Source organism: Ceratotherium simum, chromosome 20 (genome assembly GCF_057802395.1).
Source record: "Ceratotherium simum simum isolate JZ-2026a chromosome 20, ASM5780239v1, whole genome shotgun sequence".
Classification (NCBI taxonomy): domain Eukaryota; kingdom Metazoa; phylum Chordata; class Mammalia; order Perissodactyla; family Rhinocerotidae; genus Ceratotherium; species Ceratotherium simum.
Genome location: NC_141919.1, coordinates 55238136 through 55360031, shown reverse-complemented (window position 1 = coordinate 55360031; position 121896 = coordinate 55238136). Strand labels below are relative to the sequence as shown.

The 121896-nt window shown below is 55.8% G+C and overlaps 1 protein-coding gene across 2 annotated transcripts; it reads left to right on the top strand.

Annotated features, from left to right (window-relative positions):
- The first annotated feature begins 3015 nt into the window (after positions 1-3015).
- Positions 3016-90129, top strand: PHF2 (PHD finger protein 2). 2 transcript variants are annotated; one of them, XM_087444803.1, is made up of 22 exons: positions 3016-3178; positions 42969-43054; positions 49591-49705; positions 58955-59115; positions 62848-62989; positions 65981-66167; positions 67255-67417; positions 68342-68429; positions 68924-69030; positions 70552-70643; positions 71931-72020; positions 72689-73057; positions 74394-74513; positions 75040-75158; positions 76440-76618; positions 76735-76805; positions 77676-77836; positions 83838-84112; positions 85745-85840; positions 86342-86451; positions 87042-87465; positions 88193-90129. In XM_087444803.1, exons 1-22 carry the CDS (start codon positions 3081-3083, stop codon positions 88279-88281), a joined length of 3342 nt encoding a protein of 1113 aa, XP_087300929.1. In that variant the 5' UTR covers positions 3016-3080; the 3' UTR covers positions 88282-90129. The 2 variants fall into 2 exon arrangements, with proteins under 2 accessions (XP_087300929.1, XP_087300928.1); XM_087444802.1 differs by having other exon boundaries at positions 77673-77836.
- The last annotated feature ends 31767 nt before the right edge of the window (positions 90130-121896 follow it).

The window sequence follows — 121896 nt, the reverse complement described above, 5'->3', positions numbered from 1 at the left end:
AGCCAAAAGATGGAAGCAACCCAAGTGTCCAGTAGCAGTGAAGGGATAAACCAAATGTGGTCCATCCACAGTGGAATATTATTCAGCCTTAAAAAGGAAGGAAATTCTGATGCCTGCTACAATATGGATGAACATTGAAGACATTATGCTGAGTGAAATAAGCCAGACACAAAAGGACAAATATTGTGTGATTCCAGTTATATGGGGTCTCTAGAAAAGTCAAATTCAAAGAGACAGAAAGTAGGACGGTGGTTGCAGGGGCTGAGGCGGAGTGGGGAGGGAGAGTTTAGTGGAGTCAGAATTTCAATCTGGGAAAATGAGAAAGTTCTGGAGATGGATGATGGTGATGGTTGCAGAACACTGTGAATGCCACAGAGTTGTACATTTAAAAATGGTGAAAATGGTAAATTTTATGTTGTGTATGTTACCACAATTGAGAAAAAAACCTGCAGTAGCATTCAGCACAGTGTTAAGTGAGCGAGTGAATAAACTCGTCCTGGATCACGCTGTTGGATAATAAGGCGAATAAAACACATGCCGGCTTCAGATGCTCAGGGCACCAGGCGACAGGTGCGTCATTGGAGGCCTCGGTGGAGGGGCAGCGGGTCTCGAAGCTTGGGAGCCCACCTCCTTCCCCCTGCAGCTGCCAGGCCACTGGGGTGAGTGTGAGGTCTTGATGCTGGCAGACTCTTGGGTGCTGCGCCCCTGGAATGGGGCAGACTTGGCTGGCGGGTGTTGAAGCAAAGGGCAGACCACCAGGAGGGGCCACCGAGCTCGGGGGCAGAGTGCTAGGCGCGAGCAGCCAGCGAGGACCCCTGGACTGCCCAGGCCACCGCCCCCTCCTTCCTGGCTCCTTGAGAGTAAGTTCCCTTTGCCCTCCTTCCCCTTCACGAGGCCTTGCCCGTCCAGGCCCTGCTCTCAGGTCACCTCCTCAGGGGCTCTCTGCCTCGGCCAGCCACCCCCCACCTCCTCCCCCTACTGCCGGTTCCCCAGGGCACGGTGGTGCCCAAGCCGCCAGGACTTGCGTGTGCACGGTCTCCCTTTACTGCAGTGGGAGCCCCCCACGGCTGGGCCTACCCCTCTCGAGGCCACAGCACTGCCTGCTCTCAGCAAGGGCTCAGAACATGTCCAGGTAAAGGAATGAGAGGGAGGGACGCCATGGAGGAGAGGGCTTCCTGGGGGGAGACAGAAGGGAAGGCACAGGCAGAACCCCAACAGGAAGAGTTGGGACTCGTGCTGGGATTTGGAGTCCGTGGGCAGCCAGGGAAGAGCTTTGAAGAAAGGAAACTATCTCAGTGGACACGGCTGCACACAGGACAGGTCAGGAGGGCAAGGAGTGGAGGTGGGTGGGGCCCAGTGCCGTCAGCGGTGAATGGCCCCCAGGCCTGTTCTGTGTACTCGGGGTGTCTGAGAGGTGGTGGAGGGGCCGCAGCCCAGCTCAGGCCCTCGGGAAGTCTGGGCTCCTGGTTTGTGGCCCCCACTCACCAGCCAGCTGACCTCCTCCACGAGGTATTTAACTGCTCCAAGCCTCAGTTTTCACTCCTGGAAAATGGCAGCAATACCACCTCTCTATGCCACGTGTCTAAAGACCTGTCTCTAAGGTGGTGGCAGTAACACCTAAGGTGTCAGTGTGAGTGTGGGGATTTGCTGAGTGCTCCTGCACCCTCGTAGCCACCAGCGGGGCTTGGTGATCTGGGGCACAGATGGGAGGCCTGAGGCCTGCTGTCCTCTCCGCCCCTGAGGTCAGCCAGGCCTGGGGCTCTGACCAGGGTTCCTGGGTGGCTCCAATTCCAGATAATCTCTCTCTCTTTACAGAGCTGAGCTGTGCCTGCATGCTCCTGGGTCCCCTGAATTCTGTCCTCCTCTGGGGGCTGGGCATCAGGGACGTCCAGGATGGTGTGAGGGAGGGCGCGCTGTCCCCAGCAGGAATGAGGGGGAGAGGGAAGTTGTATTCCAACCAGAAACTCAGTTGGAGAAGGCAGGAGGGAAGGGAGGAGGAAGGAAGGAGCAGGAGGAACCCCTGGCTACTCCAGGCCCTGCTGCTGGGTCAGAGTCACAGCCAAAGAGTTGGTCCTCAGCCTTTGGAACCAGGAAGGACATCCTAGGGGCCTCATCCCACACCCAGGGGGTCTCCCGGGCTTGCCTATCAGCTCCTCCCACCTTCTCCCCCACACTCCCCCACCCAGCTCCTCCTAGCAGGGTCCCCATCAATCTTCTTCTAAAGGGTCTTCCTGGCCCCCCTTCTCCCCTGTGGGGTCCTCATGTCGACCGTCTCCTCTGGTGGGGTCCCCTGGCCCACATTCTCCCCCAGAGGGACCCTCGGCCCACCTTCTATCCCGGAGGGGTCTCCAGATTGACCTTCTCCTCGGCAGGGGTCACCCGCCTGCCTTCTCCTGGTAGGGACCCCCTGGCCTGCCTTTCCTTCAGGTCTCTCCCTGCCCACTTTCTTCCCCAGAGGGGACTCCTGGCCCACCTTCTCCCCGGAGGGGTCTCCTGATCGACTTTCTCCTGGGAGGGGTCCCCCGCCTGCCTTCTCTGCAGGTCTCCTCCGGCCCACTTGCTTCTCCGGAGGGGTCTCCAGATCGACCTTCTCCTCGGGAGGGGACCCCCGGCCCGCCTTCTCCCCCGGAGGGAACCCCCGGCCCACCTTCTCCCCCGGAGGGGTCTCCAGGCCCGCCTTCTCCCCCGGAGGGGTCCCCGGCCCGCCTTCTCGCCGCGGTCCCCGGCCCGCCTTCCGCGGCGGGAGCGCGGCCCAGGCCGGCGGGCGGAGGCGGCGCCACCCGGGGCGCTGACGTAGAGGCCGCTCGGCGGCCGGGGGTCCCTTCGGTGGGGCCGCGGCTCCCCGCCCGCCGCCCCCGCGCGTCCGTCCCTTTTGTGTCCCGCGCGCGGCCGCCCGCGCACTCGCGCCCTCGCCCCGGCCGGCGGCGGCTCCGGGCGGCCTGCCCGCGCCGCTTTGTGCGCCCGCGCCGGCCGGAGCGGGCTGTCGTGCGCCCCCGGCCCGTCCCCGCCGCGGTCCCGCCCGGCCCTCCCCGCCGCCGAGCGGAGCGCAGCGCGGGCCGCGGGCGGCGGGCGGCGCGAACATGGCGAGGGTGCCCGTGTACTGCGTCTGCCGGCTGCCCTACGACGTTACCCGCTTCATGATCGAGTGCGACGCCTGCAAGGACTGGTTCCACGGCAGGTGAGCGCGCGCCGCCGGCCCGCCGGCCCGCCCGGCCCGGCCCGGCCCGGCCCGGCCCGGCCCGAGCGCGCCCCGCAGGCCCCGGCCCCCGCCTCCCGCCGGCCGCGCGCCCTTTTGTGCCCGGGGCGGGGGCCGGGGCCAGGCCAGGCCGCCCGGGCGCCCCTCGCCGCCGCCGCGCACAAAGCGGGCCCGCGGCCGGGCCGGGAAGTTGGGGGCCGGGCCGCTGACAGGGGCCGCCGAGGCCGGGCTCCGAGGCCCAGGCCCGGCCCGCGCCCCCCGCGAAGTTGCAGGAACTTTCCCCGCGCGACCCGCGGAGGCGCGAGTGGCGGCCCGTACGCGCGGGACTGGGGACGTGGGCCCCGCGCGCCCACCCCCGCGGCCCCGAGTCCGGCCCCGGCCCCGGCCCCTGCCGCGGCCCCGCCGGCCTGCGCGTCCCGGAGTGCGGGTGACAGGACGGTGTCTGCGGGTGCGGTGCTGTGGCTTCGCCGCCTCCCCCCGGGCCGCACGTCCCCCTTCCCCTCCTCTCTGCCCCAGACAGGGGCACCCCGGTTTTGACTTGAGCTTAGACTCCCTGAGGAAGATAGGGTGGCGGAGGTAAGGCTGGCTCTTGCCGTGGCCGTGACCTGGCCCCGTGCCTAGTTTTCAAAAGCGAGGCCCCTTGCCACCCAGCAGTAAATACTGGTGCCCAAACTGCTCCAACAGGTTCTCCGGTGGTGCGGCCTTCGCAGGACGGCGGGGCCGGCCAGACTGTGTGCCCTCCAAGGCTCCCGTCGCAGACCTGCCAGGAGCAGGGCTGGACGCAACAGAGGGGCACCTGGTGGCTGGTGGTCCTTGACCCCCAGGGAGGAGAACCTGGTGCTGGTTTTAGGGTGGACATTCCCCGGGCTCTTAAACATGGGCTGTGGCCTCTGTCCTGCCAGGTCACATGTGGGAGCCAGGCAGCCAGACGTGACAGGGCCTGCTCAGGTTGGGGCAGCACCCAGCTGAGTCCCTGTGACAGGACCCCAGTGAGGAGGGGGTGGGACTCATAGTGACCCACTGAAATCTGGGCCTCTCAGTCTGCCTTCCTGCGGGTGCCTAGGGCTGTGGAGACCCCTCCAGCCCCCGAGTGTGGAGCTGGGGGTGGACTCTGGGCTCTGCCCCAGAACAGAGCTGCTCTGCATGCCCACTGATCGGCATCCTCTCAGAGTTCACGGGTGGACCAAGGGGGAGAGCCGCCATCTGATCTGTCACGGCTCCTCAGTCCCGGAGATGCTGAGAAGCTGACCCTGAGTGCCCTGAAATGGGGGCCTGCAGAGCTCTGTGTGCCCAGGCTGGGGGAGCTGTGAGCGCTAGGGAGGACCTTTGTCAGACTTCCCAGGGGCCCTCCACCAGGTTGGGAAGGCAAGGCCAGTTCTGAGCTAGACTTCGAGACGGAAAACCCAGGAATGAGGGGCAGGCAGAGGAGAGGGGCTGCGGGCTGGCCTGAGGGGCTGGTGGCATCTGCTGGGTCGGCCCAGGCAGAGGCGAGGAGAGGCACACATCCAGGCACCTTAGAGGGCATGTTTTGGGGAGACCTTGTCTCCTCCTTTCTTGATTCTCGTCTGAGGTCTTTGCTGGGATCCGTTATGGACACAGATCACTTGGTCAGCACAGATTCATTTCTGCCCGCCGGGGGTGGTCCTGGGGCCTGAAAGGGGCCGTGGGGCACAGCTTCTCTGCACCTAGTCAAGGGTCCCTTGCGGAGGTGAACTCTGACGCTGGGACGCCTCCTGGAGTCCCCAGGGGGCTCAGGGCAGGTGCTTCAAGCGGGGAACGCAGGGTCAGGGGTTGAGACCTTTGTGGGCGAGGCCACGTGCAGCCCTCACAGCCCTGGGCAAGCCCCCAATGCTCTGGGCCTGGCCCTCCTCCTCGGTGACAGAAGAGGTGTGACGTGACCCTCGAGTTTCCAGATATTCCCGGATGACCCGCTCCTTCCAGACCCACCACCACCTGTGCTCCGGTGTGCTTCCTGCAGCAGCTGGCTGGCTCTGTCTTGTTGGGATGCTTTGTAACTGTTTATTCTGGGAGGATTTTAGCCTGGCCGGAGAGTTGCAGCAATGGTGGAGTGTCCTGGGCCCAGCGCCCGCCTCCCCTGAACCTGACGTCTCAGTAGTCCCACTGCGAGCATGGACAGTGAGGCCGAGACCGGGCGGTGCTGCCGACCCAGCTGCAGGCCTCTGCAGGTCCCTTAGCCGGGCCCTCTCTCGGTCCTTTCTCTGCTCCGGGACTCCGCACTGCGTTTCCCTCTCACGTCCCCTTGGTCTCCTGACCATCTCTTTTGGAGGAAGCTTTGGCCCGTTCTCTGAAATAGACGTTGGTGTGACTCGCTGTGGATGGTGCCTGTAAAAACAGACATGACTGTGGAAGTAACAGGCTCCTTCTTGCCCCCTGGGACCATCCTGTCCTCTGGCGCATCCCTGCCTGCGGGCTTGGAAGGGTCTCTGCAGTGACTTGCACTCACGGTGGCGAGTGTGCTGGGAGGGCGTGAGCAGCGTCGCCACCAGAGTGGCTGGGGCAGTCCCTCCATAGGGCAGAGTCTGCTCCCAGGATGCGCTCGCCTTGGCTGGAAGCCTCGGGCACCCAGCGCCCCTTTGGCGTCCTCTGGGAGGCCTCTCCGCTGGGCTGGGCTGGCAGCGTGGTTGGCCAGGAAGGCAGGAGTGTGTGTTCCGCCCCATGTAAACTGCAGTGGTCCCTCCTGGGCCCGGGCACCTTGTCAACCGGCCTTCACTGGCACCAACGGCGTTGTCGCCTGGGAGCTGGCTTTGACGCAGAAGGGTGGATTCTGTGGCTGGTCCCTCCGAGCTGTCTGTCTGTGTGTTTGGCACCACGCAGCCTTGGGGACCTTCCTCCCCTATTGGCGCCATGAAGCCACGTGGGCCGAGTGCTGGGTGGCTCCTCACGCCTGTGTCTTCCGCCAGACCCATGTGTCCCTCCACCCTGGCTGCAGCCAGGCGTCCGGTCGCTGTGGACCCGTCGCTGTGGGGGTGACCCAGGCGTCTCGCCTGTGCCCGCCCCGATGTGCGGTCCCTGTCTCTGGGAAACAGGATGATGCTGTTGAAGCATCAGACGCCCTGAGCCTCCTGGCCCTCCGGTGCCTGTCCTGTGGAGCTGGAAGGGCTCTGGAGGCATAATCGGTGAAACGCATTCTGAAGAGCTGGCAGCTGAAGGTGCTGAGTCCTTCAGGGACTGAAGCTTCCTCTCTTCGTTGGTGAGTGTTTACGGGGCGTGTTATGTGCAGGCTGCAGGGCTGGCTGTGGGGGTTCCTGGAGTGACAAGGCAGATCTCTTCCTCTTATGGGGTTTCTTCTCCAGGACTCAGACTTGTAGATCGGGAGGAAGTAGACAGCAGTCCTGAGGAAGCAGTCTGGGCCGGTGTGGCCTGGGACAGGAGCCACGCTGGGGGCTCTAACCAGGCGAGCAGGGGGAGGGCACTGAGGATTGATGGGGTCCCTCTGCTGCCATGGGGACATGTGGGGACGAGGGCAGGGGCAGGAGCCGCTGTCCAGGTGAGAGCTGACGGGCAGGACCAGGGGTGGGGGCTGGAATGGGGTAAAGGGGTGGGATTCTGGCCGGGATCCCCTCTGAATCCTGTGTGTCCGTCTGGGCTCCACTTGCCCTCCTTGCCGGGGTCTTGTCTCTGTGCCCATCTCCCCCAGATCTGGTTGGCCTTTGTGGGCTCTTGCTGTGTCCCCGACCCCACCCAGCCTTAAGCTTCTTGGGGCAGAGCCACGTCCTCGGGTCCTCACCCCTCACGGGTGCCCGGTGACACTGAGCAGGGCTCGTGGGAGGCCCTGTTGCCAGTGGAGTGTGGGTGCGCTTGGAGGGGAAGGAGGGCCCGCCAGGGTCAGGCCGCAGTGTCGAAATCTGGGTGATCAGAGCTGACAGTTGAATCCCCGAATCTGAGGTCCCCAGCAGGGGGAGGGCCGTCACGTGGAGGTAGAGCTGTGGTGTTGGACGTGATGAGGCGGAACGATCAATTGTTTAAAATGACGAGCTCTCCCTGTGTGAGTTTAAGGAGCTCCGGAGGAGGTGGGGCCGTCCTGCCAACTTGGAGAGGGCACGCTGGGCCCTGTCCCCGGCCCTTTCCAGGCGAGGTGAGTCTCGAGGGGACCCACCCGGAGTCAGGCTCCTCGTAGTCGCCCGAATGCTTGCTGTTATTGAAATCGTCAGCCGGGACACGCGTGGTGTGAGGCTCTGCACTGCACCACGTTTGCTTGGGGCCACTTGGCTCAGGTGTGGCTGCAGATGGCCTGAGATGCGGTAGAGGTCTGGGGGCTTGGTGTAGACCTGCTGCCCCCGGGCACGCTCTCCTCTGGGGCCGTCCCCTCACCCCTGGGCTCGTGGCACCTGGCCACGTGGCAAGGCCTCATTCCAAGAGGTAAGGAGGTTTGCTGTTGAGAGTGAGTATCGGCCAGAAAATAATGTTCTGTGACGGAGTGTGCTGGAAGAAACTACTCCTCAGGTTCTGGGGCAGGCGAAGCAGAGCCATCAGTCCACTTCCGAGTGACCGCCGTGACCGGCAGTGCTGCAGGCTCGCGCTCGGGCTGCCTTGAGGGCGGCAGGGTTAGGTCATGGTCGTCCTCTTGTTGGTTCCCGCAGTGACCGGGGTGGCAGGTCCCCCACTCCGAGCAGAGGAGGGCGTCTGTCTCCTCAGCCTGGCAGGGGCAGCCCCTCCGCCGGTATGGGGCTGGGTGGCCTTTGGCTTTAGTTATTCCGGCTCCAGGGCCTGAACGAGGACCGGGTGCTGACACCCCGTCGTGCCCGCGGTTGTGCGGATGCGACGTGGGTGGGACGGTCTTCGCAGCATGGGGGCCGGGTGCCAGGCTGGGGAGCTGGGCTGCTTGTCCCAGCTGTGCCCGGGGTCCCCCCGCCTCCCACTTACACTGTGTCTCCCTCTCCACACTCTCCTTCTCCGTCTTGCTCTGTCTCCGTCCCCACGTCTGCCGGCTTCGCTCTCAGCTTCCTGGCCTGTGGTGGGCGAGCCTGAGTGTGGCCTCCTGAATGGGGCTTGGCCCTGTGCCTTAGGGTGTAGGGTCTGCTCACTTCCCCCGAACTCTCTGGGCCATCCGAGGAAAAACAGTTAGAATTCCCGCCAGTGACTGGCTTGGACCTCAGAGCTCAAGAACCGAAGGTCTTTGTGGTGTCTGTCCAGCAAATGGAGAAACCAGGCTTTTATCTTTTTTTTAAAAAAATTGGGTGACATTCATATCCCATGAAATTAACTGTCTTAAAGTGTGCAGTTTATGGTATTTGGTGAGTTCGGAATGTTGTGCAACCATCACCTCTGTCTAGTTCCCAAACATTTCCATCACCCCAAAAGAAAACCCCGAACCCATTGAACAACAGCTCCCCTTCTCCCAGCCCTGGACAACCATCCGTCTGCCATCTGTCCCTGTGGGTTTATCTGTTCTGGACGTTTCATGTCAATGGAATCATACAGTGTGTACCTTTTGTGTCTGGCTTCTTTCACTCAGCGTAGTGTTCTCTTGGGTTCATCCATGTGGTGTATGTATCAGGACCTGACTGTTTTTTGTGGTGAGTACTACTCCAGTGTATGTCGAGACCACGGTTTGTTTATCCATTCATCTGTCGATGGACTTGGGCCCTTTCCACCGATGCTGTTGTCAGGAGTGCTGCTGTGAGTTTTCCTGCACAGATATTTGTTTGAAGACCTGTTTTCAATTCTTCTGGGAATCGCTGGGTCATGTGGTGCTGCTGTGCTGAACTTTTTGAGTAACCAACAAACTGTTTTCCACAGCGGCGGCACCGTTTTACGTTCCCACCACCAACATGGGAGCAATCCAATTTCTCCTCCTCCTCGCCAACACTTAGTTCCCATTTTTAAAATTACAGGCATCCTAGCGGGTGTGAGGGGTATCTCTTTATGGTTTCGCTTGTGTGTCCCTGATGGCTGACGATGTTGAGTGCATTTCCATGAGCTTGTTGTCCTGCATATCTTCTTTGGAGAAATGTCTATTGAAACACTTTCCCATTTTTAAATTGGCTTGTTTGTCTTTTTATTGTTGAATGTTAAGAGTTCTTTTCACATTCTGGGCATAAACCCTTATCAGATACGTGATTTTCGAATGTTCTCCCATGCTGTGGGTGGCCCTGTCACTTTTGTGATGATGTGCACTGACACACAAACGTTTTTAATTTTGATCAAGTCCAGTTTATCTTTTTCTTGTCATATCAAAGACTCCGTTGCCAAATCCAGGGTCATGACGATTTACCCCTTTGATTTCTTCTAAGAGTTTAGCTCTTTGTAGTTTGATTCACTCTCAGGTCATTTTTGTCTATGATTTGAGGGCCTTGCAGGTGGATGTCCAGTTGTCCCAGCACCGTGTGTGGAGAGACTGCTCTTTCCCGATTGAAAGTCTCGGTGGCCTGTTGAAATCGTTTGACCACAGAAGTGAGGATTTCTTTCCGGACTCTGTCCCGTTCCTGGGTCTGCGTGTTTGTCTGATTCCTGCATGTCTGTCCAGGGCACCACACTGTCTTGATTCCTGTAGCTTTGTAGTAAGTTTTGAAATCAGGAAGTGTGAGACCTCCACCTTTGTTCTTTTTTAAAAAATATCATTTTGACTTTTCAGACTCCTTGCAGTTGCCCGTGACTTTGAGGATTGGCCTCTCCGTTTCTGCAGAGGGGCTGTTGCCGTTTTGACAGGAAATGTGCTGAATCTATAGATCGCTTTGGGTGGTTCTGACATCTTAACAATAGTGCATCTTCTGATCTGTGAGCACGGGATGTCTCTCCATTTATTTAGATTTAGTTTCTTTTTAAATTGCTTTCAGCAATGTTTTATAGCTTTCAGTGTACAAGTCTTTCATCCCTTGGTCGGATTTGTTTCTAGGTGTTTTATTCCCCTGGATGCTGTTGTAGATGGAATTGTTCTGTAAATCTCTTTTGGGCTGTTCATTGCTGGCACTTTCACCCCTTTTAAAAAGAAGTCACCTTTTACCGTGTGGCAGCTGAATCTCCAGAGCCAGAAAGGTGCAGGGCGCAGGTGTTCACACTCGTGCTGCGGTGTGCACACGGCTGTGCACCCTTGGATGCCGCATGCCTGGAGCGCCTCTGCAGGCCCCGGGAGGGCGCTGTTCTCCTTTCTACCCGTAAGTGCTGTTGGGTGTAGCCTCTGTCACATCCCGGGCTGGGCATTCTCCGCACAGGTGTGTGGGGCTCCGTCTCGTACTGTGTGGGGCCCCTCGCGGGTCTCCACATCCTTCACCCTGACCCTCGAGGAGACCATGGTGGAGCAGTCAGGGCGCACCGCTGGGCATGTGGCCTCGCTGACCTTTGCACTGCCCCCGAGGGCGTGGGGGTGGTGGGCTGTTCTGACTGGGAGGGGAGCAAACGGGCCGGAGAGACCAGCTCGCAGAGGTGGACAGGACGATGTGACGGGCTGGGGTGGCAGCGTCTGTCCCAGAGCTCCCCCGACCAGCGCCCCTTCATCCATGAGAGTGATGGGGGTGCCCAGGACCCCAGGAGGCAGCAGGTCCCAGGGGATGTGAACCTGCAGGATGGGTCAGCACTGCTCCCTGGGCAGTGAACAAGTCCCGGGGACGGTAGCCTGGGCTGTTGACTGAAACTTATGCTGGGCTAGGCCGCGTCCCCGGAAAGTTTGGGCACAGTCTCTGGCCGTGTGCACCCGGGTCTGGGTCCCCTACCTGGGGCGCCGTTTTCTGCTTCACACGGAGGTGCAGGGTGGGCCTCGTTCCTTCTTGTGCCCGACACACAGCTCTGGACAAATGTGAGGGTCAGGATGGGCTTTGGGGACTGTCCCGGGTCCGGGTCTGAGCCCAATGCCCCCCACCCCAGGGCAGCCAGACCCTGCGGGAGCCTCCGCCTCAGCGCGGCTCAACCGAAGCCCAGCGACGTGACCTCCATCCTCGAAGATCTTCCTGTAACTTGGTGACTTCTCCCCACATGTGGCCTTCCCCTTAGAAGCCCCATCGAAGTAGAGTCTGGTGCAAATCTTGAATCTCGGGGAAGCCGGGCTGAGCTTCCTGGGAATGTGAGCGCGTCTGGGCGGGGCTCGGGGGCCTTTCCCTGCCTATCTCACCACTCTCCTGGGCCGCCCTGCCCTCAGCTGGAGACGACACAAATCTGTGGGTTCAGGCCCCCTGTCCCTGCAGGAGAGACTGCACCCTGGGGTCCTGGTGAGCGTGACACTGGCATCCTGGAAAAATCCAGAAACTGCAGTCTGATCCAGTCTGTGTCCCAGATGAGCAAGGCTGGGGAGGGGCGTGGGGCGCAGACGCTGGGGGGGCCACGGCACCACCAGAAGCAGCAGGGGCGCGTGTGGGGCAGGAGGTGGGTTCTCAGTGAACCTGCTGAAGTCGGTCCACTCGAAGACTCGCCCACCCGCGTTCCTGGAGCCTCTTTCCCGGAGGGTCCCGCACGGCCCTGGCCCACCACCCAGCCGCTTGGAGTCGCAGCTCGTAAAACAAGGGCCGGGTGGTGAGAGCGTTTCCTCCTCCTGCTGGTGCCCAGCGCGGGCATTTTCTGACTGTCCCCCTTCATTCTCTCAGCAGCTCCCGAGGGCACTGGACCTCGGTGTGCTTAGGAGAGTCCACCCAGGTCCCCAGCTGAGACGTGGCGCGTAGGACTTTGCCTGCCCGCATTCTCCACTGCAGCCACACGAGCAGCCGCCATGGTTTGTGCCCTTCCTGGCTGTGCTGGCTGACTGCGCTCATGCGGCGGCCAGGGCAGCCAGGGTTCCCAGGTCTCAGAAGGGCTCATGGGAGCCGAGCTTGGCTCCTCGCCTGGCAAGTGAGGGAGCCGTCCCTCCATCCAGCGCAGCACCTCGGCGCCTGGGCTCTGTTCTAGGCACCGAGGAAGGTGCCGGGTCCCTGAAGCACTGGTGCATACACCTGTGGCTGGCCCACAGGCAGTGCTGGGCACCGTCATGGCCGGGGCTGCTGGTGGGGCCTGAGGCGACCCAGAGTGTCTGGTGCAGGAGATGCGATGGGGAGGCGCCGGGGCTGGAGGCCAGGGGTGGGAGTCCACGCTTTATCCTCCACGCGGTAGGACGGCAACCGGGCGCAGCGTTCTCTGGTTTACACCTGGCGCCACGTTCTCTCAGGGCTGTGGGCCATGGATGTGGAGCCAGATGGAGACCAGAGACCAGCTAGGGGCCAATGGAGCCTGGGGAGGGGTGGGGGGCCCTGGGGTGAAGGGTGAGAAGCCTCGGGATGAGAGATGGGGGTCCCTGGGGGAGAGATGGCGGGCCCCGGGGTGAGGGATGATGGGGTTCTGGGGTGAGGGATGGGGGGCCCCGGGTGGAAGGATGAACGGGCCCTGGGGTGAGGGATGACGGGGCCCTGGGGTGAGGGATGAGGCAGCCCCGGGGGAGGGATGGGGAACCTTGGGGGGAGAGATGGGGGGCCCCGGGGTGAGGGATGGGGGACCCCGGGTGGAAGGATGACGGGGCCCTGGGGTGAGGGATGACGGGGCCCTGGGGTGAGGGATGACGGGGCCCTGGGGTGAGGGATGAGGCGGCCCCAGGGTGAGGGATGGGGGGCCCCGGGTGGAAGGATGAACGGGCCCTGGGGTGAGGGATGACGGGGCCCTGGGGTGAGGGATGAGGCAGCCCCGGGGGAGGGATGGGGAACCTTGGGAGAGATGGGGGGCCCTGGGGTGAGGGATGATGGGGTCCTAGGGTGAGGGATGGGGGTCCCCAGGGTGAGGGATGGGGCCCTGGGGTGAGGGATGACGGGGCCCTGGGGTGAGGGATGAGGCGGCCCCAGGGTGAGGGATGGGAGGTCCTGGGGGGAGAGATGGGGGGCCCCGGGGGGTGGAAGGGCCGGACAGGAGTGTCTACGTTGCCACCCTACTAGCCCCTCGGGCAGGTTGGGGTCTGTCGGGCACGGCTCCTGCCCTGGGTTCGCCAGAGCTGGAAGGCGGAAGCATTATCTGCCGTCCGGCCTCATGGTTCCCAGGGTGCCGTGTTGTCATGGCGACCTTGGGATCCCAGTCCCCATCTGGTCCCGGTGCTGCCCATGGCCTCTCTAGGGACCCCCAGCAGCCTGGGCCCTGACGTCTGTGCCCCCTGCCCACCGTGCGGGCATTGGGCATTTGCGTGTCGGTCCTGGGTGCAGACGTGGAGGTGGATGCATGAACGACCGGCCTGGGGGTGGGTGGGGTGGTGGTGTGATTGCGAGTCCAGGGGCCGCATCTCTCCCTCTTCTCTAAGCGCACCTGGGTACCTGGCTTCCCACCTCAAAGGGCAGGTCCAGTGCTTTCCACCTGACCTCAGGGCCGGCGGGGCCTGTGTCCTCTGCCCAGCTCTGTAGGCATAGGCTGTGGTCCTCTCTGGGCCTCGCGATGTCTCCTCCCAACTCCCACCCCTCCCCCCAAATCTCTGTGGTCCTTGAAGGCAGTGCTGCAGTGACCAGTGGAGCTCAGTCCAGTGAATCTCGCTGGCCATCTGGGCACGGGCGAGGGACAGACCTGGAGCCGGAGCCAGGAAGGCACTCCTGCCCGACCCCCGTCCCCTTCCTCCCTCCACGATGGTCCCTCTGGAGTGGCAGGTGGGTGTTGTGGGACCAGAGAGCGCCGCGGGGAGGTGCAGCCAGCGTCAGGGCCGCGGAGGAACCACCTGCTGGGTCAGAGCGTGCAGAAGGAGGCAGGCAGATTTGGGTTTTGTGTGAGAAAAAGCTTTGTAATAGTGACCCCCCACTGGACACCTGACAGGCAATTGTGTGTACGTGAGAAATGGTTTCTCAACCTCGGGTCTGTGGAGCCGGGACTCTTTGCTGAGCAGGATGCGGAACAGCATCCCTGGCCTCCCCCGCTGTCCCCGGAGCACCCGCCCCCCCGCTGTGCCGGCAGAAGTGCCCCCAGGCAGGGCCCAGCGTCTCGGGGACACAGTTCTGCCCAGATGGTGGCAAGAGGCTACGGGCCTTGTGCAGAACGTGTTCGCCTCTATCAGGTGGAAGATGGAGCTTCCATCCTCGGTCTTTTCTTAAATTTATGTATCGTGATAAGGAATAGCTGCGTTTATTCATTTAAAAATGGTTAATTGAAAGAATTTGCAAATGGAACACTAGCACATGGTTTTTTAAAAAAAGAGTACGCAAGAATACGTAGTGAAAAGCTTGTCTTCTTCCCGGAACCAGCTCGGTTCCAGCTCCCTTGGGACAAACTCCAGCAAAATTTCTGTTTATACAACATTTGTGTCGCACAACCACCCCTGGCTTTCCTCATGCACACGGTGCACTGGATGCTGTTCTACCCGCGACACCGGGTTCTGCACGGGGCCGTCGAGGGGATGCTCTGGATGCATTTCCCTCATCTTGAGCTACTGCAGTTTTGCGCAGGGAACATTCAGAACATACAGTTACACGTGTGTGTGCGAGTGTATCTGTTAGAAAGATGCTGGACGGAAGAGGACCTCTAGCATTTCAGGTTTTAAAATCGCCAGATAGTTTGTGCACATTTCCTACCCACTAGGCCACACATTCCCTGAACTTGTTGATATTTGTCAGTTCAATCTGGAAGGCTGATTGGTGTGTCACCGTAGTTTTTGTGTGCAGTTGTTTTATTATATTATATTTATTAAATTGTATTGTACTATATTCTATACTATATATATAATATTATAAGTTAAATTTACAGTCGTCTAAATATCGAGCTCGCTCGCTTTTAAATCCTTTCCTCCCTGCGATCGTAAGGCTTTGTAAGTGGCCCAGACGCTCTGTAATGAAGACAGAAAGAGCAGGCAGAATTCGAGTGGTGGGACGAGAGGCAGCCTTCCTCTGACGGGCGGGGGCGTCCAGTCCTCCCCTCCTCCTGCCCCTGCGGCGCCCGAGCCCCCAAACCTCCAGGGCTGGCGAAGGGTGAGCCTTACCTGTTTGCTAAACACCCCCTCCCTTTCTTGGGTCCCGTTGTGAGATCAGGGCTCGTTTGCTCCCCCCCACCCCCACAAACTTTTAGCTTCAGACTTGTTTTAGGTTTACAGAGAAATTGCGGATGTGGTGGAGTTTGTGCAGGACGCTGCCTTGGTTTCCCGGATTGTTAGCATCTCACGTCAGCACGGCACGTGGTCAGGCTCAGGAGACCACGTTCCTCCATCGCCACCCGCCGCCTACTCCTGGTGCCCGAGGAGCCGGGCCCACCAGAGGCCTCGGGCCGCGAGCCTTGCAGCTCTGGGGTCGGGAGGAGGCCTGTCCGTGTGCGGCTGCTGCCATCACCTTGCTGGGGACCCTCCTCCCTGCCCGCCTGTCTGCTTTCTCTGTGGGCCCCTGTGTCACCCGGGGGCCTGCCCTGCCCCCGCGTTGGACCCTCTAGTCAGGAGCCAGCCCACCGCCAGCCTCCTGAGGAGCTGGCTGCTGGAGGCCCCGGGGGCAGCAGAGCCGGCTGAGTTGTCTCCTCGATGGCACTTCCCTCCTGACACTCCGGGAGTCCGGGATTCGGGTTCCTTCTTAGACTCCTGGGGGATTCCTGTGCTGGGGCGGCTGGTCTGTCCCAGGGGACGCCAGAGGGCCAGGGCACGCGGTCACAGAGGCCCTGTTGTACAAGAGTCCACTCGGGGAGCACGCGGTCACCTCCTGGCACGGGCCTGCTCCACACGATCTGCGTGCACAGTTGGAAGGAAGGGCTCTTGGCGAATCACCCGGTGGCTCTTGGCAGCCTGCCCTTCTTACCCGTCTAGGCCAGAGATCTTCAAGGCCTTTCCGGAAGTGTCCCGTCTGTGGGGTAGAACTTATGGACCAGGCGTATTCTGTGCTTTCTGGTGTCTGTCAGTGTGAGTGCCCCGCGGTGGGACAGAGGCCCTGGTGCTCTCTGCGTATGAGGCCTGGGCTCTGTGTGCACCTCCTCTCGTCCTCAGGGCTGTTGGGTGGGCCAGGCGGGCCCCCACTTAGGGGTGGGGACACTGATGCCCAGAGCGGCTCTGGAGCCCCAGGCACGCTGCGAGGTTGGAGGCGGGGCAGGGCCAGTGTCCTCCCACCACGCTCCCTGCCGCCGGTGCTGGCTGCTGTTGAAGTGTCCCTGCAGGCCCAGCTTGCCCGTCCTAGCCTCCCTGGCCCCTCAGGGACGGGGCCCATCAGCAGGCACCGCCCCCGGGCCGCAGCTCTGTCCCTGCTCCAGGCCCACACCCTGAAGTTGTGGCCTCTGGGTGCCTGGAGCAGGCCCAGCTGAGCCCGTCCAGGGCTCCATACCTGATCTTTGCTTTTCTCGTCCCTTATAGTTGAAAGAAAGGGCAAAGAACAGATCCTAGAATGTTCCAGCAGGACAGGACCCGGGAGCACGCTGGTCCCTCCTCCCTCCAGATGCAGCAGCACTGGGGGCCAAGCCCAGCTTTCTTTCTAGGGCTGCCCTGGACGGTCGCAGCACAGAGCTGGTCCCCAGGCTTCACTCCCGTGCACCCTCCAGGGTGATGCCCTCAGGGGTGTGGTGGGGCCTGAGGACAGGGGCCTCACCTCCCTTGGCTTGGTGTCGGTATTTCTGTTAACATGACCTTGGACTGAATTTGCCCTCTGGTCAGATTTGCCTTCCCAGCTCCCTCGTGAGCCCCTGAGGGTTTTATCCAGATGGAAGTCTGTAATTCCCGGAGCTCCCTGCAGCGGTGCGTGCTCTACCTCTGCAGTTCCCTGGAAACTGAGGGAGTAGATGCTCCAAAACTCACTTCTGATTTTTAAAGGGACCATGCCCTTTATCTGTAATACCTGTTAAAAATCCACTGGAACAGGTTTAAAAACATAAAGAGACATTTTGAATATTCATTTAATATGTCAAGAATCCTAGACTCTTAGATGATGGAGTTGAGGGGATGACTAAGTAAATTGTGACATACTCACACAGTGGGAAATTACGCAGTCATCAACGATGATGTTCACGACGAGGTCTTAATGACATGGGAAAGTGTTTATGCTGTCACGTTAAATGGGGAAAAAGCAAGATTCAGTGTCGTCCACGGAGTGTGCTAGTTGGTGTGAACTGGTTACAACAGATGACCCTCTGGAAGGGAATACGGCAACGTGTCAAAAGGGTTCAGAATATTTTCTTCCTGCTGCTTTTCTGCACTTTCCAGCTTGTTTTCCAGGGACATAAAATTACTCCCAGAATCAGAAATAAAATAAGTAGGAAGATAAGATGGTCAGGGTGTCGAGGTCATCCTGCCTGGCCTCGCGCTGCACAGATTGTGTGGCCCGTGCATTCTGTATACCAGGGCTGTGTCTCCCCACAGCGTGGCCACCCGGAGCAGGACGGGGACGTCCACCCCAGGACCGATGACTCCAAACTCTTTCCCTTCTGGCACCCCTCTTCTATGTGACCCCTGTAGTGCACCTTAGCCTGTCTGCAGCCTGTCTGCTGAGAAGGGGCCCCGTCTGTCCCATGACCAGAGCTGCCCAAGGGCCCCTGTGCAGGTGGAATGTGAAGCCCCATAGCACCCTGCCCAGTGCTATGGGACCATCCCAGGGGAGGGGGCCTCAGGCTGATGGGTCTGTCGTCCTGTGATCACTTCCCAGAGCAGTAGGACCATCCCGTCACCAGCAGCTCTCACGCCCGAATGTCCCACCCTAAGTGGGGACCAAGCTCTAGGCAGCTTTGGGGGACACCACGGATCCCGTGTGAGCCCGGCCCCATCTGCAGGCCCTGACACTTCCCTGCTGCAGACCCACAGCTGAGCTCCCAGTGACTGCGCCGCGCACACGGAGAGCAGGTGGGGCCTCGTGCCTCCAAATGTGCAGTTTGCGGGGCAATGGGATGTGACCCCAGTGGGGGCCTTGGGGAGATCCCAGCAGACACCAGTCTTACCTGACAGGCTGAGGGCACGGCCGGCATGGATGCTGACCCTGCCCTGCGTGGGGGTCCTCCTGATGGGGCCTCGATTACTCGTTTACACTGGGACACTTACAGAGGCTGAGTCGTTCACAGATGCTCTCTCTGGAGGTGGAGAGCAGGACGGTAACCCAAGCGTGAGGAACCCAGCCACTCATGTGATCTGCTTGGGGAGAGGCAGCAAGAATTCTGAGACTATCATGTAAGCTTGAGAAATTCAGGATTTGGTGTCACAGAAAGTATTTTCTGACCACATTCGTTGTGTGACCGTTGATTTTTGAAACACCCGTCCTGGGCTGCCCTGAGAACACATGCGTCTGTGTGTCTGTGCCCATGTGCTTTCTGAGTGTGCCAGATGCACTGTGTGATGCACAAGGACAAACGCGGCTACAGATGCACACTGGGCACGTGTCCTTCACAAATACAAGTGTCCACACAGCTGGTTTGCATCGAATGCGTGCATATCCAAAGATGTCCTGTGCTTTTTTTTCTTACACAATTCACAAAATTCAGTTTCATTTTTTCGGGTATAATTGACAAATAAAATTGTAATATATCTAACGTGTGCAGCATAATGATGTGATCTGTGTGTGGTGTAGAAGGATTCCCACGGTCAGTAGTGACATGTGTGTTGCCTCATGTATTACTTGGTTTGTTGAGAACTCTCAAATTCTACTCTTGGCACATTTTGGTGGCACGGTGCTGTGTTACGAGCTCTAGTCACATGTTGTACGAGACCGTACTTCTCCTGGGGCTGAGGGGTCGTGCCCTTTGACTGCCTCCCCTCAGCTCCCCTCCCGCAGAGACGCCTTGTGCTGGGCGGGACCGTGGCCCTGGGGTTTCTGAGACGGACCGTCGACATCCGGACACTTCACGGGCGTCGTGTGAACGTCGCTTTACTCCCGGCTCCCGGCGCCAGTGGTCCCCTAACATTTCAGATCTGATAACTCATCTCTAAATTGTCGTGTCCACGGCGGCCAGCTGGAGCAGACGTTTTTCCAGTTGCTCGTTTACCGTCCACTCTCTTGGGCGAGCTGCCCCCTGGCTCCTCGGTTCCAGATCTTTCTGTTCACCTGTTTTCTGGGTCTGAGGTCTTTGCTGAGACAGCTACAGGGTGCTTGAAGCCTAGGAGGTGGAGCTGGGTGGAGCGGGTGGCCATCTTGGGGGGCAACTTTGAGCAGCTGTGGGCCGGGGGAAGTCCTGGGAGGTTTCCTGTCTCTGTCAGGACCCCAGCCCGGAGCAGGAGGGAGGGCAGCTGCAGGCAGTGGTGCCAGCAGCCGGAGGGGTCTGGAGCTGCCCGCAGAGAACCAGGCAGAGACACGCCCTGTAGAGGCAGGGAGATGGGTGGGCCCTCATTCTGCACCCAGCCTAGCCCAGCAGGGACTTGGCGGGGCTGGGCTCGGAGTGACGAGTGGGGCAGGTGCACAGGGGTGGTCACCACCTCTGTGCAGGAGGAGACAGCTGATGTCCAGTGCTTTCTCAGCTCCCGAATCCCGCTCTTCTCAAATATGGCTGGTTTCTATGGAGGGTGGGTTTACCCTGGTGAGAGAGTGGGCTCCTGGGGTGGGGCCCAATGGGCCCCAGAGGCTTTGGGGGGCTGGCAGGCAGGGCGGGTGGGCCGTGTTGTTCTTGCTTCTTGGGGCTCCCTGGTGCCCAGTGGGGCTTCCCTCCCAGGACGATGCTCATGCAAACAGCTGGGGGTCTGTCCCTGGGCAAAGTTAGGTAAATTGTGCCTGAGAGCCTCAGGAGTTCTGCCAAGTGTTAAAGAATAGAGTGCCTGGCAGTGGGGGTCTGGAAGAGGAGCAGTGGGAGGGGCATTCTGGGCCTTCTGTCCTGGCTCCTCTGTGCTGTGGACCCCCGCCCGCTGGGAAGGCAGAGCTGAGGAGTGTGTGCAAGCTGCTGAGCCTGGGGTGGGGCGTGCCCCGCCCTGGAGACGGCAAAGCCCGGCCCAGGCCAGCCACTTGGCCTTCCGAGCCTCAGTTTCCCCCCCCGCAGAGCCAGAAGCAGCCATTTGCTGGGCCGTTGTCTATTTTTGTTTTTCTGTCAGATCCAAAAAATCGTCACCAAGACCAATGTCAAGGAGTTTACCGCATGTGCTTTCTTCTAGGAGTTTTATGGTTTCAGGTCTTACATTTAAGTCTTTAACCCATTTCAAATTAATTTTTGTGAGTGGTGTAAGATAGGGGTCTAGTTTCAGTCTTTTACATGTGAATATCCAGTTTTCCCAGCACCTTTTATCGAAGAGCCCGTCTTTTCTCCACTGAGTGTGCTTGGCTCCCCTGTCACAGACTAGCTGACTCTGTGCGTGGGTTTCTTTCTGGGCTCTCGATTCTGTTCCATTGATCTCTGAGTCTTTTTATGCCAGTACCATGCTGTTTTGATTACTATAGCTTTGTAATAAAGTTTGAAATCAGCAAGTGTGATACCTCCAGCTTTGGTCTTTCTCAGGACTGCGTTGGCTGTTTGGGGTCTTTGTGGTTCCATACAAATTTCAGGATTGTTTTTGCTACTTCTGTAAAAAGTGCTGTTGGACTCTTGGTAGGGATTGCGTTGAATCTATAGATGGCTTTGGACATTTTAACAATATTAATTCTTCCAACCCATGAACACAGAATATTTCCCATTTATTTGTGACTTTTTCAATTTCTTTCATCAGTGTCTTAAAGTTTTCAGTGTACAGGTCTTTTACCTCCTTGGTTAAATTTATTCTCAAATATTTTGTTGTTTTTGATGCTATAGTGAATGGGTTTATTTCTTTTTCAGATAGTTCATTGTTAGTGTATAGAAAGACTGCTGGTTTTTTTTGTGTGTGTGAGGAGATCAGCCCTGTGGTAACATCTGCCAATCCTCCTCTTTTTTGCTGAGGAAGACTGCCCCTGGGCTAACATCCGTGCCTATCTTCCTTCACTTTATATGGGATGCCGCCACAGCATGGCTTGACAAGCGGTGCGTCTGTGCGCGCCCAGGATCCGAACCGGCGAACCCCGGGCTGCCGCAGTGGAGCACGCGCACTTAACCGCTTGCGCCCCCGGGCTGGCCCCCAAAAGACTACTGATTTTTGTGTGTTGATTTTGTATCCTGCAACTTGACTGAATTTGTTGATTAGATCTAACAGTTTTTTGGTGGAGCTTTTAGGATTTTCTATATAAAATCACATTATCTGCAAATCGAGACAATTTTACTTCTTTCTTTCTGATTTGGATACCTTTGTTTCTCTTTTTCTTGCCTGATTGCTCTGGCTAGGACTTCCAGTGCTATGTTGAATAAACGTGGTGAGAGTGGGCACCCTTGTCTTGTTCCTGCTTTTCACTCTGTCACCCTTGAGTGTGAGGTTAGCTGTGGGCTAGTAATATTTGGCCTTTATTATGTTGAGGTCTGTTCCCTCTATACTCAATATATTGAGAGTTTTTATCCTGAAAGGATGTTGAATTTAGTCAAATGCTTTTTCTGCATCTGTTGAAATGATGATTTTTATCTTTCATGCTATTAATGTGGTTGTTGTATTGATTGATTTGCACATGTTGAACCATCCTTTGCGTCCCAGGGATAAATCCGACCTGACCGTGGTGTATGATCTTTTAATGTGCTGCTGAATTCAGTTTGCTAGTATTTTGTTGAGAATTCTTACATTTATGCTCATATTGGTCTGTGGTTTTCTTGTAGTGTCCTTATGGAAACAGTGATTTTAAATTTTTTTTTTTTTTTGCGAGGAAGATTAGCCCTGAGCTAATATCCATGCCAATCTTTCTCTTTTTGCTGAGGAAGACTGGCCCTGAGCTAACATCCATACCCATCTTCCTCCACTTTATGTGGGACGCCGCCTCAGCATGGCCTGACAAGCGGTGCATTCGTGCACACCCGGGATCCGAACCTGGACCGCCAGCAGCAGAGCGTGCGCACTTAACCGCTCGGCCACAAGGCTGGCCCCTGGAAACAGTGATTTTAAAAAACTGACTAAAAGAGTGTGCTATATTCCTTGTTTGAATGCCAGTGTTTCCAAAACAGGAACCAAGGCCGTAAACAGCTGGTGGGGGAACCAGCCTACCACCTGGAGTGTTTGCTGGTTGCTGCTGCGTCGCCCTCCCTGGACTGCACTAAAGCATGAAGTGTCACAGCTGCACAGGTGGGGTCCAGCCCCTCATTCCACGCGTTGCAGCCCTGGGGGTTCAGAGCCTAAGGGGACTTAGAGATGCGGATAGAGGCCAGGTGAAAAACAGCTTGAATTTTTGTTTATTGGAAATTCCTATTTGCCTGGGTGTCTTGTATTTTTATTTGCTAACTTTTGCCACTCTGGACGCAGACCAGCGCTTTATCTTTGTCAGTGAAGACGGCGACGCCACAAAGGTGGGGCTTCCAAGGTCCCAGCACTTCTCAGGGAGGGCATCTGGCCCTTGCAATGCCCTGTGCCCTGAGCTCAATCCAGCCTGGTTTGCTGATGAGAGGAGAACCCAACAGTGTGTGTGGTGTGTGTGCATTCAAGGGTGTGTGTGTATGTGTGTGGTGTGTGTACGTGTGTGTGACTGGTGTGTGTGTGTGTGTGTGTGCATGTGGTGTACATGTGTATAGGCAGTAGAGTAGGATATGGCAGCCTGTGTCCAGCACCCTGAGAATTTGGGGGAGGCCCTTGTAAGCCTGGAGGCCATGGGTGCCTCACGCTTTCTCCTGAAATGCCAATGGAGGAGGAGGAGGGTCTAGGAATTTTCCAGAGCTTCACCTGTGTGATTCTCTTAGTCTGAAATCAGTCCTTACTGTGGGAGCCCAGCTACCCCAGACGCACTGCCCCACTGGCGTGAGGCCGCCCAGCCTTCCTGCAGTGTGTGATGGCTTTGCAACCTCAGATCCAAGTGGCCACTTCCAGGGTGGGGCCAGAGTGAGCCCCTCACCTGTCCCAGCCTCACCTTCTCACCTGTAAAGTGAGGACGACAGGGCCACCCTGCAGGGAGTCATGCGGATTGAGGCTGGGGCCCACGTGACTCTGTGATCTCGTCCTGGTGCCTGTCAGGCTCAACACTGTGGCAGGAGGCAGCAGCTGGGGGACGGTGTGGGTGGGGTCTTGCCTTCGGCCCCACAGCCGGGAGGAGCTCTGCCAGAGATGGCGTGAGGCCTGGGGGAGCTGGTACCCAGACCCCAACCAGCTGGGGACCATGGGCTCCACAGGGAGCTGGACCTTCTGATGGAGGCGTTCCTTGGCTGCGTTCCAGGAACAGTAACTTTCACTTTTGTGTTCTGGGATTCATGAGAGAGTGTGAAGTGACCTCAGAGAAGTGATTCTCGCAGTAACTGCATAGCCCCATTCAAGTGTTTCTAGAACTTTGCTAAACCACGCAGGCAGGCCAGTGCCTGGGCCCCAGATCTGAGCCCGCCTGGTTTGGCTGTCTGTGCACACGCAGCGCAGGGGCCGAGCCCAGGCGGAGGCTGCTGGGCTGGCTCAGCGGGGGAAGTCGGGAGTAGCTTCAGGTCATAAAAGTTCAGTTTTGCTCAGGCCTGAGGGAGGGAAGAAGATCAGGACACTCAGTCGTGTGGATTCATGGACAGGCTCTGACGGGTGGAAAAAACACCCAGGGGACCAATCTTTCTCTCCGTGTGTTTGGTCAAGAATAAGGAGAAATTAGCCAACTGTGGCCTTAAAACGTCAGTGTTTTGGATTGCTGGTGTTTCGGGAGGGGTAATTGTGTGCTGCCAGGAGGGTCTGCGTGGTCCTGGGAGGCCCAGAGGGCAGTCAGCGCCCCTCGAGGGCCCAGGAAGGCTCTCAGGAGGGAGTGGGCCGAGCTGCGTGTCGTTCCCTGAGGATGAGGGAGTGTGGGCTCCCCAGGACTCTCCCGGTGGGAGCAGCCACCGGTGAACATGAGGGCGGCGATGGGGAGAGGGTCTGGGAGAGCGGGGAGCAGGGCCCTGGGTGACGCACGTGGCAGGGAGGTGACGAGCTTCTCCAGTGTAGAGGTGTGTGTGGGCGCCAGGCCTTTGCTCCGTCCCCACCTCCGCCGCCGTCGCTTGGCCTCCCTCCTGGCCTCTCTCTGCTGGGAGCTGGACCTTCTCCTTCTCATGCACGCCCTTCGCTTCGCTTCCAGGTTCTCCACCTTCCTCCCTCCGTGTTCTGTTCTGGGTGACTCCAGGTCACCAATTCTCCAAACTCCGTGGAAGGATTAAACAGTTGTGTCTAATTTGTTGCTTCAACTGTTCACGGAGTTTTAAGTTTTAATGTCATTTTTCATTGCTAGAAGTTCTTGTTCTTCAGATTTGTCCAATCATTTTTTTCTACCGTGTGAGTGTGCGTTTCACGCTTTTGGATCTTTTTTTCTATGATCATTTAAAAGGATTTTACGTCCTCTGTTAGACGACGCTATTATCTGATGTTCTTGGGGTCAGCCCTGCTTTCGCTGGGGTGGATCATCTCCTGTGTTTGGAAGTTGGAGCCTTGGGGGACGGCCTGTCCTCCTGAGGCCCGGGGGGTGCGGCCGCCCACCTGGGTCTGTGGGGCACGGCTCGCCCCTGCCCCCGGGTTGTTTCAGCCAGCTTCTGTCTGATGATCCAAGGGCCTGGGCCGGCCCTGCCTTGATCGGCCTCCCCGAGAAGGCCCTTCAGGGACTGTGGAGAGAGGTGTTGATCATAAGCCACCTGCGGTCATCAGGGGAGACGAGGCCCAGCAGCACATCCACCACAGTCCTCCCTGGACTGCAGCTCTGCTCCTGCTCCCCTGGCCTGCAGGCGGCACGGGCCGTTTCCCACAGCTGGAGACATACCTCGATGTGGTAAATGTTTCCCCCTGTTTATCCTTGGCCTCAGATTTCCTAGGGCGAGGCTGCTGTGAGTCCTCGGTTGGTGGCATCCCCACCTTAGGCCTCCCCGTGTGGGGCACTGGGAGCATCAGAAACACCCAGAAACATCCTTTTCTGGAATGTTCTTTGGGATCACATCTTTGGGGCAGAGTCCCTGCAGTGAGGCTCTTTGGTCAAAGGCTCCAATGCTGGTTCTGTGGCTCATAGGTTGTGATGTGGCCCCTCAGGTCACTCAGGTGTGGCTCTAGGGCTGCAACAGACTGTGAGGCCATGGGGAGACGGAACCTTCTAGTTCTCCCAGAGCCTGGGGCTGGGGCCCCTGCCCAGGAGCCTCTCCAGCAGGAAGGGGTGATGTGGAGCTAAGGGGACCCCTGAGTCACCGGACCAGTGGGGGCGTAGATGAGGGAAGGAAAACGAGAAATAGAAACAGACGCCCTGTCTGTGGCCTCCCCGCCGGGGCCCCTGGCTGCAGAGGCAGCCGGCCCAGATGATGGCGCTGGGGCCGGAAACCCCGCAGGTTCTTGTCGGTGCCCTGGGCCACAGTGCCAGGTGGGACAGCCCGGCCTTGAGACCTGCTTCCTCTCCCAGGGCCTGTCAGGGCTCGGTGAGCGGCCGGTCGGGGGCACCGTTGGCGCCTGGCTGGGGCTGCCGTTTCCAGTCGCAGAGCACAGGGCGTTCGCAGGCGGTGGACACGGTCTGTCCTGGGGTTGTTTTTGAGGTGCCATGGGCCCCCCAACAGTACTGCTGGTTCTGGACTCCTATTGCCCACACAGCAGGGGTCACGGACCCCCCTCACCCCTGGCCCAGCCCTCACCTCAGCTTCTGGGGCCTTTGCAACTGGTGTCTGCCTGCAGCCTCTCCCCGCTCGAGCCCAGCAGCACCCGCTGCTGGAACATTCGCCTGCAGGGCCGAACCATGGGGCCCGGGACGCCCCCCTCATCTGCAGATTCAAGTGGCAACTCTCAGCCTGGGTCGGGGCGTGCTGGGTGCACCCTGAGTCCCTGCCAGCCTGTCTCAGGCCAGGACTGCACAGGCTCCTCGGTGTACCCTACCTCTGTGCCCAGCCTGCCTGTCCCTTCACACCTGCCCTTCCCTGCATGCCTGCCCGTCCCTGCACGCCTGCCCGTCCCTGCACGCCTGCACTTCCTTGCACGCCTGCCCGTCCCTGCATGCCTGCCCTACGCTGCACACCTGCCCGTCCCTGCACGCCTGCCCGTCCCTGCACGCCTGCCCGTCCCTGCACACCTGCCCTTCCCTGCACACGTGCCTGTGGAAGGAAGCCTTACTCTCCTTCCTTGGAGAGCTTGTCCCGGATGCCCAGAACGCCTCTCCGATGGTATCCCCATGGGGTTGTGTGTGGCCTGGCGTAGTGCACCCACCTGAAGTGCTCCCCTGACCTGGCCCACTGTCAGCACCTGGAGGCTGCCCACGGCCACCTCCAGCTCCCCTAGCCCTCGGCTGGTTCCGGCCCTGATGGCCCCAGCAGCATGCAACTGGGGGCTGGGGGGGCCATGCCTGCACACTCTCGACTCTGCCCGACTGTCCATGGTCAGCGTGGACGCCTGCCGGCCAAGGGGGCATTTCTGCTGATTGGGAGGACACCCCGGCCCCGACCCAAGAGCAGATGGGCGAGCACCGTGAGCACAGAGAGAGGACCCTGAGACCAGGAGGCCCCTCCGAAGTGGCGAAGGCAGAGGGTGCTACAGAGATCAGACCAAGAGGTGGACGGTGGGGGTGGGCGCAGGCCGGCACTCTCCGGGCAGGCTGAGGGCCGCGAGCTCAGGCCTAGTATCAGGGAACTGGGGAGAGCTGGGGCCTTGGGACTGAGCAGGAGGCCTCGCTTTTAAATTTGGAGAGATGATAATTCCCTCCATTTGTGCAGGATCCTAAAATAGCAGCGCGCTCGTGATCTCATCAGCAGTAAGTCCGCATTTCTTATGTCCTGGCCCTTGTCCATTTGCCTGCTTATTATTTACCTATTTTAAGTGATGTCTGAGACAGATATTGTTTCTAAGTTTTTATTAGTATTTCCTTCATGAGGTTTTCCCACTTCAGCAGCTTTTCTCCAGCATTCTCACCGGATGACTCCGCGTGTCTCTCTAGGGTCTTTCAGTTAGTAAGCGTGTGGACACACGTGGAACTTCTCCTTTCTGATTAAAAAAAAATAGACCTTATTTTTTAGAGTAGCTTTAGATTCACAGGAAGATTGAGTGGAAAGTGCCCAGTTCCCATGTACCCCCCCTCACTGCCCACAGCCTCCCCTGTTGTTAACATCTTGCAGAGATGTGGTACATTTGTTTCAACTGATGAGCCAGTATTGATACATTGTTATTCGCTAAAGTCCACAGTTTACATTAGGGTCCACTCTTGGTGGTGTACATTCTATGGGTTTGGACACATGTATAATGTCGTGTGTCCACCGTTAGAATATCCTACAGAGTAGTTTCACTGCCCAAAAAATCTCCTGTGCTCCCCCTGTTCATCCCTCACCCCCAACCCCGGGCAACCGCTGATCATTTCACTGTCCCCATAGTTTTGCCTTCTCCAGAATGTCACAGAGTTGGAATCACACAGTAGGTAGCCTTTTCAGATTGGCTTCTTTCGCTTAGTGATATGCATTCCAGATTCCTCTATGTCTTTTCATGGCTTAATAGCTCATTTCTTTTCAGTGCTGAGTAATAGTCCATTGTCTGGATGAACCACAATTATTTATCCATTCACCTACTGAAGGATGTCTTGGTTACTTCCATGTTTTGGCAATTATGAATAAAGTGGCTATAAACATCTGTATGCAGGTTTTTGTGTGGACATAACTTTTCATCTCATTTGAGTAAACACCACGTGTGTTTGCTGGCTCAGATAGTAAGCATGTGTTTTGTTTTGTAAGAAACCGCCAAAGTGTCTTCCAAAGTGGCTGCACCATTTTGCGTTCCCACCAGCAGTGAATGAGAGTTCCTGCTGCTCCACAGCCTCGCCAGCATTTGGTGCTGTCAGTGTTTTGGATTTTGGTTATTCTAGTAGATGTGTAATGATATCTCATTGTTTTGAGTTTGCATTTCCCTGATGACATATGATGTGGAGCATCTTCTCATGTGCTTATTTGCCATCTCTGTATCTTCTTTGCTGAGGTGTCTGTTTAGATCCTTTGCCCATTTTTTAATTGGGTTGTTAGTTTTCTTGTTGTTAAGTTTTTAAGAGTTCTTTGTATATTTTGGATGCAGTATTTATCAGATACATGTTTTGCAAAGATTATTTCTGCCTGTAGCTTATCTTTTCATTCTCTTGAAAGTGTCTTTCATAGAGCAGAAGTTTTTTAATTTTAATGAAGTCCAGTTTATCAGTTTTTTCTTTCAGAATTGTGTTTTTGGTGTTATATCTAAAAAATCATCATAAAACCCAAGGTTATCTAGGTTTTCTCCTATATTGTCTTCTAGATTTATAATTTTGCATTTTACATTTAGGTCTGTGATCCATTTTGAGTTAATCTTTTGAAAGGTCTATGTCTAGATTCTTTTTTTTTTTTTTTTAACTTGGATTTCCAGTTGTTCCAGCACCATTTGTTGACGAGACTATCTTTTCTCCATTGTATTGCCTTTGCTCCTTTGTTGAAGATCAGTTGACTATATTTATGGGGGTCTGTTTCTGGGCTCTCTATTCTGTTCCATTGATCTAGATGTCTCTTCTTGGCCAATACCACACTGTCTTGATCACTGTAGCTTTATAGTAAGCCTTGAAGTCAGGTAGTGTCAGTCCTCCAGCTGTTCTTCTCCTTCAATATCGTGTTGGCTATTCTAGGTCTTTTGCCTCTCCATATAATCTTTAGAATCAGTTTGTTGATATCTACAAAATAACTTGCTGGGATTTGGATCGGGATTGCATTGAATCTGTAGATCAAGTTGGGAAAAACTGTCATCTTGACAATATTCAGTCTTCCTATCCATGAGCAAGGAATATCTCTCCATTTTTATAGTTCTTCTTTGATTTCTTTCGTCAGAGTTTTAGTTTTGTAGTTTTCCTCATATAGATCTTGTACATATTTTGTTAGATTTATACCTAAGTATTTCATTTTTTTGAGTGCTAAAGTCAATGGTGTATGTTTTTAATTTCCAGTTCCAATTGTTCACTGCTGGTATAACTTTTGTGTCTTTTTCTAAAGATTTTATTTATTTTTATTTTTTCCCCCCAAAGCCCCAGTAGATAGTTGTATGTCATAGTTGCACATCCTTCTAGTTGCTGCATGTGGGACGTGGCTTCAGCGTGGCCGGAGAAGCAGTGCATCGGTGCGCGCCTGGGATCCGAACCCGGGCCGCCAACAGCAGAGCGCGCGCACTTAACCGCTAAGCCACGGGGCCGGCCCTAACTTTTGTGTCTTAACCTTGCGTCCTGCGTCCTTGCTGTCACCACTTATGGTTCCAGGAGTCACCATTTATGGTTCCAGGAGTTCTTTTGTTGGTTGCTCGGGATTTTCTATGTAGACAGTCATGTCATGTGCAACAAAGACAGTTTTATTTCTCTCTTCCCCATCTGCGTACTTTTATTCCCTTTCTTGTCTTATTTCATCAGCAAGGACTTCTGGTACAGTGTTGAAGAGGAGTGATGGAAGTGGCCATCCTCATCTTGTTCCTGATCTTAGTGGAAAAACACGGAGTTTCTCATATTAAGTGTGATGTTAGCTGTAGGTCTTTGTAGATGTTCTTTATCTGGTAGAGGAAGCTCTCTTCTGTTCCTAGTTTGCTGTGAATTTTTATCATTAGGAGATGTTGGATTTTGTCATATATTTTTTCTGCATCTATTGATAGGATCATTTTATTTTTCTCCTTTAGCCTGTTTATGTGGTGGATTGCATTAATTGATTTTTGAACACTGAAGCAGCCTTGAATACCTGGAATAAATTCCTCTTGGTCATGAAGTATAATTCTTTTTATACACTGTTGAATTTGACTTGCTAATGTTTTGTAGAAGGTTTTTTTTTGCATCTATGTTCATGAGAGATATTGGTCTGCAGTTTTCCTTTCTTGTACTGTCTTTGGTTTTGGTACTAGGGCAATGCTGGCCTCATAGAATGAGTTAGGAAGTGTTCCCTCTGCTTCTAATTTCTGGAAGGGATTGTAGAGAATTGGTATAATACCATCCTTACATGGTTTGGTAGAATTCATCGGTGAACCCATCTGGGCCTGGTACCTTCTGTTTTGGAAGGTTATTAATTATTGGTTCAATTTCTTTAACAGATATAGGACTAACCAGATTATTTATTTCTCTTTGTGTGGGTTTTGGTAGATTGAATCTTTCATGGAATATTCATCATGGAATATATTCATCATAATATTCCTTTATTGTCTTTTTAATGTCCATGGAATCAGTAGTGATGGCCCCTCTTTCATTTCTGATATTAGTAATTTGTGTCTTCTCTCTTTTTTTCTTTGTTAACCTGGCTAGAGCCTTGTCAATTTATTGATCTTTTCAAAGAACCATTTTTTGCTTTCAGTGATTTTTCTCTATTTATTTGCTGTTTTCAATTTCATTGATTTCTGCTCTAATTTTGATTATTTATTTCTTTCTGCTTTCATTCATTTTCTTTTCTTTTTCTACTTTCCTCAGCTGGAAGCTGAGATGATTGATTTTAGATCTTCTTTTGTGATGTGTGCATTCAATGCTATAAATTTCCCTCGAAGCATTGTTTTCACTGCATCGCACAGATTTTGATAAGTTGTATTTCGTTTTCATTTAGTTAGAAATAATTTTAAATCTCTCCCCAGACTTCTTTGTCTGTGTGTTGTTTAGAAGTGTGTTCTTTAATCTCCAAGTATTTTGGAGTTTTCCAGATATGTTTCTATTATTGATTTCTACTGTAATTTCTTGTGGTGTGAGAGCATCCTTTGTATGGTTTCTTTTAAATTTGTTAAGATGTGTTTTATGTCCAAGAAAGTATCTCTCTTAGTGAATGTTCTGTGTGAGCTTGAAAAGAATGTTTATTCTTCTTTTTTGTTGGATAAGGTAGTCTGTAGATGTCAATCATGTCCAGATATGGCTGACTCCTGGCTGTGGAAGGAATGCTGGCAGGACCTCTTGCCACGCTGAGGCCAAGCCGTGGAGGAGGGCCTCAGGTGGGTTCGGCTGCCTGCAGCAAGGGGGAACACGCTGACCTGTGACTGGGGGGAGGGCAGAGGTCGCAAGCTGCCTGCTGGCCGGCCACATTGGGCCACAGGTGTCTGCTGGGCCCATGATGTTGGTCCACCCAGGGTTTTCAAAAACAGTTCCATTAGCGACAATATATAAAAATCAGGAGATTTCACCTAAAGATGTGCATTCCCAGATTTTCTTGAACAGTCGGGAGATGTGACAGTGCTCAGTGTGCGTCCACAAGGCGCCCCCATGGCCCTGCCTGGGTCTCGAGTGGGCTGCCGTCCTCCCGTCTCCACTCCTCACCGAGCTGACTGGGCGCCCCTCTGTCCCTCCCTCCTGCCACTCCCTCCCTGTGGGCCATGTGCTGCGTCCCGCGCACAGACAGTCCAGGCTCATTTGGCGGGTTGTTCTAGACGGCCCCCGGTCCCCCTGTGCGGAAATGTGATGAGTCCCCCAGGGCCCGGCCTCGTGGAGACCTGTAACCACTGGGCTCTGTCCTTTCCTTAGAGCCAACAGGATGCTCTCCCCGTGCACCCCGCTTCCCACTGCGTCCCAGAACGGCGCTATGGTTTGTTGAGGGGATGAAGTCGGGGTGCAGGCCCACTGTCCATGCTTGGCCTTAGTGTCCTCAGCGCACAAAGGAGAGGGCCGGGTGGGTGGGTTTTTGCTGAGGGTCCTTCATTTCTGATGCTGCGGGAACCCTACGTTCCTGCCCGTGGGACGCGCTCTCCCGGAAGGCTCTAGAACGCCAGCACTTGCTTTCGACCTTTGTTCTAGACGGGTTCATGTTTAAGAGTCGGAAGAGCATTTTTTAAGTCTGTTTGTATACACTTAAAAAAAATTCAAATAGCTCTGATTTGAATGAAATCAATTTATTGGGATTACAGCTGTTCTTTAAAACTTTTGAAGGGGGATAGCCACATGTACACTTAGGGAAAATTCAACAGTCAAAATTCATCTTCTGTCCCCTCACCACCACCCACCAGTCTTCTCCAGAGGCGGCCACGGGGGCCAGATTTCTGAGTCTTTCCAGAACGTTCTGATCACAGAGGAGCATGTGGATGCCTTTCCTTCAGTGCCCGACAGGAAACGGGTGTGCGCCCTACACTCTTCCGCCCTCGCGCTCTTCGCTGAACAATCCGTCCTGGAGACTCTTCCAGACCGTTAAGTGGAGGGTTTGTCCATCTGGGCACTCCGGACATTTACCGAAGTTTCCTGCAGGTGGCTGCCTGTACCGTGACCAGGTGACCTGCGCCAGCATACCGTGCATCCTTGGAAGGGGCCACAGACGAGGGTCCCGTGCCCCCAGCCTCGGCAGCTCCCACCCTAGGGGCTGTGCCAGCACATGCCTCTGCCGAGGACACGTGAGGACGCCTGTCCGTCAGTGTCGCACACGGAGCAGTCCGCCTTCTCCTGACGCGGGACCTCCTTGCGGTCTGAGTTTGCGCGTCTCGGTGCAGTGGCGTTGTACCTCTTTCCACGTTGAGAAGCCGTTTGTGTCCTTTCTGTAAACTGTTTACTGAAGTCATGGTTGAATCGCCGGCCGGGCAGATATAACTTCATGGTGTTTTCTCCTGCAGGAGAGAGTCTTCCTCTTGTTTACTGCATCCTCCACACGCGGTCAGACCTGGGCCCGGGTTCCCCGAGGCGCGTGGGCTGCGTGGAGGCTGTCGCTGATTTGGGTGGTGGGTATTTTTCACTCCTGGTGCTGCTGCTCTTTGTTGGGGTGGTTTGGATTCTTGTGTCCCTGAGGCCGGCGCAGGCCCCCTGGTGGGGCAGGGGAGGCATCGCCCTTGGCTGAGTCTCCGTGGGGTGCAGGAAGGGCCAGGTCTCCCTCGTGGCCCCCAGGCAGCCCTGTTGCGGCCGGGTCATTAGAGCCATGAGCCTGTGCGCCCTGCTGACTTCTCTCCAGCAAACACCCACCCAGACTGCACCTGCAGACGGGGTTCTGTACTTTAAATGCTTTGGGAGTAAGGTTTTAAGGAGGCAGCCCTAGGGGTGCATTGTTTCAGCCCAGTCTGCATGAACGAGAGTCTGCATGAGCGACTTGGGACCCTGGGTGCCGTCGCTACTCTGGTCCCCTCCTGTTCTCGGGTGGGAGGGGTCTGCTCTCGTGTCCTCCACTAGAGTGACAGTGCTGACAGAAATCAAAGACGTCCCTGCTTCCTGTGGGATGAGGCCACCCCTACGTTCCTAGATCATGGAGCTTCGGTGCCTTGGGGACTTTGGAGAAGTGCCCGGCTGAGCAGTCCTCTGAGAGCTGAGGAACGGGGCTCCAACGATAGGTGACTGATCTCAAGTGAGGGGGCCTCTGCTCCGTCCGGGGTTCCCCCCCGTTGCACTGGGGGTTTTCCTTCCGCATTTACAGTCCAAAAATGTGGCTGAGCAGTGAGTTCCTAGGTAACCAGGCAAAGCTGGCACCGTGGCACAGGCTGTGGCTGAGGATGCTGACGAGAAGCAAGTGGGCCGTGGGCTGCGAGGATGGACTGCTTTTCTGGAAGGGATTCTGTGTCCCCCTGGAGGAAATGATAGCCCCTGATGGGTCTGGGAAACCCCAGGTGAGAGCTGAGAGGGCACAGGCCTGACCCCACCCAGCTCTCCAGGGGCCCTAAAGCAGGCCCCTCTGCGGTCCCAGAGCAGACCTCTCCCAGGCCTGACTTGTCTTTAGCAACGGGCCTGATCCACTCGGGCGGGTGGGGCTTGGGATCCAGATTTTCAAAACCTTCCCAGAAGCTCTGTGCTCCGGTCTGGACATATTGCTAGTTATAGCCCCAGGGCAATAACTGATTCTGGCTGGATCTTCCCTGGATGCTGAGGCCCCAGGTCAGAGGTCGTGGGGGCAGCAGACTGACCCCTCGCAGGTCCCTTCTTCATGACCTGACAGTGGACTCGCCTCGGCTAAGAGACCCCCGTCCACATGCCCTCGGGGGACAGGCTGACCTGCATCTGTGATCTGCTTCAACACCACCTATGGGACACTCGTGCCAGAAACGCAGCTGGACGGTCCAGAGCACCATCTCTGCAGGAGACCACTGGCCCCGAGCCTATAAAGGGCAACCCCGCCAAAGACAGATGGCCTGTCCCCGTTGAAGGAACCCAGAGACCCGGCGGCCGGTGCCCCGTGAGATCCTAGATCAGAAGCAGCTATGAAGGATGTTGGTGGGACACCTGGGGAGGGTGAATGGTCGACACATGCGTTAGGACACATCTTACGGTGTCTCCTGTGACGTGTGGCTGTGGTGGACAGCCCTGTTCTCAAGAGACTGCAGGCTCCTGACCGAGTGGGCGGTCCTGACGTCCGTGACGTATTTGCAAATGTTTCGGAAAAGAAGTTACAGAGACATAAAGCAAATGAGATGGATTGTTACCCATTGGAGAACGTGAGGGAAGGGAACGCAGGCATCCATTGTGCGAATTCTTCAACAGATTATCTTTCTGTTTTCAACAGAAATTGTTGAACTTGTTTTCAATCTTTCAACTCTGTGTAAGTTTTAAATTTTCAAAATAGGAAGTGGGCAGGGAGAGCCCTCTTGGGTGACCTGTGCCAGGGGAGGGCCTGGGTCCCCTCCATCCTGCATGGCGCCCACCTGTAGGTGCCCCTGGGCTGTGCTCCACCTGACTCAGGACCCTTCCCCTGACCCCGTGCTTGTCCCCCCGCCCGCCCCTCCCTCATCCCATTAATGCTCACACCACCCCTCACACCACCTTGGTGCCCCTCCTAGATGCAAGACTGAGACTAGGGACGTGAGGCATCTGCCCCAAGGCAGCCGGCAGGAGAGGTGCGTGGGCGTCGGGGACCTTGCCCTCCGCCTCCAACCGCTGGAGCAAGTGACATCAGTTTATAGGGTCGTGACCCACTTTGTTTAAACTACTGAACTAGGAGAAAACCCACAAGCAAAGGTTTGTGAACATTTGCTTCCACTGTAAGTGTGGACCTGTGTGCTTCTCTCGTGGACTGTGATCAGTGGAGAAGTTGGAGAAGCACAGACTCTCTGGGCCCAGCTTTCCTCACCCGACAGCAGGCTTCCTGCAGATTCCCCTAGTGGCATTCTCAGGGGTGACCTGGAGGATGGGGGAAGCTCCTCTGCAGCCTGCCTGCCTAGGGCTTCCATCCCCCCATGGCTTCCATCCCCCCATGACATCCATCCCCCCGTGGCTTCCATCCCCCCGTGGCTTCCATCCCCCCGTGGCTTCCATCCCCCCATGGCTTCCATCCCCCCCATGGCTTCCATCCCCCCATGGCTTCCATCCCCCCCATGGCTTCCATCCCCATGGCTTCCATCCCCGTGGCTTCCATTCCCCATGGCTTCCATCCCCCATGGCATCCATCCCCGTGGCTTCCATCCCCGTGGCTTCCATCCCCTCGCGGCTTCCATCCCCGTGGCTTCCATTCCCCGTGGCTTCCATCCCCATGGCATCCATCCCCCATGGCTTCCATCCCCATGGCTTCCATCCCCATGACATCCATCCCCCGTGGCTTCCATCCCCGGTGGCTTCCATCCCCCATGGCATCCATCCCCCATGGCATCCATCCCCGTGGCTTCCATCCCCTGTGGATTCAACCCCCTTGGTTTCCACCCCCACCCCAGGTTTCCATCCCCCATGACATCGATCCCCGGTGGCTTCCATCCCCGTGGCTTCCATCCCCCTGTGGCTTCCATTCTTCCATGGCATCCAACCCCCCATGGCTTACGTCCTCCCGTGGCTTCCATCTCCCCACGGCATCTATCCCCCCGTGGCATCCATCCCCCCGTGGCTCCCATCGCCCCCGTGGCTTCCATCCCCCAGTGGCATCCATCCCCTCGTGGCTTCCATTCCCCCCAGTGGCTTCCATCCACTTGTGGCTTCCATCCCCCCTGTGGTTTCCATTCCTCTATGGCATCCAACCCCCCATGGCTTCCATCCCCCCATGGCTTCCATTTTTCCTGGATTCCTATCCTGCTAGAGGGATGTGTGGAGAAGCATAAAGCAAGATGTCACAGCCAGAGAGGAGAAAACTTTGGGTGAGGTGGGGGCCAGGCTTAGCTGGTGAGAGGCCACCAGCCCCTCCATCATCTCCATCATCGTGGAGACAGGAAGGGGCTGGGCTGTGGTCCACTCACCTCAGAGGCCTGGAGGAGTGGAGGTGGCACCTCTGGGAAGAGGGAATGGATGTTGACATTCTTCCCATGCAGATTCTGTGTTTCCCTCTGGAGTTTTGCTCTTTCTCAGCAATTAGCTGCCAGAAATGAGAGCGTGTGTCATGGTCCATCAGCCCAGCAAGGAAAAATGATGATGATGGTGGTGAAGTTGATAGTGATGATGGTGATGACAATGATGGTGGTGATGATGATCATGATGGTAATGATGATGATGGTGATGATGATGATGGTGATGGTGGTGATGAAGATGGTGATGATAGTGATGATGGTGGTGATGATGGTGATAGTGATGATAATGGTGATGGTGATGCTGGTGAAGATGATGTTGGTGGTGGTGATGGTGTTGGTGATGATGATAGTGACGATGATGGTGATGGTGATGATGATGGTATTGATAATGATGGTGATGATGGTGATGGTGATGATGATGGTATTGATAATGATGGTGATGATGGTGATGGTGATGATTATAATGGCAACGATGATGATAGTGGTGATGGTGATGATGGTGATGATTGTGATGGCGATGATGATGATAATGGTGATGGTGATGACAGTGAAGATGATGGTAATGATGATGGTGATGATGATGGTGTTGGTGATGATGGTAGTGATAATGATGGTGATGGTGGTGATGGTGATGATGATGGTGGTGATGATGATGGTGATGGTAGTGCTAATGGTGATGGTGATGATGGTGATGATTATGATGGCGATGATGGTGATGGTGATGATGGTGAAGATGATGGTAATGATGGTGATGATGATGGTAGTGATAATGATGGTGATGACGGTGATGATGATAATGGTGATGATGGTAGTGATGATGGTGATGGTGATGATGGTAGTGATAATGATGGTGATGATGGTGATGATGATGATAGTGATAATGATGGTGATGATGGTGATGATGATGGTAGTGATGAGAGTGATGGTGATGATGATGGTAGTGATAATGATGCTGATGATGGTGATGGTGATGATGGTGATGATGATGGTAGTGATAATGATGCTGATGGTGGTGATGGTGATGATGGTGATGATTATGATGGTGATGATGATGATGATCATAATGGTGATGGTGATGATGGTGAAGATGATGGTAATGATAATGGTGATGATGCTGTTGGTGATGATGGTGATGATGGTAGTGATAATGATGCTGATGATGGTGATGGTGGTGATGGTGATGGTGATGTTGGTGATGATGATGGTAGTGCTAATGGTGATGGTGATGATTATGCTGGCGACAATGATGATGATGATAATGGTGATGGTGATGATGGTGATGATGGTGATGATGATGGTGATGATGGTAGTGATAATGATGCTGATGATGGTGATAGTGATGATGATGATGGTGATGGTGGTGATGATGATGGTGATGGTAGTGATAATGATGCTGATGATGGTGATGGTGATGATGATGATGATGGTGACAGTGGTGATGATAATGGTGATGGTGATGATGGTGATGATGATGGTGGTGGTGATGGTGATGATGATGGTAGTGCTAATGGTGATGGTGATGATTATGCTGGCGACGATGATGATGATGATAATGGTGATGGTGATGATGGTGAAGATGATGGCAATGATGATGGTGATGATGCTGCTGTTGGTGATGATGGTAGTCATAATGATGGTGATGATGGTGACGATGATGATGGTAGTGATAATGATGCTGATGATGGTGATGGTGATGATGATGGTGATGATGCTGATGACGATGATGATGGTAATGATGATGATGGCTATGACAAACAGTAAACTGTCCCTGCAGTCCCCTCTTGTGCCAGACTCTGTGCTGGGCATTGTACATACAGCCCCTCTTGAGCTCACCTGTGCCACCAGCATGGGCTGGGAGGACAATTGTCCTTTGCGTTTCAGGGCCTGTTTTCATCTCTTCTGAGCATCTTGTCCCTCCCCATAGTCTTGGTTGTCTATGGCTTTGTCATAGTCACCCCAAAACCTAGTGGCTTCTGACAGTAACCATGTGAGTCTGCATCTTGGGCTCAGCAGACAGACAACACCTGGGCCCCTGAAGCCCTACCATTGCTCTGTGACCGGGTCCCCACGAGGCCAGGTGTAAGCCACACCGTCTGTGTGACCCTCGGGGTCCCCTGCACTGAGTCCCCAGGCTGGCCACCCTCCTGGAGGGATGGGGACCCCTCCTCTGTGGGGCAGTGTCACCCGCTGGTCCCGGACCATGGCAGGTGCCCCATCACCCAGGCACACATGCCCCCGGGTGGGCCAGACTCTCATGCTGGGCTGGGTCCAGCTCTTTCCTTGTTTCCCTTTCCCGCTCCTCTTTGTCCTCCGGGGGCCCGGCCATGTCAGAGGTCCGGTCCTTTCTGCACTCCACCCCTTGGCTCTACACCTTGTCTGCCCCTCCTGTGGCAGGGACTCCACTGCCCCCTCCTGTGCGCAGGCCCTTGGCCGTCCAGGAGTGTGGAGGCTCCTGGGCCTGGCGTGTGAGGTGTGGGGTGCAAAGAGACTGGCCGCGCCCACCCGCTCTCGCCCCTTTCCCATGTGGTCCCCGCAAGCGCAGGCCTCTCTGGGCCTCAGTTTTCCCCTTGTGCACTGTGCCTGAGGCTCTTAAGTGGAAACCGCAATACCTGATGGAAAGCTGCTGCTCGGGGCGTCCGAGGTGGGACGGGACACGCTGCCTGAGCCGGTGTTGAAGAAGGGCTGCTCGTCTGGCCTGGTCTCTTCCCGAGTGGCCTTGGGGAAGTCACTTCCCCTCTCCCACCGCGGTTTCCGCCTTGCCGTGTGGAGAAGGTCACACGGTGCCTGGACCAGCAGCTGGGCACTCAGTGATTGAGCTGTTGCTGGCACCCTTGGGGTCTCCAGGACCATCTTCAGTTTGACGTGTGGCCGATGACCGTCTTCGAGCTGAGCGATGACCGAGTTGTGGTCCCCGTGCTGCTCCATGTGGAAGTATGCCAGTGACCAGTTTCTGAGCGCCCTCTGGAGACCGACGGGCAGGAATTGGGGGAGTGGTGTGGCCCCGAAGAGGGGCTGGCTTGAAGCGGGATGAGGTCACTGTGACGGAGAGGGCGGGGGGGTGGTATCGCTGTGGCCAGTGGGCAGAGACGTTGATGCCCCTCCCCTCCCTTCAGCCTCCCCCCGACCCCCACCCCCAGCCTTCTGGGTCTCCCTGGCTGGCCCAGGGTCCATACCAAAGTCTGCCTCTCCCTGTTCCCTCCTGCCAGCCTGGCCTCTCCCTCCACAGGCTCCCTTGGGGACACCCAGTGGCCCTCAGCTGTCCTGAGACGGGTGTCTCCACCTCTCTGCAGGGTGGACGGCTCAGGAGGCCTTCTCTACGTGGTGCTGGGACCCGAGAAAGACGGGAGGAGGTGACCTGGGAAGGGACACGTGGGGCCATTCCGACCTTCCAAATAGAGCAGGACTTGCTGCCTGTTACTTACTAAGGGCATGACGCTCACTTTCGGTGACTTCGGAAAGTCCAGAGAAGTATGCAGAGAAACGAGCGTGCCATTTCCCCGCACCAGCACGTACCCTGCTGGGGTCGCTGTGCGCCAGGGCTGCGGTTTTAGCGTCTGCAGATCCTAGTGTCTAAACTCAACAGTGTGCACACCCTGAGCTTTCGTGGCTGCGTAACCTCCACCCTGTGAGCACAGCCTGACCTGGTACTGACCTCTAGGCTGGAGCGGTCGCTGCTCCTGTTCTGCTGTGTTAAGTGACAGTGCGATGCCCCCCGGCACGTGGCCTGTGTACATTCCCATCTTTTATCCTAGAGTAGGTTTGTGACATGGAATTTCTGGCCCGAAGGATAAAAACTTTGTCAGAGCTCTTGGCACACGGCTGTGTTTCGGGAGGCTCCCTCCCACGTCAGCCCCCGCGGGCAGGATGAGTGCCCTCGGCCCCACTGCATCATGACTGTTATTGACAGATCGGCTTTGCCACCACTGAGCTCCTCGGTGTCTGGTGTCATGAGCCCACACCACGGAGGAGCAGACTGAGGCCCACTGCCCCAGGGCCCAGGCGCAGAGCAGGCCCAGGTGCCAGGCCCTTTCTGTTTGGAGGAGGACAGGGAGGGAGGAGCAGAGGGGTCAGGCCGGCGGGCCAGCCCAGGAGGAAGGATCGAGTGAGCCAGCTACTTCTTGTGGCTGGGTAGGTGGGTAGGTGGGGGGCCTCTGCTGCCCAGCCCCAGGGAGGGCCCCAGCTGTGCGGTGAGTTTGTTAAGGACCAGGAGGGAGCTGGCTGCTGGTGGGTGGGTGGGAGGAGGGAGACGGTTTGGGAGATGTGCCATTGGGTCCCCCTCTGGGCGCTCGAGAGGCTGGAGTGGGGTCCTGGAGACAGACCGGCGGTGATCGGCTGCGTTTGCTGTCCTCACGTTTCCAGGTCAGTGTGTCTGGTTTTGGTTAATTTGCCGGGTGGAAATGTGTGATTTTAGCTCACCTTGTGTGGGTGCTGCAAGGTGGGGTCTTTCTCCCACCGTGCCCTGTTCCTCCTGGCTCTCCCGATCTGTTGGGGACAAGCCGTTGGTGCAGTCGTGGGGGGGGCGTGGTGGCGCTTTGCCGCGGTTCCCGTGAATGGGTTCTGTGGCTGGCGCTGTGGGGTCTGTTTTCATGGTCTGGAGCATGTTTCATCCATCAGTGTTCTGTTTTCTTCCCAGTTGTTTGTTTGTTTGTTCAGAAAGTCACTTTGCATCTCAAGAGCTGTGACAGCTGCGTCTCTCACATTGCATTCGTTAGGTGCCTGCACTTTATTTCGGTTTATGCTCTGAGATGAAGAGTGAACTTTATGTTTTCACAAACATTTGCCAAGGTCTTTCTGGGCCTCAGGCTCTGTTCCTGGGCCCTGGAGCCTTGGTGCCTGCACTCAGTCTCGTCTGCCGGGTGCTCACCCTTGGCCAGTGCCCCTCTGAACAGCGAGGAGACCCTTCGGTCCAGGCGGATCTCAAACGTCTCGTGCCTCGGTTTCCTCACTGTGCCCCAGGGCTGGTAGGAACCATCCCGCTTATTGCAGAATCATCCCTTTAGGGCTCTCGGTGCTGCCCCATGCAGAGCGAGTGCTTAGCCAGCCCCAGGATGAGGGGTTCACTGTGGTGACGGGACGGTGTCACCCTCATGGGGTCAGTGTCGTTCTTTTTCTTTTTTTTGAAATAAAATTCACATAACGTGAAATTAACCATTTTAAAGTGAACATTTCAGGGGCATTTAGCATATTCACAGCGTTGTGCAACCATCGCCTCTATCTAGTTCCAAAACATTTCATCCCAAAGGAGACCCCGTGCCTATTGAACCGTCCCTGCCCCTTCCGCTCTCCCCTACGTGTGGCACCACGGGTCTTCTGTCTGTGCATTACCCGTTGGGGGCATTTCATGTAAGCGGAATCATACAGGGCAGTCACGTGCCGCACAACAATGTTCCGGTCAACAGTGGCCCGCGTGTACCATGGTGCTCCCATAAGATTAGTGCCACACAGCCTCGGTGTGCGGGGTTGTGTAAGTACACTCTGTGATGTTCACACAACGACAAAATCACCTGATGACACGTTTCTTGTAACATATCCCCGTAGTTAAGCGACACATGGCTGTATTTGGCCTTTTATGTCTGGCTTCTCTCACTCAGCGTAGGTTTTGGAGGTTCATCCATGTGTCAGTGCTCCATGCCCCTTTAAGGCTGAGCACTCCTCCATTGTGCGGGTACACCACAGTTTGCTCATCCATTAGATCAGTCGATGGACATTTGGGTTGCTTCCATCTTTTGTTTGCTGTGACTAATGCTGCTCTGAACATTGTGTACAAGGATTTGTTTGAGCTGTTCTCCGTTCTTTTGGGTAAATACCTCGGGGTGGAATTGCTGGGTCATGTGGTAATTCTGTGTATCTGTTTGAGGAAGCGCCATACTGTTTCCATAGAAACTGCACCATTTTACCTTCCCACCAGCCATGGAAGAGGGTTCTAATTTCTCCACATCCTCGCCAGCACTTGCTATTTTCCTGTTGTTGTTTTTTCAATCTTTTAAAAATTATAGCTGTCCTGGGGTGGGAGGTGGTATCTCATGGTTTCAATTTGCATTTCTTTGGCATCCAGATGACTAAGGATGTTGAGCATCTTTTCATGTGCTTGTTGGCCATTGGTAGCTCATCTTTGGAGAAATGTCTATTCCAGTCCTTTGCCCATTTTTTGAATTGATTTGTTTGTCATTGAGTTGTAAAGTTCTTTAGGTATTCTGGATGCTAGATCCTTCTCAGGTACATGATTTGCAAATATTTTCTTCTGTTCTCTATGTTGTCTTTTCACTTTCTCAATGGTGTCCTTTAATGCACAAAACTTTTTAATTTTGATGACATACAATTTATTTTTCCTTTTGTTGCTTGTGCTTTTGGTGTCATATCAAGGAATCCATGACCAAATCTGAGGTCTTGAGATTTACCCATTTCCTTCTAAGAGTTTTATAGTTTTAACTCTTATATTTAGGTTGTTAATCCATTTTCAGTAATTTTTGTGTATGGTGTGAGGTAGGGGTTCAGCTTCACTGTTTTGGTGTCCAGTGTCCCAGCACTGTGGTGTCACCCCTGGGGGAGAGTGTCTTGCAGCAGTTCTCAGAGGATTCAGAGGGGTCCTGCCCTTTGCTCAGAGCTGCCCTGAGTGATGGGGGTGGCCTGGGTCCGAGACCCCCTTAGCCTCCCTGGGCTCTGTGGGGACCGGGCAGTGACGGCTCTCATGGAGGCAGGCCTGCCAGATGGCCTGGTCCCTCCACCTCTCCTGTATGCATGGCGAGGCCTTCCTTGCCCCTCCCTCCCTCCTCGTCCCCCATCCGTCCCCGTGGGCCACTGTCCCCACACACGCTGTGACCCACCTGCACACACACTGCCCCGGCCCCTCCCGAGAGGTGAGCAGGAGCTTTGCAGGGGAAGTGCTTTCGGAATCGTTGAACGCCGGTCACGTCTGTGTCTCCTCCGTTGCAGCTGTGTGGGAGTGGAAGAGGAGGAGGCCCCGGACATCGACATCTACCACTGCCCGAACTGCGAGAAGACCCACGGGAAGTCCACGTGTAAGTACAGTGCCACGTTGCCGCCCCTCAGATCCGACTGACCACGGCCTGCTGGCTGGGGTGAAAGGCCCTAGGTAGTCACGGCCGGGGGACCCTGGCCGCTGGGGACCACTGCCAGCCTCGCTTACTGCCCCTTACAGCCTTGCCAGGCCCACTGCAGCCCCTCCTGATCGGCTCCTGCCCGTGGATGCAGCTGGGGCCACTCTCGGCCCTGTGCAGAGACCCTATCAGCTTCCAGAGGCCTGGGCAGGGGTGCAAACTCCAGCCCCTGTGGGGCCAGGCCGGTCTGAGGTGGGCACGTGATGCAGGGACTGTCCAGGGGCTGCCCAGCCCAGCCCTGCCCAGCTGACCACCACCTTGTTGGGGCTCATCTCCCTCCCTTCTCCGGCCCCCTTTGGGCGATTCCCTTTCTCAAACTGCCTGCTGTTTGCACGACCTGAGGGCTATATCCCTCTCCCCTTTCCTCTGGTCCCTTGGGGCTGTGGTGGGTCCTGTGGGGGCTCTCCAGGGTGCAGGCTCATCCAAGGTAGCTCCAGGGGGGCCCACATCACGCCTGGGAGGTGAAGTCCAAGACTGAGCCCACGTGGGGGGTGCCATGGTTTGCAGGGACCTTGGGAGGGGCCTGGTCTGGGGACAGGACAGATGGTGTGGGGGGGTGTCAGTGTGGCCTCAGGTTTCCAGCCTGGGTCAGGGGCATGGAGCTCACAGAAGGCGCAGGCTGGATGCTGGCCCTGGCTGGGTGGCTGATCACAGCCCTGCCGTCCTGAGCCCTGGGCTGGCTGGTGAGGTAGGGGGACTGCGTCTGGCCCCAGGCTACCAGGACTCCCCTCACTCCCCTTCAAAGGGAGCCTCCCTCCTGGTGTCTGGTCACAAGGCAGGGCCTGGACCTCGTAGCCCCTGTGGGGTGAGTCCTGTGGATCCACTGGGGGTAGAGGGAGGACGCTGGCCCAGGTGGAAGCCCTCCACCCTGCAACCCTGTCCTGTGGGCTGAGGGAGCCTTGGGGGCTGTGGCCTGCCCCTCAGGAAGCTGGGTGAGGCAGGCGGGGTCTCGCCTCTCCTTCTTGGTCTCTCTTGGCCTCTCTTTGTGTCTGGCCTGTGCCCCATCCTCATCAGTGACCCAGGGGGCTGCACTGGTGCAGGCTCTTGTCCCCTGCCCCCAGCACGCCGTCGGCATGCAGTGAGACACTGCCAAATGCATGAGACCAGCAGGAAGGTTCTCGGGTTCCTAACTCATCCCCACAACTCCCGGAGCTGGCAGCGCTGGTGCTTGGAACGTGTCTGCCCTCATCACACGATCGATCGTTCTGGTCACTGCTTCACAGCAGACACGGGAGGATGATTCTCATCCCGTGGGTTAACCAGCTCGTTAACCTCATGAGCCACCGGGAAAGCTCAGGGCTTTGGAGAGATGAGCAGGGTGGGCCCTGGAGGCCGGCCCGGGACAGAGCAGGGCTGGAGCCGGGAGACCCTGCATCCCCCCAGCAAAGCCCAGTGTCCTGGGGAGGCGCTGCCCTCTGTGTGGTTTGGGGGCCCTCGCATGAGTCGGGGTGGAGCTGGGCTATGTGGGGTGCCAGGCTGGGCATTGGTGTGCACACACTGTGATTTCTCCAATGTCCCCACGTTCCCAGAAGCACCCTGCCCCGAGGATGACAGCTTGCCCACTATAGGGGACACGTGCATCTGCCTCACCCAGACCCTACCCCCGGCTATGCACGTGTGTGTGAGTGTGCACGTATGCGTGTTGTGTGCATGAGTGCCCACATGTGTGTGCGCACGCGTGTGCACATGTGTGAGTATGCATGTGTGCACCTGTGTGTGCGTGCATTTGTGCTTTATAAGTTCTGTGACCCAGACGGCCCCATGGTTACTGAGGGCCGCGTGCCCATCAGGGACAAAGGCGCAGGTTCCAGCACCTTCCGCCGTGTGCGCCCCCAGGCTGCCCATCGCTCACTTCACATGAGTCTGTGCTCTGACTGGAGCCTTTCTGGGATGTGCTGGTCAGCTTCTGCCACATTGGCTCCCGTCACACTTTCCACAGTGAGGCCCCTCGGGGACAAGAGGCCCCTTGACGTCCCCATGCCATGAGGGGACCCCCCCCAAGCCTGTGGGCTGTGCTGGGGGCCCTCTGAGGCCCAGGCCCCCCTCCTTCCCTGCCTGGGGTGGGGTTTGCAGCGGGCACAGAAAGCCTGATTTACCTGATGCACAGGGATTTGGTGCAGGGCCCAGGGGTCCTGATCGGAACTCGGCAGAGTCCCCTTTGTCACAAAGGCTCCTGGGAGGCAGGTGGCTCGACCGTTAAAGCAGTTCTGAGTCCTGAGCTGCCTCTCCTGGGCTCCGTGACAGCATGAGAAGTCGCTCCACTTGCTGAGTTCTCCCCTCCCTCCTCCCTGAGGCCGGCTGGCTGTCACCCTGCACGCCGGGGTGAGCCGCCCCTAGGGGGTGGGCAGGGCTCTGGTGCCGGCTATCTAGGGGACACGTGTCACCCGTGACCCAGGTGTCCCACTGGGCAGCCATCTCCAGGGTGCCTTGTCAGAGGGAACGTTGGGTGCCACAGGCAGGAGACACAGCCTCCGGGGGGGCGGGGTCCCGGGCCCTGGGGAGGGAAGGGCCCACCAGCCAGGGCTGCCAGGGGTCCCTGTGGAGCTCAGACCCTGCCCTGTGGCTCCGTCTCTGGCTGTTGTCCCAGTGCGCTGCTCTGGTCACAGTATCGGGCGTGTTCTGGCCTCTCCACGAGGGTCCCCAGTGAGGGCCGGGGAGGCCAGTAGTCCAGGACTGCCGCCGGCCCCGGGTCAACATGTCCTTCCCAGGCCCGGCTCCCAGTGGGCATATGCGGGTGCTGCTGCTTCCTCCTGCTGCCCGCTGCACCCCCACATGGCCTCCGCCGCTGCGTGCCTCCTCCGAGACTCAGTTTCCCCATGTGTTCCCTGGGACAAGGCACTCTGTGCTTGGCAGTCTGCATCCTTGTCCCTCTGCGTACCCTCCAAGGGGAGACCTTGGCAGGGCTCCGGCCTCAGTCTCTTCCCTGGAGGAGGGCTGCCCTGGGACCACCCACCTCTAGGGGGAGGGGCGGACGCAGGTGCAGCAGGAGCGTCCTGGGGCCCCGCTGGGAGGACAGCAGCCGGGGAGGATGGGGGACGCCCCCACCCTGCCGACCTCGAGGGGCCCACGTGGGGTCCCCTCCGCAGCACCTCCCTTCTCCTCCTGCCACCCCCTGCCGGCCCCCGCACCGCACTGGTACCGCCTGTTTCTTCGTTGGTCTCCCCAGCCAGGTCACGGCGTCTCCTCTCTGCAGTGTCACGGCTGCCAGCGTGTGTCCTGGGCTTCCCAGGATTTGAGGAGGGGATGGAGAGGGAGAGGTTCCCTCTCCATCCCCTCCTCAAATCCCTGAATGCGCTGCCCCCCTCATGGGTGGGGACCCCCTGAGAGCCAGGTTCGTCTCCCAGGGGGGCAGGCAGGGAGGCCCCTGCTTCGTGTGGACAGGGACTCGCCAAGTTCCGCTCTGCCCCCGTGGACATACGCAGCTGCCTTCATTTCCTCCGGCCCTTCCCCTCGGGGAGCCCCTTGTGGACGCTACGCCCATGCACGCTGGCTGTCCCGGGTCACTCCTAATGCAGCTGCAGGCCCCGTGGAAGGACGGTGATGTTCAGGCCTGATTCAGAGTCAGTGTGGCCTGGGCGTCATCGTGGCGGTGTCCCCCCGGGCCTGCCTGGGCCGTGTGTGCCCCTCCCCGGCCGAGCCTGCAGAGCTTTTCAGGAAGCAGGGATGACGCCCAGGCCGTCTGTCACTTTCGTGACCCCTGTACAGAGCTGACCTGCTCGGGAGGTGCTCGCAGACTGCTGGGAGGAGCGGGTCTGAGACAGGTAGCAGGAGGGCAGCTGGGAGCTCTCTGTGGCCCCGTATCACCCGGCTCTGACAGGCACTGAGGGCCAGGGGTATGGGCTGAGCCCTTCCTGTCTGAAGTTCGTTCCCGTTCCCCAGGGCTCTGGACCGAGGAGCCAGTGCAGCACTGGGGAGACCGTTCATTCACAAGTGTCCCCACACCTGTTCTGTGCTGGGCACAGCGGGGTGCATGAGGAGGAGCCCGAGGGTCCGGAGCAGGCACCGAGGCCTGTGAACAAGTGCCCGCGGCCCGAGCAGCCTTGTGCACAAGGTTGTGCAGTGCTGCCGCAGGGCCCCGTGGGGCAGGCGGGTGCCAAGCAGCGTTCACTTACTACGTCTCACAAGGAGCCAGGACTAGCATCTCTCCACTAGAGAGGAGGCACAGAGATGCCCAGTGACTTGCCCAGGTCACACAGTGACAAGATGGTTTGGGCAGGTGACCCCGAGCCCTTTGGACCTCTTGTCTCTGCCTCCTGCTGCTCCTAGAAGTCCCCGCTCAGCCCTGCCTCTGCAGGGTCTTGCCAGGTTTCCCTCTGTCCACTCACACCTTGGGCGTGGAGACAAGCAGGTGTCAACATGGTGCTGGTGTTGGAGATGGTCTCAGGGACCTGTGGCCTGTCGGGGAGACAGGGAGGGGTGGCGATTTGCAATGGAGGCCAGCTCAGCCACCCGCCACGCACCTTCCTGTCCTGCTTGAGGCAGGTCCCGCTCAGGGGTGCTCATTGTCACCCGGCTGTGGGTAGCTCCCCTCGTCCCCACAACCACCGAGACGCACGAGGACAGGAGTCCCAGGCCTCACCCCCTGCAGCACCTCCCCGTGCTCGCCCATGAAGGACAGGCACCCTGAGGGCCCCCAGCAACCCCTCACATCCCCTCTCATTTCCGTGGGGGGGTCAGACCCCTCCCGGCAGCCCCCAGGGACAGGTCTCCATGCCCGTCCTCACTCACTGAGTGACGTGTGACTTCGAGGAAATCGCTTCCCTCCCCTCCGGGGGCTCACAGTCTAGTAGGGGCGTGTGTGCGCGTGCGCGCGTGCACGTGTCACAGTCCAGTAGGGGGCGTGTGTGTGTGCATGTGTGCTCCTGTGTGTCTGTGCATGTGTCATGGTCCAGTAGGGGCATGTGTGTGTGTGTGTCACAGTCCACTAGGGGTATGTGCACACACCCGAGTGTAAAAGGGCCACGGTGGGTGTGCCCAGTGCCCTGGAAGCATGCATGTAGACAGGACAGCCTGAGGGAGCTGGCAGGATGGTGGTGGGCGGGAGGTGTGCATAACCCCGGTGTGGGGAGGGCAGGGGGCGGAGCGGGTGGCAGCCAGACCCTGCCCTGAGCTGTGGCTGTTGCAGAGTGAAGGTCCCAGCAGGGAGGGACAGGGTTTGCGCTCCTTGAGGACCAGTCTGAGGGAAGGAGGTGTCCTGAGGCCTTGGTGGGACCTTCTGGGGAGGTGCCTCTGAGTTCTCAGCCGCTGGGCGCTGAGTGGGGGCGGGTCTCGGTAGACTCCAGCTTCTTGTGCCATCGACTGAGCCAGGGGGTCGGTCGTGACAGGAGGCTGGGGAGGGGTGTGCTCCTGACCGTGTGACGACCGGGTCATGAGGGGCGTGCGAGGCTGGGTGGGCCCGGCCCCCGCGGACCCTGAGGACTTTGCCTCTGAGGACGGCTGAGTCTTGTGGTGTGCGGCTGAGTACTCCGGGCGGTCCCCGGAGGTTCGAGGAGGGGGTCTGAGGGGAGGGGGTATGAGGGGAGAGCTTCGGCGAGGAGGGGAGCTGCAGGGGGAGGGCCTGCGGAGAGGGGTCAGCGGGCGGGGGGTCAGCGGGCAGGGGGTAGAGCCAGGAGCGGTCTGAGGGGAGGGGCCGCAGGGAGGGGGCCGGCGGCGAGGGTCTGCGGGGGGCAGCGGGAGGGGGTCTTACTGGGAGGGGTTCCGCTGGGAGGGAGGGGTTCCGCTGGGAGGGAGGGGCCGCGGGAGGGAGGGGTCCCAAGGGGAGGGGTCCCGCGAGGGAGGAGGGGTCCCGCTGGGAGGGAGGGGGCCGCGGGAGGGAGGGGTCCCGCGGGAGGGAGGGGGTCCCGCTGGGAGGAAGGGGCCCTTCGGGGAGGGAGGGGTCTACGGGGAGGGGGGGTCCCGCTGGGAGGAGGGGGCTCCTGGGGAGGGAGGGGTCCGCGGGAGGAGCCCCGCGGGAGGGAGGGGCCCCACCGGGAGGAAGAGGCCCCGCGGGAAGGGAGGGGTCCGCGGGAGGGAGGGTCCAGCGGGGAGGGAGGGGTCCCGCTGGGAGGGAGGGGCCCAGGGGAGGGGGCCCACTGGGAGGGAGGGGCTCCTGGGGAGGGAGGGGCCATGGGAGGAAGGGACCCTCGGGAAGGGAGGGGTCCCGCTGGGAGGGAGGGGCCCGCGGGAGGGGGCCCACTGGGAGGAGGGGGCTCCTGGGGAGGGAGGGGTCCGCGGGGAGGGAGGGGGTCCCGCTGGGAGGGAGGGGCCCGCGGGGAGGGGGGCCCACTGGGAGGGAGGGGGTCCCGCTGGGAGGGAGGGGCCCGCGGGGAGGGAGGGACCCCTCGGGAAGGGAGGGGGTCCTGCGGGGAGGGAGGGGGCCGCGGGGAGGGAGGGGGTCCTGCGGGGAGGGAGGGGGCCGCGGGGAGGGCCTTTGGGCCCACCTGCCCCGTCTCCCGCAGTAAAGAAGAAGCGGACCTGGCACAAACACAGCCCGGGGCAGACGCCCGACGTGAAGCCCGTGCAGAACGGCAGCCAGCTCTTCATCAAGGAGCTGCGGAGTCGGACCTTCCCCAGGTGGATGGCGTGGGCCCCTCCGGGGGGAGCGTGGCCCCGAGACCCAGGCGCCCCGGCACCTCTGGGGGCTGTGCTGGGACCCTTCTTCCTCGGGCACACCTGTCTCCCTCACCTGGAGTGGCCCTTCCCACGGAACCTTCCAGAGGGAAAGGCCGCTCTCCCTAGCTCATGGACGAGGAGCCGGGGCTGTTGTCCAGCCTAAGACCACCCTCCGACCGTGGCCGGTCCTGGTGCCCACCGGCACGTGCTGGACTCTGCGCCCGCGGGCCTGACGGGTGTCCTAGGTGACCTCAGAGCACCCTGTCCTGCGTGAGGGCAGAGAGCCAGGCCAGGGCAGGGCAAGGGCAGGGGCAGGGCGGTGGGGACGGCTTCTGGTGAGACAGAGGCGCCCTGACGGCCACTGCTGGTTCTAAAGCTGCTCTGAGCTGCTCTGAGCCGCCCTGGCCCCTTCACGGCCAGAAGATGGTTTTTGTTTGTCTGACAAAGTCTGTCTTTCTCCTTAACTTTGGAAGGATAATTCTCTGGACACAGAATTCTAAGTTGGTGGGATTTTTTTCCTCTTAACATCTGAAATATTTCACCCCATTGTCTTCTTGTGTGATGACTTCTGATGAGAAATCCAGTGTGGCTCTTACTGGCACTCCTCTGTGGATGAGGTGTTCTCCCCCTCTGGCTTCTTTCCTTTTTCTTCTCTGTTTTTTTCCCCACCTTTATTGAGATATAATTCATATATCCTACAATTCACCCATTTGAAGGGTACACTTCAGTGGTCTTTAGTGTATTCAGAGATATGTGCATCACCACCAATTTTAGAACATGTTTGTCACCCCAGAAGAAACTGGTACCCCCAACCCCCTGCTCCCCCAGTCCTAAGCAACCGCTAATCTGCTTTCTCTCTCTGTAGATTTGCCTATTTTGGATGTTTCATCTAAATGGAGTCATATAATATGTGGCCCTTTGTGTCTGGTTTCTTTATTTAGCATAACGTCCTCAAGGTTCATCCATGTTGTAGCAGGTGTCAGTGCTTCATTCCTTTTTTATGGGCAAATAGTATTCCAGTGTGTGGCTAGACCACATTTTGTTTATCCATTCATCCGTGGACAGACACTTGAGTGATTTCTGATTTTTGGCTATTGTGAATAATTCTGCTATAAACGTTCTTATAAAAGGTTTTGTGTGGACGTGCGTTTTTAAGTTTTTAGCGGTAACTCTAATTGAGGAACTGCCGGCCTGTTTTCCAAAGTGGCTGCACCACTTTCCGTTCCCACCCGCAGCGTGTGAGGGCTCCAGTTCCTCCGAGTCCTCACCAGCACTTGTCATTACCTGACTTTTTGATTCTAACCGTCCTTGCAGGCATGAAGTGATCTCTCGCTGTGGTGGTGGTTCGTGTTTCCCTAAGGACTGGTGATGTAGTGCATCTTTTTGTGTGCTTGTTGGTCCTTTGTATGTCTTCCTTGGAGAAACGGCGATTCAGATCCTTTACCCATTTTTAATTTTTTTGTCTTTATATTATTGAGTTGTAAGAGTTCTTTATATATTTTACATACAAGTCTGTTGTTGGATATATGATTTGTGACTACTTGATCCATTCATTTTGTGGGTTGACTTTTCACTTTCTTGATGGAGTCTTTTGAAGCACAAACATTTGTAATTTCGATGAAGTCTAATTTATCTGCTTTTTCTTTTGTTGTTTGTGCTTTTGCTGTCATTTCTTTTCTTTTCTTTTTTTTTTTTAGTGTGAGGAAGATCAGCCCTGAGCTAACATCCATGCTAATCCTCCTCTTTTTGCTGAGGAAGACTGGCTCTGAGCTAACATCTATTGCCAATCCTCCTCCTTTTTTTTTCCCCCTAAAGCCCCAGTAGATAGTTGTATGTCATAGTTGCACATCCTTCTAGTTGCTGTATGTGGGATGAGGCCTCAGCATGGCCGGAGAAGCCGTGCGTCGGTGCGTGCCTGGGATCCGAACCCAGGCAGCTAGGGATCCGAACCCGGGCCGCCAGAAGTGGAGCACGTGCGCTTAACTGCTAAGCCACGGGGTCGGCCCTTTGCTGTCATTTCTAAGAATCCTTTGCCAAATCCAAGATCATGAAAGTTTATCCCTGTTTTCTTCTAAGAGTTTTGTAGTTTCAGGTCTTGTAGTTTGGTCTTTGATGCATTTGGAGTTAATTTTTGCGGATGGTGTGAGGTAAGGCTCTAACTTCATTTGTTCGCATGTGGCTATCCATTTGTCCCTGCACCGTTTGTTGAAAAGACAGTTCTTTTGCAGTTAAGTGGTCTCGGCACCCTTGTTGAAAGTCGCTTAGCCAGAGACGTGTGCATTTGTTTCTGGACACTCAGTTCTCTTCCACTGATCTCTGTCTCTCCTCAGTCGAGTCTCACACTGTCTTGTTTACTGTAGCTTTGCAGTAAGTTTTGAAATCGAGAAGTGTGAGTCCTCCAACTTTGTTTTTTTATTTCAAGATTGTTTTGGTCATTCTGGGTCCCTTGCAATTCTATATGAATTTTAGGAGCAGCTTGTCAGTTTCTACAAAGGGGTCAGCTAGGACCCTGACAGGGGTCGTGTTGACTCTGCAGATGAGCAGAATCAGAGTGTTTGCCATCTTAACGGCGTTGAGTCTTCTGACTCATGCACATGGGATACTTTCCCATTTATTGAGACCTTTTAAATTTATTTCAACAATGTTTTGTGGTTTTCAGAGTATAGGTTTTGCACTTCCTTTGTTAAATTTGTTCCTAAGTAATTTATTCTTTTTGATACTCTTGTAAATGAAATTGTTTTCTTAATTTTATTTTCAGATTGTTCATTGCTACTGTACTGAAATACAATTGATTTTTGTGTATTGATCTTGTATCCTGTGACCTTGCTGAGCTGGATCATTAGCTCTATAGTATTTTAGTAGATTCCTTATGACTTTCTATGTACGAGATCATGTCTGCAAGTAGTTGGTTTTACTTCTTCCTTTCCAATCTGAGTTACTTTCATTTCTTTTTCTTGCCTAATTGCTCTGGCTGGGACTTCCAATAGAATGTTGAGTGGCCGGGCAAGGGTGATCAGGGCCCTGTATTCTCAGTGTGCCACACTCAGGGTAGAACCCCAGTTCCACAAGTGCGTGCTGGGTGGGAGAAGGGAGCCCCCACCGTTTGGCTGCCCTCCCCCAAGTCTAAGCCTCAGCAACAGACAGCTGGGGCAGAATGGGAAAGACTAAGGTCTTGTTCCTCCAGGAAGAAAGAGTTCCATTCAGCATTCCTGTGTTCTGGGCTGCAGCCTTCTGGAGGGAACCCCCTCCTCCCTGAGTTAGAAGGTATAGGGAGGGAGTGGTCTTGGTCCACATATCACATATTCTTGTTTTTCTTACCAGTTTTTCATAGATTTTCTTGAATAGATGTTTCTTCATTTGCTGTTTGCTTTTAGGACCGTTTCCAGAGGCTTTGAAGAGTTGTTTTTTAAATAATTTTCACCGGTTTCACTGGGGTGTGGGTTGGTAGAGTTCTTCACACCATATCATGTCAGCACTAGATCTTTCTCATCTGGCTTCTTTCAAGATGTTCCCCTGGTCTTTAATTTTCTGCAGTTTGAATATGACACGCCTACATATAGATTTTTTGACATTTATACTGCTTGATGTTGTCTGAAGCCTTCTGGATCTGTGGTTTCATGTCTGTCATTACTTTTGGAAAATTCTGAGCCATTATTATTTCAAACATTTCTTCTGCTCCCTTCTTTCCTTCTTATCCTTCTGGTATTCCCATCATGAATATGTTCCTCTTTTTGTAATTGTCCTACATTTCTTGGATATTCTGTTCCCCACTTTTGTCATTCTTTTTTTTTCCTTTGCATTTCACGTTGGGAAATTTTTGTTGACGTAACTTCAAGCTCACTGATTCTTTCCTCAGCCGTGTCCAGTCTACTGATGAGCCCATCAAAGGCATTCTTCTGTATGGTTTTTTTTTATTTCTAGCATTCCCTTTTGAGTCTTAGAGTTTCCACCTCTCTGCTTGTATTGCCCATCTGTTCTTCATGTCGTCCACTTTCCCCATTAGCACTCCTGACATAGTACTCATCATTGTAAGAATTTCCTGTTCGACACTTCCACATTCTGTATCTGAGCCTTGTTCTCATGCTTGTTCTGTCTCTTCAGGCTGTGGTTTTTCTTGCCTGTTAGCATACTTTGTGATTTTTTTGTTGAACGCTGGACATGATATATTGAGTAATAGGAACTGAGGGAGTTAGGCCTTTTGTGTGAGGTTTTTTTCTTTGTTCGTTTGTTTTTTTTTTTGAGGAAGATTGGCCCTACACTAACATCTGTTGCCAGTCTTCCTCTTTTTTTTTTTTCTCCCCAAAGCCCCAGTACATGGTTGTGTATCATACTTGTAGAGTTATAGCTCCTCTATGTGGGACGCTGCCTCAGCATGGCTTGATGAGCGTTCAGTAGGTCCGTGCCCAGGATCCGAAGCAGCAAATCCCAGGCCGCTGAAGCAGAACATGTGAACTTAACTGCTGCACGACCGGACTGGCCCCTGTGTGAGGTTTCGTGTTGACCTGACTGGGGGCCGGGCTGGTTTGCTGTAGCTGAGGGGCCAGAGGCGTCACGTTCTTCTAGTTTCCTCCCTCTCCTGTTTTCTTTGGCTTCCCTAAGAACTCCTTCTTTGAGCCTGTCTTGCAGCTCTTTCAGTTACACTCAACCATTATCATATTGTTAAGAGGTGTAAGGTTGGGGAGGGAAGTGTCTGTAATGTAATGGTAAGTCTTAGGGTTCAGAGACGCGAGGCCCTGCACTGCTAGCTTCAGGGCCATTTCTTGGCCTTTGCTGTCTGTCTGCTCACCTGAGACAGGAGGCTGGTGGGGCTGGAGTTGGCTGCCTGCCCTTGTCTCTGTCATGTAGAGGCCTGGTGAAGTAAGTTCTGCCAGAGGGTAGACTTCCGTGATGGAGAGCACTCTGAATGCACTTCCACACTCTTACTTTCCCCTCCCCCGGCCTTCACCAGGAGAAGCTGGTAGAGCTCCTGGAGGGAAAACCCGTGGGGGGCTCCTCTGAGACTGGGCCGTCATGAGTTTTCTTTTTCCCCCTGAGGAAGATTCACCCTGAGCCAACCTCTGTGCCAATCTTCCTTTATTTTTTTTTGTATGTGGGTCGCTGCCACAGCATGGCTGAGGAGTGGTATAGGTCGGTGCCTGGGATCCGAACCTGCAAACCTGGGCTGCAGAAGTGGGGCACATGAACTTAACCACTACGCCATGGGGCTGGCCCCTCCTCCTGAGTTTTTAACTCTTAAACTAGTCCACACCCAACTTCCACAGTTTGTCAAAAATTACTGTTGAAGTACTCTTCCTGGTTACTACCTCCAGTGGCTTCTGCTTCAGGTAAGGTTATCTTGACTGTGATTTTCTGTATTTGCCTGTCTCCCCACATTTTGGGGTGGCTATTTGCCCTGTAACCCTAATCCTCTGATGAATATAAGAAAAGTTGTTGATTTTCGGTTTGTGCAGCGTTTTTGTTGTTGTGAGGATGGGAGTGACAATTGCAAAGCTCTTTACATGTTGGAGTTGAAAACAGAAGTCCAGTTCCACATTAACTCCTTCTCATTAATTGGATTGTCCTTTCATTGTTGAGTTGTAAGAGACCTTTACATATTCTGGATGCCTGTCCCTTGTGAGATACTTTCTCCCATTCTGTGGGTTGTCTTTTCACTTTCTTCTTTTTTGTGGTGAGGAAGATTGGCCCTGGGCTAACATCCGTTGCTGGGCCTCCTCTTTTTGCTGAGGAAAATTGGCCCTGGGCTAAGATCTGTGCCTGTTCTCTTCTACTTTATATGTGGGACACTGCCACAACATGGCTTGATAAGCGATACATAGGTCCATACCTGGGATCTGAACCTGCAGACCCCAGGCTGCCAGAACAGAGCACACTTAACCACTACGCCACTGGACTGGCCCCTCACTGTCTTGATGGTGTCCTTTGAAGCACGAAGGTTTATAATTTTGATGAAGTCTAATTTATCTATTTTTTCTTTTGTTGCTTGTGGTTTTGGTATCTAATCTAAGGAACTATTGCCAAATCCAAGGTCATGAAGATTTATTTCTGTGTTTTGTTCTAAGAATTTTATAGTTTTAGCTTTTATATTTAGGTCTTTAACTCATTTTGAGTTAAGTTTTGTATATGGTGTGAGGTAGGGTCCAGCTTAATTCTTTTGCATGTGAATATCCAGTTCTCCCATGCACCATTTACTGAAATGACTGTTCTTTCTCCACTGAATTGTCTTGACACCGTTGATGAAAAGCAGTTGACCACAGAAGTTTGGGTTTATTTCTGGACACTCAGTTCTGTTTCATTGATCCATATGTCTCTTATGCTGGTACCACACAGTCTTGATTACTGTAGCTTTGTAGTGAGTTTTGAAATTGTTCATTCCTCCAACTTTGTTCTCCTTTCGTGAGACTGTTTTGGTCATCTGGGCGCCTTGCCCAGCATTCCAGGTTCCACTTGTCACTTTCTGCAAAGAAGTCAACTGGTATTTTGATAGAGATTGTATGGAATCTGTAGATCAATTTTCCATTGTTTCTTGAATCCTACTTCTTCCTTCTAGATTTGATTTCTTTTTGAACTATTTCCTTTAGTGGTTCTTTTAGTAAAGGCCTATAAAAATATTCTCTGTGTCTGAAAATGTTTTCATTTCGTCCTTATTCTTGAATAATTGTAATTTTCTAAAATAGATATAAAATTCTAGGATAAAAGTTATTTTCCTTGAACACTTTGAAGATATTATTTTATTGCCTTTGACATCTCTTGTTGCCGATGAAATGTCTGTTGTCAGTCTAGTTGCTGGGGTTTTGCTTATTTTGGTAAATAATCTGTTTTTTTCTCTGAAAACTTTTAAGACTGTCTACTCATCTTTGATGTACTACAGGTATACTACGATGCCTCTAGGTGTGTATTTGTTTTTATTTATCCTGCTTAGAACTCAGTAAGATCCTTTAATCTGAGGATTTGTATTTTATCTTAATTCTGAAAAATGTTCTATTTTCTCTTTAATAGCACTTCTTCCCCATTCTCTGTATTGTTTTTCAAATCTTTCATCCAGTTCACTCTTTTTTTCAGCGAGCCAGCATTTGATGCATCCACTGAGTTTTTTAAAATTTCAATCATCATATTTTTCATCTCTAGAATTTCTGTTAAGTTCCTTTTCAATGTTGCCTGTTCTTTTTTCCTCCTTCTGTGTTATTTTCCTAATCTTCTCATTATCTCTTTGAATGTGTTTAATATATTTGTCTCAAAATCTCCTTTTCGACTGTTCCATTATCCTCAGTTCTTGGGACCTGTTTTTTTTGGCAGATGCTTCTGCTGGCTCTCCCTCCTGTGCTCCACCTCCTCCTGTGCGCGTGATCTTCCACGGCAGCCGGTCTGCCCCGGGCTCTGGAGCGTCCCTACGGGACGGTTTCCTGTTTGCCTTTTGCTGGGTCCTTGTGGTTTTGCAGTTCCAGACCCAACCCGTGGGTGTAGTGCGACTTTGGAACCCTCACCCCTGAGCCAGGAGCTTGGGATCCTGCTTTGTCAGGCCGACCTTCCCCCTCTGGCTGCCTCGTGGCTCTGCGGCTGCCTTTGCGCTGTCCTGCTACTCCCAGAGCTTCTGAGAGTGTTCGCTACACACATTTGTTCTGCTTCCTCACCTCCCTCTCACTCCTCTGGTTTGTCCTGAACACCCTATCACCCTGGGGTCGGCCCAGGGGTCACTCTTCAGTCCTCACCTTAGCTGACCTCTTGGCAAAATGTGGCCGTGCGGCCCCGCTCTGCTTGAGTCCTGTCCTCCGCGGAGACTGTGGCACTGGCTCTCCTGGCTGTCCTCTGTCTCCTCCTCTCCTGCTGACGGCTCCCCCGAGGGGTTCTGGGGACTCTGCTCTCGGCCCACCTCAGCGTTCACGGCTGAGATGTCACGTCACCGATTGTCCCTGGCCAGCGAGTCCTCAGCCTCCTTCTCCAGCCTCTCGTCCTCCTGGGCTCCCGACCCGTCTGTCAAGCAGGTGCATCCAGTGGTGAATCTGACACACACTGCAGACCACGTGTGTCCCCACGCACCCTGGGCCTGCCCCCGCCCGCTCCTGCCCCTCCTCCAGCCCTCGGTCACTGGTCACTCCAGCCGGTCCCTCGGCCATCGGCCTTTTCCTCTCCTGTTCTCCTGCCCGGCTGATCTCCTGAGTCCACCTCCTCCCTCCCTGCCGCCTCCTGTCCAGGTGCCACGTGCTGAGGCTCCTCCTTCACGGTCCCCACCCCGCCCTGATCCTGCTGCAGCTCACTGTCTGTCCACACAGCAGCCAGCCTCTCAGGCTGTCTGGTGGGTCCCCAGTGCTCGTGGCACGAGGCGGAAGGCTGTAGCCAGGGCAGACAGGCCCTCCGCAGCCTGGCCCCCCAACCCCCCTGCCCCCAGACACCTGGGCTCCCTCTTGTTCTCACATTTGCCCTGTTCTCTCTGTCCAAGGCCTTTGCTGGCACATCCCTCTGCCCAGAGCCCCGTCCCTCTCACTCCTGCTCCTCTGGCCTCGACAGGCCCAATCTGACGCCGTTTCCTGCTGTCTCCCCCACAGTCCTGCTCTCAGCTGTGGGTTTATGGCCTTGTGTGCTCGTTGATGAAAGCCTGTTTCTATTGTCACCACGCAGGGGCCATTCGGTCCTCAATGCCCAGGGCGGCACCCAGCACACAGCAGGGCAGGGAGGACGGGGGGCTGCTGACGGAAGCAGCCAGGTGCTTCTGAGTCCTGTACTCACTTGTCCAGGGGACAGGTTCTCCCTGAAAAGGGGTTTGTCTCCACCTGCTGCGTTCTCAGGCTCTGGACGCACCCCATGCAGGGTCTCACTTGGGAGGAATCTCTCTGAGTGGGGTGGGGGGGCGGGTGGAAAACAAGGGTGGGGCAGGGACCTCACTCCAGCCTCTTGAGCCTCCGTCTGCCCCAGCAGGAGGGATGGGTGCTGTGTGTCCTTGTCCCCCACTCACCACGGCCCCAGGCAGGTGCCTCGGCCTCCTGGCCCTCAAGGGTCCGTCTGTGACGAGGGAGTGGGATCTGCCGTGTCTGCCCTGTGGCTGCCCGGTGACCCCCAGACGTGGTGCTGTGGCGAGTCCTCCTCCTGGGGCTGTGGGAGACCTGCGGCTGGAGATTGGGCCCCATGTCTCTGGCCCTGAGGCCCTGTCCGGGCCTGTCACGGTGCGGGGAGGCTGGGACCCGGCCCAATGTGACCTCCGACCCGCCTTCCCCGCAGTGCGGAGGACGTGGTGGCCCGCGTGCCGGGCAGCCAGCTCACGCTGGGCTACATGGAGGAGCACGGCTTCACCGAGCCCATTCTCGTCCCCAAGAAAGACGGGCTGGGCCTGGCAGTCCCGGCCCCCACCTTCTACGTCAGCGACGTCGAGAACTACGTGGGTAAGTCCCCCGTTTCTCATGGGCCGTGGGAGCCAGGGGCCGGGTCGCCCAGGCCCGGGCTGCGTCCTGTGCCCCATGAGCCGGTGCAACTCAGGTCTCCATGCTCCGTTCTGGGCGCTCTGCTTAGAACGAGACCCCACATCCCACCAGAATGACGTGTGACCCAGGCCCTTCCTCTGTCGGTTACTCTGGCTGCAAAATGGGGGCTGTCCTGGGGACCCCTCGATTCTGCACAAGGACAGTCATGCCCGGGAGGGCCGGGCCCCAGAGGTTCGTGCCGTGTTCCCCCAGTCTCTCCTGGAGCCTGGCATCCCTCGGCTGCCCAGGACCGCCTCTCTCTGGATCCCTCTGGGTTCCAGCTGATGCCATCGGCGGCCCCAACTCATGTCTCCTGGAGCTCCCAGCGCTGGGGACCGTGCAGTCAGGGCACCGCTGGGTGGAGGGAAGTGCCCATGTGCTGGGGCGTTGTCTGCGAGGCAGCCGGCAGGGAGTGGCCAGCACACCCCCGTGGTGACCTCTGCAGGGCTGGTGGTCACACGGCCCTGGCTCTGAGGCCCTCTGGTTGCTGGGGCTTGGGGTGTTCAGGGGGATGCCTGGGCGGCCAGTTGGGGAGGAGAGAAGACCCTGAAAAGGCAAATGCCCAGGCTGGCCCCAGCCACACGCCAGACAGGAGAAGGTACAGGCACTGGGACCCTCAGACAAGTTGCTCCATGGCCCAAAGCTTGACCCTCTGCATCTGTGAAGCCTGTGGTCAGGCGGATGTGGGACTAAATAAGGTCATCCGGGCACGTAGGCACCCACACAGGAAGCCCTTGGCATTCCAGAGAGCCAGGGGGTCCCCTTCTCTGGAGCCGGAGCCCACCTGGGGTGGCCCTGGGGCTGACCGATGGGTGGCAGGGAGGGAGAGGGGACTCACTTTTCCAGCCTGGTGGTGGCCGCTGTCCGGGGCTGTTTATGCCAGGCCATGGCACCTGTAATAACAGCTAAAATCGAGGGCGTGCCTACCAGGTGGCAGGCATTTTCTAAGCTCTTCCCACCTATGAGCTGGTGTCGTCCCCCCAACTGGAGCTCTGTGATCCGGGTCTGTGCCCCCCGCCCCCCCCAGCTGAGGCTGCAGGAGCGGGAGACAGCTAACCACACGGGAGTGACAGCTTAGAGGCTTCCATTGTAAATGTCTGTCTTTCTCCCCTCAATTTTTATTTATTTATTTATTTATTATTATTATTATTTTTTTAATTGATGTTTTAATAGTTTTTAACATTGTGAAATTTTGGGTTGTACATTTTTGTTTGTCCATCACCATATATATGACTCCCTTCACCCCTTGTGCCCACCCCCCACCCCCATTGCCCCTGGTAACCACAATACAGTTTTCTCTGTCCATGTGTTGGTTTATATTCCACATATGAGTGAGATCATACAGTGTTTGTCTTTCTCCTTCTGGCTTATTTCACTTAACGTCATACCCTCCAGGTCCATCCATGTTGTTGCAAATGGGACTATTTTGTCTTTTTTATGGCTGAGTAGTATTCCATTGTATATATATACCACACCTTCTTGATCCAATCATCAGTCGAGGGACACTTAGGTTGCTTCCATGTCTTGGCTATAGCGAATAATGCTGCAATGAACATAGGTGTGCATAAGCCTCTTTGGATTGTTGATTTCAGGTTCGTTGGATAGATTCCCAGCAGTGGGATGGCTGGATCATAGGGTATTTCTATTTTTAATTCTTTGAGGAATCTCCATACTGTTTTCCATAGAGGCTGCACCAGTTTGCATTCCCACCAGCTGTGTATGGGGTTCCTGTTTCTCCACATCTCCTCCAACATTTGTTGTTTTTTGTCTTGGTGACTGTAGCCATTCTAACGGGCGTGAGGTGATACCTTAGTGTTGTTTTGATTCGCATTTCCCTGATGATTAGTGATGTTGAACATCTTTTCATGTGCCTATTGGCCATCTGTATATCTTCTTTGGAGAAGTGTCTGTTCATTTCCTCTGCCCATTTTTTGATCGAGTTGTTGGTTTTTTTGTTGTTCAGTTGTGTGAGTTCTTTATATATTATGGAGATTAACCCCTTGTCAGATGTATGTTTTGCAATATTCTCCCCAGCTGGTGGGTTGTCTGTTCATCTTGATTCTGGTTTCATTTGTCTTGTAGAAGCTCTTTAATCTGATAAAGTCCCACTTGCTTATCTTTTCTTTAGTTTTCCTAGTCTGGGTGGGCATGTCATCCGAAAATATTCCTTTATGACCAATGTCAATAGTGTGTTACCTATATTTTCTTCTACGAGTTTTATAGTTTCGGGTCTCACCTTCAGGTCTTTGATCCATTTTGAGTTAATTTTTGTGAATGGCGATAGCAGATGGTCCACTTTCATTCTTTTGCATGTGGCTGTCCAGTTTTCCCAACACCATTTATTGAAGAGACTTTCCTTTTTCCATTGTATGTTCTTAGCACCTTTGTCGAAAATTAGCTGTCCCTCAATTTTTTTATAATGGCACTTTTCAGACACACAAAGTGAGGAGTAAACAGTGAACCCCCACGTGCCCAGTACCAGTCACAGAACCCACCAGCTTTTGCTGTTCTTCTGTCCATCCAGCATTTCACATGTCAAAACTCCAGTACATGCTCCAACAGGCGATTTAACAATATGTATCACCACAGTTCCATTCTTGTACTCTGCAAGACTAGTGATAATTCCTTAATATCATTGAAGGCCCACTTTCATTCTCCTCAGCTGCCTCAAAAACACCGTTTTGCATTTGGCTGTTCGAGTCAGAACCCAGATGAGACCCATGTGCCGCACGGGGTTTTGATGCCCTTCAATCTCCTGCATCTGTGACAGCCCCACCCCCTTTCTGTTCCCTTGTTTGTTGGAGAAACAGGGCTCTTGGTCCTGGAGAAGTTCCCACCTTGGGGGCTTGGTGGACGGTGTCCTGTGGGGTTCTGTGGCGTGTTCGTTCCTCTGTCCCCGGTAGCTCCTGTGCACGAGGTCAGAGCCTTGCTTAGACTCGCGTCCAGGGTGTGGGCAGGACGCCTTCCTGGGGTGTGGTGCTCCCCCCACGTTCGTCAGTGGCCCAGCAGTGCAGCCTCTGCCGTCCACAGAAGGCTCCATCTTAGCCCGTGGTTGGAGCCGCTGTGGAGCGCTGTCGTGGAGGAGGTTTGCTAGTTGTGCTCTCTCTCCCTCTGTTAATTGTGAGCCTTCTATAAAGCACCTTCCCTTATCAGTTACTTGGTTATCTGGCACTTTCTTTCCGGCATCAACCATTTTTACCCTGAACTTTTCCTCATTAACTACAGAAAATGCAGGATAAATGTTTTTCTTTTATTTTTCATTTTTTAGAATAGTAAGTTGGTGCCCTAGCAATGCAGGAGTTTTGACTTTCAATACTTAAAGTGTAGGTATGTCCCAAGCATTGTTCAGGACACACTTACACTAAAAGTCTGCGTTGTTTATGTGAAGCTGGAGTTTACCTGGCGTCCTGTATTTGATTTGCTGATGTGGCCGCCCTGGCTGCGGCCCGTGACTCGGCCGCCCCACTGCTCCACGGGTCCTCCTGGCGGCCCGAGGGAGGGCTCAGCCGTTAGAGCCCAGCTCCGCAGCGTCCAGCCCTGCCCTCGGCAGCCTCCCCGGGGCGAGGGCGGGCGAGTGTCCCCTCTGCAGTCCCAGCCTGAGCTGGTGGAGGCCGCGCCGGCGTCTGGCGTGCTCACCGACCCCCCGCCCCCCAGGCCCAGAGCGGAGCGTGGACGTGACGGACGTCACCAAGCAGAAGGACTGCAAGATGAAGCTGAAGGAGTTCGTGGACTATTACTACAGCACCAACCGCAGGCGCGTCCTGAACCTCACCAACCTCGAGTTCTCCGACACCAGGTGAGCTCCAGCCGGGGCGTGCAGGACCGCACCCGGCACACGGCCCCCGGCCCCTGGTCCCCGGCCCCCGGTACACGCACCTGGCCCCCAGCACCCGGTACATGCGCCTGGCCCCTGGTACACACACCCGGTACATGGCCCCCAGTACACGCACCCGGCCCCCAGCACCCGGCACACGCACCTGGCATACGGTACATGCACCCGGCACACGGCACCCGGACCCTGGCCCCCGGCCCCCAGTACACGCACCTGGCCCCCAGCACCCGGCACACGCACCTGGCACACGGTACATGCACCCCGCACACGGCTCCCGGCCCCTGGTCCCCAGCCCCCAGTACACGCACCCGGCACACGGCACCCGGACTCTGGCCCCCAGCACCCGGCCCCCGGCACACCCACCTGGCACCCACACTGGGCACACGGCCCCCGGCACCCACACCTGGCACACGGCACCCGGTCCACGGCACGCGGCGCCCGGCATGATTTTGCTGTTTCCCTTCTCAAGTATGAGAGTCCGCACTGTGCATAATTCAGACAGGAAGTACGGAGCAAAAAGCCAAACCCTCCGCTGCCGCCCCAACCCCGGTCCCCAGAGATGCCCGTCGCTAACAGCGTGGAGCAGCTTCTTCAGAACACGTGCACACACACTCACACACACGCGTGCACGGGCACACTGACGTGCTTAGGCAGACATCACACCCACACAGGTGTGCATGCTGCTGCCCACCCCTGCACCACACTGATGTGCACACGTGCTTACACACTTGCTCACGCCCCTCACACATTCACCCGCACACTTCCATTCGCACCTTCAGCACAGTGGGATCGTGCTAGCCGCTCTGTGCCTGCCGTCCCTGCACTCCCAGCCCGAGCCCCCCATGTGGCCTCCCCGTTTCCCGTCATCGTGTCCCCCCACCGGCTGCCGTTCTCAGGGACCAGGTCCCCGCACAATGCGCCATGGCTGTCTGGGCTAGTTCCAGGTCAGAGGCTGGTCAGAAGCCAGCTCTGCCCCTTGACCCCGTGACCTTGTTCTCCCAGGACCACCTGCTTGGCTGTGCCCACCCCGACTCCGCCCCTTTTGCCCCCTGTGTCACACCCCGCTGCTCCCCAGCTGGCCCCTTGGGAAAGATCCGGTACACTCGCTGACTGCTGGGCGTGAGTTGATTAGTTTAAGAACAGTTTCATTTTCGGATCATTTCCACCTTACCTGCTTCTAAAAAGCACCAGAGTCAACAAAACTGCCCCTGTGCAAAAGGGCAGGTAGGAAAGAATAAAAGAGTTATTGAAAACCACATTGAGAAATAGGATACAGACCTGTCAGGAGCCATAGCAAGATAATGTAACTGATATTGGGTTTTGGTTGAGCTTCCTGACAACAAAGGCAACAAGGGAAATAAGGTAGGTTATGGTGTCTGGAGAAAGCAGCCTTCTATCTGTGTGTCTATGAAAGGGATTTTCTCCAAGGCTGAGGTCTGAGGAGTGTGGCTTTGGTCTTTGCGTCACATTGCCACCAACTTGACTGGCTGCCCTGCCCGAGGGGTCTTCGCACAGACGCTGGGATGATGAGCTAGGAGGACAGGGTGCTGTGGCATTGGGTTTCCCCTTGGGCCTCTCAGGGCCACCCGGTTCCTGGCAGAAAAATGTGTGGTGCCTCCAGTGTCCTCTGACCCACGAGGACTGTGGGAGGGTTGTGCACACTGCATACCAGGCCATCCATGATCTCGGCGCCAGGGCTGTCCAGCGTGCTCTGGGGTCCCCTTCTCCATCCAGCAGGGAAGAGGTGTGGGCCACACTTCATCAGTCAGTCTGTCCCCGAAGGTGTCTGCTGGGGCAACGAGGGCCAGGCCTGACCCTACGGGCCGTCGGGGCGGCTCTCAAGGATCCTGCAGTGACTAACGCACCCCCTGACCATGGAGGCGCCCACTCTGCAGCAGATGGAGGGTGGTGTTCCTGCTGTCACCTGGACACACGGTGTCACCTCTGCAGTCTCACCCATGGAGGCCTCAGACCCCCACGGGGGCAGGGGACACCTGCCCTTAATCCGGGGGTCTCTGAAAGGCTTCAGGGAGCAGCTGGCGTTGGTGGCAGAACGGGCTGGCCTTGCACCCGAGCGAGGAGAGAGGGACTCGAGGGCTGAGTCGGGAGGTGGAGGCAGCTGTGCCTCACCGTGGTGTGCGAGGGCGTGAGGGCCCCAGCTGGTGGGCGGGCGTTCTCTCCTGTGGCAGTGCTGTGCCTGGACCGTGGGGGTCAGAGTGTAGGGGCATGGGCACAGAGGGCGGTGAGGGCTCCCGGGGGACGGGGACGGATTCCTGTTTGGAATGTGCCGGAGACTTAGAGGGGCGCCTGTGACTGAGGCCATGGGGTCATGGTTTATGACGGTCTTGTTGGGCGGGCGTGGCCTTCAGCAGAGGTGTGCGGGTCCCACCCCGCCCGAGGCAGTGGGGTGCCGAGACCCAGTGCTGGGTCACTGCATGGGTGCCTGGAGCTGGCCGTCTGGGTTTTATCCAGGACAGTGATGAGTAATCGAATCAGAGCTGCTTCCGCCTTCTCGCATCTTCCCTGGAAATGAGTGAGCTGGTCTGACAGTGACCCACGGGGCTGGGGGTCGAGGGCGCCTGTCCGCTCCGGCACGGAAAGGCACTGGGCTGTGCGTGGGAAGTGTCCCCTCTCAGGGCCCCGTCGTGCCCAGACACTGGGACGTCAGACAGTCTCCCTTTCCAGTTCTCCAGGAAGGGGTGTCCCTGGGGTGGACGGTTCTCAGGCCTTCTCCACGCCCGTCTGCGGTGGGCAGACCAGCGTTAGACGCCTGCCACGGCCGCACCTGGCCGGCGCTGGGCTCCGTCTGCTCACCTGTGGAATGGGAGCCAGGTTGCGTGGCCCGGGGTGGAGGGCTGGGTGTGGGACGTGCCTCTCAGCACCTGTTCGCCCTGCCTGGGGCATGATCGATGTGGTTCCCGTCGCCGCTGAGGCTCTTCCTGTCCCCGCCCCCAGAATGTCCAGCTTTGTGGAGCCGCCTGACATCGTGAAGAAGCTGTCCTGGGTGGACAACTACTGGCCAGACGACGCGTTGCTGGCCAAGCCCAAGGTGACCAAGTACTGCCTGATCTGCGTGAAGGACAGCTACACCGACTTCCACATCGACTCCGGGGGCGCCTCCGCCTGGTACCACGTGCTGAAGGTGGGCACTGGCCCCGTGCTGCCCTCGGGGGCCTCAGCCGGGCACTGTCGGTCTGCAGGACCGTCTGCGGCCCCCACCAGCCCTCAGGGCGGCCAGCACCAGGCAGGACGAGAACTAGATATTTCTCCACGGGAGGGACACAGACGTCCAGCCTTTGGGAGACGTGGGGGGCGGGGGTGCCTCGGGCCCAGAGCAGCACCCGTGTGTTGCCTTTCTCTAAAGATTGAGGCTCGTGAAGCAATCGGGCGAGGCCCACTGGAGTGGTGACTGAGTGGTCAGTGGCCGCTCATGTCTGGAAGGGAGAGCAGTGCTGGCAGGACGTCCTGGAAGAGGGGACAAGAGAGCGTGCCCCCCCGGGGCCCTCCACAGGAGTGTGAGGGGTGGGCTAGGGGCTGGGGGCAGGACTGCGGGGGTGTCTGAGTGGCCGGGGTGCTTGGGGGCCCCAGGCTGCGGCGAAGAGGGCAGCCGGGGATAAGATAGACATGAAGACGGACGAGAGAGGGGACCCCAGGCCTTGGCCCAGCTGCCCCAGGCCTCCCCAGGCCTGCTGGAGCCAGGTGGGTGGACAGCTCTGGGCAGCTCGGCTTCTGAGCCTGTGGGGCCTCGAGCAGATCCCGCCTGCTGTCCGCCCAGGTGTGGGGGCCTCCGCGGCTCCTGGTCCGAGTGCAGGGCTGGGGCCTGGCAGGGGCGTCCTTCCATCTCCCGCTGGGACCCAGGGCCCAAGCTGCTCTCAGGAGCAGAGCTTTGCTGTGGCTCGCCGGACGGCGGGTTGCAGCCTCCTTAGTGCAGTGCTGCACAGAGGCAGCGTGTGGGGTGGCAGGGTGCCCCACCGTGCTGGGCTCCTATGCCTGGAACCTTCCTACCACGAAGATTTCTAACTGCAAGGCACAGGCGGCCCCAACATTTCAGGGGGGGAGCAGTGGGCCCAGGCCGGATGGCGTTTACACCAGGACCCATCACCAGGAACCCCAGTGTCCCCAGGACACAGTGGGTTCTGCCCCCCTCAGCATCCTGGGGACGTGGGGGCTCTGCCCCCCTCAGCATCCCTGGCACGTGGCAGGCTCTGCCAATGGCCTCTCGTTGGCAGGGGGAGAAGATCTTCTATCTCATCAAGCCGGCTTCCGCCAACATCTCCCTGTACGAGCGCTGGCAGTCGGCCTCGAACCACAGCGAGATGTTCTTTGCTGACCAGGTGGACAAGTGCTACAAGTGCACCCTCAAGCAGGGCCAGACGCTCTTCGTCCCCTCCGGTGAGCGCCCTGCCCTGTGCCGTCTGCCCTGGGCTCTCCCGAGTCTGCCATCCTGCCTGGCACTGGGGCCCGCCCCGCTCTTCGGTCACCTCTGGGGTCATCTCGGGGCCACGAGCCCCTGCAGCCTCCCGCCTGGTGGTGCTGACAGAGGCCGGGCCACGGGCATGGGGTGGCGTGGCCCACAGAGCCGGTCCCAAGAGCCCGGCCCCTCCATCAGACGGTGATTGCTGAGCTCGACGTTTCAGACTCCGCAGCGGGAGGAAACGTGACGGCAGCAGACAAATGCTCTCACATGCCACACTCGTCACCCACAGATGTTCCGCCTTCTCCAAGAGGCTTCCTTTTAAAAATCACATAATTACAACATTGTCATCACACCCTAAAAGCTAACAGTTAACGATTTGTTAGTGTGGCCAAGTAGCCGGTCGGTGTCAGGTTTCTCGCTGTCTTTACGGAGGCCTCACATTCCCACTGGTTTTGTGCCTCCGAGTCCCTCCCTCCCGGTCTCCCCATCCCGGTTACTGCCACAGCCTGGCTCAGGCCCCTCTCCGAGGACGATGAGGGCCCACCTGGCTCTCCCGGGGATGTGCAGCCCTGCCTTGTCTCCTTCCGCTCCTGTGGGGAGAGGTCGGCGATGCTGGGCAGCCCGACCCTGGGGTGGGCCTGAGCAAGTCCCCTCCACTTCAGGGCCTTGGTTTCCCTGTCTGTACTGTGTGGGGTTGCATTGAACAGACTGGGCCAGCTCAGACCTGATCCCTCCTACCTGGAGGGCCCACCCACCCATTACATGGGGGCCAGGGCCGGGCTCCTTCCAGGGGCCCCGGGTGGACGAGGGCACTGAGGACGGGCTGGCAGGAGCCCATGCTGGTTGAGAACCCAGGGTGAGAGCCTGTGGAGGCCTAGCCATGCCCCTGTCTCCCCCAGGCTGGATTTACGCCACACTCACTCCCGTGGACTGCTTGGCCTTCGCGGGACATTTCCTCCACAGCCTGAGTGTGGAGATGCAGATGAGGTAGGGCTGTGCTGCCCCCCGGGCTCCGCCAGGCAGGGTCCACACCTCCCCTGGGACGGCACCTCCTCTGAGTCTCAGCTGAGCTTGGCCAGTGCGTAGCCCTGGGCGTGACCGTCCACCTGGCCAGGCCCCCATGTGTGTGTGAAAGGAAGGAGGAGGTGGACTGAGGTCTCACCAAGGCCCCCGAAGTGCCTGGTCGCTGGACAGTCTCTGTGGCCGTGGGAGGTTTGGGGTGAATTAGAAGGCCGAGCTGCCTTCTCCTTGGTGACCCCTGTCTCTGGGAGCCATGGCCCTTGGGGCTTACCCTATGCAGGGTGCTCGTCCCAATGTGATCCCCGGTCCACCTCTCCATGCAGGGCCCAGCAGGGAGGCTGAGTGGGCGTGGCCTTGCTGTGGCCTTGTCGTGTCCGCCGGCCGTGGTGTGGACTCACCCTCCTTTAGTGTCGCCTGCTCAGGGCTCAGTGCACTGAACGGTTCTTTGCTGTGGCTTCCAGAGCCTACGAAGTGGAAAGAAGGTTGAAACTGGGCAGCCTGACTCAGTTTCCCAACTTTGAAACAGCCTGCTGGTACATGGGGAAGCACCTGTTGGAGGCGTTCAAGGGTACGTCCCGTCGGCTCTGGGCCTGTGGCCCTGGGCGGTGTGTCGGCGTGCAGCTCGGGGATGCGGGGATGGGGAGCAGCTCTGCCCTCATGAGGCTGGGCATCAGGACCCTGGGTGGGCAGAGCGCTGCCTTCCTGAGGCCTGAGCAAGTCCCTCAGCTCCCTGACCTCGGCCTCCCCTTCTGTGCAGTGCGGGGCTGGGCTGGACTCCTGTCCTCAAGGCCGTCCAGTGTTTCAGAAATGGCAGCGGCTGCGTGTTCCCAGGCCTGGTGTGCGTCCTGCTCAGAGCCCATGGCCTTGCGTGGTTACTGACAGGCACGGGAGGGACATTGAGGGGGTCTGCCTGGCTCTGGGCTTCCAGCCGAGGGACTGCATGCCCACCGTTGTGTGTGTGCATCAGGGTTCCCCATGAAAGGCCCACCGGGCGGGGTGGGCTCTGGGCAGGTGGGTCCCTGACCTCCGTGGACCCGGCCACCCTCCGTCTTAGGCCCTGCCTTGGGGCTCAGCACGTGGCTCCTGGTGGCCACCCGCCTGCTCAGGTCCCCAGCCTTCTCACAGCAGAGTGGGGGGGACCAGGGGGAGCGTCTTCTTCTGTGGCGTTTCCCTTTTCAACGGTGCCCTTCTGGAAGCTGCTCCTTGTGCTCAGATAAGAGCTACGAGGACACGCCTTGTCAGGCCTCTCTGCCCTTCGGCTCTAGTTTGGGAGGAAAAGAGGAAAATGGTCCTACACCTGAGCTGGCCAGGTTTCACTGAAATTCTTTCACTGAAATTTGTCCATCACTCCCCAAATTCGAGCCTGAGCTCCACCCTGGCAGAGGGAGCCTGGGGACCTTGTGCTAGGGAGGTGAGGTGGGGGCAGCACGAGTGGAGCCGTATGCTGGGGATGGCCTGACAGCTCGAGTCCCCTGATGGCTTGAGTCTGGGTGACAGCTGACCAGCTGGGCTGTGCTGGGTGCCCCGCCTCTGCCTCAGGCCCTGCTCTGTGAAGGCTGGCGGCACAGGGCCTGGGGACGAGGGGACCCAGGGTGCAGCTGCAGGCCAGGCAGACCGTCACCTGGCGGCGTCCCAGCTCAGGGTGAGCTCTCTGGCCGGAAGGGGGGACGCTCTGTCCCTGTGCTGTGGGGCTGGCTGTGGCCTCCAAGAGCATCCTTCAGGCGGGGCCTGCCCTGGGCCGCCCCAGCAGGAACCGGCCCCACCGCGTGTGTCCCTCAGCTGCGCAGGGGCCACGTGAGGGTGGGAGTCAGAAACCGCCTGGGAGGCTTGACGTGGGGGGCGCAACTGTGGCCCCTCGCCAAGACGGGCTGGGGACCAGGTGGAGGGGCACTGGGCTGCCTGTGTAGGGACCTGGAGGGTGGATGGTGGGAGGGCCAGTCCCCCCAGGTTCCAAGAGGAGCCGTTGGCAGTTGGACAGGTGGCGGTGGGAGGCTGGGCCCTGACCACACCCACTGGGGGCGGAGTCGCCTGCGGGGGCAGGAGAGGGCGGGTGGGCGCCCACCTGAGCAAACTCCTGCGTCTCCTCCAGGTTCTCACAAATCCGGGAAGCAGCTGCCCCCTCATCTAGTCCAAGGAGCGAAAATTCTCAATGGTGCTTTCAGGTCATGGACGAAAAAGCAGGTAGGAGCGTGTGCCGGGGCAGGGGGTGTGCCAGGCAGGGCGGGGTGGGGCGTGTGCCGGGGCAGGGGGCTAGGGCAGGGGGGTGTGCTGGGTGGGGCGGGGGGGTGGCAGGCGGGGGCCATCCCCAGGGGTCGTCCCTCCTTCAGTGCGGAGGAGTTTGAGGAGTAGGCGGGTGCCACCTGCCCGGGTCAAGAGAGAGCCCTCCACCCAGGGGCCCAAGCTGAGAGGTGGGGGCTGGGGGGCCGGGAGAGCCAGTGGCAGGAAGGTGGGTGGTGGAGACAGCGCTGCCTGAACCCAGGATGGCTGGAGCGGAGAGGGCTCGGGGCAGCCGCTGGCCAGATGACCAGGTGTCAGGCTCTGGACAGGAGAGCTGAGACACCTTCTTGGCTTTCCGGGTGGCCTAGGCGTGAGCTCAGAGGCCGGCTTTGTTCTGTGACGTGGGCAGTCTTTTCCCCTGGGTCCCCCATGGCCCCACAGTATCGCTGCCCCGGGCCTCCCTCGGCCCCGCGGTGGAGTGTTAGCACCCTCACTAGCGCCCACACATCAGCTGCTCCTCCTAATGGAAGCCCCAGAGACGTGGCTTCCGACTCTCCTAGGCGCCTTGCCTGGATTGTTGGTACAGAGGGAGGGGGTACCGCCAGCCTCTGGCATCCTCTGGGGCAGTGTCCCCACCCGGGGGCTCCCTCCCGGTCCGGGGAGCCAACACAGTTGGAGCAGGCGTGCAGGCCTGCAGGAGGCCTTGGTGGGAGGCCAGGAGGGTCACTTGTGCACTTCCTGCTGCTCTTACAGGCGGGCGGGTGGGGTGGGCGGCCAGTGCCCTCCCAGGGCCGTCCTGTGGCCTTGTCTCCTCTGGTCTCCAGGCCTGGAGTGGGGCAGGGTGTCTCTCCCTCATCACTTCAGCCTTGGGCCCAGAAGGTGCCGTGGCATGTCCAGGAGGAAGGGATGGACCACATCCGCTCCACAGCTGGTGGTGGCCTCGGGCGCCTTGTCCTCTCTGAGACTCAGTTTCTCCACCTGTGGAGCGGGGGTCACAGCAGAGCCTGCTTGTCAAGGCCGCGTCTGGCAGAGTGGGCCAACTCCTCCAGGACCCCCCACACCGTGGCAGCCCTTGCCCCCAAGCTTGTCTGGATAGCAGTGTGGGAGGTGGGGGACGGCCTGGAGGGACAGAGGGTGGGAGTCAGGAGCCACCGAGGTTGAGCCTACATGGGGTCTGGTGAGAGGGGTGGAGGCGAGTGTGGCCCAGACTCGGCGGCTGACCCGCTGACCCCGTGCGTGGCTGTCCTGCAGGCTTTGGCGGAGCATGAGGATGAACTCCCAGAGCACTTCAAGCCCTCGCAGCTCATCAAAGACCTCGCCAGGGAGATCCGGCTCAGCGAGGTGGGGCTGACCCCGGGCCGCTGACCCCGGCCTAGGGAGGCTCTGCCCATCTTCCCTGGCCCTCCCCAGAGCTGCCTGCAAAGATGGCCATGTCCCAGACAGCTCCTCCCCCTGCGCCCCAGGGCGGGCTCACCTGCATGACGGGGGCTTGGGCTCCCCCATGGCTGGCTAGCGGTCTCCTGGCGGGAGCATAGGGAATAGAGGTGGGCTCTTCTGCAGCTCCCCGCGGGGTGGACTCTGGGGGGAGATGATCCCAGCCCCTTGAGACGCTGCTTGAGTGAACCTGGACAGCCCTCAGCCTCTCCATGCCTCAGGGTGGGACAGCGGTCCCCACCAAGGAGGCAGAGGGTCAAGTGGCTGATGGTGTAGACGCATGGCACCCTGTCGCCCAGCTGGTGTGGGACTGATGTGAGTGTGTCACATGATGGTGTAGATGGATGTGAGCATGTCACACGATGGTGTAGATGGATGTGAGTGTGTCACAGGGATGGTGTAGATGGATGTATGTCACGAGGATGGTGTAGATGGATGTGAGGGTGTCACACGATGGTGTAGACAGATGCTCTTTTTCTGCTTGAGTGTCTCCCTCAAGGCCTCCCTTGAGGCCTGGGGCTGTGAGACCCTCCTGGGAGGAGGTAGTTGGTCACCTGTCCCTCTCCTTTCCCTAGAATGCCTCCAAGGCTACCAGACCCGAAGTGACCACAGCCATCTCCTCGGATGAGGTCTCTTTTGGGGACCGAGAGAAGGAAGAGCCCCCGTCCCCCATTGAGGCCAGCCCTCCTCGGTCCTTCCTGGAGAAAGTGTCCAAAAAAAAGACTCCCAAAACCATGAAGATGCCCAAGTCAGCCAAAGTCCCCAAGCCCCCCAAGCCCCCCAAGCCCCCGAAGCCCCCCAAGTCACTGAAGCTCAAGGATGGGGGCAAGAAGAAAGGGAAGAAGTGCAGGGGGTCGGCCTCGCCCACCATCCCCAACCTGGACCTGCTGGAGGCCCACACCAAGGAGGCGCTGACCAAGATCGAGCCACCGAAGAAGGGCAAGGTGGGTGGCCTTGCCCTCCCTGCCCATGGTCAGGGGGCCTGTGGGCACCTTGGGGGGCCAGGCCCGTGGGATGGATTGGGGCCGCCATGTCTTTGTCATCTTCGGGACCCAGGGTGGGTAGACTCGGCCCCAACAAGCTCAGTGTGGTGGGCAGCTGGGGAGAGATCCTTATGATGAAGGCAGTGATATGTCTGTGCTGGGACAGGGTGGCATCGCAGAGGGTCACCTAGGAGGATGAGTTGGCTAAGTCTTCCTGGGGGCCCAGGCATTGGATGAGGCCTGAAGACGGGCTAGTCGAGGGCAGTGGGGAGGCAGGAGAGGGGCCAATGGCAAGGTAGGCTTGACCAGGGGAGCCTGAGCCTCTGAGGGCAGTGAGAGAGATGGGCCTGGCCCTGAGGACCCACCAGTGTGACCTGTGACCAGAGGATCAGAGGTGTGGCCTTCAGAAACCACAAGCCCCTGAGGCCGGGCTCCCTTAAGTGCGATTTCATGCTAGTGGGAGACTGTTAACCACTTCCCAGGGGGTCGGCAACTGCCAAGGCCAGTGTCACAGGGCTGTGGTGGGGCACATTGGTTTTCTTTTCCTTAAGGCAAAAAGGGTGGATGAATGAATGAATAGATGGATGGATGGAAAGAAAGAGCTGGGGAGGGAGGATGGATTTGTGGGTGGATGGATGGGCGGGGGGGTGGGTGATGGATGGATGGATGGGTGGGTGGGTGGATGGGTGGGTGGATGGATGGATGGGTGGGTGGGTGGATGGGTGGATGGATGGGTGGATGGGTGGGTGGGTGATGGGTGGGTGATGGATGGTTGGATGGATGGGTGGGTGGGTGATGGATGGATGGGTGGATGGGTGATGGATGGATGGGTGGGTGGGTGGATGGGTGATGATGGAAGGATGAGTGGGTGGGTGGATGGATGGATGGGTGGGTGGGTGATGGATGGATAGATGGATGGATGGATGGGTGGGTGGGTGGGTGGATGGATGGATGGGTGATGGATGGATGGATGGGTGGATGGGTGATGGATGGATGGATGGGTGGGTGGGTGGATGGGTGATGATGGAAGGATGAGTGGGTGGGTGGATGGATGGGTGGGTGGGTGATGGATGGATGGATGGATGGGTGGGTGGGTGGGTGGATGGATGGATGGGTGATGGATGGATGGATGGGTGGATGGGTGATGATGGAAGGATGGGTGGGTGAATGAGCTGCTGTATGTGGGCCAGCCAGAGGCAGGAGCTCTGTGCTGTGGGCTCTTGCTTTTGTGCTATAGCCTGAGGGTGCTTTGCTGCCCTCCCATTTTTGCTGCTGGGTCACAGCTGCTGTGTTCTAGGCCACAAAGAGTGTCCTGAGTGTGCCCAACAAGGAGGTGATCAGCACGCGGAACGACGTGGAGAAGCTAGAAATGCGAGAGCAAGCGAAGAGCAAATCAGAGGCCAAGTGGAAGTACAAGGTGAGATGTATGCGTGTGCATGTGCGTGTGTGCAGGTGTGCAGGTGAGTGAACCCACCTGCAGGGAGGGCTGCCTTCATGAGAGAAGGTGGCATATGGGGCGCATGTGGGCTTGGTGGTGTGAGTAGGGGTGCGCACCTGTGCGGCTGTGTGTGTGTGTTTGTAGGGCATGGGCAGGCGTGTGTCTGCCTGTCCCCAGGTGGGCAGTGCTGTGAAGTTCCTTGAGGGTCTGGGCCTCCATGGGGCCAGCTTCCAGGGGTTGACTTGGGTGCATCCCAGCCTGAGAGGCTGAGCACGTCGCCCTCTCCGTTGACGGGTGGTGTTGCCCTTGGTGGCCGGGCCCGCGTTCGAGCTCACACTCTCTGGAGCTGGGCAGCATCGGCAGGTCCTGCAGGCCCGGGCTGCAGTGGGCGTGAGTATCCAGGTGGTGTGCTCAGAGGGAGGAGGCTGGCCGGTCCTGCTGCCTCTCCCCACTGACCACCTGTGTGGTGCTCAAGGATGGTGACCGTCCTGGGTTTGCTTTTCAGAACAGCAAACCCGACTCCCTACTGAAGATGGAGGAGGAGCAGAAGCTGGAGCGGTCTCCTCTGTCAGGAAACAAGGACACCAAGTTCTCATTCTCCTTCTCCAACAAGAGGCTCCTGGGGTACGTGTGTGCTCATGCTGGGAGGGGCCGGGTGCTGGTGGAGTCCAAAGTCTGGGTTGGGCGCCATGGGGCGGGAAGCAGACATGTCCCAGTGGGGATGGGACTTCTTTTCTGCCATGGGCCTCAGTGTCCTCATCTGTGACATGGAAGGAGAAGGCCACTTCTAGGCTGTGGGGAAACAGGGCGGGCGAGTGTCTGGTGCGTGTGCAGAGCCTGGTGGGCGGCCTGTTAACTCCGGGGAGCTCACAGCGATGAGCTGAGGCCACTCAGCCAGTGGAGGGGATGGGTCTGGTCTGCGGGGCCCCGGGGTCCTGCCTTCATGGCCCTGAGCACATCCTCGGTTTGTCTGGAGCTCAGTGGCTACGTCCCGGGAGCTTTTCCCCGGCAAAAACTCCACGGCGGACCGTGCTATAGAGAGTCAGAAATGGAGGAGAAGACGGCGGACATGACTTTATAACCATGTCACACCTGTCTGTGTGCAGGGGTGCGTGTATGTGTGTTTGTGTAAATATGTGTGTACATGTATGGGTGCTTGTATGTGGTGTGTGTATGTGCATGTTTGTAAATATGTGTGTGGTGTTTGTATGTTTGTATGCATATGTGTGCATGTACATGTGTGTGTGCAGGTGCATGTTTGTATGTTTGTGGTATGCACATGTATGTGTGCACTATGTGGTGTGTTTGTGTGGTGTATGTATATGTGTATATATGTACGTGTGTGTGGTGTGTGTGTGTTGTGTAGCTCGTGCCCACACCCAACAGGGCTGGGTGGCTGTCCCCCCGAGTTTCCGTTGTTGGGATTCGGAGCTGTCCTCCTTGGGAACTGCAGGCGTCTCGCCCTGGCCTGCTGTCCCCACTGCCCGCCCCCAGCTGATGTGGGGGCTGGAGCATGTGGGGCTCTCTCTGTCTGCAGGAGCCCTGCCTCCCCCGAAGGGAGACGAGCTCAAGGGTGAGTTTTAGACCGTTGCTTCTACACTGAGGCCCTGAATTTGTTTTTCCAAAACAGCTCTGCAGAAAGCCCAGGCCGGTTGGCGCCGGCCCCGTCTGGCTCTGAGTCTGGCTCGTGTGAGGCCCGAGCAGGCTGAGGGATGGCCGTGCTCGTCCAGGGGCCGGCAGGGGGAGGACTGTGGGGCACGGTCACACAGCCCGAGGACGGGCTGCATACAGGAGGAGGCTGGGGGTTGGGAGGCTCCAGCCCAGCTGCTGGTCCTCTGAGGCCCGTGCCAGGGCACTGGCCGGGCCGTGCGGACGCCCACTGACCGGCCCACTTCTGCTGCCCAGCTCCAAGGCCCTCAAGCCGCAGCCGAGCCCGGGGGTGTTCGGGCCTTTGCAGAACTTCAAGGAGGACAAGCCGCAGCCTGTGCGGGACGAGTATGAGTACGTGTCAGACGACGGCGAGCTCAAGATCGACGAGTTTCCCATCAGGAGAAAGAAGAACGCCCCCAAGAGGGACTTGTCCTGTGAGTCGGGGGGGCGTGAGAGGGGCAGGCCCAGCCCTGTCAGGGCCATCCCGGGCATGGCCGGCCGGGGGACCCCCTCCAAAGCCGCCGCGGACTCCCATCTGCTCTGCTTTCAGTCTTGCTGGACAAGAAGGAGCCGCTGCCCACGCCCATCACGAAGCCAAAGCTGGACTCGGCGCCCTACAAGGTGAGCGCCCTCGGGGCCGCCACGGGGGCCAGCGAGAGGCCCGGCCCTGACTCTGCCTGTCCTCAAGGCTGTGGCCACATGCCGCTTGGTGGGGCTTCTCTGACGGAGCTTCCCACGTGGGCTGCAGGAGGGCACGTCCTCACGGCCCATCCTTTACTCAGGGGTCTTCACAGGGGCCGGGTTGGGCTCCAGATGTGGGGTCAGTGAGCTCTGGGGCCCCACAGGAGGGATGAAAACAGGTGCAGGGTGCGTGGAGGGTCTGCGGGTCTCTGTAGGTGGTGGGCCTTGGGAGCTGCTCCCCCGGCTGGACCTGCCCTGAAGATAACGATCCCCCGGTGTCTGATGACAGGTGCAGGGGGAGTGGCCCTGCCTCTGGGGGTCTTATACTAGGGTGTGGGTGTTAGGTTGGATGACCTCTAAGGTCACGTCCACCCCAGGGCTTGGTGGCCGTCTCGGGAGGCTGGTTCCCCTAGGGGCCACATGCTGCCTGGGGAGCCTGGGGTGTCCCTGCAGAGCCACCTGCCAGGGCTGCCTGGGGTCCTCGTGTGCGGGCACGCTCTCCCGCCCACTGCCTGTCCACACGCTGCCTCCTGTATCTGTGTGCAGCCCTGGGGTCTCTCGTGAGGTCCTGTGAGCAGGGCTCCTCTGTGGGAAGCGTGCCGGGTGTGGGGACAGCTCCACCCTTTGGGGCCCTGCATCCCAGTGGAGAGCTCGCACCCACGCCTGCCCAGTGTGTCTGGCCAGCCGCCCCGAGACGCTTGTTCACTAGGTGGGCTCTTTAGAAGCTTTTGTCAACGTCTCCTTCTCTCTGAGGGGAGCAGCAGCCCTGCCCCCCAGCCCCGCTCTGACCTGTGCCCTGTCCCCCAGCAGAGCGACGACTCCTCTGACGAGGGCTCGCTGCACATCGACACGGACACCAAGCCCACCCGCAACGCCAAGGTGAAGAAGGATGGCGGAGGCTCGGCCGCGGGCATCCTGGACTTGCTGCAGGCCAGCGAGGAGGTGGGCGCGCTCGAGTACAACCCCAGCAGGTAGGCCCGGCGCCCACGGGCTGGGGGAGCGGTGCTTCCACACGGCGGGGCTCTGCGGGCCGCAGCAGTTTGCGCGCTGGGGGCTCCCGGGGCCCACGTCCCAGAGGCTGGGCGGCCAGAGCAGGACCCTTGTCCAGGGAGGTGAGGGAGGTGAGTGGGGGCTGGTCGTGTGGGTTTTGGGCACAGAGTCCCAAGGACATGCTCCTCCCGGCCATAGACCCGGAAGCCTGGATGGGGAGGCGGCTGAGGGGCAATTCCGCGTGGGGGCTGTGGCAGAGGGGCTGCCGTACCTGGGGCCGGTGGGTACGCTGGGCTGGGCTGGGCACCAGGTGGTGTTGGGGCTGCTTCAGGCTGGGGCGTCCAGCACCTCTGTCTTGTCACTTCCTGAATGTCATAAAAATAACATACAGAAAATTCCATATCGTGTGTCCAGCGTCTGAATCAAGGGCATTTGATGGCTCTCCCTGGGCCCCAAGGCTGGCTTTCCTGCAGAGACCTCACCCTGCAGCAGGGGCAACAGTGGCTTCAGAGCTCAGCCAGGTTCCCAGATCACCCACCCACTGGGGGCGAGTGGGAACCAAGCCAGATTGTCCCGCTAAAGCTCCAGCTGGCTTTGTGGCAAGACATGGATTCAAACCTAACCACAGGACCCGGCAACAGCCTGAGGGGATACAGACTTCGTTCACTGCAAGCTCAGGGCCCACCCAGTGGAGGGATTGACAGGCCCCACGTCCTGTGATTCCACCACAGATTACATTAATAGAGGTTGTGCACCCAGGTCGGGGGAGGTGATGGTCCTGGCCAACCATGAGTCTGTCTGACCACATGTGGGGCCACTTGATGTCCTGCTCTGGCCTGACTGTGTGCAGGGTGCCCAGAGGGTGGAGACCATGGCACTGTAACCTTGTGGCAGATGCGTGGCCTGTCCAGCTGGGTCAGGAGTCCACCCACTGTGCGTGTGGCACTGTGCTTTCCTGGAGGCCCTGCGATTCTGGGCAGGTGGGCAGGTGGCCGAGGACGTGTGTCTGCTCAGCTCAGCCGGGCCGCCCTCCCTGCCAGGCCGGCCAGCCACGGCCCTCTGATCCAGAGAGATGGATCGTCCCCATGACGGATCCATGGATGAAGGGCTGGGGCTTATTTCTGCCATGGTGGTCCCAGGTAGATTCTCTCCATCCCAGTTAAATTTTGTTTTGAAGCATCCGGCCATTTCTTTTCATATGGGGAATTTCTACAAGTACCAGAGATAGGTGACCGAGGGGTGGGGCCTGCTCGGGGTACCTCAGCTGCTAGGGGCCGGGTGGCTCCCCTCCTGGTCCTCACGACATCAGGTTCCCCATGTGTAGATGGGGAAACTGAGGCTCAGCGAGCTTAGGCAACTTGCTCAGGGCCATACCGCAAGGAAGCAGCCAGAGGAGGGCCAGACTCTGCTGGTGATGGACGCTGAGCCTGGGGGTCCTGGGAGTTTGACCCTGCTGGGCGGTGACAGCCAGGTTGGAGTGACTTGCCCCGAGGAAGGCGGGGCCCCTGTGGCCGTCTGGGTGCCCCCTCGGACCCCAGACCTGCCCTCGGACGGTCCCCCCCTGCCTCCGAGTCCCTGTTTCCGGAATCGAGGTCCCAGCCTGCGTCAGGCTGTCTCAGACAGAGGACAGACACGGGCCCGGGAGGCGGGTTAGGGCTTGGTGGAGAAGGGCTGTCTTTTTTCCCACGGATGACTGTTCCGTGTGCTATGTGTGTTCATGGATGGTGTGCGTGCTTCCTCTCGTGGGAGTGGAATGTGGCTGGAGGCTCCCACAGCTCTCTGGGGTGCAGATTTCCTGCTTGGTGTCCAGTGGTTTCCGTCGATGTGCACATCTAACCCCTCACTGCAGAGATGCCCAGTGGCCCTGGCCGAGGCGGGACCCTGGCCTGAGGCCCCTCCTCCCCAAGGGCCTGGTGCCTGGTGCTGGCCCCACACCCTTGAGCGCCGTTCTTTTGGGAAGGACTGTGCTGGCCAATGCCTCAGTGACCGGTAGATGCTCTGATCCTGGAGAGGCGCCCTAGAAACGCGGGGGCCCCTGCGAGGTCCAGGGAGAGGCCCTCCGAGGGGAAGGCAGCGGGGCCCCCTCGTGGAGCTGGGGACGCAGGTGCTGTGGCCTGGGCTCCTGACGGGCCCTGGGCACGCCGGCCAGGGGAAGGGCAGTGGGGTGCCGATGCTGCTGACTGCTCTGAGGCCTGCTCGTGCCCTTGCACACGGCCGCACACGTGCACACATGCCTGCCGGCCCCCCCGCCCCCCCCGCCGCGGGCGGTTCCTCTCCCCGAGTCTCCAGTGGGGAGCATAGGTCAGTTTTTGATGGTCCATTTGCTCTGTTTTAAGTATTCGCTGTTTGGAAAAAAACAGCTGAAGAAAACGCAGGAAAATATGTTAATTTCTTGTGGATGGTTTGCTTGGTGCTTACCGCTGGGGGGAAAGCAGAGAGTTTTGGTATGATAATTGGAGGATTAAGGTATTATTTTCCATGCGCACTGGTTAGACTTTGCTCCTTGATTCACCGGCCCCACGTGGACAGGCCAGCGGCGCTGGCGGGCGTGTGGTCCTGGGCTCTGTGGCGCCCCCTTGGCTTGCAGCAGAGCTGGGCTGGGACTGCGAGGTCCAGATGGCACGGGTGGGTGGGCGCTGGCTCCTGGGGGAGACCCTCACAGTGGGTGTCCCGGCCCCGGCTCTCTCGGCCCTATGGGGAACCTGGTGTTTGTCCAGCTGTGAGGCTGGGTGAGGGGTCCCGAGACCTTCAGGGCTGGGCTGGGCCGGGCTGCATCTGGCCCCAGAGCACCCGTGCGGAGGTGGAGGGCCTGCTATGGGCCTGGCTGGCTCCTGTGCTGCATTAGATCTGTCCCTGCTCAGAGAGCATCGGTGACAACGGGACAGTAACGATACTGTGACTGCCAAATCCTGTGCGCTCCTGGCTGGGTCTGGGCCCCCCTTTGCCCTCATGGCTTGGACAGGGCAGGCTGGGTGCTGGTGGGCGGAGGGGCCGGCAAGGGGGCCCGACTCTCCAGGGCGTCTGACGTACTTGATTTCCCACCGTTGCTGGCTTTGGAACTGCAATCCTGTTGTTCGGTTGCAGCGAAACCTCAAAACACTGCAGCTGGTGTGTCTGGGGCAGCCCGGGGAAGTGGTCCTCATGGAGGGCTGCCCGGAGAGGTATCCGCCCGTCACCTCCCCTACCACCCCGCCCCAAGCACCGGCTTGGGGCAGATCCCCTGGCCTGGAGCCCAGCGGTGCCCCGCACAGGATGGCTTTGGTCCAAGCTTGCCTCGGTGGGCCCTCGGGGTGGGTGGGGACCAGCCTCTGTGTCTGTGCTCCCCGGAGCCAGCTCCGTCACCCCGCCCCCGCTCCAGCCTCTGTCCTGGGAAGCTCAGTTCTGAGCAGGAACTCGGGACGCCTGCTCGTGTTAGTGGTCTTACTAAACGTGCTTCAAACACTTTGTGGGGGTGGGGAGGATACACTGTGAGAGAAGAGATGCAGAACTCCTGGTGGGCACTTGTAGGTGCTGCCTCGTGTCACAGCAGGGGGTCCGTCCCCTGGGGGCACATGGGGTGGGCTAGAGGGGCCTGCATGTCAGACACACAGGGCCAGACCGCTGCTGCCTCCTCCCAGGCCTCCTGGGTCTGTGATGGGGGAGGTGGGCTAAGTGGGGCTGCAGCTCCCCCCTGCCCCACACCCAGCTCCTGGCCCTGCCCCCAGGGGCCCAGGGAGTGGAGGGAGGGTCAGCCCTGGAGCACTTGATACAGCGAGGTGTGGCCAGCTCCCCTGGGTCGTCCTGTCCCGAGTGGGCCGTCCTGTCCTGGGTGGCCTCTGGGGTGATGGGCAAGGGTGAGGGCCCAAAATGGCCCCTGAAGGGAGACCCTGGCTGGGCAGGCCCACTGGGAACTGCGCGTCTGGGCATGACCTGCCTTGGGAGGAGAGGTGGGGGTGATGGGGTGGGGCCCTCCGTCCTGGCTGCATGGGGGCGTCTGGAGCCCAGGCCAGTCCAGAATCTCCAGGCGGGGCCTAGGGCTTGGCATTTTTAAAGCTGCTTTGTGATTGTGGTGCACAGACAGGCTGAGGAGTCCTGGCTGCAAGATGTGTGGGCTGGGCAGGGGCAGGCTGGGGGCAGGAAAGCAGGCCCAGTCTTGGGGGGACAGGGAGCAGAGCAGATCCCCTCGAGGACCCCGTGGGAGGGTCCGCAGGGACAAGGAGGGCACTGAGGCTGCTGGAGTAGCCCAGGACTCAGCCCGGAGGACCTCCTGCCTGGCAGCGTCTGGACTCTGCTCTGTGTGGGGAGATGCCACCGTCCGCCCTCCCGCAGCCCAGGCCGCGGCACAGAGAGCACGGTGTCGGGCAGTGGCGCAGGCCACACTGGGTGTTTTGGAAGCCAGAGCAGGTCCTCGTAGAGGGAGGGGAGCCAGTGTCGCCAGGAGGAGCCAGGAGGGGCACAGGTGTGGGGCAGGGGATGAGGACACGGCCAGGAAAGCACAGGGGGGCAGCACTGCCCAGAGCTGGAGGGCAGCAAGGTGTGGAGTCGGGATGGAAAGGTGACCTCAGGCTCAAGAAAGCCACTTTGTTTCAGCCTGGGCATTGAGGGGCTAAGAGGGACTGCACTTGGTTGAGCTGAGTGTGGCTGTGGCCTCCAGGTGAGGTGCAGGTGCAGGTGCAGAGCAGAGGTAGGTGTAGATGTAGATGCAGGTGTGGGTGCAGGTGCAGACGTGGATGCAAGTGTAGGTGCAGGTGCAGGTGCAGACATGGATGCAAGTGTAGATGTAGATGCGGGTGCAGGTGTAGGTGCAGGTCCAGGGGCAGGTGCAGGTATAGGCGCAGGTCCAGGTGCAGGTGTGGGTTCAGGTGTAGAGGTAGATGTGGGTGGGGGTGCAGGTCCTTGTGCAGGTGCACGTGTGGGTGCGGGTATAGATGTAGATGCGGGTGCAGGTCCAGGTGCAGGTGTGGGTGCGGGTATAGATGTAGATGTGGGTGCAGGTCCAGGTGCAGGTGTGGGTGTGGGTATAGATGTAGGTGTGGAGTGCGGGTGTAGGTGTAGATGCAGGTGCAGGTGTGGGTGTGGGTGAAGGTGTGGGTGTAGATGTGGATGTGGGTGCAGGTGTGGGTGCAGGTGCGGGTGTGGGCATAGATGTAGCTGTGGGTGCAGGTGCAGGTCCAGGTGCGGTTGCAGGTGTGGGTGCAGGTTGGGTGCAGACCCAGGTGCTGGTGTGGTTGAGGGTGTAGATGTAGATATGGGTGCAGGTGTGGGTGCGGGTCTGGGTGTGGTTGCTGGTGGGGGTGCAGACGTAAATGTGGGTGCAGGTGCAGGTGTGGGTGCATGTCCAGGTGCAGGTGTGGCTGTAGATGTAGATGTGGGTGCAGGTGCTGGTCTAGGTGCAGGTGTCGGTGTAGATGTAGCTGTAGGTGTGGGTTTTGGTCCAGATGCAGGTGTGGGTACAGGTGCAGTTGTGGGTGCAGGTGCAAGTGTGGCGCAGGTACAGGTTCAGGTGCAGGTGCAGCCATGGAGAGAAGATACGGGTCCCTGGGGAGAGCACGTGCCATGGGAGGGAGAGGGCTGTGCTGCGCTATGTTAGGATGCTGGATGGGAGGGTGCCCTTGAAAGTGTAGGGGAAGGGGCACCTGGGGCTAGGGCTGAGGGCAGGGGTTCATGGCAGGAGAGCAGCACGGGGTGGGCTGAGGAGTCCCCTCCATCTGCCATCCCCCTTCCTCTGCCCCTCTTCCTCCCCTCCCTCCACTTCCCCCCGCCCAGTGTCCCCTCTCTGTCCCAAGGCCTCCAGCCCTCCCTGTGGAGTGCTGGGGGGGCAGAGGGTAGGGGATGGGGGTGGCTGGCCATTTCCATGGGGAAGTCATCAGCCACCACCATGCTCCACCCTGCACCCTCTGCTGGCCGCTGGGCGGAACGCTGTGCGGGCCGTGAGCCGTGGGCTGCAGACTGTGTCGTGAGCTGTGGGCTTCGGGCTGAGTGCCTGTCTCTCTGTGCCTCCAGCCAGCCCCCAGCCTCCCCCAGCACGCAGGAAGCCATTCAAGGAATGCTGTCCATGGCCAACCTGCAGGCCTCCGACTCCTGCCTGCAGACCACCTGGGGCGCCGGCCAGGCCAAGGGCAGCTCTCTTGCGGCCCATGGCGCCCGGAAGAACGGGGCCGGCGGCAAGAGCGCGGGCAAGCGGCTGCTGAAGAGGGCAGCCAGGAACAGCGCAGACCTGGACGACTACGAAGAGGAACAGGACCACCTAGACGCCTGCTTCAAGGACTCGGACTACGGTGAGCACGCGGGGCTCTGCGGCAGAGCAGGCTCCTCTGGGCCCTTTTTATGAGACAAGACTCACAGACCCTGAAAGTCACCCTTTAGAAGTGTGCAGCACTCGGGGGCTGGTGGCGTAGTCGTTAAGTTCCGCGAGCTCCACTTTGACAGCCTGGGTTCATGGGTTCATGGGTTCATGGGTTTGGATCCTGGGGGATGCAGACCTCCACCACTCGTCGGCAGCCATGCTGTGGTGGCAACCCACATACCAAATAGAGGAAGATGGGCACAGACATTAGCTCAGGTCCAGTCTTCCTCAGGAGAAAAAAAAGTGTGCGGCTCAGTGGTGTTTAGTGTGTTCCGAGGGTGTGCACCCCTACCATTACCCAAAAGGAAGCCCTGCCCACAGCCACCAGCAGTCCCTGCTCCCCGGCCCCCGGGAGCCATGAGATTTTCCCGGTTCCCTCTGCCTCGAGATTTTCCTCTCCCGGACGTGTCTCGCGACTGGAATCGCAGGAGGCTGGGTCCTTTGAACCCTGCAGGTTCACCCGTTGGAGCGCGTCCACACGTCCTTCCTTTTTATGGCTGAATACTGTCCCACTGTGGTCCACACCACATCTGTTCGTCCAGCATCCATCTGTGGATGCGTTGGGGCTTCCGCCTTTTGTCAAGTGTGACCAGCCTGCTGTGAACGTGGTGTGCAGGGGTTTGTGTGGCCCGTGTCCATGTGCCCCGGTGTATACCTGGGAGGGGCGTTGCTGGGTCGAAGGTCGCTGCCTATTTCACCTCCTAGGGACCTGTCCAGCCGTCCTCCCTGCGGCTGCACCGTTTCACACTCGCAGATGCGTTGAGACTGCAGCCACTTGTCAGTCTCTGTGTAGATGGAGAAACCAAAGCCCAGAGTGGCTCTGTGGCCCGTGTCTGAGGTGGGCAGTGAGTGGGGGGCTGGGCCATGGCTGTGGCCTGCTCCTGGGGGAGCGGCCCCTGCCTCCCACCACAGCCCCTGCGGGCCCTGCACCCCGGGCTCTGGGAGCTCTGGAGGAGCTGTCGTCGGCCTCATGGGGGGCTCAGAAGCTAGGGGCTGTCTCCCCGCCTGGGCCTGCTGCCCGGGGACATCCAGGGCCAGGCTGCAGGGCCTGCCTCCGCACTGTCCTGAGAGTCCGAGGGCTGTGCAGTGGGCTGGTTCTGACCCCGCCAGCGGACACATCGGGCTTTGCTGTGGGGCTTGTTGGTCTGACAGACAGATGGACAGTGAACTCCGTTTCTTGGGCTCCCTCAGGGCGCGGGACGGGTCCTGGGTGTTCAGGCGCCACCTGCCCTGGAGGTTGAAGGTCGCAGCCTGTAGTGGGGCACCTGGCTCGTCCCTGGGGCTGCTGTGTGAGGCTTCCTCCTCCGGATACCAGGCCAGGCTGGGGCAGGCGTGGCTGGGCCAGGGCCCCGGGGGCTGGACAGGGCCTCTCGTCTGGCCAGTCCCTGCCCCTCTCTGCACCTCAAGGGGGCCTGGGCTGGACGATTCTGGGGCCCCCCGTGCCCGTGAATGTAGCAGCCTGAGGATGGCCCAGGGACACTGGTCACCAGTCAGCCAGTGGCCTGCAGTATTCAGCCTCCTGTGGCCGTGCCGGTGGCTCAGTTTTTCCCCCCTCATCCCGCAGTTTACCCCTCCTTGGAGTCGGACGAGGACAGCCCGGTCTTCAAGTCCCGGTCCAAGAAGAGGAAAGGCTCGGACGATGCTCCCTACAGCCCAACAGGTAGCACTGGGGCTGGGAGGGGCTCCTTCCACCACGACGTGGGCAGTGCGGCCCCTGGCTTAGTGCGGGGTTCAGACGGGGTGCCGCTGGCCAGCGGAAGCCTGACTGGGGTTCCCTCCCGTGACCTCAGCCCAGGCACCTGTGCGGCTCCCCTGCGGGCATCCTGGCTCCTGAGAGGAGATGACGGGGTGGTACAGTGCCCCCCGGGGGCTGGCCCTTGGCCTAGTTTCTCCTCATGAGCAGCCCCAGGAGCAGCCACCTTCGCACCTGGCCCCTCGTGGCGGCCGGTGGGGTGGGGGCCTTGTCTGCCTTCCATGTGACCCCTGCCCACCCTCTCCTGTCTTGCTGCTGTGGGGGCCCCCCACCATCAGTCATTGCGCTGACCCTCCCCGAGTTGTGATGTGTCTGTGGGACTTGGGGACAGACTGCAGTGGAGCCGGGGAGCCCGGGAGGGGCACAGGTGGTGGGCAGCCTCGAGGCAGCTGGCCTTCTCTCCCACAGCAAGGGTCGGCCCATCGGTCCCCAGGCAGGACAGGCCTGTGCGTGAGGGGACCAGAGTGGCCTCCATCGAGACTGGGCTGGCAGCCGCCGCAGCCAAGCTGTCCCAACAGGTGAGGAGGGGGCCCCTGCTCGGGCTCAGGCTCCCATATGCCTCTGCTCTGTCCCAGCCCCGTGCATGGACCACCCGGGCTGGGGGCTGTCACAAGCTTGGGGACAATTGAGTGTTGCTGACCATGGGTCCTCCAGGCCCCCAAGTCTCTGTGAGTGGGGGGTGAAGAAGCCCAGAACTGGGGACAAAAGTCCCACAGCAGCTCAGAGTGGGGTGACCAGGGGTTGGGGTGGTGGTGGGGACCGTCCTACACACCCGACACTAGGTAAGCTCAGATTGAGCCCGGCCTGACTGCTGCGGCCGAGTGCTGGTGCCACATCCGTGGGTCCCCATGTCTGGGATGGCTCACCTCACAGGGGGGTGTGGTGGTCCCTCCACAGGCCCCAGCGCTGCTCTAGGGGCTCATAGTGGCTGCATATGGGGCTCAGGTATGGCCCCACGGCCCAGGCCCTTTCTGCTCCTGCAGTGTCGGGGAGCTCAGCTGCACCGGAGAGGCCTCGTGCCCAGGGGGCCGAGGCCATGAGGGCTGCCCCCAGCCTCTGAGGCCCAGCCAGCCGTGCTGGGTAACGTGCCCACATGTTTTGTTCAAAGGAGGAGCAGAAAAGTAGGAAGAAAAAAAGCACCAAAAGGAAGCTGGCTCCCAACACCACCTCCCCCTCCGCCTCCACCACCTCGGCCAGCACCACCTCGGCCAGCACCACCTCGGCCTCCACCACCTCGGCCAGCACCACCTCGGCCTCCACCACCTCGGCCAGCACCACCTCGGCCTCCACCACCCCGGCCTCCACCACCCCGGCCTCCACCAGCACAGCCAGCAGCCAGGCCTCGCAGGAAGGCAGCTCTCCCGAACCCCTGCCCGAGTCGCACAGCAGCAGCCTGGCCGACCACGAGTACACTGCGGCCGGTGCCTTCACCGGGGCCCAGGCTGGCCGCACCTCCCAGCCCATGGCCCCTGGGGTCTTCCTCACACAGAGGCGGCCTTCTGCGTCGTCCCCCAACAACACTGCTGCCAAAGGTACCATGCCCACCGGCCCTGAGTGGCCTAGACTCACAGACTGTCCCCTAGATGACCACAGGTATCCTTTGTCTCACCAAACCCTGAGCGTCTGCGGCCCAGCCCTGCATCAGTGTGTGAAAGAAATGGTCCCTCTCCAGGTTGAAGATGAGGGTTCCCCCCCAGGGGCATCTGGTCACCTCCAAGTGAGGTCCGGCCCCTCAGACCCTCAGGGCCTCGGCTTTGGGGCCCGGCCTGGAGTCTGAGTGTGGTCAGCGGTTTGCCGAGAGTTCACTGGGAGGGGCCCAGGGTGACCCAGGCTCCTCTGTGTGAACTGGGGGTGGGATAGCTGGCTGGGTCCCTTGGCATCCGCACTGTCACCCCCAGGCCCCCAATCTGCCTGCCCCCTGGCTGCAAGGCCCAGCTGGCCGTGGACACAGGGCGAGGCTGCAGGTGCCCTGCTGGAAGGAGGCGGGGCGGGAGCCTCGCTTCACAGCAATCCCGTCCCCTGCCTGTCCCCACCCACTCGCCACAGCCCAGCCCCTCCACTGTGGCCCCCTCGTCCATGCAGCCTCTGAGCCAGACGCTTCATCCACGATTGGTGGTTTTGGCTGGGTGTGGAGACCCGGGGCTCAGGCATCGCAGACCCCTTTTACAAGAGGGGATAGAGACCGCCCCCTGCCCTGCACACTCCTCCTCTTGTCCTCTCGCTCATCTGCCTTTTTTATGTCTCCTCCTCCGCCCCCAGGAAAACGTACAAAAAAGGGCATGGCCACCGCAAAGCAGAGGCTCGGGAAAATTTTGAAAATTCATCGGAATGGGAAACTGCTCCTTTAAAGTTTGGAAAGCCAAGCTCCTTCTGCTCCGCTCAGGACTCCGGAGCCCCACTAGAACATCAGCCCCCAGGAGGGTGGCTGCGCTGCCTCACCCCAGGGAGGGCCTGGCCTCCTCCCGGCTACCACGCCCCCCACACAAGCATCTGTTGCTTCAGCTGGTGGAGCTCACTGATATGGACGAATGTCCTTTTTCAAGTTGCTTAGAGTGACCAGTTCCCACAATGTGGCCCTGCCAGTTTGAGGACCATTCCAGTTTCAGGACAGCCTCCAGGCACCCTGGAGCATGGGTGTGATTGCAGGGCCTCTGCAGCTCTGCTGGGAGCACGAGTCCTTCGAGGAAGGAGTGAGCCAGCACTCACCAGGCTCAGAGTCTGAGCTAGCCACAGGCTGGCAGCCTCCAGAGGCTTAAAAAAAGGCAAAGACGACTGGAGAGGAAGAGGAGAAAGCGGGGTGTTCACATGCCTCCCTTCTCTTCTCGAGTGATTCTCAGACAAGTGCAGAGAGCATCCGGCCCGGCCAGCTGACGGGCCTCTGTGCTCTCTGGTCGGCGAGTGGCAGGCCAGATGGTGGATGTTGCACCCTGAATGTCCAGGGCATTTCTTGGCATGACTGGGGCCGGCAGCAGGGTCAGTGTGTTAGTGGGCAGGGGAGCCGTGGCAGGGTCCCTGGGGAAGGGCTCGGGCCCAGCCACAATGTGGGGCCCGGGGGGCCCAGGCTAAGCCACGTGGATGGGCCCGTCCAGCTCGACCAGCTACACTCCGAGAAGCACTTCTCAGCTGAGGCATCCTGCCCCGGGCCTGGCCGGGCGGCCCGAGGACGCGGGGCGGGCACTTCTGTCTCGTCACCTGTGGGCATTCGGTGTTGAGCACACGGGTGGCTCCTGGACCGTGTGTCCGCCCATTGACATGGAGGGGCTGGATTTGTTTCTCAGGCAATCCTGTATTTTAATTTTAGATGTATTTCCTGAAGCATATTTTTCATAGAATGTAGCGTGTAAATAGCTTTTTAAATAACTTCTTTTTTATAAGAGTGAAAGTATCTTTAGGAATTTCTTTCTATAGAGTCCTTCATTAACATTTCTACGAGTTTTTGCCGAGTATGATGAACAGTTGGGTTTCCGATGCGTTTCCTTTTCCTTCTTCCTTTCAATTGTTATGGTTGTATTACGATTATTTCTTTTAGGACTAAGGTATTGCCTGAAAAACAAGTGATGTTTGTGCAGCCTTATATCTGTCTTTACAGAAGCAAACAGTACACACGAGATCTGTTTCAGACCCGTCTGGAGAGGAGCCTTCCACTAGAACACCAGCTCTTTCTTCCCTCTTGTTGATGCGGGGTGGGGACGGCTATCTCACTGGCACCTTGTGGAGTGTTCTGTGTTTTGTGATGCTGTAATTTATTAATGTTTGTAGCTTTTTATATTTGTACGTTTCTTATGAGCCTTGTTTATATGCCCATTCCTGGCTGTTCTGTCCATGAGGAGAGGCAGCTTCGCACAGGCCCGGCCCCCGCTCGTCCTGTTGGGGCGACGCGGCCCCGGGGCTGGGAGGGCGAGGCTCCTGGGGCCCCGGCCTTCCGACCGGTGTTTTGAAGGCCTCCTTTCCCGTCCTTGTTGAACATTTATACAGTCTAACCTGGCCACCAGGCTGTTCTCTCGCTCGCTCTCTCTTTTATTTTTTTAATTTTATTATTATTATTTTGGCAACATGTACATTTCTAACAAAGTTTATTGTGGCTATTAAAGTGTTTTATTTCCCAATTCATATTACTCTTGTATCGAGTCCATGAGGTCTAAGGCATCTTAGACCGAAGTTTTAAAAGAGTAAACTATTTCAGGTTTTGTACAGAACCACGTCTACGTCATTTCTGCCTCGCTCGCCGTTGTCAACCCGGGCGGTGAGGGCGGTGGGGTCCTCGGCCACGGGAGGGAGGCGCTGTGGGCCAGTGGGCGGCAGTCAGGCCAGGCCTAGGCCATGCCACCAGCCTTCCTCTCAGAAAGCCCTTAGATTGCCTGCGGGGCCCATGCGCTGCCCTGCACCCCAGAGCTGCAGCGCCTGAGCCAGCCTGCAGAGGCGGGCAGAAGAGACCCTCAGGGTGGGCGGCCTTTGAGACCCTGGCAATACCAGCCCCAAGCATCCTCGGGAGCCTCTAGAACCTTCTTAGGGCTCACAGGTGTGCAGTTTACCTGAGTCCACTGAGCACGGGGCTGGCACCTCTGAGCAGCACTCAGGAACGTGCGCAGGATTTCAGTCTCAGTCTCACGTTATTCACACAAACGAACAAAAGCAGAGCACCCCCCCCCCCCAACAGATGCACAGCGTGGGGCGTGGTGAGGATCGAGGATTAGGGTGACCACAGAAAGACCAGCCGGCTGGAGGGGCACCGCAGAGGAGAGCCTAGGCCCACATGGGGCTGCCCCAGTGCCAGGCACCTCACATCACTGGGCCTGGGATGTGGCATTCTTCCCAGGCACCGCCACAGCCTGAGTCTGCACCACTGGCCCCCACAAAAGGTGGTGGCCTCTGCACACCCCTGGGTCGGCACTCACCCTGCCTGGCAGCCGTCCTGTCCCTGCCCAGATCCAGCCAGGTTCTGTGGCTCCTTCGGGTGCTCACACCCTCACCTCACAGCCACTGGGGGACCCTGCCTGGCCCTGGGCTGCTCTGCGCAGCCCTCCAGGTCGGCTCTGGACCCTGGCCACCCCCAGGCTGGCCGGCTCTGCCCCGGAGCCTTGAGGCTGAGCTGCCGAGTGCTTCTTGGGGCTCAGCGTGGCTGTGGGGACTGGACCTTCAGAGGGCCGTCCGGGAGCTGGGGCCCTGGGCCTGGGAGGGGCTCGCAGAGGGAGCCCAGAGTTCCCCGGCCGCTGGCCCCATCCTGAGTTGCACCCACACTTTCCTGGTGTCCTCACTAGTCCTGGCAGCCTGTGTGCGAGGTGTCCGAGTGTGTCTGTGGGCAAACCTGGGACGTGCATCTCTGGGTGTGCCTGTGGCAGGGGTGGCGAGGGGCCTGTGTCACCCCAAGCTTGGCCCTGGCTGTGGCCGTCCCAGGGTCTTCTCCCCCTCTCATTGCAGGGCCGACAGCCGGTGACAGTGAACTGGGAGGAGAAGGGCAGGGAGAGCTCCTTGCACGGCTCATGGACCCAGCCCCTCACCTGACAGGTGCGTAAACTGAGGCCCAGACTGAAGCCCCCGGTGGACTAGACTCGACTGCTCTGGGGCTGTCCCCCGCTCACGATGATTTCTTAGCCCCCCGGTGGCAGGTGGCCTTGTGAGTGGAGCGTGCCCGTCCACTCCTGAGGTGGCCCCAGGAGCGGCCGGACGCTAGCAGCTGGGGTCCTGGAGCTGCCACTCTGGGGACAGCTGCCCTGGAGAGCCTCCTGAGCAGCTACAGACTTTGCAAGAACAAACCATACAGAGGGAGTGTTAAGCCTCCGAGAGGAGGGGCTGTTGTTCCTGTGGCCTGTGCTCACGCAGTCCGACCGAGACGCGTGCGGCAGCCTGTGCACTTATGCAGCGTGAATAACAAACCACCCCTTCACTCACTTCCAAATCTCAGGTGGAGTCCACAGCTGTTCCCCGAGCACCTACTGTGTGCTGGGCTCTGTAGTGAGAACCTTCTGGAACCGTCACTGGGGCCAAGCAGAAGCCCGTCTGGTAGAGGGGGACACCAGGCTGGAGTGGGGGCCAGCTCCCCCGCACCCCTCGGGGAGCCCAGGCTTGCCAGCTCTGGGACCCACACTGTCGCCTGCCCCTGGTGCGGGGGGACACACCGTGGGTCCCCTCACACCCTGGGTAGAAGGGGGTCTGGGAGGTTCCCTCAAGCTGCCCTGGAAGAGGAAAGGGCCCTGGGGCAGGTGGCCAGACCTCAGGGTGGTCAGATGTACGGGTGGGTCTGGAGCCGGCTCAGGGCGTTGGAGAGCATCCACACAGCTGGCCCGCAGGCCCTGGGGAGCCCGCGGGTTACTGGGCCCTCGGGATAAGCGGCTCCCCCCAACTCCGCACCCCAGGGCTCTCCCTTCCCCCAGGGCCCCCCCTCCCCCGGGGCCCCTCCCTTGCTCTGTGCCCCTCGGGCCCACGTTCCCATCATCTCCGTGCCGGTGGGGAGCTCAGCACCGCTGGCAGCAGGTCCGCCTGGTGCCCAGAGCCCTGGACCTGCGGGAAGGGGCCCCCGGGGCAATGCCGAGAGCGCCCACCAGGGGGCAGGGGCGGGCCGGGAACGCGCGGTCCCGGCGGCGGTTCATCCAGCGCCTGGTGTCCGGCGGCCGCGGGGCGCGTGGCCGAGGGGACAGCCGCCGGCAAGAGAGACAGAGTTACCCCGCGCCGGGTGCTGGGAGAGGGCGATGACAGTCAGAGCGGCCGCGTCCCGACCTGGGCAAGGCCGGGTGCCAGGACGCGTTCCCGCGTCCACCCTCGCGGCTGCCCTCTGGGGAAGGTCCCGGCCTCTCTCACCGACGGGAAACCGAGGCGCCGACTCTCGCAGCTGGGGGGGCGGGGTTCCAGTCCAGGCAGGGCCCCTGGGCTTGCGAGAGACACCCCCGCAGACGGCGGGCCGCTCCCCAAGGCCCCAGGAGGAGGAGCCTTCGTGCAAAGGCCCTGAGGTGGGGACCAGGTGATGGGCCATCTCTGAGGACGGCTGGAGCGAGGGGCTGAGCGCAGGGCAGCAGGCCGGCCGTGCTGTGGCCCTCGGATCTTTTCCAAAGGCGCTGTGACATCCCCTCGACGGGCTCTCCTCCCCCATCACGGGGTCCGCCTCTTTCCCCGGCTGCACAGAGGCACTGAGCCCACCCTCCACTACTCCCCCCGGGGGCCCTGCGCCCCCGCCTCTGTGCACAGCCCTGAGCCAAGAGCCGTCTCGGCAGATGGGGACTGAGGCAGGTCTTGGGCAGGACACACGGCCACAGGGGTCTCTGCCCTTGTCGTCCACAGCACTGGGTGTAGAGGGAGAGGCGGGAGGGCTTCCATCAGGGTTTAAAAAAGGCTGCTGCTGCTGAGAAAATCCGGGCTGTGTGCCCAGCCGCGAAAGCAAGTCCACTTAGCGACAACTCCCAGTGATAACGGTGGTGGGATTTGCATCAGGGACATCAGACGCCAGCACTGAATTCATGGGTTTTGTATAGAGACTGTGCTGCCCGTGTGGCCACATTTCCTGAGTGCCCACTGTGTGCTGGGTAGGTGCTGGGAGCTTTCCCATGGCTCATCACTTACCACCACCCCGACTCCTTGGCCTACGGGAGGACAGGGGGCTTGGTCGTGCGGCTGGGAGGCCTCTCTGAGGAGGTGACCTTTGAGCAGACCCCTGAGAGCCAAGGGGAAGAGTGTTGGAGCCAAGGGAACAGCCTGTGCAAAGACCCTGGGGAAGGAGCAAGCTTTGTGAGGAACAGTGGGGGGCAGTGAGGGTGGGGGGCAGTGTGAGTGGGGAGCTCTGCAGGGCCAGCGTCCCAGCAAGGTCTCATCCCCTCCAGGCCTTGGCCTGACAAGAGCGGCTGTATCACTGGCCCAAGGAGCCCGTGTCTGGCCCCCGCCGAGCCTGGCTGTGGGACCTCAGCTCCCAGCTTCCTCGTCTGCAGAGAATGTGGTGGCCCTGACCCCACACAGGTGCTGCAGGGCCCACTTGTCCCGCAGGCCTGCCCTTCCCACCTGGCCCTCCGCTGCGGCATGCCCCACTCCTCCGCCCACCTGCCCAGAGGGCCCATTAGCTGTGTGATCTTGGGCAGGTCGCTTCCCCTCTCTGGGCCTCTTCTTCCCTCTGCCTTCCTGACGTGGAGGAGAGGGACAGAGTGGGGGGGCCCAGCTGGAGCTGAAGCGGCGGCATGTCCCCACCTGGCCTGCCTTGCATCTTCACCCCCACGGCCTGCAGAGGACTGCCCACACTAGAGGCCGGTTGCAGCAGGACACAGTGGGTCTCAGGTGGCCAGGCCCGGCCTGGGACCGTCTGATGGAGGCACCACACCTGACGAGGCGGGGTGTGAGGTGTGGGGTGGAGGCTGCTCCCTGGGCAGGTGGGAACCCAGGCGGCGGGCCCTTGGTGGGTGTCTGGTCGTGTGGATGCTCCGTTAGACCCTCACTCACGTCCAGGTTGCAGTATCCTCCTCATATTTTGGAGTGGATCCATACTTTTCACGACTCACGGTTTGCGTCGCCAGAGCCCAGTGGACAGAGGGGCATGGGGTGGGGTGGCTGGGCTGTGGAGAGGTGACCGTGGGAGGGGAGCACGGCCGGGCTGTCGGCGGCCTGACAGATGGCCTCCCTTCTTAGCCGCCCACCCGCCTTTCCCAGGCTGAGTCCGGCCGGCCGCCTCGTCCAAACACCCTGGGGATGCCACCGCGGCAGAAAAATGATGCTGTTCCATTAACATCTGACACGGATTTGCAGGCCCCAAACAGACGGGCGCGCGTGTAAACACTGGCCTGGCTGGGCCCTCGCCCGGCTCAAAGTGGGATCCTCGTAATTAATTGTCCGCCTGCTGGCCCGCCGGCCCCGGCTGCTCCAGCCAGTGTTATTTCAAGATGGCAATCCCTCTGGCCCCCCGCAGACTGCATTTACCAAACAGCGGATGTGCCGGCTCCTCGGAAGGAGTAGGGAGGAGGTCCTGGCTCTGCGGGCAGAGCTTCCTCGCCGATGAGCCTGCGGGGGGCAGGTGCCTAGAGGGCGCAGCCCCCCAGGACCAGCGGATCTCCACACCCACACGAGCCTGGCATGGCCGGCACCGTGGCTTCTTCTTCCACTCATTGTGGCTGAGTGTGTAAGGCTACCTCAACCTTGTTACATGTGTCTTTTTATCCTGAAGAGGGAAGATTCTGGAATGCTATTCTAGAATATTCTAGAATGTTGTCCAGCATCAGTGATACCTCACGTGTATGTGTGTACACCACTAATGCCTTCTCTGCTTGTCAAGGGGAATCTCACATAAATGGGCAACAATTCTTCCCACGTTTTGTAGAGTAAACTTTGGTCTGCCGTAACTCAGTATTTCTGTTTCCTCTCTTCCTTACTTTTTGGGTTCATTTCTTTTAGAGTTTAGGAAAACTGCATGACTTTGCCAGTTGTGCCATCAGGGGTCTCGCTGCTTAGCACCCCAGCTGGCGGGGCGCCACCCTGTGAGCTGTGACACGGGACAGTCCTCTTACCTTGGGCGGGACCGCGGGGTGAACCAGTGCTGTGCTCAGGGACAGGCCCCACGATGTGTGCTGGGATCGGATATTTGCTAACAGTCCCTTATTTCACCTTTACATCTGGGCCAGCACTCAGTGCTACTTCCTTCTTGAGTTTAACCCCCTGAGAGGCCCCCTGGGGTGTCCTGGGGCCCTGAGCTTCTCCGCCACCTACATCCTGGAGTCTGTGGCCCCGTCACACGGACGTGGCTGGCAGGTTCCTCCTGGTGCTGTGTATCAGCTCTGGTAGAGTTTACCAGCATTGGCGCTCTGCTCCTCCCAGGGTCCCCAGGAGCCATGCGGGGTCGGGGGTCCCTGAGAAGGAGGGGTCTGGGGGCTAGTGGCAGATGTGAATAGGACACCTTCCAGGGAATGTTTTCCTTTTTGTACCTGTTCTTTCTGCTCTAGACTCAGCGCCATGGCTTTAGGATATGGATCCAATCTATCATATCCTCCACGAGCCTCTCGGCCTGACGCCCTGCCATCTGTGACGCAGTTCTGAAGGTGGGTGGATGGGCTCGGCTCCGTCTCCATCTCCACTTAGGGAGGAGGGGCCCTCCCTGCTCAGACTCTCCCTCCTCCTCTCCCAGGTGTGGACATTCTCGGGGCTCAGCTCCCCCGCCCTACCACATGGTGTCCCAGGACACCAGAGCTCTGGACCCTCCCCCAGGGCCCCCCAGCGGTGCCCACTCAGCTGCTCCTCACTTCCCGGTGCCCTGGGCCGCGAGGACCCTTCTCCCCACAGCCCTAGACTGGCTCAGTTCTGGCTCCATCAGATCTCACCATCCTGCCACCCCGCCTCAGGCCTCCCTAGGACTCTGACACCGCCCTGTCTGTCTCCCTGGTCCCCTTCTCATGGTCTCCAAATTCAGCTGGAAACACCATCTCCCGCGGCGACTCTGCTCAGCCACCTTCCATGGCTCCCCACTAGCTGGCTCTGGGACCCCACATTCCAGGCCCTCCATTCTCTTGGCCTCGCCTCCCACGGCCCTGACAGGGCATCCTCTGGGTGGTCAAACGGACCCCATCCCAGCCCATTTCACCCCCAAGGACAGTTTTTGTCCTCGACCTGGGTGCTGGGGCCGCCGAGAGCCGCTGGCTCAGGGCAGGCAAGGGCACCAGTGGCCGGTGGGTGGTGGGAGAGAGGTGGACTGAAGGACCAGGGACCCCGGAGGAGGGAGGGAACAGGAAAGTGGGAGAACAAATGGGGACTTTGAGAAGGAGGGTCCCTGGTGGGGGGAGAGGTGTGTGAGGAAGGGGGCTCCAGGCTGAGGCAGGCGTGGCATGTGTGGGGCGGGGGCTGGGCTCCATTGCCTCTGCTGGGGGTGGGGGGCAGATGTGTTGAGCCCTGCCCTGCAGGGGTGGATTAGGACAGAGGAGCGTCCAGTGCAGCCCCTCTGGGGTCTGGGGTTATCGCTGCTTCCTCTTGTGAGGCCGCTGGTGATTCATGGCCCGAGGGCTGAGGAGCAGGCAGGGGGTCAGGGGCATGGCTGGGCCAACTGGGAGGGAGGCTGGCCACTCCCACCGTGGTGGGCTGGGCTGACCAGTGCAGGCAGGCCCCAGGCTCCCAGAAGCCCAGTGGCAGAGAGCAAGACTCCAGATCCCCAGCCACAGCCTTGGAGCCTGTTCCAGACAAGAATCATAGGCCGTCAGCCCCATGCGCCCCTGGTGGGGTGCTCATGCCCTCCAGGGTGCTCTATCTCACCCCTGAACTTGGCTGGACTCAGAGCTGGAGCCCGCCTTCCTGGGCTGGCTCCGGAGGGCCTGGAGAGGAGGTTCCCCTGGCCTTGGCTCTTGGGCTTAGGCTATAAACCAGGCCTAAGAGAAGGGGCCACACAGCTCTGGAGCTGGTGGCACTTGTCCCTGCCTCCCACCCCCTGGCAGTCCAGTGGGAGACTGAGGCCAAGTGACCCAAGTGACATGAATGTTCTCGGTGGCCCATCTAGAAGTGGGGGCTGCTCCCAGCAACCATGGCTCGGGCCTGTGGGGGAGACAGACCGTGCCCCGCTGGGAAGTCCTCTGGGGGCCCAGGTAATGGGAGCATTGTGAACAGGGTGGTGCAGGACAGATGGTTGTGTTGGAAGCTCCCTTTGGAAGCAGAGATGAGGAACAGACAGTCAGGGCTGCGAGGAGGCAGAGGGACCAGGAAGAAGGGAGGTGGCCATAAGGCCTGAGCTGGGGCCAAGGCCAGGGACAGCAAGAGGACAGCATGTATTTGAAAGCCACCTGGCCCTCCACGACCCCCGAGAAGCTTAGAGAATATGCCTAGCTAAGAGAGATGGAACCAGTTGAGAAACAGACCTCCCACCCCCGGAACAGGGCCATCCAGTGGACCCATTTGCAATGATGGAAATGTTTATATAGTGCAGTTGAGCGCTCGAAATGTGGCCAGTATTACTGAGGTCTGAATTCTTAATTTTATTTACTTTTAATTATTTAAAGTTTAAATTTAAATAGCTACATTAAAAAAATCAGTGAAATAGAAAAACAATAATGAAAACCAATGAACCCAAAAATTGATTCTTTGAAAAGATCAATAACACTGGTAAATCTCTAGCTAGACAGACCAGGAAAAAAATGGAGGCGAAAGATACAAATTCCCAATATCACAAATGAGAGTGGTCATTACTGTGGACCCTGCAGACATTAAAAGGATAACAAAAGAATATCATGATCAACTTTATGCAAATAAGTTTGACAACTGAGATAACACAGACAAATCCCTTGAAAGACACAAATAACAAAAACTGGTGCAAGAAGAAATAGAAAATCTGATTAGCCTTCTATGTATTAAAAGGAACTGAATTCATAATTTAAAAGTTTTCCCACGCAAAAAAATCCAGGTCCAAATGACTTCACTGGTGAATTCTAGCAAACATTTTATAAAGACATAATATATAAACTCTTTCAGAAAATACAGGATGAGGCAACACTTATTATCTCATTTTATAAGGCCAGCATTACCCCGATATCAAAACTAGAGATGTTACAAAGAAATTACAAGGCAAACTATAAACCTATATCCCTTATGAATACAAACATAAGATTCTCCATAAAATATTAGCAGTCAAACCCAGCAATATAAAAAAAAGGATCATCATATTTAACTGGGATTTATCTCAGGAAGGCAAGGTTGGCTTTTCCCAAATAAATCAATGTAATTCACCATGTTAAGAGAAGAAAATTATATGATCATTTTGATAGACTAAAAAGAAAAAAAAATAATAAAATTGAGGACCCATTCAAGACAAAAACTTTCAGGAAACTAGAAATAGAAAGGAATGTTTTCAACCTGATAAAGGCATCTATTTATAGCGAGAAAACTGGATACTTTCCCCTAAAAACAGAATTGAGGTAAGGATAACCACTCTTGGCACTTGTATTCAATAGTGTACTTAGCCATTGCAATAGGGCGAGAAAGAGAAACAAAAGGCCAATGGATTAGATGACATTCACAGATGGCATTATTGTGTACATAGAAATTCCTAAAGAATCTACGAAAGAGCTGTTGGAACTGATCTGAGCAAAGACCTGGAGCATAAATCAATTTTACATGTAATGGGCAAAGGAGAGGAAGAGGAGAAAGTAGGAAGACTGGAGAGCTTGGCAAAGGCCAGTTTATCAAGGTCACAGGATATAAGATCAGTATTAAAAAATTAATTGTAGTTCTATATACTAGCAATGAACAACTGGAAAATGAAACCAGAAAGCAATACTCTTCACAATAGCATAGAACCATGAAATACTTAAGATAAATTTAACAAAAATATTTGCAAGACCTATACACTAAAAACTACAAAAGCTCCTGAAACAAATTAAAGACTTAAATAAGTGGAAAGGTAAACTGTGTTTATGGATTGGAAGAATCAACATTTTTAAGATGTCAATTTCCCCCACACCAGTCTATACATTTACTGCAATTCCAATCTTAGTGAGATTTTTGGTAGCGGTTAACATGAAAATGCAAAGGGCCTAGAACATCTAAAATCAACAATTTTTAAAAAGAAGAACAGAATTGGACTTACACTGGTTGGTTTCAAGACTTGACATAAAGTTATAAAGATCTGTTATTAAGCTAAGTAAATAAAATAACGTAGTAAATGCAGAAAAATGGAACTGGATGGAATGTCCAGAAATTAATCCACATGTATATGGTCAATTGATTTTCAACAAAGGTACCAAGGCAATTCAATATGGATAGGAAAGTCTTTTCAACAAATGATGCTAGAAAAACAAGATATCTGCCAGGAAAAAAAAAAAAAAAGAGAGAGAGAGAGAACTTTGACCTTTACCTCATTCATACACAAAGAATTGAGGCTAAAGAGATCAGAGACCTTAACTTAAAAGCTAAAATGATACATCTTCTAGAAGAAAACATGGGAGCAAATCTTCATGAACTTGTATATGTAAAGATTTTTTAAACCAGACACAAAAGAATGAAACATAGAGTTAAAAATTGACATATTGAACTTCATCAAAATAAAAATATTTTGCTTTTTGTAAGTTTTTTGGTATGAAAAGATTTAAAAAGCCCCATAAGCCTGCAGATTCAAGAAGCTGAGTGAATCCCAAAGAAGATAAACCCGAGAAAATCCACACCAACCAAGACACAAGAGTTAAACTTTAGTGAAAACTAAAGACAAAGAAAAAGTCTCTTAAAAAAGTCGGAGAAAAACGGCATATCACCTGCAAGAAAGTACCAACTCAAGTGACAGATGATTGCTCCTCTGAAGCCATGGAGTTCAGAAGGAAGTAGCACAAGGGTTTTCAAGTGATGAAAGAAAAGAACTGTCAACCTCACATCCTATATTCAGTGAAACTGTCCTTCATGACTGGAGGGGAAATATATATATTCCAAGCATTAATTTATAAAAACGATAAGTGGCTATGTTAATATCACATAAGTAGAATTTAGAGCAAAGAAAATTACCAGGGACAAAGAGGGACATTACATAATGATAGAAGCATCAATCCACCAAGAAGATATAGCATTACTGAATGTTTACGCACTAAACAACAGATCTTGCAAGTACATGAAGCAAAAACTGATAGAGCTGAAAAGAGAAAGAGAAAAAGCCACAGTTATGGTTGGTACTTCAACACCTCACTCTCAGCAACTGAGAGAACACAGAACACTCCACTGAACAACAGCAGAGTACATGTTCTTTTCAAACAGCATGGGAAATTTACCAAGATGGGCTATATCCTGGGCCATAAGACAAACCTCAACAAATATAAAAGAACTGAATCCTACATAGAATGTTCTCTGAACACAACTGATTTACCTTAGAAATCAATAAGGTAAAGGCAAAAGGAACATCTCCAAACACTTGGGAATAAACAACTCATTTTAAAATAATCCATGGGACAAAAAGAAATCTTCAGGAAAAAGTGATTTCACTGGAAAATTCTAGCAGACATTTAAATAAGAATTAGCATAATTTCTTCATAATCTCTCTCAGAAAATACAAGAGGAGCAAACACTTCCCAACTTATTTTATGAGGCCAGTATCACCCTGATACCAAAACCAGACAAAGGAAGTACAAAAAAAGACAACTAAAGACTAATATCTCTTATGAACTTAGAAGAAAAAATCCTCAACAAAATATGAGCAAATCAAATCCAGCAGTATAAAACTGTACATCCAGTATATATATATCCAGTATGTAAAAAGTATGCACTCATAGTGGGATTTATTCCAGGAATGCAAGGCTGGCTCAGTATTTTAAAATCAAGCAATACAATCCACATCAACAGGTCGAAGAAGAAAAATACGATCATATTATTGATGTAGAAAAAGCATTTTATGAAATCCAACAACCATTCATGATCAAAAAAAAAAAAAAAAAACTTCAGCAAACTAGGAATAGGGAGGGAAACTCCCTCAATTTGCTGAAATCTACAGAAAGTCTGCAGCTCCCGTCATACTTAGTGGTGAAGGACTGAGTTCTTTGCCTGTAAGTTTGAGGACAATGAAACGCTATCCACTCTCACCACTATTATTCTACGTGGTCCTGGAGGTTCTAGCCCCTCAACAAGGCAAGGAAAAAAAAGGCACATGGTTTGTAAAGGCAGAAATTAAACTGCCCCTATTTGCAGATGACATAATTGTCTATGTAGAAAATCCAAAGGAATCTACAAACAAACCCTTAGAAGTAACAAGTGAATTTAGTGAGGTTGAAAGATAAGGGTCAAAATACAAAAGTCGATTGCATCTCTATATACTAACGGTGAACAATTGAAAATTGAAATGAAAAACACAATACTATGTACACTCAAAGAAAATAAAACATGTAAGTACAAGTGTAACAAAACATGTACAGGATCTGAAATGCTGACAATTATGAAATGTCAATGAAAGAAATCAAAGAAACCCTAAATGAATGGAGAGCCGTACCACATTCACGAATCAGAAGACTCAGCATGGTGAAGAAGTCCGTTCTCCCCAAATCGATCTACATGTTTAAGCAAGTCCTATCAAAACCCCAAGAAGCTTTTGGGTAGACGTGGACAAGCTTCTTCTAAAATCTATATGGAAAAGCACAGGCCTTAAGGTGGTGTTATGGGTTGAATTGCGATCCCTGAGATTCATATGTTGACATCCTAACCCCCATTGCTCAGAAAGTGACCTTATTTGGAAAGAAAGTCTTTACAGAGGTGATCAAGTTACAATGAGGTGATCAGGGTGGGCCCTGGTCCAATACGACTTATAAGAAGGGGAAACTTGAAGACAGACATATTTACAGGGAGATCACCGTGTGGTGATGAAGATGGCCGTCTACAAGCCAAGGGGAAAGAGCTAGAACAGAGCCTCCATCACAGCCTCAGAAGGAACCAACCCGGCCAACACCTTAATCTTGGACTCCAGCCTCCAGAACTGTGAGAGAATAAATTCCTGCTGTTTAAGCCTCCAGTTTGTGGTCATTTGTTACAGCAGCCCTAGTCAACGAGAATAAGTAGCTAAAGCTACTTTGAGAAAGAAGGAAGAAGTGGGGGGAGCCACTCTCCCGACATTGAGGCTTCCCCTGTGGCCACAGGGAAGAGACAGTGTGGTGCTGGTGGGGGAGAACCCAGAGATCAACGGGTCAGAACAGAGAACCAGGAGGAGACCCAGCAAGTACGGCCAAAGGTTTTGACCAAAGTGCAAGAGCAGGTCGACGGAGGAAGGAGAGCCTGTCAACAAGTGGTGCTGGGGCGACTGGACGTCCACAAACAGAACGGTGAACCTCCACCTAAACCGCACACCTTCTACAGAAATGAACTCCAGTGGATCACAGATGGAAATGTAAAACTAAATGAATTTTAGAAAAAAATAAGAGAGAATCTTTGGGATCTAGACCGGTCAAAGGGGTCTTAGACTTTATATGAAAAGAATGATGCATAAAAGGAAAATCGATCAAAATAAACACTTTTGCTCCTCTGTGAAAGTCCTACTAAGAGGATGGAAAGATAAGCTACAGACCGGGAGAAGATGTTTGCAAGCCACATGTATGACAAAAGACGAGTATCTGCCACATATAAGACATGTCCAAATCTGACAGCAAAAAACAGACAATTCCATTAGGAAATGGGCAAGATGTGTGAAGAGGCATTTCACTGAAGATGATACACGGACAGCAAACAAGCTCAGGGAAAGATGCTCAGCACCAGTAGCCACCAGGGAAACGTGATGTTACACGCCAATCAGCACAGCCGGAACAAAGATGTGTGACAACACCAAATGCTGTGAGATGCAGAGAAACGTGGTCCCGCATACATTCCCGGGTAAATGTAGAACGGTGCAGCTGTTCTGCAAAATACTTGGGTAGGTCCTTTTATCGTTTTTGCTTTTTTTTTTTTTTTTTGCTGAGGAAGATTAGCCCTGAGCTAACATCTGTGCCCATCTTGCTCCACTTTATATGTGGGTCACCACCACAGCATGGCTGACGAGTGGTGTAGGTCCACACCCGGGATCTGAACCCGTGAACCCAGGCCACCAAAGCAGAGCATGCTGAACTTAACCACTAGGCCACAGGGCCGGCCCATGGGCAAGTCCTTTTAGACCTATTAGTGGAATTGCTAGAAGACCCAGCAATTGTACTCTTGGACATTATCCCAGAAAATGAAGTTATTCTCATGTGGAAATGCAGACTGGACTATTCACCCCAACTTTATCTGTCATAGCCACATCTGGAAAGAGCCTACGACCTTCACCCAGCGAATGTGGAGACACTGCAGTGTGTCCACGCCCCGGAGTGCCACCCGGCAAGAAAAGGGACTGAGTGTGACACACACGGACCTACGGAGGGATCTCCAGGGAACTGTGCCGAGGGGAAAGGTCAGTTTCAAAAGGACACCACTGCGTGGTTCCTTTGATATAACGTTTATTAGTAACATAATCACAGAGATGGAGAACAGATCGGTGGTGGCCAGGGGTTGGGAGGTGTTGGGAGTGGCTGTGATGGGGCAGCGTGAGGGGGTCCTGTGGAGACCACGTGTCTGCATCCTGGTGACAGTTGTATGGAGCTACACATGATAAAACAGCACAGAGCTGCACACACACGCATGCATTTGTGTGCACCAACACCCACAGGAATCTGAGTAACTCCGCGGGTTGTAACCATGTGTAACCATGCGACTCTCTTCGCTTCCACGTCGCATCACTGCTGTGCAATGTGTTAGACGTGGGGGCTGCGGGGGTGGGGGGCTGTAGAGGACCTCCTCACACTTTCTTTTGCAACTTGCTTTGAATTACAATTATTTCAAAATAAGAAGTTAAAAAAGAAAGGCAAGCCAAAGTTCAGAGGGGAAAAAATCTAAGTAGGACTTGTATATGCAAAACACATGAAAAACTCTTAAACTCAGTAATAAGACAAACACAGCAAAAATGGGCAGAAGAGTCGAAAGACCTTCCATGAAAGACGATATTCGACTGGCTACAAGTACATGGAAAGATGCTCGGTATTGTTCCTCAGGGAAACAAAGATTCCACCATAATGAGATGCCACCCAACAGTGTCCGTGAGAGTGCCGATTATGCCGACTGAGACGGCACGTGTGGGAGAATCCGTGGGGCACATGGACTCACACACACTGCGGGCAGCCGAGTAACACAGGTGCCCTGGGGGCGCCTCCTGGTAGTTTCTTATTAAGATGGACACAGCAACCGTAAGACCCAATACCTCAATGGGAGTGACCTAAAACACCCTCCAGGGCTCCCCTCACCTGAACCTGAACACCCCCCACTGCCCTGCTTGGCTGAGTGGCTCCCAGAATCCTCCACCTGAGATCCTTTTTCTCGGGTGTCCTTTGGGCATTTGCATCCCCCACAGCCCCTCCTCGGACCCCTCGGCCTTCTCTCAGGGGGCTCCTCCCACGCCTTCCTTCATACCTGCTCTTGCCACTCCTACCTTCTCCTTCCAGTCTCTGGTTCAGGCGTCTCCTCCTCCAGGAAGGTTTCCCTGATTCCCCAGGCTGATCGGGCCGCCTGTGTGTCCCCTGTGTCCCCATGGGGTACAGCGCTGACCTGCTGCTTTGTCCCCGCCTCCCCCGGGGTTTCCTCCAGCCGGGACCTCCATCCCCGGCTGGCACGGGGTCCTCGTGCCCTCGCTGCCGCACTGGGCCTGCCGCCTTCCCGGGCCTGTCCCGAAGGATTCAGGGGAGGAAACCTGCGTCCAATCTCCCGAGCGAGCCGCCGTACCTGTGTTTGGAAATGCAAGCCTGACAGGTGGGGCGGGCCTGGCGCGGGGTGCAGGGCTGATTCGTTAAAAGGTTTTATGAAAGCATGCTAAATAGACCGTGCAATTGCGAGAGTAAGTCCTTCTCTGGTGGAAATTACTCAGCCATTTGGTTTTTATTTTTGCAAACGCAGTTCGGCCCTTTTGAACACTCACTCCATCTGCCTTCACTGCCAAAGCAACAGGAAGATATGCTTTGAATTCTCTGTAAAACCCCCGTGTAAACACCAGGCTTACGGGTAATTGCAGCGAGCACGGCCCGCGCAGGGAGCCCTCCCGCGGCCTTCCCTCACTGACTACTGCGGGACGCACACTGCCTGGGGGCCCCTGCCGCCCCACAGCACCCCCCAAAGCTTCAGGGGTCTAACACGGGCCAGGTGGGCCCCCACCCCAGACACAGAGGTGGGGCTTCTGGAAGGATTTTCTCTGTGGGGAAAGGGAGCTCCCACCTTTCGGGCCTCTGGCCTCTGGAGGCACTGACCCTCCTGGTTAGCTCGGTTCGCCCCTCAGCGCTGATCCCCAAAGTCTAGTCCTGGGGAGCCTTCGCTGACTCGGCCCAGGTCTCAGCAGCCCCTGCCCGGCTGGCTCTCCGACCGTCTCCAGCCTCCAGACCCACTCCCGCTGGCCCACCTGGCCGGGCCTGCCCCTTCCTGCCACACCGCTGGCCTGAGCTCCAAGGACACTGGGCTCTGCTCCTGTGACACACCCCAGGCCCCAGGCTACTGGGGAGGCCTTCATTTGCATTCCTGCCAGGTGCTCAGGCTCACAGCAGCCTTTCCAGAGCACCCCGCAGGACCACTTCTTCCTCTTCACAACCTTCCTGAATCTGCGGAGGGTGGTGCCTGTGGCTGTCACCCGCACCAGGAGGGACCATCTCCGGACTCCAGGTGGGAGCCTACGCCTGCCTGGGAAGCCCTGGCCTGGGGGCACGACACTTAAATGGACATTTCAGCGGAAGTCCCATGACACGGTAGACGGCACGTTCCAAAGGTGGATCTGGAATTCATATGAGGCGGCCAGCGAGGTCCAGGGCAAGGGGTTGGGGCTTCTGTGGGATCTGCAGGGGCCTGTCTCTGCTGCTGGGAGACCCCCAACCTGGGGAGCAGAGGGGGGTCACCAGGGACTGCTGGGCAGAGCCTCGTCTCCAGGCCTAGGATGGCGGCTGGCTGAGGACCCCACTAGGTCTACCGGAGCCCACGCCCGGGCTGCTGGCCGGAGCCCACGCCACACCCCCGCAGACCCCTCGCCCGGAGATGGACGCAGCCTCATGTTCCCGAGTTGAAACAGGAGTGACCGTAGGACAGCTCTCCCCCTTGGGGACGTGGAGAAGCATGGACGGCCGTGTCCATCCCAGGCAGGCCCATGGCCCTGAGCACATGTGAAGGTGGGAGGGCAGGTGTGCTGCGTGTGACGGCCTCCAGGAGCCGCATGCTCACGTCCCGGGACACGCTGTGAGGGTTGGATGCCGGACCTAGAGGAGGCCGTGTGCAGCCCACGTCACGCTCTCCTTCACTCATTCATTCATTCACTTGTCACGCCCCCACCCCGGCAGCCACCGGCCGTGTGTGCCAGGCATCACTCTGACCCAGCGTGAGTCCTCGAGGGGCCCAGGCTGGTGGGGAGGCCGACACAGAGCCACACTCGACCACATGGGCTGCCACGAGACGAGGCCCCGACCCGCCTAGGAGGCCCGGGGCGGGGGGCAGGCTGGGTGGGGGATGGAGAGATGAGTGACAGCGTGCTCTGAGGGACCAACACAAAGTCCCGGGTGTGGCAGCAGTGCAGGTGGGGGCTCCCTGCGGCACACAGGCCCATGGAAACCCGGGGGCGGAGAGCTTGAAGGCTCCCTTGTCCAGCCTCCACTCAGGACTGGAAGCTTCTGTCCCTCCAGGCGCTGCCTGCCCCTGCTCTCACACCAGCAACGGGCCCTCCCTCCGCCTGGGCATCTCCCTCCATCCTGCTGAGCTCTCGTGAGGAGGACGCGCCTCACACAGAGCCCCCTGGGTCTGGACTGGGCAGATGGGGGCGGGGGTCCTCATGGGGCAGAAACGGAGCTGCCAGCCCCGGGGGTGTCAGGCTGCTCTGTGGCCTGGAGGGTCACAATGGACACGACCTCTTTGCGCCTCAGTTTCCTCCTCTGTGAAAAGATGGGGCTGTTCTCAAACCTTCTGGGCCATGGTGAGCGGTTAAGCAGAATAATGTGTGTAAACCCTGAACTCCGCTGGGGACATGACAGGCGCGAGTTATTGCTGCAGCTATTGGTTCCAGAAATGCCCGCTGCGCTCTCCAGCCAGGGCCCTGCCTTCAGGTCAGCCCTGGGCGTGGGGGTCTTCTTCCCCCCTTGCAAAGCCCTGGGCACCACGGCTGTAAGCACTGGTCCGGGGGGCACCCAGTCTGAGATGCGGGGCTTACCCCACTTGTCTCAGACACTCTGAGCTGGCGAGCCCCCCAGCAGCTCCCGGAACTCCGTGTTCTGGGATCTTTGCAGCCCGGGGCAACAGGGCCTTGGGGAGCAGCCTTGACGTCACCTTCCAGAACCCCTAATTACCCCGTTTTTGTTATAAATGCTGCCAAGAGCGGAACACAGCGAGCTGGACACTGCACTGGGGAAGGACGGCTGATCTCCCGGCCACGTGGGGAGACGGCTGTGGCAGTGTCCGCCCTCCACCGTGGCCAACAGAGGTCCCAGCATCTGTCCCCTGAGCCCTAGGGGCAGCAGGACTGCAATAGTGGTCACTCGTCCCAATGAGGAGATGGCGGTGGGGAGAGCTGGATCCAGGGAGCAGTCTGAGACGGGCTGTGTGCAGCTGTGAGTAGAGGGGCCCCATGTAAGGCCAGGAGGTGGGGGGACACAAGGCAGGGAGGAGGGAACCGGGCAAGGTGTGTGCTCCCCGGCCAGCACCTTGGCGGGCGCCTGTGTAGAACTTGAACCTCAGTTTCCCCACCTGAGTGAGTGGGGTGGCCACCTACCACTCCTGTCTGCTCCCGGTTGAGGGCCTGTCCCAAGGGCACTTCATCCCGGCACCTGAGGCAGAGGCAGAGGCTCTGCAGGGTCCCAGGTCGGACGAGTGGCTGGGCCGTGAGGGCTGAGGGGTGTGGGTGGCCAGTGGCGGTGTCAGTGTAAGGACACTGGGCAGGTCGACCTCTCAAGGACACACAGAATCTGGTTCCCTGTCACACCTCCATGCCCAGCTCTCCGCTTGGCCCAGAGAGGGTGTCTGTGTGTTCTGAGTGGGGCCTGACTTGGGAGACTCGAATGGCTGGGGACTTCCAGAACCATCTGGAAGCTTCTTCATCACAGGTCTGGCACCTGGCTGGGCTGGCTCCAAGTCTGGGCTCTCCGCGTGACTTGGGCTTCCTCATAGCGTGGCGGCCTCTGGGGGTTTGGGCTTCTATGTGGAGGCCAGGGTGATGAGTACCGACCAGGCCACCAAGCTGGGTGTGGCCCCTGTTTCCTGAAGCTCACGAACTGGGCTCGAGAGACAAGAAGCCAGCAAGGACAGGCCAGCCTGCTTGGGACCAGGTGAGGGTGCAGCAAGGAGGGTCCTGTGACAGGAGAGGGAGAGAATGTGACTCTGAGGATGTGGCCTTCCATCTGAGACGGCAGCAGAGAGAAGGCCTGAGGAGAGCGCAGACCTGAACAAGGGCCCTGCAGGCATCGGGAATGGCTCGTGCAAAGGCCCTGGGTTGCCACTGAGCTGGGAGTGCCTGAGGGCTGAAAACAGGGGCTCACGAGGAGAGGGGCAGGTGTGAGTGCAGGGGTCACCTGGAGCTGTCACAAGGGCCTTGAGAGTCATGGGGAGGGGATGGGACAGAGCAATAAATGAATGTCCCATGAGGCCACCTCAAACCCAACTGTCCCCTCCCTCCCCACCCCTGGGCCACATGTGAGTCTCCCACTGGGACCTGGGGCAGGTCAGTGCCAAGTCCAGCCCATGGTGGCAGCCGCTCTCCTCCCCTTGGGCCCCAGCCTCTGCGCTCAGTCCCCTTGGTCAGGGAGCAGGGGTGGCTGGCGGGCGGATCAAAAGGCCTCCCCCCCGGCTCAGCCTTGCCCATCAGGGAAACATCACATTGCTCTGGAATGAGGTGATTTCGAGCAGCCGATGCGAGGAAATGGGTATTTATGTAACGGTGGGCATGGTTTTTATTTTCCCTAATTTTCAGATTACTTTCGATTAGGCCTTTTCGGAGTAGAAAAGGCTTGAAGTGAAATAGATCCTGCCTAAATCATTACTGCCCGCCCTGCTCCAGGCCGCCTCTGTAGACAATTACTCCGGACCCTGGGGTTAGGGGGCAAACTCCAGGCAGGGGCGCTTCCTCGGGTTCTGCGACCACTGGGAGAGCCCAGGGCGCGGCCGCTCGGCCTTTTGTGCCTCGGACACACAGCAGCCATTGATTCCGAGGCCCTCTGGCCAGAGGGCCTTGGGGGAGGGAGGGGAGAGTCATTCCCACCAACATCTGGACTCTATCTCTTCTCCCTGCCCCCAACTCGGGACAAGGTGGGGAGGGGGAGAGGGAAAGAGGGGAAAAATGCCCAGGCCAGATTCAAATGCTTTCATAAATTCTGCACCAGAAATGTTTTGACGTGAATATTTTTGTCAGTCTCCAGCGTTTGCCAAAAGAAACTCAACTCCACACGACAGCTCGAATATATTCTCTAGATGACTCTGAAGCCGCTGGGAGGCCGGGCAGGCGGGCCCAGCACCTGTGAGGCACACGGGGCCTGGCGCCTCGCCCGGGGTGGGTGGAGGGGAGACGCCAGGGACCGGGCCCTGTGGCCAGGTCACCTCTTGGGGGCTGGTCTCTGTCCAGAGAAGGCCAGGGCACTCTTCCCGACGTCCACCCAGGGGCAGGTCCACCACCGGGTCCAGCCCAGCCTGGGGGAGTAGCTGCAAAGGACGGCCCACAGGAGGCAGAAGCGGAGGGATGGACGGAGGGGAAGCGTGTTGACGCCTCCAGAGGAAACCACACACGTGTTAATCGTGGCTTTCTTCTGCAAAGTTGAACAAAATAGTCATTTTTGGTTTTCTTTTTTTCTTGGCTATATTTTTTCCACTTTCCTACAATCAATATGAATTAGTAAAAGTGTCATTTAAAAAATATATATAGGGGGCTGGCCCCGTGGCATAGTGGTTAAGTGTGCGAGCTCTGCTGCTGGTGGCCCGGGTTCGGATCCCGGGTGCACACTTACACACCGCTTGTCAGGCCATGCTGTGGCAGCATTCCACATAAAGTAGAGGAAGATGGGCACGGATGTTAGCCCAGGACCAGTCTTCCTCAGCAAAAAGAGGAGGATTGGCATGGATGTTGGCTCAGGGCTGATCTTCCTCACAAAAAGAAAATAAAATATATATCTTCCTAAAAAAAATATAGAATCCTCATATGATCCCATAATTCCACCTCTGGGTATATACCCCAAAGAGTTGAAAGCAGGATCTTGAAGGGATATTTGCACACCCACGTTCACAGCAGCATTTTTCACAGTAGCCAAAAGGTGGAAGCCACCCAAGTGTCCATCATTGATTGAATGGGTAAACAAAAGGTGGTCTATCTGCACAGGGGAATATGATTCAGCCCTGAAAAAGACATTCTGACACCTGCTACAACCTGGATGAACCCTGGGGACATTATCCTCAGTGAGATAAGCCAGGCACAAGAGGGCATATACTGTGTGATCCCACTCATATGAGGACATAGAAGAGTCACGGCCACAGACACAGAAAGCAGAATGGTGGGTGCAAGGGCCTGGGGGAGGGGGACAGGAAGTGAGTGTTCAATGGGGACAGAGTTCCAGTTTGGGAGGATGAGAAAGTTCCGGAGATGATGGTGGGGATGCTTGTACCACAGTGTGATTGTACCTAACTCCACTGGACCATATACTTAAAAATGGTTCAAATGGTAAATTTTACGTTACGTGTATTTTATCACAATAAAAAAATTACAAGGGACACGTGTCTTCCTCCTTGCCACATCAGTTGTCCCCTCTGGTGCAGGGGCCCTACCCGAAAGCATCCCCTGCAGGCTGTGGTCTGGCTGGAACGTGGCTCCCCGCTGCAGGCCTGTGGCCTCGGTTTTTCTCAGGCATCAGGAGCTTCCAAGTGGCGGTGAAGGAGACCGGACCCCAGGTGGGAACCTGAGCCTGGGGGCGGGAAGGGCGCGGCCCCCAGGGGTGGACACAGTCCACCGCTGGGCAGACGTGGCCAAGCCCCCGGCCCGCTCTGGGCCCTTGGATGGCTGTGGGAGATGGTCGAGGCCGTGGCTAAGGGCAAGCTCCTAACTCCTCCGTGCCTCGGTCTCCCCATCTGCACCCCAGGGCAATAATGTCAGAGTGCCGCTGTCAGGGGGCACCGCTAGGACTGAAGGAGAGCGGGTTCTGCTGCACGGGACACCTTGGTCCTCGCGGCGGGTCATCAGGCCAGTACTGGCCACAGTGCAAATGGACAACAATGCTGCTCAAGTCATCGTTATCTGAAAAAGGGGATTTCAGGGGCTCATTCGTTGTTTCTTCCTAAATGCTCTACCGAGTACCTGTCCTGTGGGCCTGGAGGCGGGCGAGCCCAGCCCTCCCTGGGCTGCAGGCCTAGCGGTGGGCCAGCTGGCCATGGGACATCCCAGATGGAAAGGTCAGAGGGCAGGAGTGAGGATGCTGAGGGCAGGGCGGGGGGTGGGGGGTTCAGGGCAGGGGCAGAGTGGGCTGGCTCTGCGTCTGGCTGGCTGTCACGTCTGGGCTCACAGTCTCACAACCCAGCCCTGGGGCATGGCCGCATCCCCCCTGCATCCCACCTACCTCCCTCCCTCTGGGGCCTGCACCCTGATTAAAATGGTTCAACATCAGTCGCCAACACTGACCAGTCAGGAGATGGTGCATGGCTGGACCTCCCCCCTCTGAAGGCCATGGCTGGCTCGCACCTCGGGCCACGTGGGGCTGCGTGGGGCCAGTGAGGGGCTCCGGCCAATGAACTGAGCAGAGGCGATATGTCCCTCCTGGGTGTGAGCATTTGCCTACAAGGGGAAGGCCCACCAGACCTCTCTCCTCGGCATGGAGACATTGGGGGCGGGGTGATGTTGAGTTGGGCCCGCTCCGTAAGTGCCCCCAACGAGTACACAGGACCAAAATCGCAGTCATGATGACGGTGATCAGGGGCCCCTACTGGCTCTGTGGGACACAGGGTATGAATGGGCAAGAAAATCTCTGTTGTTTCCAGTCCCTGGGACCTGGGTCATTACTGCAGCAGAAGCAAGATGATCCTGGTGCTACAGACATTTCACAAAAGTATGGGGATTTCCCTCCCTTCCTCCTTTCCTTTCTTTTTCTAATTATTTTTTATTGTGGCAAAACATGCATAACATAAAATGTACCATTTTAACCATGTTTGAGTGTACAGTTCAGTGACGGGATTAAGTACATTCACAATGTATAACTGTCACCACCATCTCGCTCCAGAACTTTTAATTATCCCAAACAGAAACCCTGTAACCTTTAAAAAATAACTCCCCATTCCACCCTCTACCAGCCCCTGGTGACCACCGTTCTGCTCTGTGTGAATTTGCCTGTTCCAGGAACTTCATACAAGTAGAATCGTACAATGTGTGTCCTTTTGTGCCTGGCTTATTCCACTCAGCATAATGTCTTCAAGGTTCTTCCGTGGTAACGTGCACCAGAATTTCCTTCCCTTTAACAGCTGAATAATATTCCATGTATGTATATGTTATGTTTTGTTTATCCATTCATCCGTTGGTGGACACTTGAGTTGTTTCCACCTTCGGCGACTGTGAATAATGCTTCTGTGAACATTGGTGTACACGTATCTGTTTGAGTCTTTGCTTTCAATTCTTTTGGTTTTATGCCTAGGAGAGGGATTGCTGAATCATATGGTAATCTATGTTCAGCTTTTTGAGGAACTGCCATACTGTTTTCCACAGAGACTGGATCATATTACATTCCCATCTGTAATGTGTGAGGGTTGTAATTTCTTCATATCCTCACCAACACTTTATTTTCCATTTTTTTTTTTACAACAGCCCTCTTAGTGGGTATGAGGTGGTATCTGTGTAGTTTTGACTTGCATTTCTCTAATGACTAATGATATTGAGCATTTTTTCACATGCTTGGCCATTTGTATATCTTTGAAAAATATGTCTGTTCAATCCTTTGTCCATTTTAAATTGGATTGTTTGATTTTTGTTGTCAAATAGTAGGAGTTCTTTATATATTTTGGATATTAATCCCGAGTCAGATATATGATTTGCAAATATTTTCTCCCATTCTGTAGGCTGTCTTTTCACTCTCCTGATTGTGTCCTTTGATGAACAAAAATTTTTAATTTTGATGAATCCACTTTATCTATTTTTTTCTTTTGTTGCTTGTGCTTTGGGTATCATATCCAAGAAATCATCACCAAATCTAGTGTAATGAAGATTACTCCCTATGTTTCGTTCTAACAGTTTTATAGTTTTAGATCTTATGTTTAGGTCTTGATCCATTTTGAGTTAATTTTTGTATATGGTGTTAGGGAAGGGTCCAACTCCATTCTTTTGCATGTGGAGACCCAGTTATCCCAGCACTATTTGTTGGAAAGACTGTCCTTTCTCCGTTGAATGGTCTTGGAATACTTGTTGAAAATCAATTGACTGTATATGTGAGGATTTACCTCTGGACTCTATTCTATTCCATTGGTCTGTGTGTCTGTCTTTATGTCAGTACCACACTGTTTTGACTAGTGTAGTTTTTTAGCAAGTTTTGAAATTAGGAAGTGTGAGTCTTTCAATTTTGTTCTTGTTTTTCAAGATTCTTTCGGCTATTTGAGCTTACTTGAGACTCCATATGAATTTTAGGGTGGTTTTTCTATTTCTGCAGAAGTGCTCAGAGATTTTGATAGAGATTGCTTTGAATCTGTAAATCCCTTTTGGTAGTATTGCCATCTTGACAATGTTAAGTCTTCCAAACCACGAACATGGGATGTCCTTACATTTATGTCTTCTTTAATTTCTTTCAGCAATGTTTTGTAGTTTTCAGTGTACAAGTCTTTTGTATACTTTGTTAAATTTATTCCTAAGTATTTTATTCTTTTTGATGCTATTGTAAATAGAATTGTTTTCTTAATTTCCTTTTCATTGCTAATGTATAGGAATGCAACAGATTTTGGCCTGCTGATTTGGTATCCTACACTTTGCTGAATTCATTTATTAGATCTAACAGCTTCATTTGTATATTGATTCTTTAGTGTTTTCTACATATAATATCATGTCATATTTAAACACAAATAATTTTACTTCTTCCATTCCAATTTGAATACCTTTTATTTCTTTTTCTTACCTAATTACTCTGGCTAGAATTACCAGTACTATGTTGAATAAAGTGGTGAGAGTGGGCATCCTTGTCCTATTCCTGAACTTAGAGAAAACATTTTCAGTCTTTTACCTTTGAGTATGATGTAAGCATGGGTTTTTCATATATGGTATTTCATGTTGAGGAAGTTCCACTCTATTCCTAATTTATTGAGTGTTTTTATCATAAGGAGTATTGGATTTTTCTGCATTGACTGCGATGATCATGTGTGTTTTTTTTTTTCTTCATTCTTTTAAGGTGGTGTATTTCATTGATTGATTTTCATATTTGAACTTCCCGTGCCTTCCTGGGATAAATCCCAGTTGGTCATAGTAATAATTATTTTAATATGGTGCTGAATTTGGTTTGCTAGTATTTTGCTGAGGATTTTTGCATTTATATTCATAAGGGATATTGGTCTGTAGTTTTCTTTTCTTGTAATGTCTGTCTGGCTTTGGTATTAGGGTAATGCGGCATCATAGAATGAGTCAGGAATTCAATTTTTGAAAGAGTTTGAGAAAGATTGATATTAATTCCTCTTTAAATATTTGTTAGAATTCACCAGGGAAGCCATCTGGTCCTGGGCCTTTCCTTGTTGGGAGATTTTAAATTACTGATTCAATCTCCTTACTAGTGATAAGTCTATTCAGATTTTTTCCCTCTTCATGATTCAGCTTTGGTACATTGTGTGTTTCTAGGAATTTGTCCATTTCTTCTAGGTTTTTCTTCTGATGTGTTGGTGTACAATTGCTCATAGTATTCTTTAATAGTCTTTTTTTATTTCTGTAAAATCAGTAGTAGTGTCCTTACTCTCATTTCTGAATTTGAAATTTGCATCTTCACTCTTCTTTCTCAGTCTAGCTAAAGGTTTGTTAATTTTGTTGATCTTTTCAAAGAACCAACTTTTGGTTCTCAATCTTGATTATTTCCTTCCTTCTTCTAGTTTTGGGTTTAATTTGTGCTTCTTTTTCTAGTTCCTTAAGGTGTACGGCTGGGTTATTGATTTGAGATTTTTTATTTATTTATTTATTTATTTATTTATTTATTTATTTTTATTTCTTTTTTCTTTTTTCTTTTTTTTTTAAATTTTTTGTTTATTGCCATAACATTGGTTTATAACATTGTAAAAATTTCAGGTGTACATCATTGTACTTCTATTTCTGCATAGATTACATCATGTTCACCACCAAAATACTAATTACAACCCATCACCACACACATGTACCGAATTATCCCTTTCACCCTCCTCCCTCCCCCCTTCCCCTCTGGTAACCACCAATCCAATCTCTGTCCCTATGTGTTTGTTTATTGTTGTTATTATCTACTACTTAATGAAGGAAATCATGTGGTATTTGACCTTCTCCCTCTGACTTATTTCACTTTGCATTATACCCTCAATGTCCATCCACGATGTCACAAATGGCTGGATTTCATCGTTTCTTATGGCTGAGTAGTATTCCATTGTGTATATATACCACAGCTTCTTTATCCATTCGTCCCTTGATGGGCACTTAGGTTGCTTCCAAGTCTTGGCTATTGTGAATAACGCTGCAATGAACACAGGGGTGCATGTACCTTTACAAATTGGTGTTTTCAAGTTCTTTGGATAAATACCCAGCAGTGGGATGGCTGGATCATATGGTAGTTCTATCCTTGATTTTTTGAGGAATCTCCACACTGTTTTCCATAGTGGCTGCACCAGTTTGCACTCCCACCAGCAGTGTATGAGAGTTCCCTTCTCTCCACATCCTCTCCAACACATGTTGTTTCCTGTCTTGTTAATTATAGCCATTCTGACGGGCGTCAGGTGATATCTCATTGTAGTTTTGATTTGCATTTCCCTGATAGTTAATGATTTTGAACATCTTTTCATGTGTCTGTTGGCCATCTGTATATCTTCTTTGGAGAAATGTCTGTTCAGGTCCTTTGCCCATTTTTTAATTGGGTTGGTAGTTTTTTTGTTGTTGAGATGCATGAGTTCTTTATATATTTTGGAGATTAAGCCCTTATCAGATGTATGGTTTGCAAATATCTTCTCCCAATTGTTAGGTTGTCTTTTCGTTTTGTTGATGGTTTCCTTTGCTGTGCAGAAGCTTTTTAGTTTGATGTAGTCCCATTTGTTTATTTTTTCTATTGTTTCTCTTGCCCGGTCAGACGTGGTGTTTGAGAAGATGTTGCTAAGACTGATGTCGAAGAGCGTACTGCCTATGTTTTCTTCTAGAAGTTTCACAGTTTCAGGTCTTACATTCAAGTCTTTAATCCATTTGGAGTTAATTTTTGTGTATGGTGTAAGGTAAGGGTCTACTTTCACATTTTTGCATATGGCTATCCAGTTTTCCCAACACCATTTGTTGAAGAGACTTTCTTTTCCCCATTGTATGTTCTTGGCTCCTTTGTCAAAGATTAGCTGTCCATAGATGTGTGGGTTTATTTCTGGGCTTTCTATTCTATTCCATTGATCTGTGTGTCTGTTTTTGTGCCAGTACCATGCTGTTTTGGTTACTACAGCTTTGTAGTATATTTTGAAATCAGGGAGTGTGATACCTCCAGCTTTGTTCTTTTTTCTCAGGATTCCTTTAGCTATTCGGGGTCTTTTGTTGTTCCATATAAATTTTAGGATTCTTTGTTCTATTTCTGTGAAAAATGTTGTTGGAAATTTGATAGGGATTGCATTGAATCTATAGATGGCTTTAGGAAGTATGGACATCTTAACTATGTTAATTCTTCCAATCCAAGAGCACGGAATATCTTTCCATTTCTTTGTGTCTTCTTCAATTTCTTTCAGAAATGTTTTATAGTTTTGGTGTACAGATCTTTCACCTCTTTGGTTAAGTTTATTCCTAGGTATTTTATTCTTTTTGTTGCAATTGTAAATGGGATGGTATTCTTAATTTCTCTTTCTGCTACTTCGTTGTTAGTGTACAGAAATGCAACTGATTTTTGTATGTTGATTTTGTATCCTGCAACTTTACCATATTCGTTTATTACTTCTAAAAGTTTTCTGGTGGATTCTTTGGGGTTTTCTATATATAAAATCATGTCATCTGCAAATAGTGACAGTTTCACTTCTTCCTTTCCAATTTGGATCCCTTTTATTTCTTTCTCTTGCCTGATTGCTCTGGCTAGGATTTCCAGTACTATGTTAAATAGGAGTGGTGACAGTGGGCATCCTTGTCTGGTTCCTGTTCTTAGAGGGATGGCTTTCAGTTTTTCACCATTGAGGATGATATTAGTTGTGGGTTTCTCATATATGGTCTTTATTATGTTGAGGTACTTTCCTTCTATATCCATTTTATTCAGAGTTTTTATCATAAATGGATGCTGTATCTTGTCAAATGCTTTCTCTGCATCTATTGAGATGATCATGTGATTTTTATTCTTCATTTTATTAATGTGGTGTATTACGTTGATTGATTTGCGAATGTTAAACCATCCCTGCATCCCTGGAATAAATCCCACTTGATCATGGTGTATAATCTTTTTAACGTATTGTTGTATGCGATTTGCTAGTATTTTATTGAGGATTTTTGCATCGATGTTCATCAGTGATATTGGCCTGTAATTTTCTTTTTTTGTGTTGTCCTTGTCTGGTTTTGGTATCAGGGTAATGTCAGCTTCGTAGAATGAGTTAGGGAGCTTCCCCCCCTCCTCAGTTTTTTGGAAGAGTTTGAGAAGGATAGGTATTAAGTCTTCTTTGAATGTTTGGTAGAATTCACCAGGGAAGCCATCCGGTCCTGGACTTTTATTTTTGGGGAGGTTTTTGATTACTGTTTCGATCTCCTTACTGGTGATTGGTCCATTCAAATTCTCTACTTCTTCTTGATCCAGTTTTGGAAGGTTGTATGATTCTAAGAATTTATCCATTTCTTCCAGATTGTCGAATTGGTTGGCATATAGCTTTTCATAGTATTCTCTTATAATCTTTTGTATTTCTGAGGTGTCTGTTGTAACCTCTCCTCTTTCATTTCTGATTTTACTTATTTGTGCCTTCTCTCTTTTTTTCTTGGTGAGTCTAGCTAAAGGTTTGTCAATTTTGTTGATCTTTTCAAAGAACCAGCTCTTGGTTTTATTAATTTTTCTATTGTTNTTTGGTCTCTATTTCTNTTATTTCTGCTCTGATTTTTATGATTTCCCTTCTTCTACTGATTTTGGGCTTTGTTTGTTCTTCTTTTTCCAGTTCCTTCAGGTGCATTGTTAGATTGTTTATTTGAGATTTTTCTTGTTTGTTGAGATAGGCCTGTATCGCTATAAACTTCCCTCTTAGAACCGCTTTTGCTGTATCCCATAAATTCTGGCATGTTGTATTTTCATTTTCATTTGTCTCCAGGTATTTTTTGATTTCTTCTTTGATTTCTTCATTAACCCAGTCATTGTTCAGTAGCATTTTGTTTAATCTCCATGTATTTGTGGCTTTTCTGATTTTCTTCCTATAGTTGATTTCTAGTTTCATACCGTTGTGGTCAGAAAAGATGCTTGGTATTATTTCAATCTTCTTAAATTTATGGAGACTTGTTTTGTGGCCTAATATGTGATCAATCCTGGAGAATGTTCCATGTGCCTTTGAAAAGAACGTGTATTCTTCGGTTTTTGGATGGAATGCTCTGTATATATCTACTAGGTCCATCTGTTCTAGTGTGTCATTTAAGGCCAATGTTTCCTTATTGATCTTCTGTTTGGATGATCTATCCGTTGGTGTAAGTGGAGTGTTAAAGTCCCCTACTATTATTGTGTTACTGTCTATTTCTGTTTTTACGTCTGTTAATAATTGCTTTATATATTTAGGTGCACCTACATTGGGTGCATAGATATTTACAAGTGTTATATCCTCTTGTTGGATTGTTCCCTTGAGCATTATGTAATGCCCTTCTTTGTCTCTTTTTACAGTTTTTGTTTTAAAGTCTATTTTGTCTGATATGAGTACTGCTACCCCAGCTTTCTTTTCATTGCCATTTGCGTGGAGTATCTTTTTCCATCCCTTCACTTTCAGTTTGTGAGTGTCTTTAGGTCTGAAGTGTGTCTCTTGTATGCAGCATATATATGGGTCTTGTTTTTTTATCCAATCAGCCACCCTATGCCTTTTAATTGGAGCATTTAGTCCATTGACATTTAAAGTAGCTATTGATAAGTATGTACTTACTGCCTTTTTTTAACTTTTTTTTTTTCTCAGTGTTTTAGTAGTCCTTCTCTGTTCCTTTCTTCTTCTATACAGAATTGATGGTCACTTTAGTTTGACTTCTGTCTGAAAGCTGTACTCTTTAACTCCCCTCCTCCCTCATGTTTTTGATATCATATCTAACCTCTTTGTTGTGCATTTGTATCCATTACGTTCTAATCATGGAAATAGATAATTTTTCCTATTTGTGGTCTTTTCTTTTCCCCTTAAATCAGTCCCTTTAACATTTCTTGTAGCACTGGGTTCTTGGTGACAAACTCCTTTAATTTTTGCTTATCTGGGAAAATTTTGATCTCTCCTTCCATTTTGAATGATAACCTTGCTGGGTAGAGTATTCTTGGCTGTAAGTTTTTTCCTTTTAGCACTTTAAATATATCGTGCCATTCTCTTCTAGCCTGTAAGGTTTCTGCAGAGAAGTCAGCTGATAGCCTTATGGGGTTTCCTTTGTACGTAACTTGACATTCTCTTGCGGCTTTTAGGATTCTCTCTTTATCTTTAATTCTGGACATTTTGATTATGATGTGTCTTGGTGTGGGCCTCTTTGGGTTTATCTTGTTTGGGGCTCTCTGTGCTTCCTGTACCTGGATGTCTGTTTCCTTCCTTAGGTTAGGGAAGTTTTCATCTATTATTTCTTGAAATAGATTCTCTGACCCCTTGTCTCGCTCTTCTCCTTCTGGGACACCAATAACACGGATGTTAGTGCGCTTGATGTTGTCCCAGAGGTCCCTTAGACTGTCCTCAGTCTTTTTAATTCTTTTCTCTTTTACCTGTTCACCTCGGGTAATTTCTTCTAGTCTTTCATCCAGCTCACAGATCCGTTCTTCTGTATCCTCTACTCTGCTTTTGAGTCCCTCTAATGAATTTTTCATTTCCAGTATTGTATTCTTCATTTCTGATTGGTTCTTTTTTATATCTTCCATTTCTTTGTTGACATTCTCACTGAGTTCATCTATTCTTCTCCCCAGATCAGTGAGCATCCTTAACACTCTTAGTTTGAACTCTCTGTCGGGTAGGTTGCTCATTTCTGTTTCACTTAGTTCCTTTTCTGGGGTTTTGTCCTGTTCCCTTACTTGGAATGTATTCTTTTGCCTCTTCATTTTGCCTCTTTCCCTGTGCTTGTGTCTACGTATTAGGTAGGTCAGCTACGTCTCCTGCTCTTGGATAGGTGACATTATGTAAGTGATGGCTTAGGAAGCTTCCAGTGTGCTTCCCTCAGTTCTCAATGTTCCAGGGGTGACCCCTATGTGGGCTACTTGTATCCTTCTGCTGTGGCCTGTTTGCTCTCCCTGTAGGCGCCCAGGGAGTCTGAGTTATGCTCCTGGCCAGCTGTTGTAATGCTCAGCTGCTTGTAGTTGTTGTGGGCCCTTCAGTCTCTTTATCAGGTGTGGGGATCCCCAGCACAGTTGGCTGCAAGTTCTAATACCACATTTGTGTTGCAGTATTTCTTTTAAGTGAGTAGGCCCCCACCGTGGCAGGTTGTTAGGCTCAGGGCCTTACAATTGCTGTAAGCCTCTAGCCTATTAGGTCTCTTGTCAGCTCTCTGAGGATTGCAGCTGGGTGGGGCTGGCCTCAGGCACAGGAGCACCCAATTGTTTCAGGTTTTGGAAGGTGGAGCAAACCTCCTATGTGGGTCTTTGAGAAGTACAAGTCTTCTGCGGCTGAGAAGCCCTGCCGCCCACAGGTCCACACACACAGTCAACACAGTCCTGCCCCGTGTGCACGCCCCGACCTCCCCAAGCGGACCCAGTCTCTCCACGGCGGGAGCCCCACACACTCTGCCACCGCCCCACACTCTCCACCCGCTCCTTGTGTACACCCTGTCCCGCTCAAGTCAGCTCAGTTGCCAGGCTGCAGAGAATCCAGTCACCAATCTATGCAGGCCCACAAGTTGCCTGAGGGCTTGTTGTTGGGTGGGGCCAGTCTCTAGGGTGGGCTGCCCGCCCTGGCTGAGCTGGATTAAATCGGTGCTCTAGCGGGTGGAGCAGACCCTGGGCTAGCAGGTCTCAGGGAGAACTCCAATGGCGTCTGTGTCAGCACGCTCACACCAGGCCACAACAATGGCCGCCGCCAATGTCCCAGTCCCTGGAGAGGTCTCACCCCTCACCGAGATGCACTCAGGGCCTATTAGGTGAGTCTCTTGTCACCAAAGCACTGTACACCTTTCTTTCTGGTGATTTTAGGGTGCTTCCTGAAATGGGTGAGTTTGCGCGCGGGCCCTTTAAGAGCCAGTTTTAGTTTCTTTGTGAACC

What these genes read in the sequence shown, in the direction of transcription:
- PHF2 (XM_087444802.1), top strand. Translation starts at nt 3,081, where the DNA reads ATGGCGAGGGTGCCCGTGTACTGCGTCTGCCGGCTGCCCTACGACGTT. An exon ending in TGGACTCGGCGCCCTACAAG is followed by an intron (nt 76,806 to 77,672) that starts GTGAGCGCCCTC and finishes CCTGTCCCCCAG; the next exon opens with CAGAGCGACGACTCCTCTGA. An exon ending in CAACAACACTGCTGCCAAAG is followed by an intron (nt 87,466 to 88,192) that starts GTACCATGCCCA and finishes CTCCGCCCCCAG; the next exon opens with GAAAACGTACAAAAAAGGGC.